At 41.7% G+C, this 142,363-nt stretch overlaps 8 protein-coding genes and 1 long non-coding RNA gene across 12 annotated transcripts; 5 read left to right on the forward strand and 4 right to left on the reverse strand.

Moving 5' to 3' along the window:
* Positions 1–9,844: 9,844 nt before the first annotated feature.
* Positions 9,845–70,553, reverse strand: anxa4 (annexin A4). 3 transcript variants are annotated; one of them, XM_061072238.1, is made up of 13 exons: positions 70,504–70,553; positions 16,875–16,927; positions 15,891–15,978; positions 14,743–14,837; positions 13,810–13,923; positions 13,228–13,318; positions 12,640–12,719; positions 12,247–12,303; positions 12,067–12,160; positions 11,570–11,665; positions 11,272–11,330; positions 10,790–10,912; positions 9,845–10,067 (listed from the first exon to the last, which is right to left on the reverse strand). In XM_061072238.1, exons 2-13 carry the CDS (start codon positions 16,881–16,883, stop codon positions 10,011–10,013), a joined length of 963 nt encoding a protein of 320 aa, XP_060928221.1. In that variant the 5' UTR covers positions 16,884–16,927; positions 70,504–70,553; the 3' UTR covers positions 9,845–10,010. The 3 variants fall into 3 exon arrangements, with proteins under 3 accessions (XP_060928221.1, XP_060928206.1, XP_060928214.1); XM_061072223.1 differs by lacking the exon at positions 70,504–70,553 and adding an exon at positions 18,555–18,642; XM_061072231.1 differs by lacking the exon at positions 70,504–70,553 and adding an exon at positions 18,374–18,508.
* On the forward strand, positions 20,108–38,939 carry LOC133013645 (AP2-associated protein kinase 1-like). The gene is made up of 20 exons (XM_061080655.1): positions 20,108–20,798; positions 22,433–22,551; positions 23,843–23,951; positions 24,118–24,260; positions 24,840–24,961; positions 25,179–25,260; positions 25,727–25,859; positions 25,979–26,082; positions 26,318–26,400; positions 26,564–26,724; positions 27,127–27,248; positions 27,515–27,841; positions 27,945–28,087; positions 28,177–28,394; positions 28,478–28,567; positions 29,605–29,748; positions 30,210–30,317; positions 30,475–30,645; positions 32,660–32,767; positions 38,108–38,939. The coding sequence occupies exons 1-20, from the start codon at positions 20,639–20,641 to the stop codon at positions 38,752–38,754; spliced, it is 3,294 nt and encodes a 1,097-aa protein (XP_060936638.1). The 5' UTR covers positions 20,108–20,638; the 3' UTR covers positions 38,755–38,939.
* antxr1b (ANTXR cell adhesion molecule 1b) lies at positions 54,480–68,252 on the reverse strand. Its single transcript, XM_061075670.1, has 18 exons — positions 68,095–68,252; positions 64,728–64,799; positions 64,566–64,637; positions 64,353–64,434; positions 64,218–64,251; positions 63,885–63,964; positions 63,560–63,628; positions 63,386–63,466; positions 63,215–63,275; positions 62,967–63,065; positions 61,675–61,744; positions 60,834–60,912; positions 60,517–60,612; positions 60,358–60,399; positions 60,057–60,149; positions 57,371–57,535; positions 56,375–56,455; positions 54,480–54,857 (listed from the first exon to the last, which is right to left on the reverse strand). Exons 1-18 carry the CDS (start codon positions 68,250–68,252, stop codon positions 54,480–54,482), a joined length of 1,812 nt encoding a protein of 603 aa, XP_060931653.1.
* Positions 70,554–70,981: 428 nt separating the features above from the next.
* LOC133008009 (uncharacterized) lies at positions 70,982–72,092 on the reverse strand. Its single transcript, XR_009680301.1, has 4 exons — positions 71,864–72,092; positions 71,536–71,643; positions 71,323–71,416; positions 70,982–71,231 (listed from the first exon to the last, which is right to left on the reverse strand). It is a non-coding gene; the product is annotated as an uncharacterized LOC133008009 (long non-coding RNA).
* A 1,095-nt stretch (positions 72,093–73,187) lies between these two features.
* Positions 73,188–86,123, forward strand: LOC133006623 (bone morphogenetic protein 1-like; the record flags this gene model as incomplete). Its single annotated transcript, XM_061075681.1, has 20 exons — positions 73,188–73,278; positions 75,595–75,684; positions 75,783–75,929; positions 76,043–76,160; positions 77,163–77,341; positions 77,426–77,531; positions 78,911–79,035; positions 79,368–79,483; positions 79,771–79,873; positions 79,987–80,103; positions 80,213–80,358; positions 80,950–81,145; positions 81,241–81,366; positions 82,256–82,419; positions 82,536–82,716; positions 83,719–83,844; positions 85,033–85,160; positions 85,249–85,462; positions 85,653–85,903; positions 85,989–86,123. Coding segments are annotated over 20 exons (2,859 nt in total), but the record flags the coding sequence as incomplete, so codon positions are not given.
* Positions 86,124–87,410: 1,287 nt separating this feature from the next.
* trim69 (tripartite motif containing 69) lies at positions 87,411–91,777 on the reverse strand. Of its 2 annotated transcripts, none has more exons than XM_061070909.1 (6): positions 90,755–91,777; positions 90,178–90,273; positions 89,807–90,040; positions 89,143–89,165; positions 88,933–89,048; positions 87,411–88,492 (listed from the first exon to the last, which is right to left on the reverse strand). In XM_061070909.1, exons 1-6 carry the CDS (start codon positions 91,388–91,390, stop codon positions 87,948–87,950), a joined length of 1,650 nt encoding a protein of 549 aa, XP_060926892.1. In that variant the 5' UTR covers positions 91,391–91,777; the 3' UTR covers positions 87,411–87,947. The 2 variants fall into 2 exon arrangements, with proteins under 2 accessions (XP_060926892.1, XP_060926884.1); XM_061070901.1 differs by having other exon boundaries at positions 88,933–89,051.
* A 12,391-nt stretch (positions 91,778–104,168) lies between these two features.
* On the forward strand, positions 104,169–109,679 carry LOC133006804 (calsenilin-like). The gene is made up of 8 exons (XM_061075690.1): positions 104,169–104,271; positions 105,450–105,574; positions 108,231–108,300; positions 108,454–108,524; positions 108,627–108,734; positions 108,829–108,933; positions 109,474–109,536; positions 109,632–109,679. The coding sequence occupies exons 1-8, from the start codon at positions 104,169–104,171 to the stop codon at positions 109,677–109,679; spliced, it is 693 nt and encodes a 230-aa protein (XP_060931673.1).
* A 9,723-nt stretch (positions 109,680–119,402) lies between these two features.
* Positions 119,403–127,286, forward strand: LOC133006447 (protein phosphatase PTC7 homolog). The gene is made up of 6 exons (XM_061075665.1): positions 119,403–119,906; positions 121,567–121,746; positions 122,634–122,832; positions 124,245–124,368; positions 124,472–124,601; positions 124,786–127,286. Exons 1-6 carry the CDS (start codon positions 119,705–119,707, stop codon positions 124,842–124,844), a joined length of 894 nt encoding a protein of 297 aa, XP_060931648.1. The 5' UTR covers positions 119,403–119,704; the 3' UTR covers positions 124,845–127,286.
* Positions 127,287–128,219: 933 nt separating this feature from the next.
* On the forward strand, positions 128,220–135,509 carry LOC133006431 (TBC1 domain family member 10A-like). The gene is made up of 9 exons (XM_061075664.1): positions 128,220–128,785; positions 130,651–130,750; positions 131,051–131,158; positions 131,383–131,489; positions 131,592–131,706; positions 131,844–131,909; positions 132,316–132,505; positions 132,811–132,965; positions 133,181–135,509. Exons 1-9 carry the CDS (start codon positions 128,616–128,618, stop codon positions 133,586–133,588), a joined length of 1,419 nt encoding a protein of 472 aa, XP_060931647.1. The 5' UTR covers positions 128,220–128,615; the 3' UTR covers positions 133,589–135,509.
* Positions 135,510–142,363: the final 6,854 nt, after the last annotated feature.

Below are 142,363 nucleotides of genomic sequence, written 5' to 3' on the forward strand. Positions count from 1 at the left end.
TGTGATTAACTGAGGTGCCGACTGTAATCAGCGCCTTTCAGCGTTATTCAGCAAGACTGATGCTTTATCTTAATGCACCTCATTAAATAGTGGAAACATTTGTTACTTGAGGGCAGGGGCGTCGTTAGGCCTGTTTTAGGGGGGCTGAAGCCCCCCTAAGATGTTGTTCAGCCCCTCCAAATAATTATTGGGATTTAAAAAAAAAAAAAAAAAAATTTAATTTTTTTTTTAAATTAAACTATTGTTTTACACATGGACAAGTTATTTATAACTCTAACATGCTATATATGTGAGTGCGTTTCTGGTTTTTATGTTTTCTCCCCCTTCAAATTACATCCAATAGCCTCTCATAATACTTAACAATAAAAGACCAGGCACTAGGACCTTGGGGAGTCTGCATCGCTGCTGCGCTGGCTTTCTCACTCTGTCAAGTAACGTCTCTCATCAAGACAGCAGGATTACAGCCAAGGAGTTTAGCTCATAGTAAATGATGCACGGAGTGAAATTGTAAGTACAGGTGGTTACAGAATGTGGCTATCTGTAGTTTCTAACGATTGTTACCTGCTTAAATTTAGGTTTACTTGAGGCAAATGAAAGGGAATATTGTAATGAGCTATATTAACACTAAGCTAGCTAGCTAGCTATTTTGTTAGAAAATGTCTCCAGTGAGCAAGAGTGTGAATGAGCAAATTTGAAATGTAAGAAATAACTATCGACAGCTCTCTATTCTTTGCATTAATATCTATCTCTAGTATTTTAAAACAATAATATCAGTGCCTATAGAATGTTGATGTTTATAATCAGTTAATGCTATTTAAAACTAAATTTCATAGTGTCCCTCATAACGCTATTGTACCGGTATATCATCCAATTCATTGACCAGATGGATATAAGAAGATTCTTTAGCAGAGGTGACAGCTCCGCCCTAGTCAAAACAAGTATATCCGTCTTTCCTTTACAAGCAGGAAAATGATTTCTCTCTATTTGAGAAAAGTTCATATTTGTGTTGTCAAATTTCACAATGACCCTGAAATTCTGTCTCTTCTGTTATCTTATACTGAATGAATGCAAGCAAAGATACAGAGAAAAATCACAGTCTTTCTGATTGAACCAATCTATGAACTGTCTGAAACACTGGATATCCGCAGCCCCAAATGAGCCCAAAAAAAATTGGCGCGTGCTGCGCGCGCAAACATTCAACATCCTTAGGGGCTTAGCCCCCCCTTTCTTTCAATCCTAGAAACGCCCCTGCTTGAGGGTCATCGTCACTTGGAGGAGAACTATTCACAGACAAAATTAAAGGAAGGACAATTGCAACATAATATTCCCTTTGGAGTGAGATTTCCAAATATCTCTCCTCTCTCAGAGCTTTAAACGGATGAGATTTGAGTCCGGCTCACAGGTGTAATGTTATACAACATTAGTTTTTTATAATTATAAAGCATCAATAAAACCTTTTATAAAGGAAAGATGATGTGAAACTAAAGATTTGCTGGGTATTGTGGACATATTTTTCTTTTTTTGTGACGGATGAATGTAGAATAAATGCTAGGTTAATACAGTCCATTTACAACATCAGTAGTTTGCTCTTGTTCCTTTTACACACACATTTTATACATTTAGTTCCTGGTTCAGTAAAATGTTTCACATCATTTCGCTCAAGTCAGACTTATAAAGTCAGTTTTCTAAATTGAACCACATGTTGTTATTGCAATAAGCTTGTTATAATAAACCATAATACCCCTGCAGTGTTAATCAGTTTTATGAGAATTTCGTACAATCATCAGCTTGTTCGTGTTTATAATTGTCCAATTGAGAGTAAGTCTTCTTATGAGACTGTTGCTCTGCGCTTATGTGATTTATTTGCAATGTTTTGGACCTAATGTCACCTAATATAACTTAAATGTACAAAGTTGGACCTTGTGAGCTTCTCTCTATACCCTTCAGATGAGAAGACAGATCACGGACAGATTATCATAATATTCATGGACAGTGTGGAACAGAGATTTTATGGAGTTGCAGGATTTTTTTTCCTCCGGCTTTCTGAACTGTAACTGAAAAATGTAACAATCACAGCAGAGAGTCTCAGTGCCTCAGACTAATTGCCAAATTAGCATGTACAGCGCACTAAGCACTGAACACGTCAGTAAACTCAGATGATTTACTTTTATATGACTATAACCAGTATAAGAAAATGGATTATAAATGACCTGCCATGTAGGAAAGGGCTCACACGTACATGTAGAAAATATGATGTCTAAACGTTCACATTTTCCTTCTCATAAGCAACATATCTGCTTTCATTTTAAGGATGACTGAATATAACCAAACAGCATGAGCTCCAACGTGATGGTGCTGTATTTTATTAACTTGGATATGGCAGCCGGGGCAGGAAAAAGTAATAGAAGTCAATGTATTTGTTCCCGTCCACTGATTCTGCACCTTCCTCAATAATTTGAGGACCACTTTTTCCACATTTATATCCCACATTATTATTTGCATAGTCTGACCTTATTATAGAAGCCTAGTTAGCGTCTTCTAGATTGGATTAATGTCAATAGGCACACATCTTCCATCTGACCCTGCCTCAAAACACATTTACATAGATATACGCATATCCTGGGTATGAGTTAAAGACCTCCCCTAATGAGCCCCAACAATGTTACCTACATCACATGCAAATGATAAATCATTAAAAATCATATCCATGCTGACCTTTATGACTAGTGAATATTTTGCTCATTAGCACCGAACGATGGAAATGTGACAAACTAATTTTAGCCCTTGACAATATGGTCACTACTTTTTTATGGCAGAATTGCAGTCAACTAATCATATTGGAGGAAAGATGCTGCAACTTCCCTGTGATAACATGCAAACGAGACATTAATAAACAGACACAGACTAAAGTCCCTTACCTTAATATGAGAGTACGAGGAGCCGACCGTTCTTCAGCACCTCTCCACGGTGACTGAGCTGGAGCTGCTGCTGAGTTAGAGCACCGAGCGAGGGAGGGAGAAATGACAGCCAGCCAATAAGACGACAGAGACCCCAAAAAGATTCATGAGCAGGTTTGACTCAACCATGACGCTTGATCTTGAATTGGTCAGCGATTATTGACTGTTGGTTGGACTGTTGTATTCACAGGTATAGGTTCCCAGTTGCCTGCTGAATTAAAACCACATTAAAGTGTTTTCATGTACCTGCTGTTCATTGATTTAAGTTGTAATTAAGATAGTAGAAAATGGTTAGTTTGAGCGGAACAACAAATTCTTACCCCTTATGTTAACTAATGATTGGGCCTCTGTCTAAAAACCTTGGTCCCAACTGATTATATTTTGATTGCATGTGACAGGGACCGCATGTGGAGCCCCTTGCTTAAGAAAAGCTTTTTGAAAATGTCTACATTGTGAGTGCTCGCAAGTGAGTGCTCGCATTAATTCCACTGTCCACAAAGCCTCTTTGCATAAAAGGTTTTAAAAAGTACAGTTATTCACAACATGCTCCTCATCTGTAAAGGTACAAGGCTAGGACATAGAGTTTCTTTCGTTGAAAACAACAACGTAATAGCCTTTTCATTGTAGACGCAGGCTGAGTGATGGAAGTTATGCTTCCTCCTTTTAAATGGCATCAAGCCATAAATACGCACCACACTCAATAAGTCATCTGAGGTTTGCACAATGTGCACACAATGTCAGAAAAGCAAAAAGGCATCAGTTTTCCATTCGGTCAATTTTAGAGACACACATTGTTTCAACTGTAAATGGTGAATGGGCTGCAATTTTTATAAACGGTCCTTCCTCCATTCACACACTCACACACCAGCAGCGGCTGAGCTGTCAGGGAGCTGGCCTCTCCATCGGGAGCAGCTGAGGAGGGTCTTAATGAAAAGCACTTTGGCAAGAAACTCGTGAGCCACGGCCACTTGTAACCATGTGAAGAAAAGAGGATCAAAAAATATATGTTTTTAAAAATAGAGGCTTCACTGTATCTCGTCTCCCAACTCACAACAGGAGCGAAAAAATCCACATTTCATAAAGAGCCTTGTGTTGTAATATGATGACAGTAATCAGCATTGTTTGGACTCTTCCTCCTGAAAACAGAGAAAGAGAGAATCCATTTATTCCCAGCAGAAATCAACAACCAACCTTAACATCGTTAATTCAGATTTAGACAGCAGCAAAGTAGGAAGCAGCGTGTTTATCTCGCAGTGATGTGCTTTTATTCAGCACAGCAGGCGCACACACAAACCAGATGGAGTTATCTGCATATGAGTGGGATGTAAAACGGGTGAAACTTCCCTTTAAAAGATGGGAAAATATGTTGATGTGTTGATGCAAATATGTGGCGTGATCTAGGGATTAATTTTCCAAGTAGATTTTTTTTAAACTGCACACAAAATTTCAAGAACTTCATTGTTTGCATGTGAGAATTTTTAGTTGTAATGAGGATGATGCGGGTGTGTTCGGCAAATGACAAGAGGCGAGTTATTACATGTCTCCGGAGTATAACTCCTAGAACCTGTTATTATAATTTAACTGGATCTTTATTGTTGGCAGATGTTCTAAAGACCTTGTTGTTCAAACTGTGTCTGTGGTAGAGATACGGCAGATTTATCGCCTGATAAATTCTAATCAGTGGCTTTATAATTAGGTAAAATCCCTCTATTGATTCATTATAGATGAATAAGAAGTCATTTAAAGGCATTTTTTGTAGTTTAATATGAGTTGATAGGGTATACAGCAATAAATTCCCGAAGCGGTTTCACACAATCATGATGGTGCATACAAATTTCAGAGGAAAAGTGTGAGCGAGCTCAACACCAGCCTCACACAGGATGTGGGGTGAGGAGCCCCCCCACATGAGTTTTGCGGTTATTTCTGAGAAAATGGGATTTGCATTCAACATGTTTTGTTGAGTCACGTCCTGATCTTTCTCATGCATTTAGAATGAAGCAGGGGCGTTTCTAGGATTGAAAGAAAGGGGGGGCTTAGCCCCTAAGGAAGCTAAATGTTTGCGCGCACAGCGCGCGCCAATTTTTTTTGGGCTCCTTTGGGGCTGCGGATATCCATTGTTCAGACAGTTCATAGATTGGTTCAATCAGAAAGAGTGTGATTTTTCTCTGTATCTTTGCTTGCATTCATTCAGTATAAGATAACAGAAGTTATCTGTCCCCTCTGCTAAAGAATCTTCTTATATCCATCTGGTCAATGAATTGGATGATATACCGCTACAATAGCGTTATGAGGGACACTATGACATTTAGTTTTCACTAGCATTACCTGATTATAAACAACATTCTATAGGCACTGATATTATTGTTTTAAAATACTAGAGATAGATATTAATGCAAAGTATAGAGAGCTGTCGATAGTTATTTCTTACATTTCAAATCTGCTTGTTCATATTCTTGCTCACTGGAGACATTTTCTAACAAAATAGCTAGCTAGCTAGCTTAGTGTTAACATAGCTCATTACAATATTCCCTTTCATTTGCCTCAGGTAAACCTCAATTTAAGCAGATAACAATCGTTAACAACTACAGATAGCCACATTCTGTAACCACCTGTACTTACAATTTCACTCTGTGCATCATTTACTATGAGCTAAACTCCTTGGCTGTAATCCTGCTGTCTTGATGAGAGACGTTACTTGGCAGAGTGAGAAAGCCAGCGCAGCAGCGATGCAGACTCCCCAAGGTCCTAGTGCCCTGTTTTGTATTGTTAAGTATGATATGAGGCTATTGGATTGTAATTTGAAGTGGGAGAAAACATACAAAGCAGAAACGCACTCACATATGTAGCATGTTAGAACTTGTTAACTTGTCCATGTGTAAAACAATAGTTTAATTATTTTTTTTTAATTAAAAAAAAAAAATTTAAAAAAATCCCCAAAATTATTTGGGGGGGCTAAAGAACATTTTAGGGGGGCTTCAGCCCCCCTAAAACAGGCCTAACGCTTGGAATGAAGGTTATGGAATGTACAGACTTCAGATAAGTAAGTTATTGTGTCTGTCTGTGTGTGTGTGTGTGTGATTTTGACTCAACTCTTTCTCTTTGATTCTGTCCCTCTCTACAAGTACCTTGTACCATGTGTGTATTCTATCTGTATTTTCTATACCCAGAGCCTTATGTTCAAATAGTTGAATCACTGAACTTTGGATTTCAGTATGTACAAATACATCACAACAATGCCTCTTATTCCCAGAGCCTGTTCCATTTGAATGTGTGTGTTATCAGCAGTTAGCAGTCTGTGAGTGAAGGGCTGAACGTCTCCCTGTAGCCTCTCCTTTATTCTAACCTTGGAATACCTCACACACTCTCTTTGTTTCTCTCCTTCACCAGGCATTTTTCCAGCTGTTTAATCCCATGTGGAAAATCAATTTTTCATTTTTTATATTTTCTGTCCTGCTTGTTGAAGATGTAGCCTCCGATTTGGACTTTATACAAACTAATTGTATCTATCTATCTATCTATCTATCTATCTATCTATCTATCTATCTATCTATCTATCTATCTATCTATCTATCTATCTATCTATCTATCTATCTATACATCCATACATCCATACATCCATACATCCATACATCCATACATCCATCGATCTATTATTTTTAACCATCTCACTCTGAGAATCAGAAGCAGAACAAAATGTGGAAGAACGCAGCACATGTGATGAAGAGCATCTCAGACGACACCATCTATTCCTGCTCCAGACAAAGCTTGTCATTTACATACCATAATGATCATTGTATTAATAGTCCATATGAATGATTATAATCACATCTGCTGCTCTGTCTCTCTCTGCTAATTACATGCTCTCAGAGATACACATGTTCATAGTGTAATTATAATTAACCCTCAACAGGACAAAGAAATTCTGAGTGAGTTGAGTTACACTATTTAAACTGATGAAAAGGTTTTTTAATCAAACAGACTGTCCACCTGTTATGGAAGTAGATCTTTACATTTTAATTTTGATGAGCACTTTAAGTGAAGTGAAACTGGAACTAGGGTGAAATATATTCCTCTTAAGAACCTTCACGAGTTGTTAAATTTGGTTTGCCACGCTGCTCTTAACCTCGAGTCAGAGCCGTGATATAATTTGAACATTTCCTTCAGCTTCCCTCCTGCGGTCGGACCTGTACCCTGAACCTAACACGACAGTGACATTGAGGCAACAGAAAACTTGTCTCATCATGTTCAATGCTGCTTACGATCCTCTGTACCTTCTTCACAATCGCTGCCTGTGATTGATTTCCCTCGGCTCATCGGTTGTCACGTTCACCTTTGCTGTTGCAGCTGCTGCGTGTGGTGAACGTTAGTGTTTGCTCTGACTCTCGCCACCTTCCCTCTCTCTCTGCTGTCCCCTGGGATCAGAACAAAGGGCCGGTCCTCTGTCCGACACAGTTGTTTGTTCGCCTTCCACATGTCTCCTCCCCCGGCGCAAATCACCTTGATGGATGAGTTTTCATCCTGTATAACTTGTCACATATTTTACTACCTGAGTTTTCCCTTTTGTGATCATGTTCCTGGCAGCTTCACCAGACTGACCTCAGATGTCAGCAGTTAAAGTAGGAATAAAAAACAATGAGTTATTAAAATGAGGCAGCCTGTTCCTATTTTGCTTGATGAAAATGTAAAAAAAATATCTGCAGACAATTTGGTGTTATTTTCTTTAATTAAAATGGCTGGAATACCACTTGTTGGAGCTCATCTCTCCGCTCGGGCCCAACAGTTCCCTTAAATTCAATCAAGCTGCATTAGATTTCACTCACTCATAGATAGCACTTCTCTAAATGTGTTTTTTGACAAATTACCCTCTGGGAAAACAGTGAAAATGTTGGAATAAGCCTTCGATGGGTTCTTTCCTGACCCACACTACGTTCTCCCACTAAATTTCATTGAAATCCATCAAGTGGTTTTGTGTCGTCTTGCTAAATGACAAACAAAAAACACAGATGAAAATTTAACCTCCAGGAAGTCGGTACTCCTAAAGATTTAGTCCAGGTAAAAATTGCAACAAAAAAAAAACGTTAGAAAAACTCACAAATTTAAGGCGACATATTGAACTAGATTTGAATGATGATAAAACTGCAAAGATTGAGATTGACTCAGAATGACATACAATAAAAGTTATCAACTCAGATTAGATCGTTCACAACAAGTCACAACAACCTATTAACACATTGCATCACTCACACAGCATACATGAATCGAATCACTGACCTTCCGGTTAATGGACGACCCGCTCTACCTCCCGAGCCATAGTCTCCCACAATACGTTTATAATGAATAATAATTGATTATATACAAATGTTCAGATAAGGTCAATGGGCCTCAACAGAGTACAAACCAAAAAGCTCAATCATCACATGAGGAGATCAGGAAAGAGAAAAACGCTCAACATGAATTGTTCCGTAGAGGTTTTTAAGAGAACTTCTGCAAAGCTGGAAGTAGAGCCTGTTGTATACTTCTTACTTTAATAATATCAATAATATAGATGTGATGCTTCCATCCTATTGGGAGCAACCAATTTATCCTAACTATGTAAATGCTGCATCATTATAACTTCATCAGGTTTGAGCTGAAAGTTTAATTTTCTTTGACTTGACTGTGAAGCAGCTGTTGGCTTTTTGGTTCTCTATTTATCCTTGACCGTTTCTATGATGTTCTGTTCTCAGCTTGTGTAAAAAAAACACCACATGTGCCTTTTGAGTTTAAAGTCTGCTTCAGGACACGTCTGTTACTTCTGTTGCCATGGTAATATATGCAGCCATGTGTCTTTTCATGTATTGGTTGTTATTTATAAAGTGATGAAGAATATATGAGAACAAACTGTCTCCCGGTGTTGTTCGGTACAATCCTTGAGTTTTAAACTGTGGCTGTCTTGTGCTGTCCTATCTTTATCTTACATCGCCTTGTTGTCAAGCAAAACAGAAAGCTAAATAAACAGATGTTTAATTGTTATAGCAAATAGCTCCAACAACCCATATCAGACAATGTGTGCTCTGCTGTGCAATTTAGAAAAAAGACAAAAACCTCACAGGAAACCAACGATTGGGACAATGCCTCATCGTCTTCCGGTGATTTTAGCAACTTCCCTGATTCCTTGAAAACCTCTGAAAAGACTAAATGAGAACATCAGCCCCCTCTCCAGAGGAGGACAATAACAGCTTCAAGGGTCTGTTTCTCTAATGTGGTGAACCATCAGTTTCCTGAGGGAGTAGTGATGACGTGTGTGAAGAGCCTGCAGGGGTGTGCTCTGCTACAAAGCCTGAATTGGTTTTATATTAAAGTCTGTGTTAAACCCAGGTTGATTGCAGGAGTCAGTCTCACGGTGTCCAAGGACAGCAAATTAACTTTCTACAGGAAGTGAAACACAAGCTGCAGATGAGTCACGTTTTGCAGGCGATTGAAAAGCTTTCTCAGGAGCTGTTTTGGTTCCACCATGTGGTCACCTTGAGTACGAGCCTCTGCACGTTATTTCCTGTTCTGTGATGGAGCTGCGAGTTTTGCATGAGCCATGGGACCTCCTCCCTTAACTTGATTACATCCCTCTTTACTGCCTCCCCCAAAATAAGGCTGGCGTCCCGTTAATGTAATTGAGTGAAATGATGCAGGGCTGACTCAACAAATGAGGAATTGCAACCAATTAAGCAAATGGAGTCGACAGAGCGGACGCTGATTAAAATGTTGTCCTGTAACAAGAGAGGGAGCCAATAACATTCATCTTTTATGTTTTTAAAGATGTCAAAAGCGTATCTCTCTCTCTCTCTCTCTCTAACTCAAACCGTAAATTCGCCGCTGACACGCGATCAATAAGAAAAACACAGACGAGTGTAAAAGGTTACAAAACTTTGGTTTAATTGCTATTGCAATCAGCAAAGGCAAGGCATTGTGGTCGATAGGTGAAATGTGAAGGCCGCGTAATAAGAAAGGATAGGTCATCAAATAAAAAAAGCTCATGAAGCTGCTGCAGAGGGAAGACGGAGCGGGAGGATGTTTCTGTTACTCGCCTCCAACCAGCTCCAGCAGGATTTTGCGGTAGTCGCCGGAAGTGTCTCCCTGTGGACAGAGAGAAAAGAGCTGTGAGACTTCAGAGGGCCGGTGATTGGAAGAACTGCAGCAACTCGCTGAAGCAAAAATTATGACTAACTCTGTGATACCTTTGATTTGTGGAAAAACAGATAACATTAACTAAACAGGGTTGTTTCTATGAGGTAAAGGTTTGGCCAACTAAATTTAAGCCACAATAAATCAAGACATTTTCAGACATTGAATCAGGACAGAGTCCAGACAATTTGGCATAGACACTTTCTGGAATTTGTCTTCACGTCTGAAGAGCGCAGCAGGAAACTGGCACAGCGACACCAGTTTCAATCTTCCTTGGCGTCTGCCATGTGTACAGCATCCTGAGATATTTGTAATTCTTATGTTTTGCATCCATAAGGTGTTATAAAGGTCATCAACGTCCCCACTCCCTCATTGTGAATTATCCGTACAATAACCTGCTGTATTCTCACATGAGCTCCATCAGCTTTAACTGGGGGTCAAACTCAGGAGAATATCTGCAGCTGACTCAAACATGTGTGTTTTCACATGCAGCCCCTTCTGGAGAACGTCAGGGTTCTGTCACTGAAAGCAGCTTTAGTCTCATCACAAAGCTGCTATAAAAGCATCACATAAACTTTCAGAGAATTGTATTTATCATTAAATCACAGCTGATGTATTGCAAACCCGTTTGCTGACTAACACTCCTTCCCCCGCCCCTCGTATCCGGCGCTCACCTTGATGAAGGAGTGCAGAGTCTTGCCATACATCTTCAGGAACTGAGCCTTAATGTCCAACATGTCAATCTCAGCCCTGGCGACCACAATTCTGATGAGGACACTGTCTGTGGTGCCCAGCCCCTGACGAGAGAGAGAAACTGTCTTTATACCGTGGTAACATCAGTCTGCTTTTATTATGCTCAGTGAACAGTAATTATGTTTATTCATTGCTCTAACTGCCTGTAAGGTCACTGATGATGGATAGAAGGAATAATCACCATAATTAAAACATGTTAGAAATGCATAATCTCAGGGAAAATTTTTTTTACATGCATTGCATTGACATAAATACACAAGAACGTAATAGAACTTTTGCTGAATTTATAACAAATTTACAAAATAAAAAGAAACCATTTCTTGGTGAAATAGATCCGTTGTATTTTCTAATATATACATTGATTATTGTATATTAATGGCTTCACAATATTTGAAATATTTACCTTCATTGATTTGTATAATTTCTCTGCAAAGAACGCTGGTTTGTTCCTTAGGCATTTCACTGCAAAGAAATAACAAATCCCAGGATATTAGATGCAATAACCTCTAACAACAGTAACTTCCTTTGTGTTGCGTGAACTGGGAGAGGGACAGAAACTTCATAATATACCAAGACCTCCTGAAGGCCCCACAGAGTTAAATCACCTCCTGGAGGTTATATACACTTTTTGTATATAATAATGTGCTATTTAAATAAATCTGACTTGACTGGATTCTTTGAAGGAAGAAAGGGAAACAGACCGATGGCCAGGAAGACGTCCTCCAGACAGCCGGACATCTCCCTCTTGATGCTGTCCTCGATGTCTCTTCCAGAAACCTTCTGATAGTCCTCGAACACTGAAGGAGGAAACACAGAGTTTAATTATCTAACGTCACCAAATTAAAGATTTTATCCATCTGACTCTCCCTCTGATGGTTTTAAGTTTGAACATGAAGGATGTTTTGAAAAAAAAGTGTGTGTTTGCTCAAAACTGCCACAAGGGGTCAGTAAAATCCCCACGGCCTCCTGGATGATTTCAGTAGCCTCTCATAGATAAAGAAAGTATAAAGTATTAACTTACTCTGTATATAATATGACTACTACCTCATTCACTTAATTTTTCTCATTTTCATTTCACTTACTACCACTACTTATACTTAAACCTGCAGTTTAACTACTTATATTGCTGCTAGTCAAGACAATAAAGTTGAATCTAATCTAATCTCATGCACACTTTGTCAATATACAGTAAAAATACCTCGCATCAGATGGTTTCGGTTCCTCACACAAAGCACAGTGAGGAATTTCACCTCGTCCGTGCCCCATCGAGCCTCACCAGCCTCAAAGATTTCCTGCAATGACAATCATTTAAAAAATTTGAATCCTACAGGATTGCAAGTTAAACACACACTCTTCATCCACAGCCCTGATCCTGTACCTTGGCGTCTATAGCAGCCTGGGCCTCGTCCACTTTATCCCCCTCATCTCGTCCTGCCTGCAACATAGAAAAAACTACAGATTCAGATTAAATAAGCAATAAACAGGTTTAATGATGGAGAAGCGACTGTTCTTCCCTCTTCATTAGACAAACAGAGATTGAGACACCTTATCATCCCCAAAGTTCCTGTTGACACTTTACAACTCCTCTAATGTGCCCACAATAAATTTTATATTAACTAACTGATCTCATATAATGCTCGAGAAGATGGAAACATATCTGTGTTCAATTCAAATTCAAATGAATTAAATTTGTATTCAATTTTCCTGCGATGACGTGCCTTTAAAACATTGGCCCACACTGAGAGGAGTTACATGCTGATGTTTTGCTTACTGTGAGTAGAGAGACCAAGACTCTCTGAAACATTCCAGATGTGTCTCCACACACAGCATCTTCCAGGCTTTTCCCATGTTCTGTCACAAAAAAACACAGCAAAATTAGGATAAAAAGCATGTGAAGTAATACCTGAGCAATGTGTCTGCACTATGAACAGCTTTCACATAAAGCTTGATTAATATTAAAATAAAAACATTTGATATTACAGGTTGACTTTCTATGAGATTAGTAAAGAGAATTAGTTCAACTAATATCCATACATTCACCATTAACATGGTTATAATCAGTAAAACATAGACATGCAAACAATACTACAAAGTAACCATTTAAAAAAACACTTTGAACATAATATGACAACCACAGTCAGTAGAACAACACAAGAACAAATAAGAAAACAATAACCTGCCGCACTGAGCACAGCAGTGACATTAATGAATAATTTATCCCATCCACTGTTTTCTAATAATGCTTTGTCACTGGTTCACAATATCAGATGTCGTACTCAGCCCATAGGCATCAGCCGACCCTGAGATATACACCGTGACCTGATATCATGGTTTCTACTCCCAGATGTGACACTGTTACCTTTCTTGAAGACGGCAGTGATGGTTTTTATTTCAGGATTTGACCTTGAAGCGAGAATATCGACGAGACAAGCCTCCTCTGTTCCAGCCCCCTGTGATGAAGTAATGTAAACTCTGGTTAAAGCCGGAGACAGTGGTGGGTTGCTTTTCACTGAATACACAGAGCTGGTTGATCAATGAACAGAGATATTTGCTGGAAGGAGAAGGCTGATAATGTTATACATTCCATATTATCCTCTCAAATCAGTCTCAATACTTTCCAATCTCCTCCAGCCTTTCTGTGGCCGTCCTTCCACCAAATTTTCATGGTAATTTTCCAAGTAGTTTTTGTGTCTTCATGCTAACTAATAACCAAACAAACTCCGATGGAAAACAACATCTTTAGCAGAGTTAAGCACAGAGGGGCACATTTCCCATGTGGCGAACAGATGTGTTTTTAGCAGTGAGGGTTATTGCTGGACAACAATGGAGCCCTACAGCACAAAGTAAAGTGCTATACAGACAATTCTTGGAGCATGGCCGTGAGAAACATATAACCGGACTTCTCCTTTAAAGCCAGCAGAAGTGGATATGAAACCCTGACCTTCATGGCAGTTCTCAGCTCGTAGGCATCGTACACGGGGGCCAGCATCAGCAGACCGAGAACGACGGCCCGGAAGTTCCCACTCAGCTCGGAGGACAGTTCATCCGCCAGGTCCTGCAGGGTGGAGCAGGAACAGATGGGTCAACAGCCTCACACTCATTTCAAGGCCTTTAATCAAATCATCTGGGATGAAATGTGATTATCTTTGACATTCAGAGCTCCGTAAGCAGGTTTTGTGGACATAACACATCTTACATATATTACAGCGGCACGTCTTGTATGGGGGGGGCTGGTTCCTGACAGAGTTTTTTTGTATAGAGCAGCTGTTCCACAAGAGCGGCCTGTGTGACCACATGTGGGCGTCACCTCCTGCAACATGACTCACTCTTTCTGACTGCGAGGTATTCCACTCGCTGCCTCTGCCTTTTCTCTGCAGCTCCCTGGATGTGGAACTGCATCTCGAGCTGGTCATTAACTCATCACATCGATATAATACACATGCCATACTTCCCCTTCAGTTAACGTATTGATCCATAAAATAACAGAACAAAGATACAGTTAATGGGTTCATGGCCCCTGTGCGTTCCAGTCGTTGTTTCCACTTCCCACAGATTACAAGGCTATCTCTGTCCTGCTCTTTTATAACAGGGGATACTCATTTCTGCTTTATGGTTAATGATAAACTTGCACATTATCAGCGTCGTGTCAGCAAAGTTCAACTCCGCCTAAAGTGATGAGAGAGTGCACAATGGAATAAGAGGCTAAGGGATGATAAATGCACTGCTGCTGCCAGGACTCTGCTTTTCAGATTCTTCTTCTTCTTTTCTTTACTTGTTCTGCTTCATGCACAGTCGTTTATGATTTTTGAAAAACTGTTTCATTCACAATTAGACTTCGTTCTCTTCCTACGAGTACAGCTTTCAAAACTCTTACCTTCCCAACTGCTTGTTTGAAGGTCTCTTTGATGCGCTGCCGCTGGGCAACAGTCCGGTGAGCGAGGACGTCGATGATCACCGCCTCATCAGTGCCTGCGGGAAACATCACCAAACTGAAGCTCAAACATTTAGCTATTTGTCGGACATTTCTTAAAATTGTTAGGAACACATATTCAATTTCTGTGCAGCACTGCAACCCTGGAGAATGATCGTCACACAGTGTTTGTTGGCATCGACGTAGAAACCATCTGTTTGTAATAGAGCTCAAACTAGAGTCAGGGGGAGATTATTATGCTTGTAAACCTAAACAGGATCAAGATTCCACACCACATAATGTGCTTTTAGAGAGAAAATTTGACTGATGCACACTGAATGTTGTTAGAATTAACCCAGGGTTGGGACTGATGTGATTCAATATCGTTGTTGGGTGCTGGTACTGAGGTAATTCACTTATCACATCTCGGAACTGACTGATCCATGACTAGGGAAGGAGAGAGGGAGGAGTCAGGAGCAAGGTTCAACGAGTTTATATTGCCCTGAAGAGTTTAATAACATGAAACATACAGTTTATTTATAGTTACACATATTATCGAATTTTATTGTCACAGCTAAATAATTAATAACTAAAGTATGTTCAAATATCCTGACTGAGGTTGTGATAATTTATGCATGAAAGGGTTAAAGCAGTTGCTATAGCAATTTGCTCTCCTGTTTGCATGTAACCTGCTAAAAATAAAATGCTTTAGAATAGATTTATATTTAAAAGATATATATTTCAGCTGTATTTTACTGCAGCCTCACATAAAACCAATAATTATATTAACAATAATGAAGAAGTGTATAGTCTGGTATCCATAGCAGTTACAGCAGATGTCCAGGTTCAGGCATCATAATGTAACCTCCAGATCAGAAAAGGTGAGGAAAGAGAGGAGAGGACACAGTCTGCTAAATGATGGACTACAGAACAATTAAAGTTGCCATGACAACACTGAGCAACTCTGCATTTAGTCTCAACATTCATGGAAATGAGTAGAGAGACAGAAAAAGAGAGAGAATAATTATATTTTCCTCCTGAGGCTGAGGGCAGAGTAAGACGTGTGTTTATGCATGATGGTTTCTTTCTGAGCGACGGGCCAGATCACTCACCAGTTCCCTTCATGGCTTCTCTGAGCTTCTGGGAATCGGCTTCTGCGTCGAAACCTGCTGCCTCAGTCACTGTTCCTCGGTTTCCAATCTGGTAATAAATCATTTAAAATAGCATCACTACCACCAGGACAACTATAAAGACACAAAGAGCTGAGAACTTCACACAGCGTCACTGTGGTGAATGAATGAAGCCCAGTATGAGCAGAGTTTGACACGCAAAGGCTATTTTCACATACATCTGTTGAACGCTTCCTTATACCCCAGCTTCACTACACCAAACATTCTCCGAAAGTTAATTTTGAACTTTACATTGAAGGAGACACATTTAATACAAATTAATTTGCATGCGAATGGGTTTTGCGATTCTTCAATTAGACGGAAGAGATGTGTTTTTAAGAATGTAATAGCTTATTAAACCAAAATGACCATATCAGAAAATATATGATTCAAGATTATTCAAAATCACCATTTAATGTTTTAGAAGCTGAAAATCATATGGATCAAAGTGTGAGGTAAGTCTACAACACAATGCATATGTTCATACATTAATATTTCATCATACATTTAAAAAAAAAAGCAGCACAAAGTTTAAGAAGTATGTTTTGTGTTTTGCAACATATTCCTACACAAACTAGGAAAACAATTTGCACAACTCCAGTTTGCACATTTTAGTTAACATTTCAATGACCAAAAAGATCTCTATCTTTAAGAGGTTTAGCATCAATTAAACCACAGGTTCAAACCATTCGTACCACGAGCAACATTTAAATTAAATGCAAACTTAAACATAAAATGTATTTGAATTTTACAGCATATTTAACTCATATTTAAACCGTGCTACAGCAGCAGCAGCAGTTTACAATATAACTGTAATAATAAAATCGATAGCAAAGCAAGGGAACATGAAGGAGTCCATTGACCAGTGCTGAATCTTTACTGGTGCAGCTAGTAAATGCAAAATGCTGTGGAACACTGTGGACTTACCGCGGCCATTGTAGAAGAGGGAGAGATGGTTTCCAAAGTGGACGTGAAGAAAGCTAAAAAAAATTGAACAAATAAAGAAGGTCAGTATATGTCAGCTGCTCAAGAGCCTGTTAAAATAACAAAGAGGGAACTGCAGCATCAGGTTTAAGAGCAGTAAAGAGTCCCTGTTGTGAATGTGACCCTCATTAACCCCTGATCTATATTGCATGGACTGTCATCATCTCACAAGAGGGGCTTCCGTCCCAGGTCTTCAGTCACAGGCTCTTCTGTGTCCAACCAAGTCAGGGACTAATTCCGACGTGGAACTTAAACTCGTGAGTGTGTGGACACACCTGTAATTACTCGGCTGAGAGGAGAGACAGAGGGTTTCCCTGCTGCCCACAAGGATCAGATCATATGTCACAAAGCCATTCAGTTTAAAGTACATGGAGAAGACCTGGTTGGTTTAGTGGGTTAAAGGAAACAACTTCCTTTATTTTAAACTTAAGTAAAACTGAAACTTGAATTTTTAACAAGACAAAACAAGACTCCTATTCAGGAATTTGACAGTAGCGACATATATTAAAACACAGCCACAGGGCAACAACATGAATAATCATTTTCATCAATAGCAGAATAACAAAAGTCTAATATAAATTAATATAAGAGGTTTGCCCTGTGTAGGCTTATATATATACAGATACATCTACACTTGTCACTAAGTATAAAGAATTCTATTTGATTTTCTGATATGTTCTATATTCAGCTATTTTATCTTATGTATTTAAACTTTTTATAACAATATAAACCTGAAACATTCCTCTCATTGCCTCGACTGACATTTCCTCTTGTCCAACACTGTTCATTGCACCATCGACCTTGTGTTAATTTACAGAAAAAAAATGACAGAAAAAACTTGACAAAGCACAGTGAGGAGGTACAACACCTAATGGATCAACCTCATATTTACATATCTTTGTTATTGTCTTTTCACAGGGAAGAGTTTACACCCAGAGTCTTCACTCGGGACCAAAGATCCGCCTTTAAACTTAAGACACAAATAACGAAGTGACATTCATCTTGATAATAACAACTGTCACTGTGTGTGTGTGTGTGGGTCCACAGCCACACCTCGGTGGTCTATTATGTAAATAGAGGGTGGAACATTTTAAAAAACACACACTTCGCCCAGGCTGAATGGAGTGTGAGGACAAAGTGGATCCTGTCATTGAATCTCTTCAAACAAAGTGACAGCCTGAAGCACATTTCCTAACCGTTGCTCAGAGTTGTGAAACTACAGTTACACTCTAGTGATTTACACTGAAGTTTACAGGTTTGATTCTCCAACTCACAAACTAGATCCTGACATTGAGCAACAGTATAGAAGTATGACTCATAAGATTTAAAAAAAAGAGAGAGAGAACAAGGCTCAACTGAGCTACATGCGAAACTAATCTGTCTGAAATAACTCGTTATGATCTCTGGCTTATTTGAGAAGATAAAACAAACATAACGCAAACCCGTGAATCAGGAAGCAGACAGCGTCTCCAGAGGGTTACAGTTAACTTGACATGAAGTTACAGCAGGGGGGGACACACCCTGTCGACGGATCAGCCGCCTCACACTCAATGCTGCTCCGTTAACAACGACAATAAACACGGAACCCCCGGGACGGAGCGTGAACCGAGCGGAAGGTCTTACCTGCTCAGGAGAGAGAGAGAGAGGTCAGGAGACGAGGAGAGAGACAGGGGCGCAGCTTATGAACAAGCAGGGCATGCAACCGTGAAGGGGGGGCCCACAGACCGTGAGGGGGGCCCCCGAGGGCGGACAAACTTCACTCCACAGCAGTGTCTCATGATGCGTTTAGTGACAACCCCCTCGCTCTCTCTCCTCCTCTCTCTTAAACAAGCAATGGAGTATTCGCAGGGCCACATGTTAGTAGGAAACCCCCCTGTAGGGGCCCCATGTCATTCCTGTACGAGCTACAGTTGTGTGTCACCTCTGCTGCAGATTCACTAGGAATAGAACGTGTGTTTTTTTATTCTCGCGTTTATTTGTTTGTAATATCAACACTGATCAGCACATAGTGAATCCATATTTTTATTAAATTGGTCAAAATCTGTATTCACAGCAGCACAAAATTCATTCAGTTCCCCTCAGTATATATTTTTATTCTATTTTATTCTATTTTGTTATATATTGTTGTTTTTATATTGTTGTTTTATGTAAAGTGCACCAATGACACCAAGGCAATTTCCTGTATGTGCAAATATACTTGGCAAATAAAATAATTCTGATTCTGATTCTCTCTCACTCACTCACTCACTCACTCACTCACTCACTCACTCACTCACTCACTCACTCACTCACTCACTCACTCACTCACTCACTCACACGCACAGACAGCTGGAAGTGAAAAATGAAAGAGAAAACGAGATGATGACGAGGACAAAAGAAAGCAAGGAGTGTAGCAGATATGTCAGATAACAGTACAAGTGAATGCTGTCATTAGCAAGACTAAGAAGTTACATGTTGCAGCTTTATACCCCCCCCCCCCCCTTTCTAACATGACAGTCTTCAAAAGGTTTAATTTGTCCAGTCTGGGCTACTGTAAAAAAAACATGGCAGCCTCCGTAGAGTGGATCCGCTCCTGATGTAAATATTTAAATATGAAAGGGACAATTCTAGGGTAAAGAAAACAACAATGCATACAATTTAGGTGATCACACAAGTGAAAACATCACTAGGATTATTAATCATACTCAATTTCTGCCAGTGGATCCCTTTCACCTATATCTCACCCCCTGGACCTTTAAACACTCATTAATCCACCTCAGATTCAAACGGGACGTGAACGCAGCACATGACCACATACTCAGGTGAGGGAGGGAGGGAGGGAGGCTGCGGTTGCGCCGTGGAACTACATTACCCACACTGCCCTGCGCGCGTCAACAGCAACAGCTAGGGATGCTGCGATATCTCCGGCAGCCAAAGATCGCAGTGGCTGCAGAGATTCGGCTGCTGGACTGAAAAAACAACAACCTCACTCTTGTGTTTTGGTGGATGACAAAATCCTCCGCACGGACACACGCAGGCTCCGGGCTGCTGTCGAACCTAGGCCGGGTTAGAGGACCGTGCTAATGCGTTAGCTAACTGGAAAGGGAGAAGGGGGGGGGGACGAAACCCAGTTTAATCGCTAATGGGGGGGAATTAAATAGATATGTGGCGACTGGCGGCGGCTCCAGTTGAATGAGGATGGACAGATCGTTTCCGGGCGACGCTATCGTTGAAGTTTCACGCCGGAACCGCATCGCACTCGGAGCCGCTGTCTTCAGAGGGTATAACCTGGATAACCTTACACACGACATGTCATAGCGCCCAAGCGGCTAGCACCTGAGCTAGCTCGGCTCGGCTTGGACTGGGATGGAGACGAACCCAATGTACCCAGTGGTATCCTCCTCCTCCTCCGACCACGGGCGGCTGCTGCAGGGATAGCTGCCGAGGAGCAAGACCCTTTCTCCACCCGGAGATGCTCGAGCCTCCCCGGGTGGTGTAATTCACTCCTTACGTAACAGCCTCAGCTACATCACCAGCGACTGATCGGAAAGATCGCCTCCTAAAAAACCTCCACATCAGCACAAGAGGAGAAAGGAGGGAGAGGTGGGGGGTGCAGTGCTTGTGTTTTCAGGCTGCAAATAGACTCGTTGTTGGGTTCATTCTGTACGTGGAGAGGAACCAGCAGTGTGTGTGTGTGTGTGTCCGCCCTGTGGGTCGCTTCGGACACCATGAGGAAGTTCTTCGATTCCCGCAGGGAGCTGGTCAACTCCGGGCCCGGATCCGGAGGAGGAGGAGGGTCCGGGTCCAGTCACGCAGGAGGAAATTTCATTGGACGAGCCTTCACCATCGGGAGACACCAGGTCACCGTGGAGGAGACCGTGGCTGAAGGTGAGAGATGGAGGTTTGCACAGGGCAGATGATGCATGTTGCAGGAGGAGGATGATGATGGTGGTGGTGATGATGATGATGATGATGATGATGATGATGCTTCATGCTCAAGGTAAATACACACAGGAGTCACATGACAGCGCAGGGATGTAACCTCATCCCACAGAGAGGCTGCAGCCATGCATCTGCCCCCTGTGTATCCTGGATGCAGAACAGGGGCCTGCTGCTGTCTACTAGCTTCCCCTCTGAGTAACACAGCAGTTTATCTCTCCTCCCCCCAATATCTCTCTCTCCTCTCCACTCTTTTCCACCCATCTCTCCCCTCCTCCCCATTTTTCTCCCCACTCACCCCAACCGGTCGCCCACACCGGGTCTGGTTCTGCTTGAGGTTTCTTCCAGTTGATGAGGGAGGGTTTTTCTCTCCACAGTCTCCAAAGTGCTGCTCATTGTGGCAGCTGTTGGGTTTCTCTATAAGTTCTTCAGATCTTGACCTTCTATGTGCCTTGAGAACGTGTATATTATGATTTGGCGCTATACACAATGAAATGAATTGAATCTCATCTGAGCTGATGAAGACCTACCTGAATGAATGAAGGAAAGGTGTCTCACAAGCAGAAGATCATAACAAATTGTGGGATTTCATTATAAACACCGGTGATCGTCACTTTTTAAATCACCACAATATTGCTAAGGCCTGTGCTTGACCTAAAAAAAATGCAGTTTCATTCATTATATTCAGCCTGGGAATACAATCTTGATGTATGTCCATGTATTTCTGGTGTTTTAAACAACAGTTTATTGAACATCATGCTAGTGTGCTTGCATACATGCTATTTAAAGTACATTACATGAATTAAACAAGAGAATATTGCAGTGATTTATGCTAAATCCCGAAAAAGATTGTCATCCTCAGGCCTCATTCCTTAACTCTATTGACTATTGATTTTACACAAGCCACCCCATCTGCTCATTTTTCCCAAACCGCATACTGTGGTAATTATGTCTGCCCCACAGTATTAATCAGTGTGTCAGGCTGCCAGCGAGTGAGGACTTTCAAAGCCAGTGCCCACAGTTTAAAGGGTGTAGGAAGACAGTGTTGTACAGCTGATCAGATTGTCTGCGCTTGCTGGAATGAACCGAAACGTTTACGTCAGAAGTTGGAGCCGACCCTCAACTTGCAGGAGGCGATGGTATTTAGCGATCACGATGCCACAGAGCCGCACAATAAGTTTGTCACGTGCGGCATGAGCACGATGTCTGGCCCGAAACTGAAGTCACTAGGTCACAGTGAATTTGAGTGCGGCCTGAGCTATACCAGATGGTTAGGCCTCAATGTAGGCCTCTACATAAACCCTGCAGCAATGACATGACTAATGCATTACACTATAAGGCTGCAACATTTGCTCCTGCTCGTCCATATTGATGCAAGTCTGCACAGATACAGATTGAGACAGTTGTTCCTTTATTTGATTGTGAAAGGGAGAAAAAAAGAATGTGTCAGCTTAATTTCCCAAATCATAATGCCTTAACAAAGCTTGTGAGAATGATGTGATGTTGGTTGCACTGATTGTATTTGGTCCCTCCTCTCTTTGAAGACTGACCGTGTGATTTGGTGTCTTTCCCCAATCCTGCAGGAGGTTTTGCGATTGTGTTCCTCGTGCGAACAAATCAAGGGCTGCGTTGTGCCCTGAAGAGGATGTATGTCAACAATGAGCACGATCTGCAGGTGTGCAAACTCGAGATCCAAATAATGGTGAGTTGCCGCTGACCGAACCTTTTATCTGTTTGTTCTCACTTTAAGCTTGCGGGAGTTTGAATGCTGGGTAAAAAACACACACATGAAGGCAAAAACAAAACTCACTGCTTTTTGAAATTGTACCTGCAAATGTCCCAAAGATCCTCAAAGGAAAGATATCTTGCTCAGGTATGAATAACTGCTGGATTCAGTTCACAGTCAGCCTGCAGCGGTGTTGTTGGGATGGTTCTGTATTTATTCATCTGCTTCTTGGTGAACTTTGCTTTTGTTTACACAGTATTGTTTTGCATGTTCTGCTCTCCCCTCCTGAGATGGGTTTCAGAGATTGACGTGAAATCTCATGCAGACAACATATTACCTTAGTTTATCACCATTCATCGTTCTGTTCCCAAAGTTGAAGTTTTCCCCCTTTGACAGATTTATAATAAATGACGCAACATAAAACTGAACTGATCATATCCCAGCTATACATTCACTGTCATATACTGGTAGAAGGAGACTATTCTGACTCCATCCGACCGCTTGACCAAGAGCAGAAATGGGATTTATTTGGTCTATAAATAGACACGTTTGTTATGGTAGCCTAAAACGAAATGTCATTATTCCATCAAGAGGCTTTAAAAGGCTTTTTTTTCCTATCATTCACTGAATTCAGGATCTGGTCACGCAATTCAATCGTTCTATCAGTAGGAATCCTCAGGAAGGAAGGAAGTGATCCATGGTCAGATTATTTAAAAAGCTGCTTCTATAAACTTTCAACAGAATTACAATCAGCTCTTCATAACAACCTGGGTTCTTGTCTCGCTTCGGAAACCAACACTGACAATCTGAAGATGATGTCATTCAAAATGTTTCCTTTTACGTCAGTCTCTCGCTCTTTCTCACGCACAAACACACACACACAGGCATGTATAGATTGACAGTCCTTCACCTCAGATGGTGTTCATTACCTAATACATTACTGTTTCGGATTACCTCACACTGCATCATTCTACTCGTACTGACCACAGAAGTTTAACAACATTAAAATTCTCACTGCATATTTTCCAGCAAAATATGGAAATATTTCTTCCCTGCCCCACTTTGTGTTGCAAATCTTTGTATCATGTTATTATACCGGATTTAAAAGTACGAAAGTGTGTCAGTTAGACTTCTATACCCAGAGCATCCAATTCACCAGTCATATTGTACAACAACACTTTTCAGCCACTTACAGCAGTTGCCTGTTTTGTTCCTTACTTTGAGCAGAGTTGTGTGTTAACGCTCTTGAACTTGTGTGTTCTTGCAGAAAGACCTTGTGGGTAACAAGAATATTGTTGGTTATCTGGACTCCAATATCACTGCTATGGGATCAAGGGATGTATGGGAGGTTCTCATACTTATGGACTATTGCAAAGGTGATTACTGTCGGGGACACGGGCTGTGGCTGCAACTACATACTTTTATTTTTGTAAAAGTGAATAGAATTTGTGTTTTAAAGAAGTTAAAAAAATCAATGATATACTTGTCAGCTTAATTATCCGTGTTGTTCGTGCTGCTGTATAATTGGATTTTATTTTGCAGGAGGGCAGGTGGTCAATTTGATGAACCAGAGGCTGCAGACCGGCTTCACCGAGATCGAAGTGCTGCAGATCTTCTGTGACACGTGCGATGCCGTTTCACGTCTGCACCAGCGCAAGTCACCCATCATCCACAGAGACCTGAAGGTGACACATGTTCCCACCTCGGTTCCCTGTAGCACTCTGCTGTGCAACGTGTCAGACAGGACAGGTTGTCCAATCCCCGGTATCAAAAGAGGGAAAAAGCACCACCTGCAGATTACCCTGCTGTGAGGTCTTTTGAAGAATCAGGGTTGAAATGTTTGTGTAGAGTTGTGTTAAATTATGGATAGCTGCAACAGGACAGAGGAGGTAGATGTCAAAATACTTCAAATGCTGCAGAGCTCAGTCAACTGCAGCGTGGCCTGTCACATTCATTTTAAGTCACCGTCACTCAGTAGTTATAATCCAGATGGAAACATTTGGATTTCTTCAACTCATTAAAAAAATTCTTAAACTTGAGATTGGTGTGTTAGAGCATGACTAAATTAGCATTTCATTATGTGAAGGTGGCTGCACTTCAATTTTTATACTCAAGCTGTGTGTGTGTGTTGCAGAGGGGTTTGACTTTGCAGAGAGGGTCAGTTGCTGCAGCACCCCGTGACATTTAAAAGTCCAAACCAGTCGTCTTAATTGAAAGCAGCTACACGCGGCTGTGAGGGTCTCATCTCGTGTTTATATCTACAGGTGGAGAACATCCTCCTGCACGACAAGGGTCATTATGTGCTGTGTGACTTCGGCAGCGCCACTAACAAGTTCCAGAGTCCGCAGACCGAAGGGGTTGCCACGGTGGAGGAAGAAATCAAAAAGTGCGTGCCTCTTTCCACCTGTTTTTTCTATATCTGCTGCTTTTATTTCTTAGCACTCGTTTTGGTTAAAGCTTTAGACTCGCTGAATTTGTTTTGTTTCGTGCAAAGGAGGTTAGAGACAGATAAAATTACAATTTTCAATAACACTTTGGCTGATTTCACTGCTAATGTCCAAACCAGGCAGGTTTCTTACTAATTTCTTCCTGTCCTCTTTCAGATACACCACTTTATCATATCGTGCCCCTGAAATGGTTAACCTGTACAACAACAAGACTATCACCACAAAAGCAGATGTCTGGGTGAGTGAAGAGGACGGCAATCCTGATAGCAGTGAATAAATCAAATAAAGCCTCAATTTCAGTTAAACATAATGACTGTTGCTTATAGTGTAAGGTTTTTTTTTCCAATTTATACCTGGATTTACATGGGTACTGGATTTTTTTTATAGTAGAAAGCAGTTACATCCTGGCTTGTTATTAATATATTAAACCTACGGGCTTGGTAAATATAAGTTATATGAGTTTTAGGGATTGGTTCTTAAAAAATTTAAATGAAAAATAGTTTTAGTCGCATTTGTTCTGCTTAAAAGTCAGAAACTTCTGTGTATTCACTTAATAGTTTGAGAACACTCCGTCTGCTGATGTGGTTTGGAGGGGGACATTTTTTTGTGTGACTTGATTGCTATTCTTGTTTAATCTCCTCTCCTCTCCTCTCTTTGTTTGTGTTGTTGGTGTGATGGGGCATGCTTGTGATTGTCTTCTCCAGGCACTGGGTTGTTTGCTGTACAAGCTGTGCTTCTTCACTCTGCCCTTTGGTGAAAGCCAGGTGGCCATCTGTGATGGCAGCTTCACCATTCCAGATAACTCTCGCTACTCTTACGATCTTCACTGCCTCATTAGTCAGTGTCTCTTTAACATCACTTCACGTTTTCAATATCAATTTCCACAAAGCATGCACTTGTGTAAACGTTTATTCATTGACTCTCTATTCTTCTTTTTTTTGTGGTGCTTTTGTTAGGATACATGCTGGAGCCAGACCCAGACAAAAGACCAGATATCTACCAGGTGTCCTTCTTTGCTTTTAAACTAGCTCAGCGGACCTCCCCTGTTCAGAATGTGAAGGTCAGTTTCACTCAGCACTGGGGTCAGCTGAAATATTTGGCTTTCTGGCTTTCTATCATGAGGAATTTTTGTTAGTATTCAGCGGAATCTGCAATGGGTTTCCTTGCCTGACCTACATTAACAAATATGTTTGTTGTCACGCTGTGGGAGGAAAATCTGCACTAATCATCATTTGAATACAGAATATCTGCCAACTTCAAGTTTTATTGTGTCATTTTTCTCCCCCATAATCCAGAATTCTCAAATTCCCTCTAAACTTCCTGAGCCGATCAAAGCGAGTGAGGCTGCGGCAGCAAAGAAGAACCAGGCTAAGCCCAGGCAAGCATGAGCTGCTCACATTGTATTCCTATCAAAGCTGTAGTTACTCTACATTTTGTGGAAGTAATTAGGTACAATCAGTATTCTGATACTCATTAAATAATTATGTTCACACTGTTTGCCATCATTAACATGAAGGTCAATACCCTCCCTTTGTTGCCAGACTGACAGATCCTGTTCCCCCCACTGAAACCTCCATCACCCCCCGCCAGAGGCCCAAAGCAGCCCACACCCAGGCTGCTGCGGGCATTCTACCCATCCAGCCTGCTGCTCTCACCCCACGCAAACGGCCTAATATCCCTGTTGGTGCAGCTCAGCCCATAGGTACGTATGGAAAGAGAAACCAAGGTTTTGAATAAAGATGTGCATAAAGACAAGAATCCCTCTAATCCTCTGTCCACACGCTCAAGCCTACAATTCTCAACAGTAACGGATCAAGCACGCAGGTTAAGACTCGCGTAAATTAATGCAATCTAACCACAGGCCCCAAGTGATTATGGGATTATTTTCTCCACTCTGCCACTTCAAATACTGTTTCATTTTATATCAGCTTTGTATCTGTTACAAATCTCTTAGATTTTCAGTGTTTATCAGATTCTATGATCCTCTTTGATACATTTAGTTCGAGATGCACAATAACTCAAACCCTCCTACAAACCTTTTTATGTTGTTTGAATTTTGCTCTCTCAAGAGTAATGAGCTGTGTTCCTTTTAACAATTCCACAGGAGTCAGCTTAAACCTCTCTCAGCCCGCTGCAGCTCTGCAGTCACAGAAGGTGCAGACTTCTGCTCTGCCTCTCATCCAGTCGCTAAACAATTCCGTTCCGGCTGTGGCGCTGCAGAAACAGGTACGCACTCTCTAAATACATGGAGGAGCTTCCTTAAGATGATACAAAACCTTATCTTTCTACAGTGTGTGTGTGTAAACGTGCAAAAATACAGAAGAAGAGGAAAGAATCGGAAGAAAACAGCTTTAGTAGCATGATATTATTATTATTATTATTATTATTATCAGGCCTATACACATAACTTAACGGCTGCAGTTGTTCCTATCGTGCCAGGGCTTTGCATATGTGATCTTTACGGTGATGACAGATAAAGTTCTCTGTGACAGGTCGTGCTGCCAGCCGCAGTTACAGGAGCAGAGACCCCCCCAGTAGCGGTCGTATCACCAGTGACCAGGAGTGACGTCCAACCTCAAGCTCAGCCGACAGTACAGCAGCCGACCACAACTCCCTCTGTGGTCAGCTCCTCCTCCCAGCAGGCAGCAGTGACTCCATCCAGCCCGGCCGCACCTCAGCGTCCAGCCCGACGCAAGCAGGGCAGCCAGCCTCAGCAGCCGGCGGCTCAGCCTTCGCCCAGCAAACCGGCCTCTGCTCAGCCACCTGTATCTCAGCCCTCAGCTGCCTCCACTGAGATCAGCCAAAAATCTGCTGAGACGGTGAGACGGCTGCTGCTCACCATCACCAGCTGTAACATACTGTGGGTTTTATTAAGGTTGTTTTTAATGTGTTTTGCCTTCACTGCATGCTTCTCTTGATCAGACTCCACCTGCTTCTCCAAAGACAACTGAAGAGCGAGGGCACCAACGTGTCCCAAGTGACGCCACAGCGAGTAGCATCGCTGCAGCGACAGTTCCTGACTCTCAGCAGCTGCAGGGAGTTAATGGAGATGCTGCTCTTAACCTGTAAGTGGCATATTTACTTGAATATGAGTTCAAATTGGTGGTTTTCTTCTGTGTGTTTTATCTGTTATTCTGTGCATTTGTCTCTCAAGATCACTTACATCTCAGCCGAGCAACACCCAGCAAGTTCAACAAGGTGCTGGAGACGCAGTCCAGGACCAGAGCAAAGCTGGAGCCGCTGCTCCTGCCTCTGGCGGCGCAATCATCACTCCGACTCAGGCGTGGAACCCCTTCGACGATGACAACTTCTCCAACAACTTCTCCAACCTCACTACTGAGGAATTCAAATCGGAAGACAAGAAGCCCAAAGGTAAAGTTTGTGTTCATAGATAAGTATTATTTTCAAATAGCTAACAAAGAGGAGATGTTATAACTACTTAATGTCTTCACTAGACCTACCTTCGGAAACTGAGACGTCATATTGTGAAGAGTTGATACCAGGCCTGCAGGCCTTGACTGTGGAAACCGAATCCCAAGAAACAAGTATGTCACAGTTTTCCCTTTAGAGTCAGTGTTTTTGTTCTGTTCTTTATTTTTACACAGACCAGGGCCCACAAAGCTCCAAGGGATCTTCACTTCCATTATAACAAAGTTACATCTTAAAATTATATCACACTGGAAGTCATTCAAAACTTGTAAGAAAAACACTTTCAAACGGACTCATAAACCTTGTCTATCCAGTGTAGTTCTAACATTAGAAAAATGCATCTTTGCACATTGATACTCAACTAAAATAATAAGATAAATATGAACATAAAATGTGTTAAACTCTGGAGAAATGTTTTATTCTAACAGTTTTTAAAATAAAAAACATCAGCATTTCAAAAGATGAAATATCAACAGAACGTCACCGTCATTCTTATAAACAGGCAACTGTTCTCTTGAGTTAGCCTGCTCGTATGTGGACATCAAACCAAGCAGACATAAAGACTGATTAATTTATAGATTAATGGTAGTATATCTTCATAACTGCTGTTATTATGCTGGGTAATGCATTGTACTTTATACATCTGAAGGACTGTAATGCTATGTCAAACCAAGAAGTATAGGTCTTAATGTGATAGCTTCCTATGTTCAGAACATAAATATAACAGGGGGTTAGTCTCAATGAAAGAAATGTCGGCATTGATTATTGTTTTAAGAGTTGATGCTGTTGTGGGTCTGGGAAATGTAGCCACTCACGGTTTAAGAGCTACTTTTAACAAGCGAGACAAACGTGAGAATTGATTTGCTCATACACAGAACTAGGTAATGCAGTTGCTTTAAGTCTTAAGCTGCTGAAAAAAATGTGGGAGAGTTTTTAGTTTTCCTCAATATGTCTGTTTGATTTATTAAAAGAAGAGGAGATATTTCAGGAATTACACTTCCTTTACTTTCCTCCCAAGTGTTGCGTGAATCCTCAGCCCAGGTTTAAACAATTTGTAATGTATCAATGAAACAACAAGCAATGTATTCATATTAGGTTAATTATTTAGGCTTAATTTCAAATCTTTGCTGCATAACTTTGCTTTGTTTACCAGTTGAAAGACCGTCGGCCATCGTAGACTCAGGAGCTTCGCTGGTGGCTGTAGCAGATCCTTTCTGTGCCCTGGAGCTGTTGGATGCACCACGTAAACACAGTCTCTCTGCTGGTGGATGCATGTTGGAGCTGTTGGATGTTCCAGGTAAACTCAGTCTCTCTACTGGTGGATGGATGATGTATTTTTTTGTTACAGTCTCACACAGTTTGGCCATTCATGAAAAGCTCTCGTCTTCCCGAAAGAACTCCAGACACATTGTTTAAGAGACATCTGAAAAAAATGATGTGCTGGTAATCCTAAAATATTCTTTGTGAAATGAATAACAATTAAATATGGATGATGACATGAATAAATGATGATTGCTGAAGTACTTGATCTAAACATTATATAGATGAGCACCCTGTCTGGCTCCAAACCAAACTTCATCAGACCAAGTTCTTTTCAACGTCTTTGTTTCTCGTCTGCTGCTGCTCTGGGAATATCTTGAATCAGTAAATCCTCACATGACCTCGACTACACAAAGAACACAGTCTTTTCCCCTGTACTCTGCTGTCTGCTAGTTGAACATGTTCTGACCCTTTCTCTCTGTCTTCACCGGGCTTAAGAGAAACTGATCGAAGGACTCAAATCCCCCGACACATCTTCCCTCCTGCTGCCTGACCTCTTGTCATTGTCGGATCCCTTCGGTGGCTCCTTGGAAGAGTCTGCAAAAGGTGTGTTTGTGCTCCTAAATGTTCTATGGTGTGAATCTTAAAATATTCTTGTTTGCAAGTAGTTGAAGGAACGTAAGATCAGGATATGTATCAGTGTCCTTGTCCTTAATTAAACTTTAATCTCTCCTCTTTTCACTTTTGCCTTCTCCTGAGCCAGACTCCCTCACTGCAGACGACTCTCTCCTGGGCTGCTCCCTGATCTCTGCTCCGTCCGCCCCCCCAGCAGCGAGCAGCGCCACCTCCTCCGTCTCCTCAGCCCCCAGCTCGGCTGCCTCTGCTCTGGATGATTTCAGTCTGTTGTCTGGAGACTCCACGCAGCCTAAAGCAGGTAAGGTGGAAGAATCTGGCAGAAGTAGGCGGTGAGCTCCCTGAACACAGAGAGTGTGAAATTTAAAGCAACATCACCAAAAGCTACGATCCGATGTGGCCTGATAAACGTTTGTGGGGGTCTCGCTGTATGTTTAATTCAACATCCGCAGATGGACTCAGAACTATATTCAAATTCATAAGATGGTCAGATGAGGACAGAGAAAAGAACATTTCCGTTTTTACAAGCTGACACTGAGTAACCTTGAGAAGCATCTTGACGTTTTTCAGCTCATCTCTTCATGACGTGTCCTTGGACATTGAATGAGGTGCTGGGAACTTGATGTCTGCATATGTATTTCTTACACAAAGAAGTGTCGGTCACAGTGATGCAGCATTTGGTCAATTTCAGTCTTGGGTAATAGAAGAAAACAGGAAGAATACAAATGATTTAGAAATGTGCATTAGAGTGACAGAAACACTCACTGCGGTTACATGTGTCCGATTGAAACCCGATTTCTGGCGTTGTCCGGTTTCAATCGAAGATCCATGTCATGTAACTCCACAAATCTAGATTTCTTGTGTCCGACTGAAGTCGGATAACCACCCCCAGATAAGTAGATCGGATTTGGCTGTATATCGGACAACGCGCGCATGTAACTCTGGAAGCTAGACAACAACTGGAGAAGACGTCTTTGCGCATGCTTGAGATCCTGCCCCCCCTCCTCCCTCCCTGGCCGTGACCCGGAAGTCGACACGTAGATAAATTGTCGCTGCCCGGTGCCGGCCGGCACTCGCCATTACCATTCTAATCAAATGCGCCGTTCGCATTCGCAGTACTCCTAGAGTAAACATGCACAACATCATGTAGAGGGACGTAGCTTCACCTTGCTCTCCGTTCGTCATCTTTCTCGCATGCTGAGTTGAAGGCTGTTGTTGTTTATGGTTGCTAGTGGTGACGAGGTCAAGCGGAAATGGCTGTATCACCACTAGCTGTAATGAAAACAGCGCCACCTATCGTAGCGGGGTATGAAATGCTTTCGGACAAGAGTCGGATTTCTCAGTGCCATGTACCCTGAGATAGAGCAGTTAACCCCCCATGGATAGAGAAACCCGATTTCGGCCGAAATCGGGTTTCTGCCATCATGTAAACGTAGTGACTGTGGTTTACTAATATTCACTTAAAAGTCAAATGTTCGGTGTTCCAGTTAATTAATCCTAAACAAGGAAGTGCCTCATCAAACCAAATATAGATTTCTAGTTTTTGAAATGTTGTTTGTCTCTGTATGTTGGCGACCTGTCCACGGTGTACCCCCCCCCTCTCGCACAACACCAGCTTGGATTGGCTCTAGGTCTCCTAGCAACCCCAAGCGATAGGGATAATGGACGGATGGCATTTTGGACTTGAAGCTGTTTTCAACCAGAGAGAAAAGGAAGACTCCAAACTCCTAAAACCATCTACTGTTATTAGGGATATTAACATTATCACTGTCTGTAGACTTCAACCACTGGGTGGCAGCAGATGCATTTCAACCTCACCTTAACAAATTCATCTCGACAGTCTGAGTTATATTTCTCTCTATAACGTCGTAATCTTTTGACATTAGAGGAAATTTCTTCTTTTGAATGGAAACGTATTTGAAACCATATTATGTGTCCCAAACCGAGAGATCAGCCGCAGCTGTGGCTGACTTATTTGTTCTGTGTCTGATGAACGAAGGCATTTAACTGTTGTTGACAGGACAAACTCCCAATCACAGCCTGAATGTGTGCAGCAGCTGCATGATCCTAATTACCACTAATCTCTGCTCATAAAATCTTATCAAACAGCTGTTTTACTGTGGGGGAGCAGTGGATGGTTTGTTGCAGTAGCTGAGCTGATTTTATGAAAATGTTGATCATGGTAAAGGGGTAAAAATCATTTTTGGTCCCAAACTATATTTGTGCTTCTTTTTGTTTTCTTTCCACCCCTTCCTCTAAAGATTGGGCTTTTATTCTGTGACCTCCAACACCTACTTTTCTTCTGTTCTCTGCAGACTCGTCTCTCCTGATCTCGGACTTTGAGCCTCAACAAGCCGGCGGAGAGGTCGTCACCGAAGATGAGTTTGATCCTATTCCCGTCACAGGGCGAAAGAACTCCCAAGGTAAGTCTCAACAGTCTCTGCAAGGAGGCACAGGCGGGTCAAGATGGTTTTTAGGATTAGAGACGCACCCGGTGGTGTCTGGGGTTCAGTCGCATGCTAATTTGCTCAATAATTACTGACCTACTGACCAACTGATCAGGTGTCTGCACTACTTCTGCATCCTCACTTGAGAATGATTGACAACCAGTAGAGTTAAATGGGTAAACTCTGCCCTCTTTTTTTCTCTCCTCTCTCTTTCTCAACCTCTCTCTCCCTCTCTTCTCTGACTGCTGTGTTTGCTTGTTGTGAATCCCACTCCTCTGCTTCTCCTCCCCTGTTGTTTGCCCGTACTTCCCCCCCCTACCCTTGTCTGTCGGCCAGTTTCAGGAGGCCACTCGCGCAGTAACAGTGGCGGCTCTGAATCCAGCCTGCCCAGCCTGGCCCGCTCCCTGCTGCTGGTGGACCAGCTCATCGACTTGTAGGCGGCTCCCTCCCCCCCTCCAAGTAGAAGCTGTAACCCTGGACTGGCATAGCATAACTGCAATCAACACTGCTGTCATAGCTAGCTTCCTGCACCCCTGGCTGCTATCATCGTTGTAGCTCCTACAGTAGAAGCCTCCTCCGACTTTTATTGCTTCTTCACTCCCGCCCTCTCCGCCGTATCGACTTCATTATCTTGGCTTCTCCTCACCTCTTATCTCTCACCCTCTCACTCACATCTTCTCTTTGTCGTAGTCTCCGTGCATCGTGTATTGTCCGTTGGCTCAATACACTAACATCATCCTTTCTCAAGATTAACCACCGCATCTCTCTGTCAATCAGGATATGATATTGCTATCCAGTTGGTTTGAACAATATTGCATTGTGTCTAATAGCAAACAATAGAAGATCATTGTTGTAATGTACAATAGGCCTAGTTCTAAGTGGTTGTAATTATCGTGCACAAGTGAATTTGTCGTTGTTCGGCTTTTTTGAGTTCCTCCTCCCCAGGTTTATTTGCACATTTAAAAGTAAAACCATGGAAAAGTTAAATGATAGTTAGTTCAAATAGAGTCAGTTTGTCTCTTCTACAAAGGGAAGCCTGTTTGAAAAGTGTCATGTAGCCTGATTTGCACAGTAGCAGGAGTGTTGCCTCCCTCAGCCTCGGCTGCTGGAGGGAATATCTTTTAACAGTTTAAAGCTGCTATCGAAACGTTCAATTATATTGTGTCACAATCTGGAAACAAACAGCCATAACCCCTCATTCTGCCTCTCCTTCAGCTTCTGCATCATAAGCACCGTACAAAGTTATTGTGATGCGGAGAAAAGCAGGACACAAAAACAGTGAAGTGCCATAAAATAATCTGTGAAGTAAACTGACTAAGCTGAATGGATGAGTCCTTGAAGTGTACGATATCTGCTTAGTTCTAACTATAACTACAGTAAAATAAATATCTTGCACATTATGTTACCAATTCAAGGTGAACTTGTTTTCAAGACAGAGTGCTTCACCTTAATTTTATCCTTGAGGCAAGCGATAGGTTGCTTTGGAATTAAATGACAAATCATTGGTCATTTAACAGTGTTTATAGCAGGGTGCCATACCGCCAAAAAAAAATGCATGAAATCATGAAAAAAACTTGAATAATCAACTATGATAGAAAAACTTAGAAGTAAACTAAGTAGAAACAACAATTCAGGTATTTTGTGGCACTAACAGAAACGACACAATGTGGCATTTTCACTCATTCGCATTTTTTAAATATCAGCTGAAACATGAATTCCGCATCATGCAATCCCTCCTACATTCCTGCCGTTTGTTCACTCATAACTTGTGTAAATAGAAATCTGGACCCCTGCAGGCTCTTATCCAGACCATAGAGTTGGTTCTTCTTCCCATGTATATATGAAGTCATTGTCATAAAGCTTTACTTGTGGAAAACATATTGCTTTACATGTGAAATCTGTCATCCACATATATATACATATATATATGTATATTTATATGGTGATTGATTGAAATTTGATTGATTGATTGATTGATTGACATTGTTTTCCTGTTAATAAATGTTAATATGACTAGAGTGTTAGAGAATGAATGTAAGAAATAAATATTAGTCTATAATGAAAAAAATATATATAATTCTTAACACCATAATCACTGAATAATATGGAAGAATACTCATTCCTCTTTGTGGGATTGTTTTTCTTGGTTCTATCTACTCAATAACTGTCGGTACATTGAACTGTATAGATGATAATCCTAGTCTTTGTTAGACTTGAGAGATTAGGCTGAATCCCATGTCTTATTCCACCTTTGTGAAACGAAAGTGAGCCTGTGTTCCGTTTGTTTACATGGACTGATGAAGGATTATATTTTTATTGAATGCGGTCGACAGTTTTTCTGACGAGCGGGAGCTTAACCTCTTGAATCTTAGTCCTGTTTCATGTCTTCGCTTGAACTAGAACTTTTCTTTCTTCTGAAATTGTGCTTTGTAAAGCTTTTGTTTTTCGCTTTACCGGGTTTTAGTGATCACAGACGTCATATCGAAAAAAACGCATGGCAGTGTTGTTGAATGTTACGTTCACGTGTGTTGGTGGTTCTACAGTGTTCTGATAAGTATGTATGTGTGTATGTGTGCGTGGAGTCGGACTTGTTGGATGTTTTTTCCAGTAGCCTACTTGTGTTGTTGTTTGCTGCGAACATGGCGACAGTCACGTTGTCATTAAAGTCTCTTCTAAAAGCACAGCCCCCTCCCTCCTAAATTCTCTCAGGTCGTCAGAGCTCCATGACTCTCTCTCTGAGGGTTGGACACGTATTGGCTTACTGCTCGCCCCAGTCTCTCTGTCCTCTGGACGTCTGCGCTCCATAGCACAGCTTCAAGAATTTGTCGGATTTGTAACGTGTGAGGGGCTCTGTAAAAGGGGAAATTGGCCAGTTTCACAGTGACCACACGACACTGTTGCTGCTGTGGTTTGATTATCTGACTGCATCAAATCAGCCGACCAGGGTTTGAAAATCAGCTCCAATCAGCAATATAAATGTTTCTGTAGGATCAAACAAAGTCATTTTTACTTCCCAATGCATGAACACAGTGCATGAAGACCACCTCCACCTCAATGTCAATACTAGAAAATTATATCAAGTAGAATATATCCTACATTACACATATGCATTATTATTGTATCATTATTTATCAGGTTTTAAGATAAACAAATCAGTCATATTGTGTTAAAATGCTGAAAGAAGTCCACGGATGCTGGTTAGATATATTCCACAAAATCCGAATAAATGTAATAAAAAAGATCACCTTAAAACTTAAATAATAAACCAACTCAACAAATATTAACGGAATATGAATATACCGAATCTGAGAAAAGAGCTCAAGTTATCGGGGGGATTCTTTGATGATAAAAGGTAAAGACGTTTCATGATAATGACTTTATGTATTACATATTGGTGTCTTTGCAATTTCAATGTTATACACTAGCTCCAAAAATCTAAAAGATCTTTAAAGCACCAGTGACTTTTTCCAAGCCAGTAAACATCAAAGATCGACCTGCTCCTCCGGGCGTATTGAGCGTAGCTACGGCATGTGCAACTCACGGCTCACGTTTTTCCCTTTGAACCGTCACCCTCTCTATGGTCCCTCCACTGAACAGCTCAGTCATTCGCAGTTACTGTTTGAACCTATGCAACTCCCGAGCTTTCTCCCTGTCGCTGCCTGTGTGCTGCTGTAATCGGTGAAGACGAACAGGTAGTGAGATTAGTCCTTGGGTGTGAAACAGGAGCCCCTCGTCCTCTGTTGTTGTTTTTTTGGTTGTTGTTTTTTTTTTGCCAAAACTGAAATCGGATACTCCCCGAGTGTTTTTGAAACGCCTCTTGTCCGTTTGGCCCAAACCTGCGTCAGAGCTGTGGTATCGTGTGCTCCTTCTATTTTTGTGAGATAATTAAAGAATTATAAAGGAATAGCAAATAAAATACAAATGTGAATGTCAACGTGTGGAGTTTTGATTGTAAGACTTTATTATTTTATTCTGTGAGTAAAAGAAACATTTAAACAATTTATATTAAATAATACATTTTCAATTTTATATTGTATTGTAGGGTTTTGAAGTTTAAGTGTCATAATAACAATAATTAATGGGAATAGATTAGTTTCTCATCCGACTTGCATGGAAAGATACGTGCATGAAAGCTTGTGGGAGACTGAGGGTTTAAACGTAATTTGTTGATTTGTAATATAATACATTTGAGTTTGGTTTAATTGTGTAATTCACTAATCAACATGTTATTCTACTTGGAAAGCAGGGTAAGTCCACTCAGGTAAGATCAAACATCAGCTTCATGCCCCATTCCAACTTTCCATCTTTATCTATTACTGCGTTGTGTCGATGCATTTAGTTTCTGTACGATTCGGTTTCTATTTCAACTACACACAATAAGATTATTTGTTATAATAGAGTTTGACCGGACGACTCAAAGCCACAGCTTATTTTTTGGGTATCCACATATTTATTGTGCGTCAAATAACAAGAATAGAGCAGAACAGATATGATGGAGATGTGTTTGAGGTGTATTATATAAATAATGGGATATTAAAAAATTTATATAATAAAAAAAGTATAATTATTTTTCACATATTTAAGTACCTACTTAGTACATACCCTGAACCCAATTCTTGTACAACCAAATGTTACAGTTCTTTGTCAAAGTGGTTTGTTCTTTTTGTTATTGTAAAACGTTTTTTTATAATTGCTAATATTTTTTCATATTTTTTTAAACCCACAAATTTGGATCTGGGCCTCTACACTGAAGATATTTTGACACCATATTAATAATGATAATAATAGTACTGTTAATGGTAATTATTATATTCTCATAATAACAATAGCTCCTTAGCCAATACAAGGGCTCCACAACTAAATCCTGAAAACATCATTTAACAGTTATGCACAAGAAAATTATAAAAGTATCTAAAGTAATCACTAAAAGCAATGAAGTAAAATTTGGGAACATTTATTTTTGAGCGATGAATTAAATTCAGATGGTGACGCTCCAAGTCTTAGTTCCTCATGTAAACATATCACAGTAGAAAAGCACAGATCTAAATCAATTGTTTATGTTAACGAATGTTGGATTTTAAAAAACTGAAAAGTTTGTCATCACTAAAACGTTACAAGATTTCCACTTGATCACCTTCTGTGACAGGGATCCTATCAATATGAAGCAGATTTGTTTCATCATTCACTTCTCTTGTGTTTAATATCACTGAAAGTAGAAAATAGGCTGTTTTGTACAATGTGCAGTAGATTCAGATTGTAGTTTTGAATCTCTGCAGCACGTGTCCTGATGTGTTTCCTGCTCTCCTCCACACACAGACCTGCAGAGGGAGCTCCACAGCAAAGCACCGAGCGGCTCCGGAGCTTCTGTCCTGCTCCAGCTGTCTGAGGAGCAGCAGACACGTTGGATCCAGCAGGAGACGACTGCTGCCTGCGTCCATAACAAACACATGTTGCAATCTGATGAGATGAGCACACACCACCATGTGACACCAGCTCCTTCCACCAGTTTCCCCCTCAAACCCATCAGCGGCCCGGTGACCTCTGATGTCTTCCAGCTGGCTCCTTTCAAAACACCTGGAAGAGAAAGCGGTAAACCCACCCAGGCGTCCGATGTCTTCCTCCAGGCGCCGTTCGGGAAGAGGCTGGAAACCACAAAATCTAATGCTCAGTTATTTAAATGTGGAACACAGCACATTCAGAGTCACCTGGTCCCCTCTGCAGCATCTGTCCCCGGTCCCCTGCCCCTCGGTCCCCAGCCCCCTGGTCCCCGGGCCCCTCCCCGGTCCCTCGGCCTCCAGCAGCCGGTGGCCGTGCACCGGGTCGTGTCCCGGATCGGGCAGCGGGCCGCGGTGGGCTCCGTGGCCGTGGGGCCTCTTCACTCCTGGACCATCGGGGGCCGAGCTCTGGAAGACCCGTTTGTTTCTGCACCTTTCCATCCGAGGTGCTCCCAGGGGAAACCTTGAGGATGTGTAACCGTCCATTAAAAAAATGCCAAGTCAAGAGCTTTTATTCTGCAACTAATGAAGAAGCCAAAGTATAAGTCAGTCGCAGTGTTACGCTTGTTTTCTTATGTGGTTTTATGATTATTGCTGCGGTATCAAACAGACTCAATGATCCCTTTAACAACGAAGTACTTCAAAGTTAATGCTCTACCTCAGTCACGTTTTTTTATAATTTTTTTGACCAGATATATTTTACTTTTATTCCATTTTTTTTTAAATATTTGGGGTATCTCAACTTTATTTATATCTTAAACATGTATCTTGAGGGAAATATTCGCAGCATCTGAAACAAAATATCAAGTTACTGCATTCATTTTAATATCAATTTTGCTGCAATTGCAATGAGTTCTATTTCTGCTTTCTATTATCCATCTTGTCTTATTTCTGTTAAGACCTTAACAGTTATTCCACCTTTCATATCAGTGTTGGAGTTGTTCCAGGCTTGTGTTTACATTCAGCATCGATGCTACAGCAGAAACCAAACATTTTACCACAAGCTAAAGAAAACCAGTGAAATTAAAATGGAAGTGGTAATGGGGGGAGGGATTCCTTTTTGCAGTTGTAGCTTACATATAAGGGAATTTTTGGGACTATTTAAAGGAACCCCAAATGGTTAATGACCTTAGTTGACCTGCTTTTAGAGGTTGTTGCTGCCGTTTCCCCACAAACTCTGAGCAGTGTTTTTTAGACTTTTGTGGTTTGTTTTGAAATGAGTTTGATACTTTTGTTTATCTTTGGTTTTAGTATTTTTGAATGAAACATATCATGTATGTCATGAAGTAAATCAGAAAGTACAGTAAGAAGTCAGCAGCATCTCTACCGAGCCAGGTTTTTATTAAGTTTCTTCTTAAAGTGATAATATTTTAATACATTTTTCTTTATTATGCTTCATACAATGTGGCAGAGACTTTTTTTTTTTTAAATACCGCAATGCCTTTATAAACAGCATTTTGTGCATGCATAGTATTTTTCATTTGTATTTTCTGACAACTTGACATCAGTGAAAATTAATATGTATTAAAGTTTTATAAATATAATTGCAGTAATTTGGTGTTAGTCTTTTTAAGGTAAATACTAGTTTATTGTCTTAATTGCTGCTTCATAACCAACTTGTTTCACAGCAGTGGCTCCAGGCCTTTGTGGTTCTACCTGAGAGGAGATGGAACAACAATAAGAGAACTGCAGGTTAAGATGTTTGTTCTGTGTCCCAAATTGTGCTAGTGGAATGTTTGAGGACTTTATATCCTGAATCTGTGCAATTTGATGGCTGATGCATCACAGTTTTGCATTTCTGTCTTTTCAAATGTCAGTTAGGCTACAGAGGTTAAATGTATTGTCTTTCCATGGAGACGTTTGGTTTGCTTGTTTTTATTGAGACCAGATTATGCAGATTAAACTCACTTGGAGGTAAAATGGAAAAACAGATAAAAACACCAGACATGATAAACTTTGTCTGACTGAGTTCCTAATAAACCAACACGTGTTACAGGTCAGAACCTTTTCTTTGGGAGGAAAGTAAATTGAACTTGTGTTAAAGATGAGCCACTTGATTTGTTGCGCATCATGGAGATTTACATTCCTGAACCTGGAACAAAAAGAGCACATGGAAGAGAAGTGGCTTGTACGTCAAGGAAAAGAGAGATAAACAAGGAAATGGATAAATGTGGAGGTTTTTGCTACCACCACCAAGGAGGTTAGGTTTTCACCCCCGTGCTTTTTGTTGGTTAGTTTGATTCTAAGTAGGACTATGCGTAAACAACGGATCCAATTTCTACAAAATGTTGTGTAGAGGTAGGGCATGACCAAAGGAAGAACCCATTACATTTTCCTACTGGTTTTCTTAACTGAACATTGTGTGATGAGACGTTTTTCCAACATTTACGTCGATTTCTCTGAGAACAAGTCATTGATCTTGATGTTCAGGAGACTGATTTTTCTGTGTGCGCAAAGTTTCAGGCTGTTATGTGCTGCAGGATTATTTTTCCCATTTTACCCTGGACTGCATGGATTTTCCAGATGTTATGTAATGAAACTGAATGAAACGCAGAGAGGCTGATGGATCCGATCAGAGAAGATCAGGAAGGGGAATTTATTTAGAAAATCAAAAAGAACTTTGCAAACTGCATAAACACTGCTGCATGAGCTGAGACAAATTTTGCAATGCTCTCTTTATTATAGATGCAAAGATGTAACATTCTATATGTTCACATTGGCACATGCAAACAAACAGGAGAAAGATCTATGCAATAAATTATGTTCCTCTCAGGAAAGTCAAGATACCACCCAAAGAGATGAGCTGAGAGAAGAACCTCTCACAGTGCCACAGGTGAGACAAAACTACAATATTAGACAACTCTACCTCTGTTGCTTACTCTTACAGTCAAATTACAATTATCTATGTTGTTTCTTTGTATCATTCTTAGGAAAGTGATGAAGATGATAGCCAGAGAGAAGAAGAGAAAGAGCATTTACATATGAGGTTGATTACACATTAGATTAATTTGTCATTGGACAAACTGTAACATATTCTGCAGTTTATTAACGTGTACACTTTCTATCCATCCGCTTATTTTTCTCTTTCTCATGTATTGTAGCTTCTGTTTATCTTCCATACTAAGTGCAGTCTGCCAAAACAAGGTTATGAGCAAAACAAGGGAAACCTGATCAGTTTCAATGCAGTGCTTCTCTTTCTATCATTTAGGACAATGTCCCTCAAGAAGTTGATGATGTCCACTCCTCCCATGGACTAACAGAAGAGCAAAGCATCATCTCGATTCTCTCTTTTGCATTGAGACACAACACAACAGGTGTATTAATGGAAGACCTGCTGAAACTGCTCAAATTGCATTCTGCTCGGACTAGTGCAGTTCCAACAAGCAAGTATTTTTTGGAGAAACCATTAGCTGGTATTACACATCAGTATGAACGACACCATTACTGTAGAGTTTGTACTAAGTACATTGGTTCTTCACAATCTCTGGAAGAACACTCAAATGTGTGTCATGTTCCTCATTCATGACAGTGAAAGCCAGTTTACAGGAAGGACATTTCTTTATTCACATACCATTGAAGGATCAGCTGAAAGACATTCTTGAGAACCAGGGTATGCATGATCTATGTTTTTGTGCTGATGCCGGTACAAAGCATGTAATAAATGACATATGTGATGGCACCTTATATCAGACTTTGAAAAATAACAGTAAAGAGGATTTTCTGTCCCTTACATTCAACTGTGATGGTGTACCAGTTTTTCAGTCCTCCAAATTTAGTATTTGGCCAATATTATGCTGTGTTAATGAGATACCACCTGAGAGTAGGGATAAACATATACTTTTATGTGGTTTGTGGTTTAGATCCAAGAAGCCAGACATGTCCTGCTTCTTTAAACCATTTGTTGAGGAGTGTGCCAATCTTTCTCAAGCTGGTTTTGAGTGGCTGCATCCTAGTGACCAGTCATTGAGACACATAAAAGTGCACATATAAGCAGTTTAATGGTGAGTATGGCTGTGGAGTCTGCCTTCACCCTGGGATGCAAACAAGGAAAGGAAAAGGAAGCACAAGGATTTCCCTTTAATTTCATTGTCAAATCATGTTGTTCATTTGAATGTCTCACATTTGTGGCACCACAAGTACATTTTGTAAGTATTTTCTATAATGTTTGCAACAGTTTAGTTTTACTGATGATTGTCCAACTTATATAAGTTTGATATTACATTTTCCTACTAAGGATATTGTATGCAACATTACTGTCATATATTGTTCTTATAAATACCCAAATCATACAAGTTTCATTTTGTTCAAATTTACTAAGGATCTTATATCTGGTTTCACTGTTGTATGCTTTACATACAAGTTTCAGACAGAAGACATACACATTTTATAGGATTTATCTACATATTTTCCATATGGGTTGTGCTGTTTATTAAGAATGTTTTACATGTTTTGTATCACTCATTTGTAAAGATATTAGGTCACGCCCATGCAAAACTGATTTCTGGTTGCAACTGTAAGCTTTCATCAGACAGCACCATATATCCAGCATAAAGAAATGTATTAATGTATGCGCCCTTACTGTAATGATTGTTTTTTGAACCTATATTAAGGGCAGATAGACATCGCCCGAATCAAATGGAGTCTGGAGACAGGACTTTAAATATCGATCATATTGTTGCATCACACAACTCACCCAGTTCTGCTGCACGGTTCCTGAGGTTAGGTCCTGTCAGTTGTCTAAATAAACTAATAACTTTTTATTTTCCAGGTTTTTGGGAAGAACACAATGTGATTGAACAAGACAAAAAATTCGAAATATATTTAATGGTGTTTATTTAAAGCTATCGAGCTAAAGTAAACATGAAATGAATTAAAGGTTTAGTGTGCAAGATTTTCCTGAAATGGATCGATTGGCAGAAAATGACTATGAAATAATCCTACTGATGTGTTGGGTTTCATCTAGATTTTCTAAAAATTGTGGACTTCTTTCCCCCTTAAATGAGCCCCTTATATTTAATACATCATATTTACATCTGGAGCCCCTCTGGAAGGGGAGCGAGCTGTGAGGGGAACTCAGCTGCAATATGCAACTGCACCACTACATCTCACCAACTTCTACACACTGAATCTTTAAATGTACATCTTACTGAATCAGGAACTGGATATGGAGGTTTGATATATCAATGGCCCCTGTGTGTAAATTGTGGCCCTTGATTTATGAAAATACTTCACCAGCATCTGGAGAACAACCCCCCAAGCTAGCTTGTCCTTAATCTTTAACTCATTACTTTTCTCATCTGGACAGTCTGACAGGTCTTGACCATGACCTGAGAGACATATTCAGCCAAAAGTGACCATACTGAAAGACATGTTTGCCTGATGTTTAATGTGTATTTTTTATCTGATGCAGAAAAACCTAGGTGGAGGTTCTCAGGTTGTTTGTCTGCCCCATTTTTATAAACACATGTCAAATTCTGTACGAAGCTTCAGTTGGACTCAGAGATGAACTGAAATGATTTTGGTGACTGAAGGTAAAATGTCAAGGTCACGGTGACCTCATGTTCTTGTGAATGTGAGATATTACAAACACCTTCAGGAAATGTTGTCCCATCCAACACAGATATTCACTTCAAGGATGATTTGATTATATGAGGTCCACTCAGAAACACAGTCATAGACCCAGGACTGATATAATACAGAGTTTAATGACATCAAATAACCCTGAGGGAGATGAGTGAATACAAAGAACTCCTGCCAGAGAGGATTTACAATGCAAAGCAGCCAGAACACTGGAAACAATAGTTATCGTGTTGACTCCTTTGAATTATTTTCTCACATTATATAATGTTATTATAATGTCACGTTTGTTGTGTAACTGGACACAAATGCTGCCAAAGAAACAGAACAAAAAGACTTAAACAAAAAATGAAATTGCTCACACTCAGAAGGCTGGCAAGAGAACTCAGGTGATCCAAGAGCTTAAACTCAAAACAGAGACACAGGAGCTGGACTGAACAGAACCAAAGTGAAGAGACGACCTGACACAGACAGAATAACTAATCACAAGATTGAAGTGACCAACAATGACACATGGGGGGAATAGGAAGTGAAAGTCACGATAAAACAGGGAATGGCACAATAAGGACGCAACTAAACTGAGGCGAGGGACACAAAAGAGAGGAGAGGATTAAAATACAAAGGACAAATCCAAAAACAGAAATATACAAAAACAAAGTCCCAACGCAAGATCATTACTGAAATGAAACGTCCAAAAAGTGAAGGACTGGATCTGAGACATGTGGTGCAGATTGTGTCTCCATGAACACATCCATGTTGTAAAGATGAACACTGGATACGGAGGATATGAAATTGGGTAATGAGTTAATTCAATTTAATTTGTCTAGCACCAAATCATAAAATATATTTTCAAAAGGCACTTTACAGGGAAAAAAAAGCAATTTTACTAGAACTAAGAAACCTTGAGAACCAGATTCAATGTGAGCAGATAGAGAGAGAGAGAGAGAGAGAGAGAGAGAGAGAGAGAGAGAGAGAGAGAGAGAGAGAGAGAGAGAGAGAGAGAGAGAGAGAGAGAGAGAGAGAGAGAGACACAGACACAGAGACAGACACAGAGACAGAGACAGACACAGAGACAGACACAGAGACCAGGAACTATTGTCAGACTGTTTGTTATAATGAAAATAATGCTAAGATGATAGCAATATAATAATAATAACAATAATAATAATAATCATCATCATCATCATCATCATCGATCAGAACTATCTGCATAGTGAGATGCCTCCAGAGGTAAATGAGAACAATGTTGTTGTTAGCATCTTTGCCTTTTTGCATAAGGAGGAGCTGCTGCTGTTACATTTCCCTAAAGCTGCATTAGAACTGGTTAAGTTAGGTGTTAGGTGAACACTGGCACAGACAGTCCACAGAGCAGCATCAGGATGGAAGGGATCTTCATTGGTGTCTTGTGTCTCTCAGGTCAGTGAATGTAACTGTTTGTATGATGTCTAACAGGAAATCTGAATATAGAGATTAATTTGAGTCCTCATACATAACAAAAATAACTGGTATCATCCTCAGGGTGCCTCACCTTCTCCACATGCCTCCTCCATCAGTACCACTTTGTGTCTGATGCAAAGACTTGGACTGAAGCTCAGAGCTACTGCAGAGAGAAGTACACAGACCTGGCTACTATTGAAAACACTGGAGAAATGAAGAAGCTTAAAGACACAGTTTCTGCCGCTGGTCACAGCTCTGGGGTTTGGATTGGCCTGTACAGTAATATTGACTGGAAGTGGTCAGATGGGTTCAACCAGAGTGGAGCTCAATATAGGAGCTGGGGTAATGGTGAACCAAACAATGGTGCAGGCAATCAGCTCTGTGTGGCGCAGAGCGATGGACATTGGTTTGATAGTGGCTGCAATTCACCACATCTATTTGTATGCTACAATGGTAATGATGTGCTTTATATTGATCTTTACTACACAACATAATATTTAAGATATGATTTTGAAAACCATTGTGTGACTTCAACAATCCCTCTTTTGTTCTCAAACTTAACTGCAAGAACATTAGAGGATCCGGACTTTGTGCAAGTGAAAACAGCAAAGACTTGGTCTGAGGCTCAGAGGCACTGCAGAGAACACTACACAGATCTGGCCACCGTGAGGAACGACGCTGAAAACAAGGAGATAGGTGGCCGATCGGCATGGATCGGTTTGTTCAGAGATCCTCAGAATTACTGGTCCGACGGGAGTAACTACTCATTCAGCTCCTGGTATCAGGGTGAACACCCACTTCGTTCGATGAAAGTCGTATGTGGTGTTGCAGGTTTTAAGGAAGGAAAATGGATGTTATTTTCCTGTAAACTAAGAAAACCATTTGTCTGCTACAGCATCCCAAGTGAGAATCTTTTTTGTATTTTTTTGCTGCTTATTTGCTTATTTGTGAATTTTCTGACACGCCTGAACAAACTGTCTTGTATGCAACATGCAGCCCAGAGACCAGAGGTCCCTCACTCTGTGTTTTAAACCAAATATCTGAGTAGTTCTATCTTACCAGGTTTCACAAAACAAAACACCACATTAAACGTGTGTTTTGTTTCTCTCCTCGTTCTCTGTCTAAGCAGCAGTGAAGACGTTGGTGAAGGTGAAGGTGGAGCTACAGGGCTCCTCTGTGGACCTGAATGACCGTGCTGTGAAAGAAAAGATTCTGAAACAGGCAAGTCTCCAAAATCCACCCTGAAACATTAACTTATTCACAGACCCTGGACAGATGTATTACAGATTGACATCAATAAATTACCAATGGAAAGAAGAGTTATAATCATGTTGACCCCTTAATTATTTTGACAGATTATTCTTCCAAGTATTGCTAATGTAGCTCTGCAGAGTTTTTTTGAGACTAGGAAACATGAATCATGATTGTGGCATGATTGCTATGTGACGATCACAAAATACAAACTTCCAGCAGACAAATATCTTGGTAGCTGAGCAGTTACAGCTCCTGCCACGACAGAGCAGTTTCCATGTAAATATCATCTTTCCAATAAAGACCAAAAATGACTCAAATAAAAATGTAACTTTGGGACCTATTTTATGAATTAATAGTGCTGTCACTAATAACAATAAAAATAATTCTAACTCTATTTGTCTCTCTCTATTTTCTGTCCCCCTCTCCTCCTATCTGTCTCTTCTCTTCCCTCTTTTACACCCCCCTCTCCTTCTTGCCCACTTTGAGTCTGGTTCTAGAGGTTTCTTCCAGTTAATGAGGGAGTTTTTTTCTCCACAGTCTCCAAAGTGCTGCTCATTGTGGGAACTGTTGGGTTTCTCTCTACATTTTAAAATCTTGACTTTCTCTGTAAAGTCTTTGACATAATTTATGTTATGATATATACGCTATATAAATATAATTGAATTGACCAAAAACACATAACTCTTTGTCTGAGAGAGCAAAGGAATCTGTTAAAGTATTTCAAATAGTCTCCATTTCTGGTTTTCAGTTCCAGGACAGATTGAAGGAGAACGGACTGAGTGGTGTCACCTTGAAGTGGAAAGAACAGGCTGATGGGAAAGTTTTCCACAAGGAGGAGAAAGGTTCCGACGAGAAAAAAAAAACTGAGCTTTAAAAATTTGAATTCAACTTACATTGCATGCGCTAATGTTTCATGTCTGCACGTATACACACCTCTATCACTGTACGCAGTTAGACCATACCAATGAATGATGTTGTAGAAAAACTAGCCTTTGTGTGCTTATATGCTTAAACTGTGCGTCTGTGTATAAAGAGCATCAGGAACTGTATGCAGCCTGGGAAGAATGTTTAATTAACACCAGACACAGGGTGAGTCTCCATCGGAGGGAAAATGTAATTAGTTGCTAGGCAGGTTAATAATGTTACAGCTGATTATGTCTCATACTAAGGTAACGACAAAGACCCACAGCACAGGTCAAGCCCATGCAAAACAGATTTCAGGTTGTAACTGTACGCTTTCATCAGACAGCACCATATAGCCAGCATAAAGAAATGTATTAATGTATGCGACTTTACTGGAATGATTGTTTTTTTAACCTATATTAAGTGTGCTGAAATGTAATCATTTATAAAGAATGCAGATAGACATCGCCCGAATCTAATGGAGTCTTGAGACAGGACCTTCGAAATCGAGTAAGGCCTGAAACAGAGGCCTCCAGAACTCCAAGATTTATAATGGTGTCAAAGTTGGACCAACAACCACAACTTTAATAAATCATTAGATTTGACCCCTGACGTAACTGTAGGGGGAGACAAAGCCAACTTGGGAAAGTATGACACCATTAGGTTCGGGACAGATCAGAAGTTTTGAACCGATCAGGAGATGGAGAGATTCACCTCCTGATTAGTTGAACGGGCAACAGCAGAGACGAGGATGAGCATATAAGCAGAGGGTTTGAAGCTCAGTCTTCAGTTGGGTTCTGGAGCCAGCTTGAGTTTACATCTTGTAAAATAATAAACTCTACTGCATTGAACTCTGACCATCTCCAGTGGATTCTTTTGACCAACTATTGAGACTCCAGTAATAGCAAAGTATACGTGTTTGAAAATAAGTCTGGACTTAGCATCTGGTCCAGTATTAGACTTCAATCAATACATCCTGTAGAAGAGTCCGACCCTCATCATAAAACTGTTATTTACACTTTATGAACAAATCCTTTTTTTCTCACTCACAGGTTTTCAAAGGGGAAACAAATTTACCTTGTTTCCTTAAAATGCACTTTTTGTTTTTTAATTAACCCTCATGTTGTCCCTGCTTCCCCATGCGGTTGGCTGTGAGCGTTTTGGGTAGCGATTTAACTAACGCTTGTTGTGATACCCTGCTTCAAACACACAGACGCACGCGCACCTGTGCACACGCACAGCCCACCACACATCAGCACGCGCATGAAGGACAATAGAAAAGCGAACAGCCCTTGCATATGTATTTGTTACGTCTCTTGTCGTTCGGGGTCTCCCTGACCCTGAGAGTCGCGACGTCGGACCCGCCCGGCTCCCCGCGTTGTGTACTCGAGCCTGTTCTTGCTAGGTGATGCGAAGAAGAAGAAGAAGAAGAAGAAGAAGAAGAAGAAAAAGAAGAAGAAGAAGAAGAAGAAGAAGAAGAAGAAGAAGAAGAAGAAGAAGAAGAAGAAGAAGAAGAAGAAGAAGAAGAAGAAGAAGAAGAAGAAGAAGAAGAAGAAGAAGACTTTGACTTTTAAATAACTTTATTTAAGAGACATTGTCAAATAGCTCTTAATTACTCAAAAAATGTTTGGAAAAGACAAAGGGATAAAAACATTATATACACGCACATATACACGCACACATCATCATCACCAACCCTAAAATGTTAAAACCAGACACTGGTTCTCCCCCAGTGAGCACAGGACCTGTCCCACCCCCACACAGCCCTGAAACCCTCCAAATTGCTAGTCAGTGTAAAATACGCATGTTCAATACTCAGCCTAGCTGCCACAAAACCCCTCAAACATCGCAGTGGATCTGTCCAGCCTCCCCCAGCCATTTTGTTTTTTCGACTAATCCAGGTTGCCATCTTTGCATTAGAAAAAAGAAAATTCATTAAAACCATAGTGTGCTTCTTTCTTGCTGTGTACTTGGGTCCGAACACAAAGAGTGGCAAAGAGAACACCTCTCCTAAACCCCCCACCCACTCCTGCAGTTGTTTAAACATGTCAGCTAACCTGGGACAGGACACCACTAAGTGTTCCAGGGTCTCAGGCAGTGAACAGAATGGACACCCCCCCTCAGTGCTTGGGTCCAGGTGAGCTCTGTATCTGTTTGTAGCTAGAGCTCCATGTATAATTCTCCACTGGATGTCTGCCATCCGTCTCTCCACCGGAGGTTTATACAGGACCCGCCAGCTGCCACTAGGGGAATAGTCTGAGCCAAAAACCTCAATCCATCTTGACTCCCTGACTCCTGCAACAGAGCGACAGTTCAGGACCTTCACGCAGCTGTGGTACAGTTGTTTCCCTCCAGAGGTGTTGAAGGTGCCCAGTGCTGGAGTCCTGAGGGTTAGCAGTCGGCCGCGCTCTTCTGTCCACTCCCCCACTGCAGGACTCACCTTCAGGATAGGGAACCCGTATTCCTGTGTTTTGGTCCACTGGTCCGCCTGACTTTTGTTCTGGGCAAAGGTCCGCAGAGCCTGGGGCAGCGCCTGCCACACCTTGTCCACGAGGCTCCGCAGCAATCTGGTAGATCTTATTCCCGTCACCTCCGCCAGCCTCTCAAGTGACGTCCGTGTCAGGTGGCCCAGCTTCACTATTCCTGCCTCCCTGAACTTGTTTTTTACCGTAGTTGCAGTGGGTGTGGATGTCAGGACTGAGGTGACCAGTAACCCGTTGTCGAACAGTGGCTCCTCAAAGAGCCACATCCCAGGCGCGGGGTCAGGAGGTCTCGTGAAGTTGAGTGTCCTCCAGGCATCTATCACAGAGGTATAAAACTGCGTGAGTCCATTTAGTTTGTGCTGAGGAGAGTTCAACAGGAACAGCTGTTTGTCATAACCAAGGCCCCCGGCTCTCCAGAGCAGCAGGCGTGCCACAGCCGACCAGCACAGTGTGGGGCCGTACAGGAGCCTCTGGGCTGCCATCAGTCTGAAGGCAGCAGTCCTTGAGATGATGTCTGTAAGTCCATGGCCCCCCTCTGCCACAGGGAGGTACAGCACGGACGCCAGCACCCAGTGGTGACCCGACCAAAAGAAATCCACCAGGAGCCTCTGCAGTTGCTCCATGAGTCCCGATGGAGCAGTAAGCACCTGGAGTCGGTGCCACAGGGATGCTGCAACCAGGTTATTGACTATCAGACTTCTTCCCCTGTAGGACAACTGGGGAAGCAACCATTTCCATTTAGACAACTTGACCTGCACCTTCCCCAGCACTCCCTCCCAGTTCTGCCTCTCTATGTCTTCACTGCCGATATACAAGCCGAGGACTTTTAACCCTTTTAGTCCCCATGTCAGGTTCCCAGGGAGACGGGGTACTCTCCCTGCGTCCCACTGACCAATCACACAGGCCTCACTCTTTCCCCAGTTCACTTTTGCTGACGAAGCCTTCGCATACAATGACAGACTGCCCTCTAATTCTTGTATGTCACGTCGTCCGCATACGCTGATACTACTATCGGGGGGCTGTGAGCCAGCTCAGGCAGACGCAGGCCTTTCAGCCGAGTCCTGAGCTGACACAATTGAAGAAGAAGAAGAAGAAGAAGAAGAAGAAGAAGAAGAAGAAGAAGAAGAAGAAGAAGAAGAAGAAGAAGAAGAAGAAGAAGAAGAAGAAGAAGAAGAAGAAGAAGAAGAAGAAGAAGAAGAAGAAGAAGAAGAAGAAGAAGAAGAAGAAGAAGACGACGAAGAAGAAGAAGAAGAAGACGACGAAGAAGAAGAAGAAGAAGAAGAAGAAGAAGAAGAAGAAGAAGAAGAAGAAGAAGAAGAAGAAGAAGAAGAAGAAGAAGAAGAAGAAGAAGAAGAAGAAGAAGAAGAAGAAGAAGAAGAAGAAGAAGAAGAAGAAGAAGAAAAAGAAAAAGAAGAAGAATAATTAGAAGTAGTAGATCGTGAAGTGGTCAACATGCCCAACGCACTGCTGAGGAGAAACTCCAGCAAACAGGGTTTGCAAAACCTGATGAGGTATGTGGTTGATTTCTCTCTATTTCTGCTGCTGGTTTCTGTTTGTTTTTGATGTACGCATACAGAAAGAAAGAGGCAGCTGGGGTTAATATTTAAACACAACACACTCTTTGAACACACACACACAGACACACACTCCAGGTTGGTTGGAATCGAGATGAGGTGAAGATCTTTTTATCCTGTTCTTGCTCAGAGGAGAAATCAGTTAAAGATGAGCCACTTGATTTGTTGCTCAACATCGAGATTTACTTTCCTGAACCTAGAACAAAAAGGGAAAATGGAAGAAAAGTGGCGAGTACGTCAAGGAAAAGAGAGATAAACAAGGAAATGGATAAATGTGGAGTTTTTTGTTACCACCACCAAGGAGGTTATGTTTTCACCGCCGTGCTTTTTGTTGGTTAGTTTGATTCTAAGTAGGACTATGCGTAAACAACAATTCCAATTTCCACAAAAGGTTGTGGAGAGGTGGGGCATTACCAAAGGAAGAACCCATTACATTTTCCTGCTGGTATTATTTACTTAACAGTGTGGGATGGAACGTTTTTCCAACATTTACGTCGATTTCTCAGAGAACAAGTCATTGATCTTGATGTTTAGGAGACTGATCTTTCTCTGTGTGCAAAGTTTCAGGCTGTTATGTGCTGCAGGATTATTTTTCCCATTTTACCCTGGACTGCATGGATTTTACAGATGATGTTATGTAATGAAACCAAATGAAATGGAGAGAGGCTGATGGATCCGATCAGAGAAGATCAGGAAGGGGAATTCATTTAGAAAATCAAAAAGAACTGTGCAAACTGCATAAACACTGCTGCATGGGACACATTTTGCAATGCTCTCCTTTTTGTAGATGTAACATTCTATATGTTCATATTGCCACCTGCAAACAAACAGGAGAAAGACCTAAACTCAAGTTTCCCATGCTCAATATTAAGTCTAAATATTTTGTCTTCTGCGGTGCTGGTCTCTGTAAAAGCGTTAAACAGTGTAAATACCTCTTCCAGATATCCATGGCGTCACAGTTGGATTTTGATTTTATTGTATAACTGTAACCCGACTGCCTGCCTGCTTCTGGCTCTTTTGTCAGACACGCCTTCATGAGCTCACTGGCCACAGGGCTGCGAGTCCGACTGTGTGCGTCTGCGAAAGCATTTCCTATTGAAGAAAGAACTGAGACCAAGAACAGCACATGGAAAAGATATTCTGTATATTTGGGTTTATTTTAGTTTGATCTGAGTGGAATAAAGCTCAGCTGACTGGATATTCCATGTTGCATAATCCCAAACTCCTAAAATGGAAACAATTTACACCAATCATTTCGGAGTATTTTTGTAAAATAAATGAATAAATTCAATTTCTTCATCGCTCCAATGATTCATACCCTTTCCGGCTGTATACGCATGTGCAGTATGAAGATTTCCTGCAATGCCTGCCAGGAAAGCAGAGAAAGCCATCCAAGATTTGTTTTCCTTTCAAGAAAATTCCTCCAGTTCGCCCACATCGGATGTTTCACAGAGCCTCCTCATTGTGCCCAGTCATCTCCGAGAGACATCAGGGGCATCAGCTGCAACTCACCTCCTCCTCTCCCAATGACAAAGAAGTCAAAATCAGCCATTCAGCAAATAAATCTTCATTTTCATCCACGTCCTCATTTGTTTTTATAGACGAATGACAGAGAATTCACTGATTTCTGACGTGACTGTAGATACGTTTATTAAAAACATGCATCATTTTAATTCAAACTGATAAACTTGCTCATGTCTTGCCATAACCAGAGGCCTGATTTACGACGAGGTCTTCACATGCTGTGTCATCTTTGGTTGACAGATCGTATACGTTGGTTTTATAGTCTTGCACACCCACACACACAGATGTTCAGCTGTTTTCAATCCATTTTGCTGAGTAGGCTGAGGACGGGTGGAGCTGTGCTGAGGATTACATGATGTCTCCAGACTTTATGTCGTAGTAAGAGTCCCTCCCTTACATGGTCAACGGTATTTATGCACCATATAGTCCCTCCATATTTTTAACAGCAGGACAGTGAGGGATATGTTTAAACACACCCGCAGAACCATGAAAACATCTGTAATCAAACTAGCACTCATGGAAGTGAGAAAAAGTCAAATGCAGATGTAAATTCAATTGACAGTTAAGTTTAAGTGTCAAACTTTACTCAGAAACTTGCATCAACCTGGTCTGTGCTGCAACCGGTACATTTATCAAATGTCTGAATTCAGGCATCTGACAATGACGTATCCTCATAGACTAGAAGGATTGTTGAAATTTTTATTTCATTCTTATAAATCAATCAATAAAAATGATTCATTAAAAGTGATAATTACATTTAGAGTGAAAGGTCTCTGAAAGCTCTTCTGAGTTGTGCACTTGTGTATTAATCTAAATCATTTTAGTAAATATTCTTATTTACTTTCGTTGTAAAAAAAAATGCCAGCATCAGTCTTCAAATCTATATATGTAAACATGTTTTTATACATATACGGTCAATTTGGGGATTTCATTAACAAGATGTACAGCTTTTGAGACGACACTTACCAGAAAGCCGTGCATGCAAAGACTTGGAGTCACTGGGTTTTTCCAATCAACATGTTTCAAGAGGCAAAACAGTGAAACACAATTTTAGATAAATAGTTCATATCAGGTAAAGGCTTGAATGCAAGTTTATACATCTCCATAGCAAATTGTAATTCTGGACCAATTCAGCATCATTTGATTTAGATTCTCAATCCCTGGTTGCTTAGCGACAATAGCGTTTAATAGCCAAAGCTGTGCTTACCACACTAAATATCCACTGTGTAGACTTGAAGAAAAGTCCTAGTTCATAGCACATAAGGTGTGAGACACATGTTGAGTGAAGCAGATTGTTCACTGTGCAGCTGAATCAACATTATATACAGTCACTTCATTTCTTCCCCTGTTTGGATGTGTCTAAACAGAGACACAGTGAAAAGGTCTGTTCACTTTTCCATCCTGAGCTTTCATCCTTCTCCTCTTCTCTCTGTCTCCATCATCAGGGGTTCTCCTGGTTGGGGCGTGGCGGAGGCCTTGACGGAGGAGGCGCCCTGCAAGGAGGAGGCCCCTGAGGTGGAGGTGGCAGGGAGCCAGTAGGGGACGGAGGTGCAGAGTTGAGGCCTGCGTTGCCGGGGGGCAGGGCTCTGTTCGGGGGCGGCGTGTACATGGGAGGGCTGGAGGAGGAAGGGGGAGGAGTGGACGGCAGGGGCGGGAGTGTGGAAGTTGGCGAGGGGGGCAAATCGAAGAGGTGGCTGCCCTCTGACGGACGACGCTGGTACGCGTGGGGCAGAGTGTAGACAGGCGTGGACGGGTGGTTGTAGATGGGGTAGCGAGGAGTTGGATAGGACTTGGTGCGGGTGAAGTTTATGCATTTGCCCTGTAATGAAGAAAAAGGGCAGATTGCAGAGACTTGTTGTGATTAGGGTTGCAAAGGGGCGGACAGTTTCCGGTAAATTTCTGGAAACTTTCCGGTAAATTTCTGGAAACTTTTCGGAAACTTACCACGGGAAGTTAAGCTCGGGAATTTTTGGAATTTTGAAAAAAAACTACGCAAATTAAACGCTGAGCAATAAAAACATCATTCGAAACTCTATTTTAAAGATGTATGGAATGCAGCACATGCTGCACGTTGAATTTCAACCCTCCACTGTGCATTCTTCCATCACATGCACAGATAACTCCCAGCATCCTGCACACTACAGCAGGGCTATTGAGGCCTGCTGTAGAGTGCAGGACTAGTCAGGTAAGTTTCGATGATATTACTGGGGAAAATATATTATCATGCTGATTGAAGATTGTTCATCTGTTCATCTAGCCTATTTCCATCAATTTATCCATCAATTGTAAAATATTTTTATAGACGATTCCAATTGTTTGTCTAACTATTTATATCTCTGGCATTGCATTAGTGTTTTTTAAACAAACTTTTTTTCTCATCTTATTCTACAGAACAATGCCACGTGCACTATCTCATGTGTGGAGACATTTCACCCCATCCAATGTAGAAGGAAAGGCTGTATACATTTGCAAATACTGTGCAAAGACCTGTGTTAAGAATGACACAACGATGCAGAAGCTTATAGTCAAGTGCCCAAAGTTTCCTCAGGGCTCAAATCAGCCTATGACGAAACAAAATGTTTATATTTATGTCTGTATATGACAAGGTAAATGCAGTTGGTATAAATTACCCACAACATTTCCAGTTTATTCCCGTTAATTCCCGTTAATTCCCGTATATTCACGTTAATTCCCGTTAATTCCCATGGACAGTTTCCAACTTTGAATATTCCCGGAATTTTGCAACCCTAGTTGTGATTGTGAAGTTAGGCCTTTAGTGTGTATTCAATTAAAAAGGCCTAAATCTACATTGGCAGCATCAGAGGGGGAAATCTATCAACAGACACAAAGAGGAAATTCCTCCCTCAGTTAAAGTGTCCTGGAAGAAGGATCCGTTCCTGCCAGCAGAGCCGAGCTGACGCTGAGATCTGCGTCTAATGGCTTCTCCAGACAGGAGCCTTCTTCCCGACAATACCTCGGTTGTTTTTACAGTTTGTCGACTCACTTTGTCGAGAGTTTCCAAGAAATAACGTTTTTTATGATACGAAGCGGATTTGCCTTTTTATTAATGTGTTTACTCAGAGGAGTACCTGTCTTTAATGTCACACAGATATACGATTTCTAACCGTGTTCTTTGAAGCCCCTCGCAATCTTCCCTCATCATTCATCCCTTCCAGAGGTCACGCATCTAAACCTCTGGAAAGTTCTTCCACATCTTTCTGCCAAAAGTTGACACAGTTAATCTTGATAATTGCTTTGTTTTGCATGAAACACCGTCAAAAAAAAAAGAAATCGGGCCTGAATTTCGTAATCTCTGATTCTGTTGACTTGTCTCACCTTGTCTCCGGGATGAGGACGCATCACAGACACTCTGTCGTAGCCTCGTCTCAGAAACACACACAGAGCGTCCAGTTTGCCCTGAGAGACGAGCACAGATTAAAAACAACATGTTATACCAGAGGTCTGTATCGACCTGCTTCTTGTACACGGCCATTTATTAGACAAGCCAAACATAGAATGAAATGAGTAAAGCAGTTTATTTGTGTGTCTGCTCCTGTTTTTCTGTGTTACTTGGATTGTTTCATAAGGAAGACTTTTGTTTTCTTCTTTGGAATAACACCCACTCAACAGATTCCATGATCAGAGGTTAGCCCAGTCCACGTCTGGTTCTTATTACGCTCCGTTCAGCTGACTAGTATGTGAGGAAATGGATTTATTAACTGTTTCCTGGTAACACATCACAGAAACACTTAGAAAGCAGCATTCGTGAGTTACGGTGGACAGACGCCATCGCAAAGGAAAAGGTCCCGACGTCAGAACCAGTTTTAGAACATGTGACCTTGTGATGTGTGATCCATGTATTCAAATGCATTCAATGTCATTAAAGGCCCAGTAGTTCCTGGGGGATGCATCCAAACAACAAAATGTAAGGGTCTGACAACAAATAGACCTTGTACATGGTATTTATATCTTCGTTTTCTATTTTTATTTTTATAATCATTCTTACTACATTCTCCCCTTTTGCTGCTTTACTTCCTTGTGATGCTATGTAATTTGTGACGTTAGATCAATAAAGGTACATCTTATCTTATATAAGTGGAGCAATATTGTTGACAAAGCCTGTAACTGGATGTGAGATTTAGATTTAGAAATTACTAAAGTTGATAAGAATTAAAAGCAGTCTGAAGCTAAATCAATGTCCCATGTAAATAATGTTAAAAATAGGCCAAATATTTAACTAAAATCTGGACTTAAACATGAGCTATAAGTGATAAGTAAACATCAGAGTATTTCATTCGTAGTTGCGTGAACAGAGTGAGTGACTTTGAGCACCTTGATGGGAGAATACCACTTCTGGGACCGAGCAGACTTGTGCGTGTGGTAGTACGGCCTCTGTGGCTCAAAATCAAACTCCTCCTCAGGCATCACAACTCGAGCGTTTTTTGCCTTCTCAAGTTTGGCTCCTTCCTCGGTGGACCCTTTATCTCCCCAGCGCACCTGAACAAAGACAGAAGCTTGGAGTGAACAGTGTTTATAAGAGGTTGATGGCTGATAAGTCCACCGTCACATCTGGTCCTATCACACTGGCATCAATGGCGATGTTGATTTTTATAATGGTTCAAAACTCTCGTGCAGACTGAAATTTCTCAACATCTGCTTGATGGATGATCGTGAAAGTTTGTATAAACATTGTTTGTTCCCAGACAATTTACACAAGTGACTGAGTGCTCCACCGACTTTTACGCTCATGCTGTAACGAGCTAGATTTATTTGTTTTTAGCAAAATGTCTCAACGAGTTGATTGTCCTATTCTAGAGTAAGCGTCTTTGAGAGCTTTGAAAAGCAACTATATAAATCTGATGTAATATTAATATTATTATTATCATGGAATAGGTACAGTTATCCACATTTTTTTACAGGCTGGTTTGTTAGACTCGAATAGAAAACAATAAATTACAATAGAATAGATTAAATTACAAAGGGGAAAAATGGATTACAGTGGAATACATTAGAAAAGAGTAGAATTAAATAAATTACAGTAGAACAGAATAAAAATTGCAATAGAATACTCATATGGTACACTTGAATGGAAATGTTGGTTACAAAGCAGAGCACATGGTGAATTTCTGTTTTACAAGTAAAAGACGACCACCTCCCTTTTTATATAGCATATCTACATAAAATTGAACCAAACCAAGTCGACTGAAATCCACACGAAAACAGATGTTGCCCCCTCCCATTAAGACTTGTGTCATTGAGTGCAAAGTCTCAGACGACAGGAGTTTTTTCCCCCAAACGTCTGAAAGCTCATGCATGTACTTTTGAAGCCGGTTTATGGCACGAAACCTCAAAATTCAACAAGAGCCCCTCTGCCATAGGCAATATGCATTCCCATAGTTAAAGAAAGTCACAAAATTCACTGAATGCCTCCCTCTCCCCAACTAAACGTCCAGACTGATCAGGCACGATGGAGAATGAAACCCAAACCTTAGAAGTTCATTACTCAAATATACTCCCTTTGCAGCTGCCACAGACGAACTATGACGGCTTGGACTTGGCAGCGAAAGCACTTAAATGAAGCCGTGCATACTTTCCACAGCTCTGTTTTGGAAGCGTCGCCACTTCAAGGAGAATTCACAGCACAGGCTCGGACTGCAGCAGCAGTCAGTGAAACACTTTACACCGACAGGGCGAGTCCTCTCTCCTTGACCTTCATTCACTTAGACAACACGCACATCTGGTCCCTGTTGACCCGAGGACGTGTCAGTCTGCTTGCTGTTGCTCACCTCGCTCAACTCTCCAGTAACACGCAGCCCAGATGTGATTCTGTCTCTTCTTATTGAGAAAATAAACATCTCGGATCACGACTCTGAACTTTTGTTACCTTTTTACTTCTCTGGAACAGAAGTTGAGACGATTCTTTCCTTTTACCGTCTCAAGTTGCTCAATCTTTGCACAACTACAGCGGCACTCAGTGGAGAGCACACCTCCACCAAGGCTGAATAGTCCTTCTATGAAACAACATTGAAATCCGCTAGATCCAGATTTCTATTTAGATCCGCACCAAATTGCACAAACCCATGGATATTAGTCCTCAAAAAATAACCGATTGTTTTCATCAAGATCCATGAATTACTCTTGTGGAAAACATAGTTAAAATCTTCAATGTTAAAGAAAGTGGGAAAAAAACCTTTGTCCGCTCCCTGATCTGGATCCGGACCAACATTTAATTGTCTTTCCTCATCCAATACCACATCCTTCCACTTTAGGTTTTGTAGAAATCCGTTGAATTGGTTTTGTGTAATCTTGTTTGCAATGTGTGAACAAATAACCTCATAACACAACCATGACCCACCCCTCCACAAAATGTTGTGGAAATCAGTTGGGTGGTTTTACAGTAATGCTGCTGATGAGTGCATTTACTTTGCCTGAGCAGACGACAGAGAATCCAAAACTCCAACGGAAACAAAATGAATCACGGCAGCTTGCGTGATTCGGCCACTAACTGAATGCACATTGTGGCCTCCGGGCCCCGAGTCCTTACAGTCCCCGGCCTCATCTCAACTCTCACTGACTCTGGGAAGAGAGTCATGACACCCAAGTGACATAGTCTCTTCCAGCAGATTAACTTTCATGCTCATCTCTTTTAAGGTATGAGTCCCTTCCTGCTTCTCTCTGAGACTCTGCTGCGCTCACACATTTCTACAGCTCTAAACAAGCTAAGTCATGGATTTAAGCTCGCCTCGTTTATCACCTGTGAATGTGAAACGGCTGATAGATAATTTTATAAGATATTAATATTTTAAAGCATTTATATTCAATTTAACTTGCTTTAATATTGATTGCTACAAATTAACAAGATGGCAACATTTGTATCCGGGATATTTTGGGATAGTTTCTGGATAGTGGTAGGAAGTGGAGACGGGCATCCATCTTTATTTGCAGTCTATGGCTCAAATTTTTTTATGTTATCATATATATTTTTATGATATATTGCATGATATATTGTTTCAGTTACCTCCATTCTCTTGATGCCTCCGACTCCACGGCCTCCGTAGTATGACGCGTCCACAGTGGGCCACCTCTTCTTGGGAAAACCATCCTCATCATCCTAAAGAGGAGAGAAAACTGTCGTCAGGAGTTTGCATGAGTAAAGTTATTTTTGCAAACCTTATTCAGTTAATATTCAAACAACTGAAAAACAGGGTTATTTGTCTGTCTCAATGCTCTCTTTCTCAGTTGTGCTGCAATGTATAATTGTTTTGTGTGTGCACATGTTTGTTTGTTGCTGTAAAAAAGAAAAAAAGAAAAGTATTTACAGAGCTGTCGTCTATCTCTGGAGGCGGTGGCTCGTGAATGACCTGCGAACAAGAAAGACAAAGATGTAGAGTCATAGAGCTGTTCTGCATTAGAACAAGCATATTTGCTGTTGAAGGGTATGTTCCACACTCCGAGAGGATCCAAGATGGCTGACGTACCACAGTGCAGCAGAGGGGCCAGAACCACCACAGCATGAGGAGGATGAGCAGCAGCATCAGGATGAGAAGAGCGATGGCCACAAACTTCCCGTCCGACTAGAAAAAGAAGAAGAAGAACACAGATGTAAACAGCGTGAGTGGGATTAACTTACTTCTTTAACTTTGATTATAGTTAAATGTGCAAAATAAAACACCACATGAAACCATCGACCTGGAAGAAACTACAGCACTTACTCATGTGAGCAAATTAAATCCAAACAAAATGACAAGTTCAAATCCATTGTTTTTATTCCTCTCTTGTTTTGCGTGGTACTTACACACGTGACTGCAGTGATGGTGACGGAGCTGGAGATGAAGCTCAGGCCGTTGTTCATGCTGACATGCAGAGTGGCCGACCTGCAGAAAGGACACGAGGGGAAAGATGATCGAGCGTCTCAGCAACTTCAGCTCGCCTCTCGATCGGATTTGGATTGTTGTTATAAATGAACAAAGCAGAACACAGCACTCAGTGGAGCGCATTCCTGCTCCAAGGCCAAACATTTATTTTCACCAGATCTGTATCATTATGTGGATCTGTTCACAATGACATAAACTCACAGACTGCAACATCATGAATACGACTATTGACATCAAGATGAATAGAATGGTCTCTTTTTAATCTCTTTTCTATATGTCACAAAAGAAAGTGATTCAAAAGTTTTTGCATTAGTTTTGGTGCAAATCAGTTCAGTATTTATTAATCTTGCTGCCAATCAAACAATATCTAGAATCTTATATGCATGGATCCTCGATTGCCACCTGGTGGCTGGCTGCAGTACACGTCATAAACCGTGCCTCATCCATGTTGGTGGATGAGACATGGTCCAAACAATTTAAATACACGTCAAATAAATGTTACTCAAAGATGGTTTCTGTCATTTTATGAAGTTCTTTTCTCATTTTTTCTTATTTAATTAAATAAGATATTTAATGCTTTGGAGTGAAACATCATTATTGACAGCTCTCACGATGGGACCTCACTACTGCGGCTCCATCCCCTGATCACTGCTACGCAGACTCGAGATGGATATTTTGGCTTTCTCAGGACAGTGGGAGGAAGTGGAGACGCGTCGTCCATCTTTATTAACAGTCTTTGGTTTAACAGTAGTGGTAACTTACGTTCCCTCTTTTTCCAGAACAGGAGCTGGGCACAAAAGGTAGGTATCCCTCACCACCAGGGGTCGTTTCACTGCGGAACAATTTGTATTTGACACAATAAATACGGAGGAAGATCACAAGGCAAGTCCTCATCGGTGAAAGATGAAGCAAAGTGATGCAAAGTTTACTTGTTTCTATACTCGGCCCCTAAAAACTTCACAAGTTTCAAGCCTCGAAATATGATTTTTCTTATTAAATTCCTGGATTTCCTCTCCTTGTGGAAAATGAGGAAAATGAGGGAGTGTTGTGGTTTGTTGAGCCTGGCGGAGCGAGCGACTCATGTGTGCACAGGCAGCGCTCGTCCATGATGAGCTCCACATTCCTCTGCAGACATTTGAGAAGCGCTGAGCTGTATACCAGCTGATCCCGAGCAAAGGAGGAGGCGGCTGATAGGTTGTTTTTTTTAAATCATCGTGAGCCACAATGAGCTGCTCCCCACCCCCACCCCCACCCCGTCTGTATGGCCAAAATAAACCTGGAATAATGGTGTAAATGGCTGCTGCTGCTGAGGCGAATCTCAGAAGACTGCTGCTTTTCTCTTCTTCTCTCAAGTCTATTAATATGGTTGGAGGCAATTTATGCAACATTTGGATTCTCACACCCACAAAGAGTGCTCTTTAGTCTGTCTACTGTACAACTTTGTATCTAAAAGGTCCTAGAGCTTACGATTTGCATGATATATATTATTAGATGATTTAAACAGGCTCTTCCTCCCTCTCATGTCTTTTCATTCTCAACCAAAACAGCAACACATTCTCCAATAATTATCCATATGTGACCTATCAATCCAGGCTGGTTTCCTGGTTCTAGTCTTCGTTGTAAGCTAAGTGGCTGCAGGATATTGCTGCATTTTCTCATGCATTTACTCACAGCAAGAAAGCAAAGAAGCACAGTTACAAATTGCCAAAACATTAATTTAAAGTTTCCATTTATGCTTTTCAGTTCTACTGTTAACTTGCTCAAGCTGCATTACTTACCTTTTCTCATAATCTCATATTTACCATATTAAGACGTTAAGTTCGGTTCTAACTTTGTCTGTAAAACCAAAACAACAAGCTCAAAGAGGCTAAAAAGCTCTATAGAGGTGAGGGGACTTTTGGATGTAAAGTCAATGCTGGTTGGCCCACCCAATTCTTTTACATGACACAACATTAGTTGATTGATTGTTTATAATAAATATGACTGAAATATAAAATTAGAAATATACCCTTAAAGCGAGAATACAACTTTGGAAGATTTGAGCAGGAACTTACTCGTAGTAACAGTGTCATTGATGCGGAAGCTGCAGAGAACCTTCTGTACGTCTCGAGCGTGAAGGAAACCGTTTCCCTTGACTACGACCTGAAAGGATTCTGAAATGAAGCAGAGTAAATTATGTGTTTATGTTCCCAGACTTTTTTGAGTAGAGTCACCAGTATAATTTGAATACAATACATGCTTATGTGTAACTTTGAGTGGGAATATAATGTGTAACCTGATATAAGTGTGATTTGTTCTTTACCTCCTTCACAGATGCTGGACGGCTCCACAGCCAGGATCTCAATGCAGGATCTCTTCAGGATCTTAAAATGGAAAACAATCATTTAAATCATCGCTGACATGAAAGTTGATGAATTGAATTTGAGATTCTTAACTAAGAATTTCCATTATATTAAAGTGTGTTGTCTTTTACCGAGTCGATGACCCCTTGTAGAGCCTGAAACCCGTCGTTCACAGGGAAGACATGGTCCCGACTGTCTGCTATCGTTGAAAGCTGTCATGAAACACGGCCCAGTGATTACTTATGTGTCACGTCATTTATTTAATTACTAGTTTATTGCCCTATTGGCTAACCTAATGAGTTAACCTGGGTTTCATTGAAGTCTTTCACTCCCACACAGTAAACAGTGGCACCCAGCTGGCGTGCTCTGCCGGCCTGAATTAAAAAGAGACATAAAAAAACAAGTAAATTAAAATCATTAACGCTCAGTTCATGTTTTCAAGTAAAACCATGAGGGAAAAATATGCAGTATGATGTGTTGTGTTATATTTTATATTATATTTGATATTATGTGTTGTTATTATTATTACTGGCTTTTGGTTAGAGACGTTTTTTCTGTCTCCCTTGAACTCGACTCGTTAATTTTAACACGGTTTATTTATGTGCAGACCCCCGAGGGTCTTCACGTCACCTCTCTCTGTGCCAAGTCAAACTGGTTTTCTCTCAGTTCACCATCTGTCAGGGCGATGATGACACTCGCCGTCCGGTAACCTGCAAGTCAGAGCCAGATGAGACGCAGAAGAAAAAAAACACAGTCGGATCCTTTTTAATTTTTTTTTTCAAAATAAGAATTCAAACTGAACCAAGTGCTCAAAAATATTTTTGCTGATAATTGCTGTGTGCTCGAAAGAGCAGCTGTGTTTTCCTTCTTTATTTGATGATTCTACCATGTGCTTGAATATAAGGCTGATGAATGGATACAAAGATTTCACTTAAGTGCTAAAAAGGAAAACGTTCTACTCACCGTCTCCAGTTCCGTAGTAGATTTGCTCACTGGCCTGAGAGACACATTTTTTAAAGTGTCAGTGGATTTAAATTCAAATAGGCCTCATTTAAATTATTAGATGTCATATGTCAACTAAATGAACACATGACTTACTAGTTCAAAACCTTTGTGCATGTAGGTGTCTCCGCCCGGCTGCACCATACGTAGCTGCTCCAGCTTGATTCGAATCTGCTCTCTGATAATGAAAAACGTTTTCCAGAGAATAAAAACTTAATATGAAAAGTAATGCACAGGACAGAAGATTGAACAAAAAAATGCTAAGTTGATTGTATAGACAATGTGTGAGTGAGGCTGTGTATGTGCCACCTGTCTTCTGTTAGAGGCATGATAGTCCTTCCTTCTCTTGAAAACACAATGAAAGACATCCGCAGCTGAGGACTGGAAAAGAAACAAGAGTTCCGTTGTGTTTTACTTTCTATTATTTTCTCATGCAGTCTCTAACTCCGAGCTGTGTCTGTGTGAACCCACCTGATGAACTTGTGTGCCAAGTGGTCCACGAAATAATAAATCTCATTCCAGTAATGCTGGACACTGCCAGACCTGAGAAAAAAGGTTCAACAGATTCAAATGTATTAATCTTGATGTTGGATGAAAATATTGCTTGTTAAACTTAGTCCAGCATGTCCTCCAGGATCTTTGTTGTTTAAGGTAATTTCTTTTAAATAAGCTTTTTTCTTCACAATCTTCGAGATACGTCTTTATGTGAGGACCGGTACAATTTGTACATCAATAGTTGTCTTGGACATATCATCAGTGATGGTACTTTGAGTCATTGGGTGTTTTGGATCTTTTGGACCCAACCAGGAGGGATGTCCCTGGTTTCTTTCCACAGTTTGTATCTCCTGATTTGCTTTCTTCACCCTCGTGCTGGTCAAATTTGACCTGCTTGGGTTCAGTTCGGGATTTAGATGTTCTCCAGAAGTGTGATGTGTTTACTCTTCCAAAACCTGGACCAATGGTTCGATGAGGTCCATCCCCTGTCCCCATCTTCTCTGTGCACCATGTAACCAAATCCCTGCTGTCTGGCTCTCATGAAGCTCTTCACCACCAGCTCTCACTTCCTTCTGGACCTGGTTCCTCCTCTCTTGTCCCTTTGTTGGAGTGAATTGTTGGAATGCTTGTTGAACCTTTTCAGCCAACTGCCGAAGATCCACCTGGTCCACAGCTTCCTGTTCTCTCCACTTCCTTTGCTTGTTCATTTCTTTGCCTCTTCAGCCTCACTAACCCCTGGAATCTGTTCCTCTCTAGACTCAGGACTGGATTTTATTTGGACGTGGACTCCTTGGATTCCCTCCTCAGCAGTAAACGCTTTTAGAGTCGCAATAGTCAGCAGATCTTTTGTGCTGTAGTCCTTTGAAACCTTGTTGTAATAAATCAGCCTGTGAGTTGTGTCTGCTCCTCTGTTCTGCCACTTGAGTCCAAAGCCGATCTTAACTCATAACATCCAAGTCCCAAAGGATCCATCTGCTTGATCTGATGTTGTTGTCATGTCATCTATAATGATGGAGGACTTCCGGACCCCAGACCTGTTTGTTGGGCCTCTAGCCTCAACCTCGACTGATGTTCATGGCCGGGGTCAGGAGGTGAGCTGGTGAATCCAGTGATGAACCATTTATCCAGTCAGTGCCAATCAGATGTGACTGACCCACAAAGAGAACCTCAGATTAAAGCGATCATAGCAATCCGTGATGAGCTCCATGTTGTTACTTGGGACACATCCTCGCTCCAGGGCTCCACTAGTGTAAAGGATATGGAAGCAAATGCATTGATGAGGTCGAGCCACAGTACTGCCAGCTCCCATTTATCATCTCCTGTCTCTCTGATCAGCTGAGTAACCACTGCTCTGTGTTCTCCACATCTGGAATCCATCTCATCTGTTCAAATCCTGTCTGACTTCACTTTCCAAAACACACTAATTGTTCTCATGCACTCCATCTACATTCTTCCTGATATTGATAACCAAGTTGGATTTTTTTTTTACTAAACTTTGGCTGACTCGTTTGTCTATCACATTTGTTCTCATTTAGTTTATACCCAGAGACTTTGCTGTATTCTTCAAGAGTCTTCATTCAGTTCGGCACCAATTCATCTGCTGATGAAACATAAACAATTGTATGTATCTGTGTAATAGAAGTCAGAATTAATGTATTTCTGTTCCTACATTTTGTCAGACTGTTAAACTGCAAACAATGGGTGTTGGGAGACGTTTCCCTTCCTGGTTCGTGTATATATTGTGAATCTTCTTCGGTCAACTCTGAACATTTCGTCTGAGCTCATCTGTGTTTTCATCACAGTGAAACGTCTCATAAAACAGCAGTGATTGTTTCTTTTGAATGCTGATTCACTACTATGATCACTTTAATGTCTGAGCTTAGGATCATATCGGGTCCTGATTTTGCATCAGGTGCAGACTCAGCAAAACAGACACAGCAGAAAAAAGCAGCGTTTGAAAACGGAGGTCTGTGATTGGATCGGTAAACTCCACGGCCTCTCTTCTTCTCCCTCGCTTCTGTTCTCATCTATTCCGAGATGTGAGTGCCAGTGCAGAGACGGCCAGAAAACTTGGGATCCCGGGAACATCTGGCTCTGATGGAGAAAGGGTTCTGCAGACTGAGGCCTAGGGAGCCGGAGCTGCAGCGACTAGATGTTGGCTGCTCCACTCTGCGAAAGCGTCGCCACACTTTGACAACAGCAATCCCCTGCAGTGCGATTTATCATCAGAGTGACTACAACACACTCACAAAAATCAACTATGACAGCTGCAGGGTATTTTCTTTAGAAATGCATGAATGGATCAAATGTGCGAAGTTTGCAGATCTCCATATTTTCATCCAGGAAAATGTGACAGAATGATGGCGTCAACAAAACAACAGCTCACAGACCCATGAGTCGATCTGACCCATTCAGGAGTTTCACATTAGCTTCATGACAGATGAGTAGACGGTGTAATCTAACCCTCGTGTCAGCGCAATCGAGTCTCTATAAATCTGCTTCTGTGTTTATTAAATAAAACGACACCGTTCTGCAAACAGAAAACTAGTTGGCAACTATTGTAATGATCAATCATTTGTTTCAGGGCTTTTCAAGGGAAAGCTAAAACCAGTCTCGTGTTTCCAGCTTCTCTAAAGCTGCTGCTTTTCTGTTTAGTGTCAGTGGAAACTAAATATCTTCTGGGTTTGAAGCTGGTGGTCGGACGGAACAATGCACATGAAGCTGTCTTGTTGGAATCTGGGAAACTCCAGCCGACATTTTCCTCTATTTTCTATTGTATGCAGTAGCCCCAAAAGTACTGATCAAACATCTAGAAAATTATCAGCAAAAGAATAGATTGTTAAAAAACATCAGCAGCAGCCATAGTTTGTTGCAGGACACTTCTTCCTGACGATTGCAATGATACTTAATTCTTTACACTGGAAACTGAGGGGGCTTTAAAAAACTTTAAAAACAGAAAAAAAAAGTGACATTTCAAAATAAACACATTGAATCCACATCTGTGACAGCTGGATGAGCCGGACCTGAGCTTTGTTTGAAACAGCTATGACTGCAAGACACCCACATATGATTCTGTCTACCGAGACAAAAAACCTGACCTATTTTCAATTTGCACCACATTATAAACATCACAGCGACTGATACTTGTTAACAAGGGGTAATAAAAGCTGCTTCTACAGTGCAGTGGCACAGTCATGCTACTGGTTTCCCATTATTGCCTCAGGGGAACATAAATAATGTTTGCACCTGTGTCTTTGTTTAGAAAAGATAATCTCTCAGATGAGTCATGCAACAAGCATCGTAAACCTTCCTCTGTGATGGAGAGGAAAGCTGGATCACTCACTTGTCCAAAACAAAGTAGAGGTCAAACCCTCCATAGCAGGACGACCCTGCCTCCCTCCTGACGCGGGTCTGTCCTGCAGTGCCGACCACCAGGACCGCCATCAGCAGGCCCAGCTCCAGCCCGAGCAGGACCTGCCTGCACCGGCATTGAGACAGCATCAGGCAAACCCTTAATAGTCTCAAGATGGAGTTTTCCTTTGACCTCGTCCCTCAGCACCATGCGGCCCAGCGAGCCATTCCGTGAGGACTGATCTCCGAGGCATGAAGTGCTCCTCTGTGGATCAGCGTCCCATCTCCTGGGCTGCAGATGTGTGAGGGCAGAGGAGGAGGGAAGTCCTCTGCTCCCTCTCCCTCACACTCAATGATTTCAGCACACTGTGCCACAGAGTTCACACAACCACACAAAACACTCGTCTCAGGAGGTGATTTACTGTTTCCTTCATGTGTAGGTATGAGGGGAACCTGCACTTTCCTTTCATACATTTGTTCTTGTTCATTCTTTTGAGTGATTTATGCTTTGATTTTCCCTGCAGGTTTCCTCAGTTCTACAGCTTATCCTTCAGTGCCACTTAGTGGTAAACAGACGCATCTTGCAAGTCACTGCAACGTTTAACTGTTCAGTTTTTCTTCACTCAAATATGTAAATGCTCTGTATTTATTTAGTGTTTTTCTAATCTTCACAGAGCAGTTTTCATCCATTCACACACATTCATACAGTGCATGGCACAGTCGTCAGTGGCAATTTGTGGTTCAGTATCTTGCCCAAGGACACTTCAGCACATGGAACACTGGGATTGAACCGCCGACCCTTTGGTCAGTGGACAGACCGCTTTACCCGCTGAGCCACAGAATTAAGAATGTAAATGTATCTTTTATTAAAAACTCAGAACTTTACTGAAACTTTACTGAACTTTGTGAAAAGAGTAATGATGGCATTAAGCTACCTGATAATGTAAAAACATCAAAAGTTCAAAACTCTCTTTATTATATTCTTTCTTATCATTATTATTATGACTAGTTGGTGTATAATGTGTTTTTTAGATTAATTATAATGGTTTTGTTAATTATAACACAGTTCAGGATTCACACCTAAGATTTTTTTTTTAGAAATAAAACCTTAAAATTGAAAACACATGCTATAGTTATTTTGAACCAACCTCCCTCTGTTTCTCATCTCTCATCTTGTCTCCCATCCTCTGTCTCCACCTCCTCACCTGTCCACCAGGTGCCCTCTGTCTTCCCTCCTGTTTTTCACACCGTTGTCTCATCCCTAGCTGCGGCTCCTCACCAACAGGTGTCTGTGTGTATTCGAAGACGACAGCTTTTGTGGTTTCGCTTGCCAGATGTGATGCATAGCTGCTGCGGCGTTAGTTCTGGGTTTCATGTTCATAGAGTGAGCTGGAGAGTGAGCCCCCCCCCCCCCAGTCAACGTCAATAACACATCCTGAACTCTCCCCTCTCAGTGGGTCTGAATGGTTTGAAAAGAGGCAACGTGCAAGTGAAGAAACCAAAGCAGAAGCTTGAAAGCTGATAAAGAGCACAAGGCCCAACTCTGAGGGAGAATGTATTTATTAGGTGTGCGTGTGTGTGTGTGTGTGTGTGTGTGTGTGTGTGTGTGTGTGTGTGTGTGTGTGTGTGTGTGTTTGTGTGTGTGTAATGGATCCAGTTGCCTGCAGGTGGTGTACAGGGTGAAAAATGGACACTAACTAATAACTGAGGCATCAGTAGATACACTGGATATCTTATTCCTGTTTATTTGAATTGGTGGTTGTAATTTAAAAAATGTGTTTGTCAGTAAATAGATTCGTTGTGCACATTACACCGCTTTTGTTTTTCATTTGCATCCTTCTTGTTTGTAGTATACTGATAGTTTTAATCCATAAACCTTAATGAAAATGATTATCAAATAAATGTATTACAATAGAAAGAAAGCTTGAACCATTAGATCAGTGTTCACACTTCCTGTCAGCTCGTGTGTGTGTGTGTGTGCGTGTGTGTGTGTGTGTGTGTGTGTGTGTGTGTGTGTGTGTGTGTGTGTGTGTGTTCTGCAGTGGAGTGTGTGAGCTCTCTCTCTCTCTCTCTCTCTCTCTCTCTCTCTCTCTCTCTCTCTCTCTCTCTCTCTCTCTCTCTCTCTCTCCCTGCTGCAGCAGCATGGCGCCGTGTTTTTACACCGGGTGATTTGATTCTTTGCTCTTGTCTGCATCTGTTTCCTCGGGTCGCTCTTTGTTTACTTGTGGCTGTGAGTGGACATCAGAGGAGAAGTCATGTCAGTGGCAGCTGCGACTCTTCTGCTGCTGCTCTGCTCCATGTGTGATTCTCTGCACTAGACGAAAAGCAGTATTATTGTCACAGTGAACCTCTACGGACAGGCCTAATCCCCTGCTGTAACCAACTGTTTCCATGATGTTACCTCGGCGTTCGCCAGTGAAGACAAGGTGGGTCTATCGGCGTTTGCGGACCTTAAGGGGGATTTGGAGAACAAAGGAGAGAGCCGCGGGGGGGCTCGCTGAGCCTCGCGGACCGATCGCGACGTGTGATCTAATTAGCATATGAATCGGAGTCCAGCCGCTGGCTAGAACCTCTCTCTACTCACCATTGGAGGAAACCACAGACCCTTGAAACTAATGTCACTCGTGATTGGTTGGTAGAAGTGTTGCTATTGGTCACCTTATGGGTCATTGCAGTGCACACGTGGGGTCACAGCATTCCGCACGTGGGGTAAGCCCCTCCCACACAATATTTATAATAAAAATGTATATATTAATATTTATTATTATTTATAAGTAAGCCTTTACCAAAAGCACTGCAGTTAATTAAAACTAAACATTCATGTGATGCTTGATGTTATAGGTGAACATATTGTACAGGGAACAAATGTGAACAAGGTATATGTGGAGTGAAAGCTTTATTTACATACAGCAAAAATATTGTACAAAAACTCAGATGAGGCTTGAAATGTTTCTCTGCAGCCTCTGGGTCATGACTTCTTTGTGGGACTCTTCTCCAGTGTGTAGACGTCTGTGGTGTGTAGCTGTGAGATCAGTGTAGCTTCCAGTCTTATATGAAGTGTGGGACACAGGTCGGTGCACTCCTGGCTGTGGAAGGATGGATCCATGTCATCTGTCCCGCTTCAATCAGCTGTAAACACATTCAGTAAAATTAGCACAGTTCAATTACAACATACACCTTTACATGTAACTGGAAAATTATTTAATGAATATAACCTTACCCTCTTTCTTCTCCGACAACTCCTCAATGCTGATGTAAGGTCTGGTCGGATCATACTGGCTCATAGTGTGTCTTTGTACGTCATGGACAGGCAGCTGGAAAACAACACATGTAACATGACTTTATTATTAATAAACGGAAATAGCCGCGCTGCATCACCGTTGGAAGATCCACAGCAAAAAAACACCAAAACAATTCAAAAACAGTTACTTACATTCAATGGCTTAATTTTCTGCACTTTAAATCCGGACTTTCAGCGTCTCAGCCTAACGCCTCTTTGTTTGTGTGTGTGTGTGTGTGTGTGGAGGGGGGGGGGCTGAGGCTGTGAAAACATACAGAAAAAAGTCACGTTGATGAAAAAACTTAACGAGAACAAACTGTTACATCTAAGTAATTCATACATATTTACACATGCACTAGATCTGCTCCAGCACTCGATGCTGTATTCGTATTTTAGCAACTTTCTCGCTATCCCAAAGAGTGGCGGACATGCTTTCAGATGTAGGGTTAGCTTAGTGGTTAGCATGGCGTCTCTAGCTCACCGTAACTCAGGGACTGTGCTTCCGTCTTCTCCGCCTCAACTCGTCCACACCGGGCCCGCGGCTCTGCCTCCACACACACTCATCTTCTCCTCCAGGGAACAGTGTCGTGTCGACTTCAGCAAGTTATTTACCCCGAAGACAGAGTCACTCGTACGGGACAAGCTAAACACGACCCGCTTCCTGTCTGCGGGACACTCGACGCTGCTGCACGGCGTTTACGAGGCTCTGATTGGACGAGTCCATCAGCTGATGACGCGAGCGGGTGACGTGAGCAGCGGTGTTCAGTACATTTACACACATGATTCACGCTGTTCTGTGTTCGTAACCTTATAGTTGAATGCACTTATCGTAAGTCGCTTTGGATAAAAGTGTTGACTGTTTTAATGGAATACTGAGAAAGTTTAATAACAACAATTAGACAATTGAAGTTCAAATTATGAAGGAATTTAAGCTCTATATTGTGTCTCCTTTATATTTAAAATAATAATCAAACTGAGTGGAGATGTATGTTGTATCCAAACAGCCGGCTGCTGTGTTTTGTCACTGTGCAGTCCATGGGGGATTAAATATTACACTGAAAAAATAAATCATTAAATCAATGAATGTTTCATAGCAATTTTGAAAGTAGTGGTGAAAAGGTACCATTTATAATTCATGGAACAGCTTAGTTTGCCATTGACATGTGAATTTGATGCCAGTATTTTGGGAGGACAGATATTTTTATGGAAAGCCAGTAGAAGTTTGGAGCTTACAGGACACAGATGATCATACCCAGCATCATTTATTTGCTGGAAGAGGTGTGGTTTACACTTCCTCTGTGCATTTAACCAGCACAATTGAAAAAGTGACTGTAATCATGCCACTCTGTACAGTTGTTGAGATTTAGGATTGGATGACAATAAAAATTTGAAATAAAGTGCATTGTTTCATTTCTTTTGACTGCATTGACCTTTGTTCGTGGTATACAATATAATTCATTATAGCACACTTACTTACTTAAGAACAATTTAAAATTTCAGGTTTAATATTTATTTTAAGCCTGGTTTACTCAGCCAGATAGTTTGTTGGTGCCTCTTACATATTGGTGTTATCTGCTCTCAGGGAAACTGATTTGCATTTGTGAAGCTCAGAGCATTGTCATTTGCATGTGAAAGCGTCCTGTAGGAGTTGGAGCAGGGGGGGTCAAATCTCAACAGCTCACAGGCTTGACAACTGCAGGAACCCTGAGCGTTTCCTTTGCTGCCTGCAGATACGTGTGAAAGTCGTTAACCGAAGGATGTGCCAACACTTCTCTGCGACACAGATTGACACAAACGCTTCTTTTCATGCAGTGCTGGACGCTGACTGGGAGTTTGTGGAAACTAATTTTACGGACCTCAGTGATGCAATCGATTACAAGGATCCCTGCAAAGCTGGTACAGTGCAATTCACCTCCTCACCTTAGTGTAGTGGTCTATTATTAGTGGGATTTGCGAATGTAGCCAATTGCAAAAGTAACCTCCCCATTTTATTTTTTATAAGTGATTAACTGTCACAATTAATTGATGACTAGTTGTTATTATGAGAACATAGGATGTTTTTCTCAAGTAAAAGTAACAAACAGATTCCAAACAATAAAAAAAACACCTCATTCAAGAAGAAAAAGTTCTGCATTATTGGTTTTAATTATAGGGCAAATGGATATTAAATATTTGATGGATTTTGTATGTTAGAAATGTAAAGTGTAATTCATATTTTCAGTTATCAGTTAAAAGGTGGATCTCATTGATCCAGTTTCAGCTGACGAATGACATTGTGTTGTCATGACGTACAAAATCATCATGTTCATAGTAAAAATAGTGTATTTTCTCATAAACGTTTAGTCATTGCCATGCATTTTAATTTTGGTTAAATAATTCAAACAAGTGAAGCCTTGGCTGGGACCAATCATCTTTATTCAACTGCACTCAAAAACCCTATTATAAAAGTACTGCACATTACTTTGACTTCAGAAGCAGTACAGCAGCAAGTTTTACATATGTACTAGTACATTAGTGTACTTTAATTGTTGGTTAGTTTCATTTCAACAGTGCATTATAGTTTATGAGCTGCTCATGTGTTTTGTACGTGAATTATTGATCTCCTGTCAAGTAAATGAAGCGGAGTTAAAAGTAAAGTATTTGGAGTATGAAGTAGTTTAAAATGGACGAAATCTACTACAAGTATCTTAGAATTATGTACTTGAGTAAATGTACTTAGTGACATTCCACTGTTGGTTAAGGTTAGTTTTATGCATACAAGTATTTTGAAAGTAAAGTGTCAGTAAAGTACATGAATGTATTAATTGAACATTATAATGATAATGGTTATGCAGATATAAAGGTACTGATGTTAATAACATTTAAATGGTACAAAGTTGCCAGTGTCTCTGATTCTTTGAATTTTCTGCTTCCTCTTGTGAAAAAAGGAAAATACAACACTTTGAATTTCCATCATCAAGCACATGAAACAGTTACGCTGGTTATCAGGGGGCCTCCAGCTGCTCAGGGTTCCTTTTTTCCACTTGTAACTTCTGAAACTCCAGAAAACACACCGCTCTCCTTCTCTGAGGCAGTTGCCTGGAGACTGGGGGTCATTGAGGCCGTGCCAGGGCCGTTCTTGGCTGGACGCCGGTGAAATCCCTTTGGCTTCAGGGCATGGGGTGCACACTGCAGGGGTGACAGTCATTTACAGTCACCCTTTGCATGAGTGAATTCACTTCAAAGGCCGACACAGGGCCTGCTATGTCTTTTCATTTGTACATTCAAAGGCTGTTACATCACAGGGCTAAATTAGGTATTTAATGGGAAACACCGCAGTGGGCTGCTCGGCCTGACGGGCACAATATGAGATCCTGATTCATGTGAGGTGTATGTTTGAAATGATGGAAACCAAATGTCATTTCCTGGGGAGAGGGAGAGGATTATTCAATCATCACGACGCACATTAGAGGATGTAAAACTAGCAACTGAGGCTCTAATGACTGGGGGGACATATAATGACTTTCTCAGGAAAGAAGTGAAAGGTTTTCATATTCAACACAGTCTGTAGGAGCCAGAAACCCAAATGGTGTCAAAGTTTTGTTTTGTTATATTTGCTCACTCTTCCACTTGTAGCTTCCACTTTCTGTGCAACACTGCTGAATAAAGTACGACATTAATGCATCTCTCTTTGTAAAAGCACACACAGCAAATCAGTGGTTAAGACACATGGTGATGTGAAATGTTTTCAAATCATCTGTGAGTTCAGATTAGGTTTTATGTTTCCAACACTGAACTTCAAAGAAATGAGAATTGTGTATTTTGGGAAATGACACCTTACTTTCCTGCTATGAATTGGATGAGAGGACTGATACCACTTCAATGTGTCTCCAGTAAATATGAATTGTTATCAACACACTGATGACTATTGACATGTTGCATACAATTTATGAAGTGCATTTAAGGTACAGATTCAACTATATAGAGATAGGCTAACTTTTCACTCCATTGCCAATCTTTGTGTTAAGCTAAACTTCTGCTGCAGCATCAAGAGAGCTGTATCAATCCTCACATCCAACTCTTGGCAAGAGAGTTAATAAGTGAATTAAAATGTCAAAATCTTTTGCAGAAAAGCATTGTGGCACTTGGCATAAAATAATAAATTATTAACATTTATCTGGAGTTTCTTTATTTTAAATAATGTCCTGCTGTGTGCTCATCTGTCTGCCTCAGCTGCCTTTCTCGGAGACATTGCCCTGGATGAAGAGGACCTCCTCATGTTCAGAGATGTCCGCAGCCTCCAGACCAACCGAACACACTCAGGTAACAGAGCCGCAGTGAGTTTATTCATCTGTGAAGGTTTTCACTGACTCGTGTTCTTCATAGAGACACTAATCAATGCAGATCTCCCGTTTTTACAGGTAACAGTTCCACCTCCAACGAGAGCATCAGGAGTAAAAGAGCGGCAAAGGGAATCCTCCGTCGCCTGAGGAGAGCGGCCACCTCCAGGGCCGAGCGAGTGTGGCCCGACGGCATCATTCCCTATGCCATCAGTGGGAACTTTACTGGTGAGTTCTGAAGTAAAACCACCAATAACTCTTTCCTCTGCATCGTGCTCGTTGCCATGTGTGGTTTCGACCACCTGGAGCTGTCGGACTCTTAATGCAGAGTTTCCTTTCAGGCAGTCAGCGAGCCATTTTCCGTCAGGCGATGCGTCACTGGGAGAAACACACCTGTGTAACCTTCACTGAGAGGACGACCGAGGAGAGCTACATCGTCTTCACCTACAGGCCGTGTGGGTGAGTCGGACGATCATTACAATGTGGAAATCAAACATCACACTCTCATCAGCTTCCTTGGATACAGACCGTAAACAAAATTCGAAAACCCAGAAACTCTGCACAGCTCCACAGAACATTTGGAACAACTCTTAGCTGGTTTTAGTTTGGTTTTTCCAGCCCCACATCTGTTTGGGTTCACTCTCTGCTCTCAAACAGCCGTTTCCTGGGGATAAAAAGCTCTAAATATCCTGCTCTGCACCTACCAGACAAATTAAGTTAGCTATAGTTTATGTTGTCTCAATCTGTGCGGGGGCATGTACATAAGTTACTGTTCACCGAATCAACTCTATGGAGAAAGTGATGTCAGTGTTTATCACTTGTTTCCACTGCCTCCGCATGCATGCAATCTGAGATAGTAAATAAGGTTTAAAAATGGAAGCATCCCGCCATCATCAATACGTGATTTATCCCTTTAAATCCTGCACAAACTAGAACTCACCTTAGCTGCACCAAATTACCCACACTCATAGATTTCAGTCCTCTCAATGTGTCAGATTTCTTTTTTCAGCCAGATCCATGAATCATTCTGTAAGAAATTGGTGAAAATGACAACACCTTCTACAATGCTAAATAAAATGATAGAAGAAAACTCTAACCCTGGATCTGTCCCTTTGTTCGGATCTACGCCAAATTTGAATGACTTCTTTCTTGGCCTGTGTCCTGTCATTCCACCAGCTTTGTGGCAATTCATTCAGTGGTTTTTGCATGATACTGCTACAAACAAACAGACAGGGGCCAAAACGTAATCTCCTTTGTGAATGTAATAATTGGAGCAAGGCTGCCTGGATCTTAATTACCTCAGAGATTCCAAAACTTCATAAACAAACCTGTTCTTTAAAAATGATCTGAAGTCAATGAGCTTAATCTTGCACCCTTTTCCTTTAATATGAGCAGGAAAGAGTCAGTTCTTGTTCTTAAGGTGCTGCAGGATGGGGCCCTGAATAGTGTCGCCCCCTGCAGGTGCTGCTCCTACGTGGGGAGGAGAGGCAGCGGCCCCCAGGCCATCTCCATAGGGAAGAACTGCGATAAGTTTGGCATCGTGGTGCACGAGCTCGGCCACGTGATCGGCTTCTGGCACGAACACACGCGTCCGGACCGTGACGAGCATGTGAGCATCATCAGAGACAACATCCAGCCAGGTACTGTCACTGAGGTGAGGACGTGTGAATGGACGTGTGTGCTCACCTTCCGATTTGTCCAGTGACTCTTCTGTGTGTGAGCAGGACAGGAGTATAACTTCCTGAAGATGGAACCGGCCGAGGTCAACTCACTGGGGGAAGTGTACGACTTTGGCAGCATCATGCATTATGCAAGGAACACATTTTCCAGGTTGGTGCATGAGGCTTTAATATCCTCCACATTTTTATGATGTGTTGAAGGGAAAGCGAGGATTTCATCACTTTTATTTCTCGCTGGTGGGAAGGCACGCTGTGTTTTTAGCTCAAGTCTGGCTCATATTCATAGAACCTTTAACTGCTCAACTGGAGCGATTAGTGGATGAATGCTTTGCTCAAGAGTCAAATCATTGAGCACTGGTGAGTCACTCTGTCCACCACTTCTTTATATTTGACCCGTCTACATCTCTAAGTGGGACATTTACACCACGACTGCTGACTCAATCATCCATCAACCAATTAATTCATCCATTTATTCATCAAATCATCATCCATCCAATCATCCATCCATTCAACCGCCAATATATCTATTCATCAATCCATTTATCCATCAATCTATCAGTCCATCCGTCCATCAGTTCATCTTTCAATCCTTTTATTCATCGATCTATGAATTAGATAAGACAGCAATAAAAGAAAGTTAGATAATGAGGGTCGGTGTGGCCTAGGGGGTAGAGTGGTCGCTCTCCAACAAGAAGGTTGCCGGTTCAATCCCCACTCTTCCCCATCTGCATGCAGAAGTGTCCTTGGCAAGATACTGAACCCCTAAATGGCCCCTCAAAAATGTTGAGTGTACAAAAAATGTAAGTCGCTTTGGACAAAAGCGTCAGCTAAATGACATGTAATGTAATGTAATGAAAGACTCTCCCTCTCTCTGAGCTGCATCATCAGCTGAGCCTCGACACTGACCTGGTGATTGTCTCTTTATTCAGCTCAGCCAAACAAGCTCCATAGGAAACCTCAGGGATTTGCTCCTGTATTGTCACAGAAATGGTTTCACACTAGTCTCCTTTTCATTTCTGTCTCGTGCATGTTGTTGCCCTGTTGCTTCTCTCTGCGCTTTGTTGTTCTTTTTTTTTTTAATACCTCGATCACCGCTTTGCTGGTCTGGGTCATGGAGGCAAGCCAAGCTAAATAAAGGCCTGGCAGTTCAGGCTTTGTTGAACAATTTGGGCTGGAGTGGCCTTTTTCTACTGGCATTCAGGAGCGGGCTCCACTGAGCCGGCTGGCACCGGCCAAAGGCCCCATTCAGGGCGCTCTGTTTGCACATGCCTGTCATTCATGGGCGCATCACCATGGGAACTGAGCAAGAGTGAGCTCCGAAAACCCAGCGAGAGATTATCAGAATCAATAAAGTATCAAGGTGCCGAACAGAAGTCGGATCTAAAATAAACAAACCCTGCACGCCAAGCGGGTTCTGTCTGAACCAAGCGTCCCTCACTCTAGATGCCCATTGTCTCTTTCTTCTGCCTTCAGTAATTTTTCAGTCGTCAGTTGAATAAACTGCTCACGTTCGTGATTTGTCCCAAACAGAGGAATCTTCTTAGACACGATCTTGCCCCGTTACGATGTCAACGGAGTCAGGCCCCCGATTGGACAGAGGACCAGGCTCAGCAGAGGGGACATCGCACAAGCTCGAAAACTCTACAAATGTGCAAGTAAGATACATATGATGAGCAGAAAAATAAATAGGTGTGAGGACACACTTAATTTGTATGCATCAACCAGAGGTACCACTTGTAATTTGGTCGTATTTTGTAAAATACAATGACAAGTAAGAAATTCTATTCCATTCTATTATTTCTATTATATTCTATCCATCAGAGATCATGGACCTTGATTTGTTTTTAGGCTTCATCATTATCAAAGTTATTTTTGTCTCATAGCTGAATATAAAAAGATGTAAATCTTCTAAATGTCAAACTGGAAAGAAAATAAAGTTTAAAGCCTCTGTTGGTCATTCTGCGATTTTAATGTGTTGCTGTGACAGAGTGCGGCGAGAGCCTGCAGGACAGTTCTGGGAACTTCTCCTCTCCTGGTTTCCCCAACGGCTACTCGGCGTACTCTCACTGCGTCTGGAGGATTTCTGTCACTCCTGGAGAGAAGGTGAAACAGAAAAGATGAAGAAGTGAATGCATCTCTTCAGTTTAGAGTGGTCCACCAACTACTGTTTGTCCAAAATTACTGTGTGAAAATCAAAATGCCCTTATATCGTCTGAATGTTGGAGCCTAGACACCAAACACAAACTATGTTCTGCTGCTGTAACAAACATTTCAGACACGACTTTTCGGACTGAACTGTAAAACGCTGCAGTAATATACATTTCCATGTCAGTTTAAGAACAGTTGCTTAGACACCCGTCCTCCGTCTGTCCCTTTTCATCCCTGTTCAGATCGTTCTGAACTTCACCTCCATGGACCTCTTCAGGAGTCACTTGTGTTGGTACGACCACGTGGAGGTCCGAGACGGCTTCTGGGGGAAAGCGCCACTGAAAGGTCTCTAACTCAGCAGTAGATATTCTCTCTCTCTCTCTTTCTGCAGAACTCTGATACAGCTTCAGTGCTGAGTTCAGTTCTGACAGGTTGAGTCATTATTCCCTCACATGCAGGTCGCTTCTGTGGAGACACACTTCCAGATCCCATCGTCTCCACTGACAGTCAACTGTGGATTGAATTCAGGAGCAGCAGCAGCTGGCTGGGCAAAGGCTTCTCCGCTGTTTATGAAGGTACGTATGTTTAACGTCTGATTTCTCTGTATAATGTGAAGAAGTGAATGTAGAACCACAGAAAACAAGTCTCCGGTTTAGTTAACATCACTTCTTACCTCCTGTGAAGCCATCTGTGGGGGAGAGGTGACGCGGGACAGCGGCCAGATCCAGTCCCCTAATTATCCCGATGACTACCAGTCCAGTAAAGTGTGCGTGTGGAAAATCACAGTGGCAGAGGGCTTCAATGTTGGCCTCTCATTCCAGTCATTTGAGGTATACTCACTTTTATTGTTACTGGTAAATCTGGAACAACACTAAGTATCACTGCAAATGATGAAAAACAGGATTTAACTGTGATATAGAAAACTAAATCTTGTTTATATTTCATGAATAGCCTGTATCTTAGGCATTTAGTTGTTTTTTGATGAGTTGAGTCAATAATTCAAACTCATAGATAGACAGAAGAAACTTATAGATAAGCCACCAAACATTATTAAAGCAACTTCAATTTCTTTTTATGAAAAACACTGACTGTAAGATCTTCATCGCAGATAAACCAGGTAGGGTAAACTCCTCTCTACACTATAGACTGTTGATAGAAAGTTCTGACATCCAGTGTCCAATTAAAAAGCGAGTGCACTGCTATAACAACAGTATGAATAAGAGGATCTAAAACAACTCGTTTTTAAATGGTTTTGTTTAAACAACAGAGCATTTCTAAAGTCATTTACATATCCACATATTCTCTCAGTTCGCCTGAAGCTGTTTCATTTCTCTTGCCCGGTCCTTTGAGCATAATAGACTTTTCTCTTACCTGCTGTATCCACTCTCTGTAAACTTCCCCGTCCTTTGCTTCGGCCGCAGACTGAGAGACACGACAGCTGCGCCTACGACTACGTGGAGGTTCGGGACGGCGGCTCGGAGAACAGCCCGCTGCTCGGCCACTTCTGTGGCTACGACAAACCGGACGACATCAAGAGCAGCTCCGACCAGCTCTGGCTCAAGTTCGTGTCCGACGGGTCGGTCAACAAAGCCGGATTTGCAGCCAACTTTTTTAAAGGTCAGCAGGTTGACCTTGGGATGCAGGAAATGACACAGACTGTTTTGTGTTTGCACAGAAAAGCCCTACTCTTGATTTGTTTGTATTTTTGCCAGAGATGGACGAGTGCTCCCGACCCGACAACGGTCACTGCGAGCAGCGCTGCCTGAACACGCTGGGCAGCTACAGGTGCGCCTGCGACCCCGGATATGAGCTGGCAGACGACAAACACAGCTGTGAGAGTGAGTGTAGAGCACCGATACATGGGACAACACATTACTTCACATGTGTTAGAGTGTTACTTCAAATCAAGAAGAAGCAAAGTCTGCAAACTGGATGAAGCCTTAATTGGTCCTGTCACTGAAATATAATAACTTTATTTATTTAGCATCTTTCAAAACACAGCGACAGAAATAAAACATGTTTCCGATGAGAAAAGCGTAAAAACAAGATCAAAATCCAATGTAAAACAATCTTCTTCTATTGCATATGCACTACTTTTCAAAAGCCACACCTCCACCTTTAGGATCCATCCAAGCTGAGAAGTTACTGCATTTTCCTGTAGGTAGTGAGGAAGCTATGAGAGCATGGATGCCAAAGATTTAATGAAGAACGTAAACATAAGGCCCTTTGAGAAACTGAACCACACAAGAAAGCAATTTTTTTGTTGTTCAATCAATTTATACTTAAATTTATATGTAACATTTCATGTGTTCATGCACTTCTCTGGGGCTGCTGGTGTCATCTCATCTCAAGCTTGATTCCCTGTTAGTTTTCTCTTTTACCACAAGAGGGCACCACTCCCTTGATTCATTTTGCCCCTGATCCCCTCACTGGATCCATCCAAACATAAAAATTGAAGAAGAAATTTGCCACATTCCTGATTTTTATTTAAAATAACAGTATTTTATTCCCCCAACTTTTGGTTAAGATGCTTAGATTCCAGCTCTGCAACTTCCTATTACATTTTACACACTTTTACTCTATTTCTTGGTTTGACAGCCTGTGATTTAAGAGTTCATTGTTTTCTGTAGTTGAACAATTAAAGAAAAACAACTAAATGTAATTTATGTTATGCGAGTATCTTTCTTTCAGGCTTCCACCACTAAAATCTCTGCTCTCTCCCACCAGCAGCTGCCTGCGGTGGGTTCATCACCATGCTGAACGGCTCGCTCACCACCCCCGGCTGGCCCAAAGAGTACCCCCCCAACAAGAACTGTGTGTGGCAGCTGGTGGCGCCCATTCAGTACCGCATCACCCTGGTGTTCAACGTGTTCGAGACCGAAGGGAACGATGTGAGTTGAAAGTCTCAGTGAATAATCAATCATTTGTGCAGAGGGTTTATGTGACGAGTAGATTTCTCCACAATGCTCCTTGGTAGTAAGTAAAATCTTCTAGTGTTTACCATCAGGTGTGTAAATATGATTATGTGGAGGTGCGCAGCGGCTTGAGCTCAGACTCAAAGCTTCATGGGAAATTCTGCGGAGCGGAGAAGCCCGAGGTCATCACCTCCCAACACAACAACATGAGGATCGAGTTCAAGTCGGACAACACCGTGTCCAAGAGGGGCTTCAAGGCTCACTTCTTCTCCGGTGAGTGATGAGGAGTCGAGCACAAGGAAGCACTGAGGAGGGAAATATTCAACTATTATATTTTTGTATTTTATATCAATTTAACTCAGGCACTTGTCGAACTTTATGCATATTGCTTGTGTTTAAAACTGCTGTTTTCATCTTTTAACTGTTTGTATGTTCACACACGCCCTGAAAAACAAAACTTCCCCTGTGTTTTACAGATGTGGCTGGAATTACATAAATAAACTTGAAACTTGAAAGATTGTAACACAGACTAATATTCATATGTTGCACAGTAGAAAGTGTGAAACCATCATCTCACTGCAGGGACGATGCAGACAGCCGTCTTCAGTTTCTGCCACAAGAATGAGTGGTTTCAATAAGTGTGACGCTTGAAATGAATTTTACACAAGCTGGAAGTTTGGTTTCATCCTTAATGTTTAATTCAGATGACTTTCTCCTTTCACAGTTATAATAATTTTTGCTTATTCTACACATTATTTTTATCTGGCAACTATAGAGTTATATTCGATAGTTGATTTATTAATATAAAGAAATTCTGTGATGGTGATAAATTATGTTTATTGGTGTGATAAATTCTCCAACGTTTGGCCCTCTTGTGATTTAAATTATATAAATCAATAATAATAGTTCATCTGAACAGCTACACAGGAACAAATTATTTATGGTTTCATTTAGCATTGCAATCTGTTGTGTTTTGTATTTTTCTTTTTATTCATTTTTTGACATCTTTTTCACTGCAGTTCAGCTTATAAAAACCAGCAATAAATAAAGTGTGATTTTCTGACCTCCAAAATTAAGAAAAATGCAGGAGATGTTTAGCTGAGATTTGATCCTGGGTTGTCTGAGCAGGTTCTCCCTTTTTCTAGAAAACAGAAAAAGCCTTTGTGTCCTAAAATACCTTAAGTGTTTCCTCATCTTGTTTTGCTGGTCGTCTGCAGCCTGTTGTGACACGTTGTGCGATGGAATCCTGAATTCAAATTGCCTGCATGTCCACAGATATAGACGAGTGCTCAGATGACAATGGCGGCTGCCAGCACGAGTGCGTGAACACCTTCGGGAGCTACAGCTGTCAGTGCCGGGGGGGCTTCATGCTGCACGATAACAAGCACGACTGCAAGGAAGGTAGAGTACGTGTGTCTGCTGTCGATCACCTGCAGGTTTTAAAGGGTCAGTTCAGCCAAATCTATTCAGAGACGACTACAAAATGCAACTTCTCAAGCTGAAGTTAAACTGATCCGCTGACTTGAGGAAGGTTAAGTTGCATGAAGAGTGGGAAATGTAAAAGATGAAGAGTGTGTGAGCAAATTTTGGAGTCAAATTAGGGTCCTTGTGTTCTGAGCTTGTGAAATGATGCGTGAATGCAATTTTTTACATGAGCATAAAGTGTTTTGAATAACTGCAAGATATTTTACAAGGTCACTGGAAATTGTGAGCAATATCCCTGGAAGTTCAGGTTTTCTCCTCATTTTGTAGCATCCTTCCCTAAAAAATGCCACAAAACTTTGAAAAGTGTGTTTTTGTGAATATGTCCGAAACTTCTCCAGTTGTCCATATATGAGGTTGCAGCTTAGCAACAGGAAACCTCCAACTTTGTTTCCCCAAAGGTTTTATAGCCATCTTTTTTACACAACCAGAAATAAACAAAACCCAAAGGGCAGCTGTGGCTCAGGAGGTAGAGCGGGTTGTCCATCACCGAAATGTCCCTGGGCAAGAGACTGAACCCCAAATTGTGTGAGTGATGTGCGACAAAGTGCTGCACGTAGATGCACTGCATGAATGTGAGACTGGCAAAACTGAACCGTGAGTAAAGCGCTTTGAGTTGTCATCTAGACCATTTCCTTGGACTCAGATATTTGAAGAAGATAATTGCCCCCTAAAACAACTGGTGGATTCTGGGGGAGGCATCAGACAGGCCAGAAATTAGAAATATGCATTGTTTATACTAATTACGCCCCCTGTTGGTCAGTTGTATCACTCACATTTTGCTGACTAATGATGTATTTGTGGACTGATAAAAAACAGCCCCTGTCTCTGGATTCCTTTCGCTCTTTGTTGAACTCGAATCATTTCTCTCAAACGTCGTAGATAATTGATAGATAAAAGTAGCATCAGGTAATATAACTATAATCGGCCGAGTCACAGAGTGTGGGCCTCCCCTCAGATTTATCCAAGTTAACTCACTTTGTGGATTCTAATGCTAATGGGATTGTTACTTGTTCATATGGATGCTTAAAGATTTAAAAAAGAGTAAAGCCATGTAGCTGTGATCTGAGCGCAAAGTGATGCATCTCTCTTTGTTTTTTCTTTCAGCCGGTTGTGATCATGTTGTGAACAGTGCGTCGGGAATCATCAGCAGCCCCAACTGGCCGGACAGATATCCCAGCAAGAAGGCGTGCACCTGGTCTCTGTCCACAACCCCGGGCCACCGCATCAAACTCGTACGTCAATGCATTTCTAGTTCATTTAAACATGATGGTTATGATCCAAAATATCAAGTCATTCACAGTTTTCCAAAATGGCTGTCAGGTTTTCAACGAGCTCGAGATGGAGGCCCATCTGGAGTGCGCCTACGACCATCTGGAGATCTTCGACGGGCGAGACACCCGCGCCCCGAGTCTCGGACGCTTCTGCGGCACCAAGAAACCTTCTCCGGTCGTCTCCAGTGGCAACAAACTGTTTCTGCGGTTTGCCTCAGACAACTCGGTGCAGAAAAGAGGCTTCGAGGTTTCGTACAGAGCAGGTGGGAGGAAGACACTAGAATTATGTTAAAATGGTCCTTTGCAGTAAAGAGTAGACTACAAAACACACTGTGGCATTTAAACTACCGGTTAGTTCTTCTGTCGTGTTTAGAAATCTGCATTCTTTCCTCACTTTTACGAGATCCCAATTTTTTTTTTGACCCGTCTAATTTTGTGGTTGTGAATTCTCAGGATGTGGAGGGAGCCTGAAAGCCGAGGTCAAGACCAAAGATCTGTTCTCTCATGCACAGTTTGGAGATAACAACTACCCCGGTGGCTCCGACTGCCTGTGGGTGGTCACTGCCGAGAAGGGCTACGGAGTGGAGATCATCTTCCGAGTGTTTGAGATCGAGGAGGAGGCCGAGTGCGGGTACGACTACCTGGAGCTGTACGACGGCGCCGACATCAAGTCTCCGAGGCTGGGACGCTACTGCGGATCTGGGGTGGGCTTTATAAATATCAATCTTTTGTACTAAACGCTGATGGATCAACCTTTTCCCCTACAACTCTATCCTTTCCCCCCCACAGGCTCCAGAAGAGGTCTATTCGGCTGGAGACGCCATCATTTTAAAGTTTCACTCGGACGACAGCATCAACAAAAAGGGCTTTCACGTGCGCTACACAAGCACCAAGTTCCAGGACACGTTACACGCAAGCAAGTGACTGTGACACGTCGGATCCCAGCCCCAAAACCAAAACGGAGACTTCAGCCCTGGCATTTGGTGGAACACGCCCTTTTCCAGACGAGGAGTGGATGCACGGGATCGACACCACAAACACCAGCAGACGCATACTTCACATTCACGTCTGCTGGAGAGAGAAACCACGCAGAGAAATGATAGTTATAGCTGCACAAGAGGAAAAGTTTGAAGTGACTGTTTTTGAGTAAAATTCAGCCTCTATTGAATGATTGTCATAACACTGTAAAGATATACATGTATATATTGTGATATAGTTTGGCTTGTTTTGTTTTTTTACTTTGATTTATCTATCTATTTCATTTTGTCTTTGCTCTAGTTTAGTTTTTCATTGATCAAGATGCAGAACATTCCCACACAGTATTTTCCCAGCTTCCTTTTTAAACCATTACTGTGCTTCCAACAAGTTCTGCTTTTCCTCTGACTCGTGTTTTTGTGCTTTAAATCTCTTTGCAACACACAGTTGGGCGAAGTGATAACTTTCTATATTTCGTTTTTACATCGCAGCAACTTCTGCTTATGTCCCACAACACCAGCTGAAAGGCGTATTTTTGCTTATTCTAGTTGTTTCGCTTGTTAGCCTTGCTGCTGTGATGCAGAAGTGACATCACAGTTGGTTGTGGTCACAGGGGGAAGGAGAGGGTTCTAGGTTCGAATCCTGGTTTGACCGGGGTCTTCCTGTGTGGAGTTTGCTCGATCTCCTCGTGTGAATGTGCGTTTTCTCTGTGTGCTCCAGCTTCCTCAGTCCAAAGGCGACCTGACTGAGGTTAGGTTCAGACTTTGTATTGAATATGTGTTAGTGGTGTTTTGTCCCTGTATGCTGGCCCTGTGATTGGCTGGTGACCTGTCCCGGGGGCCTTCTGCCCCTGCAAACCTTAAAGGAGGAGCAGTGTAGAAAACAGGTGAATCACTGTTTTCCTGCCGGAATAAAGGATCTCTGAGAAGTTTCCTTGTAAACAAAGTAAACTGTCCTGTGTCATAGCTCTGACAAATGAGTTTGATGTATTTTTCTTCATCATAAGACACAAAGCTTTGAACGCTGCATCCATGTTTGCTGGCCTGGAGTCTTCTTCACTGCCTTTATTGTTGTATTGCTGCATTCCTTTAAAGCTGTTGAATAGTAAAACACCTTGAAACTAGGTGTTCATCGTGTCAACTGCTTGCTTGTGTGCTTGTATGTAATGATTACCCAGGAAGTAACGACTCGGGTGTTTTATTTATCTCCGTGGTAGAATAACAGGAATGCTTTGGATAAATCATTCACAAAAACTTTTATTAAAAGGTTACCAATATAGTTCTGTGTTTTGTTTTGTGCCACTGAACATGCACCAGACTTTGGATCAACCAGCTGCTGGTGCATTCAATTCTTACTTGTACGAAAATACAAAGTAAATGTCCAAAATTACCAAAAATGTGTTCACATATAAAAACACAATATAATCCACACTAACATGAACAGTAAATATGTCGTCAAAAATAAAACCATATGATTAAGAGTTTAACTTGACTGTATACGTGAATCATGCACAAAAATAAATGATTACAAAATAACCATGATAGCACATAAAAGTTGTGGAGTTTCACATTCGTCATTGAGGCACAGCTTCTCTGAACTGAAGCGTGTGGCAGTAGATCCAGTCTACTGAACAATGCGTCCTTATTGGACACAGGTCTGATATCAACAAGTATGAATCTAATGCTCTTAGATGATTTCTCATATTTTCTGCAGTATGAATCCTGCTTGTTTGGTTTTGTAACTTTACTCTTTTGTTGCCATTTTTCCAGTTCGTTAAATCTTTGGTAGGAAAACTTTGAGAGGCTCATTTTCATGCACCTTATCCAGGAAGCCCAAGTTGAAGTACGGGTAGAGCGTCTCAGAGAAGTTCTCCCTGAAGGTGTAGAGGTGCGTCATGCTCTCTGCGTTGTAGAAGGACACCAGGCCCCTCTTGTAGTCCAGGTACACCCCGATCCTTGCCAGCGGCTCCTCCAGGGACAGCACAGTCGGAGGGGAGGTGCCGGCCATGTACTGAATCCCATAAGAGAGGGAGAGAGTCCAGAAGCCGTTGGCTGGCAGAGCTTTGATGACTCCCTTCCTGGGCACCGACTCCCGAGCCACCCCCACCGTCCACACCGTGCTGCTGTAGACCTCGATCTCCCAGTAGTGGCGTCCGTGGGTGAAGCCCTGGCTGCCGAGCAGCGACAGGGCAGCGTTGAACCTGTGGGGGTTGTCCTGCACCGTGTGGTTGAAGGTCTGGTAGCGGACACAGGTGAGGGAGGAGGTCAGGCTGAGCCAAGGGTTGGCCGAGCTGGAGTTGAACGTGATGGCTGCTGGAACTAAAGACAGGTAGGTTGTAAGAAAACAAAAGATTTAAAAGATTCTTGTCTCAACAAACTGAATACCCTACACTTCAGCTTCAGAAAACATACGGAATACAAAAGGCCTTTTGTAGAGCAACTGATGTTTGACCATTCTGGGCTACTGTAGAAACATGGACTCGTTTTGGTAGTTTTATCTGCAGGATTATGCAAAAACTAATCAATGATTGAAGTCTTGGTCCTGATCAGGAGACGGATCCAGGACATTATTTTTCACTTTCTCTAACATTTTCTTTGATTTCTCAGAAAATAATTCATGGATCTTAACGAAAAAAATTCTGCCATGTTTAGAGGACTGATATTTAAAAGTGTATGTACAACTTGGTGCAGATCCAAATAAAAATCTGGATCCGAGAATTAAAATGTGGTTTCATAAGGGGTTTATTGGGCCTCCCTACCTGGGTAGAGGCTTCCTTTCATGAATTTCCACACTCTGTACTGCAGGGGCCCGGCAAACCGACCCTCACACAGACTTGGCGGCGTAAACGCTGGTTTCTCAAACTTCAGCGACGGCCTGCTGAGAAAAAGCCGTGCAGAAGAACAATGAGCAACAGGGAATATAAACAGAAAACTCATCCAAGACGGAATTGATGTTGGCCCACACTCACCTCTGGAGCAAGACTTTGATGCTCTGAAATGAGACACAGAGAAAGCACAGGAAGAGAGAAACAGAGGGACGGGTGATTAGTTGTGTTGTCTCTGAAAGGAGAGAAAGCTTTTTCCACATTACATCAACGTCTGAGCTCACGCTATCCCGCCCTGTGGGATCTCCCTGTGGCTCGGGGAAAGTCCCAGAGCCTTCGGCAGAGTGTGGCCCCCGAGCCTGAACTCAACTCCTTATCCTCCAGATCAACGAGTGAGCTCACTGGCCTACATCCTGTCTGTGCTCACTGCTTTTTTTTCCTCACTCTTTTGTTATGAGAAAAGCTACAGCTCTTCAAGCAGGACTCTTAGAGGACAAGCAAACGGACATGATCGCCATGTTTATGGCCTTAAGAGTGGTGTTCAGACCTAAACAGGAAAGCCTAGCTGGTCACACCCTGCTCACTTAAATCTTGAATGTTTACGTCGGAGCCTTTTTAACACTTTGGCACGAAAGAAACATTCATGGATTATATATAAAGCTAACAAACCCCATAAATTCACCTCCTGTCTTCTCATGGAAAAAGGTTTCAAATCAAAAGCTCAGCATTTCTCGCCTGAATCATCCCCAGAGCTGACTCATCATGTTGATATCTTCCAGATGGGCTGCATATTCCTGGAAGGACTTACTCTCAGCAGAGTGAAGGGGTCCTGCTCCGTCAGCTTGTCCTCGATCTCGTGCACGGCCCCCTGCAGACGGGAGATCTCCACGCACAGCAGGGCCTTGTGCTCGTCCAGGCGGATCAGCTCCCGCCGCTCCTCCGTCTTCAGCTTCACCTGCAGCAGCTTCTCCTCCTGGTACAGGAACTGGTGCAGGTCGCTGAACTGGGCCTCGATGCGCTGCTTGAGGTCGGCGGTGTGATCCTGAGCGGAGGGGAGAGAGGATGCAGGTTGTCGGTGGGAGCGAAAACTTGATATTTTAACGAGGATAACAGTGAAAGCATGAAATCCAGAAGAATTTAAGAATCTGAAATCTTGTTTTTTTTAGCATTCTTTCTCACCTTGAGCTTTTTCACCTCGTCCTCAGCTTCTCTGTCACACTGCAGCGCTGTGTTGAGCTCAACTTTCAAGGAATCCATGGAGCTGTTCAGAGACGCCTGAGGGAACAGAGACGTTATCAACATCCTGCATTGCTGAGCTGTTTCTCACTCATTGTTGTGTCCTTACTGGCCTGTTGTTTTGCTGTTTTTGCTGCTCATGCACATAGGGAAACAGTCATAGCACCAGGGCTCCCTTCAGATTAGAGGGATTGGTTTGTGGTAAACGCATAGTGCACTAGAGACTCGAGTAACTTCTTCAAAAGTTCCACCGCTACAAAAACAAATCAACAGCAGAAATTCTAGTTTTTAATGAATTGTTAAATATATATTATAAAGAATGTAGGAAAATGAAGTTGTGATAATTAAAGGCATTGGAGAGAGAGAAAGGACAAAAACAATAATTAATATGATGAATAAGTACAAAATGAAAACTTCCTGAGAGTCATTAAATCATTACTACTCTACTTAGTGTTGTAGAAACATTGTTCTATTGACTTTTCCAAGAAATCTTTATCTTCTGAAGTCAAAGCTCACTCACCCTGTACTTCAGCTCTGCCTCCTGCACACACACCATGGTGTGGCTCCTGTGCTCCTGGGAGACTCCACACACCAGACACACCAGCTCCTGGTCCTCCTCGCAGTACAGCTTCAGCTCCTCTCTGTGGCGGCTGCAGCGGGGGACCGGGGCAGGGGCCCGCTCAGCCACCGCAACATCCGCCAGGCGGGCTCCACTCCCACACTCGTCCAGACCATGACAGTAGCTCTCCACTATGTTGGCAACGATGCGGTTGGGCCTGTAGCACTGTCCGGGGTACACCTTCCTGCACTGAGGACAGGAGCCTGTGCCCCCCTGCCCGGGGCCCCTGGGACCCGTCCAGTAGCCCTCGATGCACCCCTGGCAGAAGGTGTGATCACAGGGCAAGGAAACCGGCTGCTTGAAAAGATCCAAGCAGATGGAGCAGGTCAGGTCTCTGCTGATTCTGTGAGCTGAGCTCTTTGTGACTTGTCCGGAGTTGGGAGGCTGACGCAGCTTTTCCATCGCTGTCTGTACAGCACAGTCTCCTTCCTTTGGCTTCCAACTCTTCTTGTCTGCCTTCAGCCCCTGGTTGAGTTTTTCCAGGTTCTGCAGATACACTGTCTGGATTTTCTTCACTTCTTTCTGATTCTTGCTCATTCCTTTGCCTTGGTTGTTCTCCTTTGTCCTGAATGTACAGCTGGACCTTCCGCGTCTTTCCCCTCCTGCAGAGTGTGGCTGCTCTCTTTGGCCTCCAGTCTTCCTGTTGACTGTGGGGAAATGGAGGGGGTGGTGCAAAGCAGCCGGAGCCTGTCACGTCCTCCGCAGATAGTGAGGGGATATCAATGGGGCCCCCCCTTTTTCCTTCCAGAGTGACATCACATCTCAGTCAGGAAGCCAAGGCGGATCGTGGATATTCTCTCCCTGGTGTGTTTGTGTAGAGTCTGAGCTCTAACTCTGCGAAAGTCCTGCTTCGCTGAACTTAATCTGATGCAGAGTCAAGACACAAAAATGTAAATCCATTTTATGTGACTTTGAGTGTGTGCCTGTGTGTGTGGGTGTGTGTATCGTGTGAATGCACAAGTGCTTGAATCTATGTAAGCAGTAACAGATTTCCTGCTTCTTTTTATGGCCATGCCCTCCTCCCTTTAGATAATCATTGTCCATGAAAGTAAACAAGGCCATTAAGAGATTTACACAAAGAAAGAAAACGTCCAGCAGGAAGAAATCTCTGTCACAGAGAATTACCAATCCCTCAGACATCCTGTGGTTTCCCCTTTACCCCATGGAATTATTATAAAAGATATTTACAGCTTGTTCCCTGAGGGCTGGAACAGCTGTCCAGGAAACCAAGCACGTCCTGTCATACTTAGTTTTTTGACTATTCAAAGATGAAAATAGTCAAGAAACACATGAGCATATGTTTGAATATCACATGATGTGACGACGAGCTAATCACACCTCATTACCCACACACAGACACACACACACAGACAAGCTGTTATTATGGACTGCAACATAATCACAGGCTATAAAGTAAAGTTAAATTATAGTTAGTAAAGTTAAAAATGGATGCGAGAATGCGTGTGTGAGAACAAGAGAGAGAGAGAGAGAGAGAGAGAGAGTCTGTGGAGGGTAATCATTTGGCTTTTTAGGAAGAAACGTTTATTTACTTCAGACTCCATGACCTGACTCTTTGTTAAGTTATTGACAGTAGTGACATCTGGTGTCTAGAGTGAAAACCTTCATCGCTGCTCGTACTTTAAAAGGAAATTCTGGAACTGTAGCTGCAGCTGAGTCTCAGGAGGCCCAACAGGGTAATGGTTGAATTCTGAATTCACTTCATGTCTGTGGTGATGAACATTTCCAGACATGAAGCTCCAGACAGCAGCTTGTCTCAGCTGACTCACCAAATTTGGCAAAATAGATAAATGTGTTTTCATTTGTGTTTATTCTTTTCAAATGAAGTTTAGTTTCAGGAAAAAAAACATCACGAATCACAAATGGGGTTTAAAAGGTTGTCTTTGGTTAAGAAGTTGCAAGTATTGATAAATGAAGGAACTCCTAATAAATATGAATAATAAACTATAATATATACTATTGTAATATCACCTAATTGGGTAGTGACAGTATACATTCTTCGGTAAGGATGGGTCATGTTAGCCGTTGTGTTTGTTGTATCACAACTAGACAAACATGTACAAACTTAAAATAAGACCAACCGTTTCAATATACCTACAATAAATCGTGTTAGATATATTTTATGATGTAGGTAGTTAGAGGTAGACTTTGATCTGCTGTATTTAAAATTTATTGAGATTTTATTGGGGGGCACAAAATGTAATTAGCTTGTAACCTTCAGAGTTTCCTAATAAAAAATGACCATAACAGCATCTTTAGAGCCGCTCACTTCTGCTCGCACATAATTAACACTAGAGACAGATTAGGAGGGTTGAGTTAATTAAAATGTGGCATTAGAATAACCGGTGAGCCTCGTGGGTTTGAGTGGGTGCAGCAGAGGGTAAATGGTTCTACTGCACATCCTCAGTAACATACAGTTTGAAAAAGAAAGTTAAACGATTTTCAGGTCCATCTATAAGTTAGTTAGTTAGTTAGTTAGTTAATTTGTTTGTTTGTTTGTTTGCCTGTTTGTTTGTCAGCAGGATCATGCAAGAACTACTCAGCCGATTTCCGCGAAAACCTGATGAAGGGATGGGACATGGACCAAGAAGAAATCCTTTACATTTTGGCATGGATCCTTAAATAGGGCACAAAGGGAACAATTTATGGATCTTGATGAAAAAAACAAATCTGGCATATTTAGGGGACGGATATCTGAGCAATCTGGTGCCGCTCGATGGAAGTTATGGGCCTTGGCAGCGGTAGGTGCTCTACTGAGAGCCATTAAATAAATTGATGTTGTTTGTTAAACGGCAATTGAAAACACAACTGCATTTTGTTTTGCTGGAGATGAAATGAGAGCAGCGGTGGAGAGAGAGAGGGGGATGAAAAGAGGATGGAGAAGGAGATTAAAAAAATTAATTATTTCAGGTAAACTTCTCATTGTCCCTGTTTTAACCAGGTTTATTACATAATATGAAATCCTGAAGTTTCTTTTCAAACAGACACAGACATGCTACAATACTTTATTGTGTAGTTGTATTTATTGGAATGGCTGCACAGATTTTTATATTGTCCCTTGTATAATATCTTTGCTTTGTGTTTGTACCTTTGGGGGAAAAGAATGATAAGAGTGCTATGAAGCTGCATAAATTCATCTCTCCAAATCCTGAGTTAAACTGTACATTTAAGTCTGGGGTTTAACATGTTCTCTTTCAAGGTCATGCTCCGGTCTCTCCTCATGCAAACAGATGAGCAGAAGTGGATGTTTTTCTGCCACAGCTGGAGACAAAGTGTGAATACGTGCACAAACATGTGCAGCCTGGCGTGTTCTACAAAAAAAAAAAAAAAAAGGAGAAAAATGCAACATTTATGAGGAAAGAGAGAAAATAAAACAAACCAGCTTTCACCGACGCACACACATCTGCAGCAAACACACACCCTCAATTAGACCCTGAGCTGATGTGTGAGGCACCAGGGAAACTGGAGGCTCGCTGGAACTCGTGAGGCTAAAAATAACTGCGGCGTCTGCAGGAGCGAGACAGACCTGGAAGATAAGAGGTACAAGGGCAGACTGTGCAGAAATATTGAATTTCTCCAGTTTGGTTATGAGGGCTGCAACACAGGGAAAGACATTAAACATTTTTGAATCAGTCTCTGACAACGTTAGCTCAAGTGTCTGATTTATAATTAACTGTCTGACGAGTACATATTTGATATACCTGCTATGTGAGGACAACATTGGTCAGTCCACCTCTTTGGTCAAGTTTGAAATATCTCAGCAACTTTGGGAGGGATTGTTATAAAACTCTGTTTGGGAGATTCATGTTCCCCAGAGGATGAAACCCACACTGTTTAAATGAGACCAGCAACTAATATTGAGCTTCTATAGCAGTGCAAATTTCATCTAGACTAAGTCCCTGTTAACAATCCTCTTCATCTCTTTTCTAAACATGGTTTCCTTTTTAAAGTCGGAGATATTCCCCAAACGTCATCATCCTCTTCCTCAAGACTTCCACAGAATTTGAGAGGAGGCACTTTAACAGAGGCAGTGTGGGACCGATTCTGGGCAGCTTCCTGCCCTCTATTCATTTCAAGTCAATGTGAAACCGTGGATGGAGACAGATGCACGGTACAAAGTGAGTCTTATGTGTAGTTTCAAAAATTAAAGGAATTTTAGCAGCAGGATGCCATTTCAACTCTGCAGTGTCAGTACATTGCAACTAAAGCCTGTTTATCCAGAGCTTTGCACAAGCACTGGCTGTTGGAAAAATAGAGGACGACCCACTGAAGTCCAGCCAGTTACCAATTCTCTGTTTGATGTGAATAATCAGCCATATTTTACAGAGGGAACTGTGTGAGAATAATCCTGTTTAAAAAGGCGGCAGGTGTTGAATAAACACCCTAAACCTTGTGTCGCTTTTCGTTAACGTCTACTGAGAATGCACCACCAGGTATTTTCACTCATTGGGTCCTGCTTTGTGTTGAACAAAGTGAAGGATCATGTTTAATTCTCAAATTCCTTATTTTCATTTCAAATACTTCACTTCATGTTAAAAGTACTGGAGGCACCAAATGTTGGCTGCTCTTCCCAAGACCCTCCCTATAGCTGCCTACTTTCAACCACGGACTTGCTTCTCCATATCTTTATATTATAAAGTGGAAAGCCCTCTTTCAGGCAAAGAAAAAGTGGAAGAAGAACAAGGTGAAGCAGAAGGCAATGAAGAAGAAGAAGCGGTAGAAGAAGAAGAGGGTGAAGAAAAAGGTGAAGAAGGTGAAGATATTGGTGAACAAGACTGCAAAGAAGACGTCGAATAAGAATTAGGCAAAGAAAATGGTGAAGAAGATGAAGAAGAAGGCAAAGACGAAGAAGACGAAAAAGAAGATGAAGATAAAGAAGATGAAAAAGAGGATTTGAGAAAGAGGATGATGATGATTAACGTTAATCCACCCTAATGTTTACGCACTGAATAAATGATCTCTCAGACTACAGCAAGTGAATGTTCTTCCTCTGAAACATAAAATAAGTGGGGGAAACAGCTCATAAAATCCACACAGAGACACAGTGTGTGTGTGTGTGTGTGTGTGTGTGTGTGTGTGTGTGTGTGTGTGTGTGTGTGTGTGTGTGTGTGTGTGTGTGTGTGTGTGTGTGTGTGTGTGTGTGCGCGTGTGTGTGTGTGTGTGTGTATGAGACACTTTCATCCTGTTTAATTTCCTTGGAGAGTCTCGTCTGAGTTTGGAGCTGCACTTCACAATATGTCTGGCACTTCTAATAACGTTTGTCACGATGCAAACGCCTCGTCCGCGCCTCGCTCCCTCGCTTGCTCTATAAAGGTTTCGCCTCCTCATCACCAGCCGAAGGACCAACTGCTCTCTGCTCTCATCAGCATCTGAGGATCACGACTCTCCTGCACATCACAGACACCATCCCTGCTTCCTGGCTCATCAGGTGGGAACGTTTGCTCACATGCAACACGTAGATGATGATGATTCTGATGATGAAGATGTAAATGATGATAGTGAGTTGACAGTGTGTATCCTCGGCTCAGTGTGTGTGTGTGTGTGTGAGCCTTGGGGACCGGAGCAGCTCTGCTCCTCCTTCACACAGCTGCTTCCTCTCTGTGCGTCCCTGCAGGCGGCTGCAGATCACTGAGGCTTGTCAGAGGACAAGAGCGGAGGAGGATTGCAGCAGCTTATCTCCTAAACAGCAACACAACCCCAACACAACCCCAGGCGCAATGCAGGTGCAGTAAACATGTATTGTTTTGTGCTTTAGTTGACTTACTGCTAGAGGAGCTGCTAATAACAAGAAGGAAGATTAACAGTGGTGATATTTCTGTGTGCTGTACAGTACAGTAAATGTGCTGCATTCAAAATTGCAACTGTAGATGAGAAAAATATACTTGTATCCCTTTAGAAATGTGTTATTATGCTAATGGGACAATGTTATTATTAACTCATTGTATTGTGTGATGTGGTTGGTTGATGCAGGTCTAACTTCAACTACTTCATCTCAACTTATATCATAGTTTCAGACATAAAAAAGCATTGTTTCATTTGTTGATCATGTGTTTTTTACCCAAAACACAAACGTGCACAGTAATTAAAGCTGCAGAATAAATACTGTTCGCTTAAAAAGTAAATTATAACAGAAATTAAAGCAGATTATGAAGCAGGTTATTATAGGAGAATCACAGGTGGTAAACATTTGATCCAGGCAGGAAACCCACTGATTTCATGACTGACCTCAGTGTGTGTGTGTCTGTGTGTGTGTGTATGTGAGTGTTAACATGATGATGAGTGCACTGAGGGTGGTCATGATCACTGCCTCACATGGTTTATTTCATTTAAATAATGCAACGCTTCATCTTTCATAACGGTTTGTGAACCTTTTCAGAAATTCTGACGGGATCCCAGATACTTGAGTCAGGCTGATATTTTATTTGAATTTGCTCGATATATACTTTCATTATATTATCACACTTTACTATAAAGTTTTAAATTTTAAATACATTCTCTTAACAACTTGATGTCAACAAAGTCGGAGGAAACTCTGCTTCAGATGCTCCAAAAGTATTAGCTGCATATATATATGAGACTTCTTTATGCACTTGAATAAACAGGCATATTAAGTTTGCAAGTGCGTGCGGCATGGATGCATACGATATGTATGTGTGCATATTTGTGTGTGTGTGTGTGTGTGTGTTTTTGTTGGGTTGTTTATGTGGCTTTTGGACGGTCTATCAAGTGTCTGTCCGTTTTACTTGCAGTCATCATTCGCCTCACCATGGCGGCCAACTCTGATCTTTTATTGATGCCATTTTAAGGAGTGTGAATTATTGAGCGACATTCTCGACGCTCTGTATGCTTCGGCATCCTTTCATATTCAGAGAGGAGCTGGGGGGGCGTGAGGGGAGCTCCCCCGACAGTGCTTCAGTCTATTTTCGATAACAAACTCTTTACATTGCACCCTCAGCAGCCTCTTAAAGAAAGCTGTTTTATTCATACTGCTGCTTCACCTCCACAAGGGAAAGACAGCAGGGACAGAGAGAGACAGGAGACAACTGCCAAAGAACAGAGTGGGTCCCTCCTCCGAGTTTCATGGGGAACCATCCTTGTGTAACCCTTCTTAATAACAAACAAACGCTGATATAACCACAACCTCCTTTGCAGAGGTAATAATCCGACTATTGACCTTTATCTGACATTACTTCGATTGTGATGTCTACATGAGTTGCTAATAGAATATTCCGTGTATAGATTTGTTAACATGTTACAGAGCATAAATCCAATTATGTCCATACGTCCGAAGTTACACTCAAACCCAGGGGATGCATCGTGAAGCAGTTGCTAATGTAGGTCGATGTAGCAAAATCCTGTTAAAAGTCCACACTGACCTTATTATGTCATTACCACGTCTAGATATCTGCGTAATTTGACTGATGCATTCATTTAATTTTTGCTTATTCTGAGTATGATCTTATTCAGGCTCAGTTAATCACAGATAATTAGATGGCAGTGATCTATTCAGACAACTGTCTTGATCAACCATCATAGAGATTATCATGACACATGATAAATTGGATTGTTTTATCGAAGATGTTTGGAAATGTCAGGCTTCATGTTCACTGAAATATTCATCTGAATACAGAAGCAGTGACTGTGAGTCCAGTGTCGGATGATGACAAGATGCGATGGTGAAAATAACTGGAAATGAAGGAGCTTGTGTTTCCTTATTCTCAGATGAGCTCCTGTTACTGGAATATTAGACCTTTTCCAATTCTGCCCAGCAAGTGAGCACAATTAAAACTCTTTTTTAAGATTTTCTTTCCTGTTTGTAGAATACATGAAAAAGGACCTGATTTGTATAGAACTACGTAAACTGATACACAAACATAGATGGAAGAAACGACAGCTCCCCAAAAGTGAAGCCAATGTGCCTTTATCACCCCCTGGTGGCTGGCTGCAGTATGGGTCACAAATCCTCCCTACTTCATGTTAGTGGATGGGACAAAAGGTCAAAGTCAAATATTTATTTCTCAAGGATGGTTTAATTGAAGGCAATTCTCACCACAGCAGTCAAGTGTTCATGTTTCTACAAAGTTTGGTTTTAATTCGTTATTTGATGCTACAAAAGCAGAAGAAACATCATGATTGACAGTTGAGACCAGGGCCGGGTCTAGACAGGCATGTATGAGGGGGCAGCCACAAATCTTGAGGGGGCATTGTGCTTTATTATATTATTATTATTATAAATTGGGATTTAGTTTGAGGGGGCACAACATTTATTTGAGGGGGCCAGGCCCCCTCTTGCCCCTGCCTAGACCCGGCCCTGGCTGAGACTGAGTCACGATTGGTCAAGCACATGTATCAACACAGCGGTGATACAAACACATTATTTTGGAACTGACTTGTAGCAGTTTGAACTATAGCTGATTGATTTCTGCCGGGCCGGCGCATATGGATTTCAAACAGTGGAGACAAGAGGAAATAAAGTTTCTCTAGTTCTACGGACCTGAATTAATCAGAGATTCCTGCCCACTTCTCCAGACTTGTCAAAAAGAACATTATGATCTATGGTTTCGAAAGAAAAATGCTGAGATCCAGAAGAAGTGAGATGGAGCGAGCAGCCACATCCTCAGGCGACAGAAGGTCATGAGAAAGAAGAGTCGTCTTTGCACCGTGGAAAGATCGAAAGCCAGACTGAAATATTTTGAATCATTATTATTTAAGGTTCGAACAGAGTAATTTACATAAAATAGAAATGCTACTACCAAATTCATAATTTTGTTTATTAAACACGCAGCTGGGATCCAAAATGGAGCTGTAGCCTTGAAGTGGTTCCTTTTCCAGGTAGATGCTTGGTCTCTCCTCCCTGTCTGAGGTGTGGTCATGTGATTCTTGTACAGTGGAGCATAAAAATCCATCTTCAGTGAATAATGAGCTACGTTGGTTTCTTCTCTGTGATTTTCCTCAGGCCAACGAGAAGGTGTTTGACGGCGGTGTGATGCCCGAAGCCAATGGAAAAGATCCCAACCCGAGCGGGCAGACCGAGGGCCCCAAGTGGCAGAAGCCGCGGCTCACGCGTAAATCTCTGATGAATTGTTGTCTCGTCAAGTGGATCATCGCCAGCACGACTCAACAGGGCCCAGGTAGAAGCAGATAAATGACTGTACCTTGAATAAAAAAAAAAAATTTAAAAAAAACTAACCACTTTTTGAAACTAACACTTTGGTAGCACTAAAATGGCACTTACTTATAGCACTTTGTAGTTTTGCTTTATTTCGAAGAAATTGTACTATCTTGATTCTTGTTGTTCTTGGTTTGTACCCTCGGGGTTGAATGCACTTATTGTAAGTCGCTTTGGATAAAAGCGTCAGCTAAATGAAATGTAATGTAATGTAAAGATAAAGAGACAGAACAACGGGCTGTGACCACATGATTGTGTGTCACTGCAGGGGATGTGGCAGATCCAGCGCAGGGAGGAAGACCTTTCCAACTCCGGCATTACAGAATACATGAATTTTAAAGCGTCTGCCCCATTTACAGTATAGATCTACAGTTAGAATTCAATGTTGTCGCACTTCCTCGGCTCTGTTCTGCTCAGTGTTTACAGCACATACCTCAACGCCAGCTCATCCAAACACTTAATCAGATGATGATCGGATGGCTGCCACTTTACTTCCTGCTCAGCCTCGCAGGATTAACCTTGATCCACTCCACATTCCTCCCTCCCTGTCTAATAATTCCACTGCACACACTCTGAGAAATTATTTCATCTACTAGTTCCAGTGTTAAATAATCAATTATAGTGATTTGGAGTCAACATTTAGAACACCATGTATCTGGATTCCCCTTCACCATGTTTTTCTTCCAGGAGGAGCTGAGACCTTTCCACCGACGGCCCTTACACACCCCAATTTTCTATCTGAATTATTGACAGTGCCCTCCTGTGTGAACAAGCTCCACAGACAGTTCACATTCCTCCCTGCTAATACCACATGTTGTCTTTAATCTGCAAACAGGGTTTTTCATCCATTATGGAATATTTCTTCTTGTTTTCTGCTTAAATCTGCCTCAGTGGAAACCACGGTGATAAGCAGAAAACGTGACCTGCTTCCAGAGACGACCTCATTCACTCACTGCTGACTCTGCTCTCTGCCGGCAGACAGATGGTCGTGTGCCTTCCACAGGACACTGATGAAAACACTATCAGAGCAAATGCTCTAACAGCTTTAAAAAAAAATTACTTCAATGTGTTTTTACTGTGATGCAGACACATTATACAATTACTGTACATCCACGTCTCTCAACCCTAGTTTGGACATCAGCAAGGAAATGGTCTGATTTTTTATTTATGAGCTCTTTACTTATATATATACATCAGGACTCCATTAGATGTAAAGTTGTGAAATGCTGAAGTCTTGTCCTCTCTGCATTCAGTGAACTCAAATTAAGGTAAATTTTTTAACATATATTATATCTATCAATAATTTTATCCATATCGACTATTCTTCACCTTCTGATACGAAAATATTCATTGAGCTTTTTCTTATGAGTCCTCCTATTCATAACAATTGTATCGCCATCTGCTGGTCGAGTGTCATTATAGCACCTATTTCTGCACTGAATCTATACAGACATACACAATATACAGAACAAAACACTGAAGATTATGTGAACATCTTCACATAACTGTATAAATCATCTCTAAAAATCAATGACATGAGATTATTGTCAAATCAAGTCACAGGAGAAAATAAAAACAAGTCAAGATAATATCTCTCAAAATCTGAAATACCTAAAAAAAAACATGGCCCCCCGAAAGTTGCAAAGAAATTACTTCCGCAGAACAAAGTTAATGTTGTTCACTTGTGTGACGTGAGCTGGTGAAAGTCTGTGATTGATGAGCCGGAGCTGGGAGCTGTAATGTTGCTCTCTCTGCAACAGTCATTAAAGGCTGATGGTGATGGCTGCACTGTCTGCATCTCCGCATGCTTAAGCCACCTCACTCTTGTCTGTATTTAATAGAAGTACGTGGACAGATCAGCACTTAAGGTGCATTAAACAATATTATGTTGCATTATTTTTTATGGCAGGTGACTTCCCACATCCACATCAGCTCATGCATCTTGCATGTTGGGGTAATAGCTTCTGTCTGGTGAGGAAAAGAGCTACGCACGTCTCACTAATTCTGCCGCCGTATGTGAGGGGAAGTGTTTTATGATCTCAAGCTGGACGATGATCTCACACTTTCCACTCAGAAAAGGCAAATTAAGCATATTACTATTATTTTGTATACCTTCATAATTTGCTCAAGAGAAAAACAGGTGTAGCTTACTTCCCTTGAGTTGACTAAGTGTTCTTCTTAAGTGAAAACTTTAACGAGCAGTCCTTCCCTCGGGCCCAATCTCGTGATCATGCACGTGGTCTTTTACCTTGTGAACATAATATCTTAGAACCACCTCCTGGTAATCCTTTCAAATTTGGTAAAAACATTCACTAGGACTCACATATAAATTGAAGAGAATTTGGAGGTCAAAGGTCATAAGACAAGGTCACTATGACATAAAATAACAGGTTTTTGATCAGCAACACCACGAAGGACTCAAAAATGAACTGATTGTAGCTTGGTGGTCAAAGGTTGAAGCACAAGGTTACTTTGACCTCACAAACCCCGTCTTGACTCCTGAAAGCTCGACTCATTCTATCTCCAGAATTCTATTCTATCATTTTATCTCAAGGATGCCTCAAGAGAATCTTTAGAATCGCTGTCACAGATTACCTGATATGATTCGTGTGGTCAAAGGTCAAAGGTCATGTTGGCCTCAGAACACATGTTTTTGGCCTCTCGAACATGATACCTCAACTCTGCCTTTAGGACATCTGATCAGTTGTCAATTGGACTCAAAGATGAACTGATTAGATTCCGGAGGTCAAAGGTCACATATAGACTGAGTCATGCAACCATAGGGAAGCAATTCTAAACTGTCTGTATACACCTATAAGTTATAGGTGTATAACACTGTACATGTTGCGTTTTGCAGCCACAATATCGAGACGGTTCCTCTGTATTTTCGGCATCATCTCGGCTCATTAGTTATTTCAGTGTTCAGTGTTTGACTCAGACATTAAGGAAGAGCCCATTTGGAGTCTCTAACTTACATAAACCCTGCCCGGCCGTCGGAATGCATCTCTGGCCCTGCTTCCCCCCCGCTTGCTCCAGCAACAATGTTTTATCTCTCAACAATTGATTTGCCCTCCCACCCCCCTTTCCTACTCGAACTGAGTCCATTACACTGTGCAAAGTCATCAGTTGTGCAGACTACATGCTCACGTTCTTCTTCACTCCCATTGTCTTCCAGCACGGCACAAACACACGTTGTCGTTGTGTCAGAGCTCGTGAATGTTACGAGGAGCGTTTTTAACAGGAGCTGCAAAGTGACCTCTGAGGTGTGCATCGCAGCTCAAACGTAATCTAGTGCAACTTTACTATTCTTAACTACAATGTAATAAACAAAGCACCGTTTCTGCAGTCACAGAAACGGTGCGTAGTGAGTAGCTATTGAGCCGGAGTATCTGTGAACGGCCCAGTAGACACGAGCAGCGCCACAAAGGGCAGGGCACTCTCCTCCGCTCTAAGTGCAGTTCATATCCCAGTCATCAGCGGATGTGGATCAATGCTTAGTTTTACAGCTCTGCGTACTTGAAATGACCGAGCATATAAAGACGGGTCAGACTGTCAATCACAGACTATTAGTAAAGAAATTCCTTCAGTAACAACCACACACACGCACACGCACACACACGCACAGCTCAGGACAGAGTGATGGAGGATGTGGAGTGCGTAGGGGGGTGGAGCCCCTGAGTTGATGGGAGTTGTGGGAGAGATCCTAAAACGATCTGGGCCAGGAGGTGAAACGCAGGAACAGAGATGGATCGTGTGCGAGCGGCGATAGCCTCGGATCATTTTGGGAGATTAAGACTTTATGAATTCCATACGTCTCTGCAGGATCGCACCATGGACTTTGGATTTGTTTGCATAGAGGAGGATGCTCTCCACTCACTGTAATAGAACCTTTTTTTTTCTGGTCAGTGGTTGAAGTCAGGGGTTTCTTTTAAGTGATTTAAACTGCTGATGCCTGAACAAAAACCCTGATCAAACAGGAAGCTGCCTGGAGGAAGGAGATGATTGACAGCAGGTGATATTTTGTGGATGCAAGCCGCTCGGTCAAATTATCCGTTTAGAAACACTTGGGAAAAAACAAGTTCTCAAAGTTGAAGCTTCTGCACAGGTCATATCTGATGCAAGGCGACAATGGGACTGGATGGCATGGAAGTAATTGCCATCGTGGTTGTTGTTGCACTGTTTTATGTCGTGCTCAAACAGTTTGGGATCTGGGAGCCGCTGTCACTGGAAGGTAAGACGTCAGAGGCGAGAGTTTATTTGGCGTTCTGTGCAACAGTGGAGCTAAGACACTGTGGAAGCTTATTGTGAGTCGATGTAGTGGATTGTAATGCAGAAGTTGAATGTAGTCACACAAACAGGTTGGATGTGTTGACGGAAAGGAACTTGTAAAAAATATATATATATATACTCACGTCCCAATATCTTTCAGTATTACAGTATTTTCAATAGACATAATGGCATGTGAGTGTTTTAAGATAGACTTGTCAAATATTCGTTTGTCCTTAATCAGTATTTACATCTGTGTTGGTAAAAAAATGTATAACTAAATATTTTAACAGTCCTGTGACTTTCTTCTCTCCCCCCCCCCCCCTCCTCCATCCCTCCCTCGTCTTCCTCAACTTTCTATTTGCATGTCACTCTTGTAAAGATGGTGAGTACACCTCATACCCTCTTTGCAAACCGTCTTCCCCAATATATATATATTTTTTCTTTTAATTTAAACTAAACTCAGCAATTCTGTCCCTCTGGCTGGCGTAATAAGTTTTTGTCATAAAGGACATCTAGACTTGTGAGATGAAGCTGCACATGATAACATTATCTAAGTGAAATAAACTGACCTTTAATTTATTTTATTTTCTTGTTTTTTAAGTGCTGCTTTTGGGAAAGTTGCTCTTTTTATAGAATATTGACCTCAGAAAGGCCCAGAATAGCAAGAATGTAAAACTGAGCAGGTATATCTGCATATTTCCTCTGATGGAAGAGGAAATAAATGGTTTCTTCGCCTTTTCTTTCCAGTTTTTTTTTTAAACAAGCTACAAGTTATTCTTACTCATAATTTCCCCACTTTTCTAAAGAATATAATATTTACTTCTGTCGCATCTTCTCTTCTCATATTTGTCCAATTCTACTTAACACGTTTTATCTCCCACCCGTTTCCTTGTCTCACTTTCTCTTCCTTCACCTCTTCCTTTCTGTTTTCTTTGTGTTTAGATGGTGAGCATTTCAAGTTATATTCAGTCATTTTAATTCTTTGTCTCCCATCCATATGATTTCCCTGCATTCGACTCCTGCCCGGCCCCTTTCCCTCTTTTTCTTTCTTTCTTTCTTGTCATACCTAGTTTCCTCCTTCATTTCTTCCTTACCCTCCTGTATCGCACCTCCCTGGATTTCTCTGTTTCCCTCCGGCAGAGAGCACCGACGGTGACCTTGAGCTCTCCATGGTGCGTTACCAACCGGAGGGTCTTGATCAGCTGCAAGCCCAGACTAAGTTCACCAGGAAGGAGCTGCAGTCGCTTTACAGAGGATTCAAAAATGTAAGAAGAACGCGAGGGACGTTTTAAATAGGGCAACGTGGGCTAAAGGTGCAGTCAACTTCCAGGCACAATTTACAGTTCCTTAACATAATAGCCAAAAGTATGTGGAAACCCCAAAAAGTATGTAGACTCCACTCCCGCCTTGGCTCTCTAGCCTCTGTTCATCTCCACTTGACCTCAGCCAGACTGTTTATTGTGCGACATATTCTATAGGATGTTATTATTTCCTCGCCACTCATGTAGGATTACTCCTAAACAACTGAACCGATTTTGTGAAGTCAATCCAAAATCATGAAAAACACTTATATAGACAGGGGTGTCCACATATGTTGTCTGTTGGCTGTTCACATCTTTAAATAACCATTGTTTTAGTAGCATTAGCACCGAGACCAAAAAAAGGCACATTAATGATCTTTTGACCTTTAGTGGCACAGTTGGGCCATTTGGACGTATTCTTCCCACATATTGTGTTCCACCAACACATGGAAAAGCGCGGGGATGACGGGATATGTGTTTTCTGCCGAGTACAGATGCAAGTAATTGCATATCGACAGTCAGTAGCTGTAATGTGCCATTAAAGGTAGCAATGTGCCATTAAAGAGGAGAGGGAGAGGACCAGGAGCTGATGTAAACAAAACTGCAGCATTAAAAAGGTTTGATGGGGTTTGTGAGACGTTAAGGAAACACTGTGGTAAAGAAAGTGGTTAAAAGGAAATCCTCCCCGAGGTCTCGACTGAGTCAAATAATAAGATGTTTCTGACTCGCCATACCAGGAATAGAAACGTTGTCATTAATAACAACAACAATAGTTTTTCTGCTATGTCACTGATAGAAAGATTCATTTAGAAGCTTCCTCATCAGCTGAAATCCTTTGCATGCAGGTTATATGAAACAAATATGTATTGCATTGGAATCACCATTTTGGGCTGTGAAGTTAGATTTATTCCTGCTGGTATTTGGAAGCAGACAGAGAGCAAAGGGTTGGAAAATGTGCCAAATTAACAGTTTGACGCTTGTGCTCCTGTTGTACTGAGACCAAGCCCTTGTTTTGCATCACATTAGTTCATAGACCAGGCTCATCATCGCTGTACCACCTCTGTGTAACTACATTCTGTGGATGGATGAAAACCACAAAAGGCCTCAAGGCAATTTTCTTAATTCTCTCTGAGTATTGGATATCCTGACTTCCTCGCCCTCTCGTGGCCACATCCTGACACTGCAGTTAAGGATTTGGTGCATTTTAAAATATCAGGATCTGTAACATGAGGAAGAAAAAGAGATTCTTCAGATGTAGCACTGAGCTTTTTCTGCCAGAGCCTCTAGACTTTGGAACACATTGAGATCAGGAGCTCTGACTCGGTCTCCCATATTAAAACACTCCTTAAAACACATTTGTACAAAGCTGATACTTGGTTTTATTTATTTTATGGTGGTTATGATGAGTCATTTCAATTTTTTCAGTGTGTTTTATTCATTTTATCAATATAATCGAAAACCTGTTGTTTGTAATCCCTGTCGTTTTTCCTTCTCCTGTCTTTTACTGTTTTGCTCTGTTTTATGTGCAGCACTTTGCAACTTTGTTATGAAAAATGCTATAAAGATAAAGTTTTTATTATTTTTATAAAGAATAGTTATTACAGAACAATATTTTAGCTGCTCTGTCGCCCACGAACGTGCAGTATGAGTGTAGTTATGTATTTATGCTGCTAGCGTTCTATCATAGCTGATCGCTTGGTTATTGTTGTTATGGCAGTTCTCTGGAAGCTGGTGAAAGGAGAACTCAGGCCGCAGCTGATGTCTTATGCACAATATTTTAATGTAGACTTGATGCATCCAGGAGACCAGAATGTGGAGCAATAAACAAACATCAACAGAGTAACATGAGCTGCCGTCACCCACAAGTCTGAAGACGTCTCCCACAGTATATCTCCCTCTACTTGCGTCACCCATTCCAATAGCACATCCATTAAAGGCTACAATTGCTGTCACTCTCTATGTTACATGTACGTGTTTGCATCCTATTGGATAGTTAAGACTAAATATGCATTTCTAAATCACGTTGTGTCCTTTCCACTGGTGAAATACGCACAACAATCAGAGTTGGTGCCTCTCTGTCTGAGCATCTGAGTTAGATATGAAAGTCCTTCATCGTAGACACTACACTGTACTGTTGGTCGGCCCTTTATCTCTAACCCGACCTCGGGTCCTGCTTAGAGGGAGAAGGGAGTGTGTGTGGATGTACAGGCACCTAAATGGTTTACAGAGGGTAAAAGTTTCCTCAACAACTGTTATATTATAGGCTGAATATCATTGCCTTCATTTCCTAATCCTGTTGGTTTATCACAAACAGTGTGGCAGGAGGCAAAGGGAAGTGCAGACTATTTAAAAGGGGTTTCTTGGGGGACCAATGCAGGGACAGGAAGCTAATCAGGTGACAGGTGTGTAACATGAACCAGGAACTGCAAAAAACCTTAACATGACAGTGTATTTATTTATATTGGCGTAATATATATATATATATATATATATATATATATATATATATATATATATATATATATATATATATATACTGCAGAAAACATATAAGTCACTACTTTGACCAAGTTTTTACATAACAAAAGAAAAATGCATTTCTTTGTGTATCTTTCCTCAGGAGTGTCCCAGCGGACTCGTGGATGAAGAAACATTCAAGACCATTTACTCACAGTTCTTCCCTCAAGGAGGTAAAGTGTGATATTTGAACACATGGTTCAGGGCTCCTGAGGTTTAGTATGTATCAGTCCCTGTTACTTTAGCTGCTTCTCAAGGTCAAAAAGTTGGTTTTACAATTTGTGCATGTTCACTTGTATCCCTGTGTGTCCATTCTTTGTTCCCAGATGCGACCACATATGCACATTTCTTGTTTCAAGCTTTTGACATGGACAGAAGTGGCTCCATCCGCTTTGAAGTGAGTCTGCTCTCGTGTTGATGTCTTGTTCCCTGTGGTTAATAATCAAGAGTGACATTTAGGTTTGATATTAAACAGGCAACAACGATCTTTGTTTTCCAGGACTTTGTGATAGGATTGTCTGTGTTGCTCAGAGGCTCCGTCACAGAGAAACTGCGATGGGCGTTTAATCTATACGACATCAATAAGGACGGCTACGTCACTAAGGAGGTACGCTTCAGATTCTCATGGGGATAATATCAAAATCTTTTGCATTGAGATGAGGAGGTTTTTATTTCTCCTTTGATTTTTTTTTTATCTGCAGGAGATGTTGGCAATAATGACGTCGATTTATGACATGATGGGCAGGTACACTTTACCCAGTGTACGAGACGATTCCCCCTTTGACCACGTGGAGAAATTCTTCCAGGTGAGTTATCTCTGAATCCACAAAACCACACGGCCCAGTCCTGGTCATCTAATCAGATATCATTACATCCAGCACTGATCCGTGACCACAGCCTGCATTACTGCACTTCCCAGAGAGCATGCGGATGTGGGCTACTTCAGGCAATGATGCAGCACTTCTGTTCCTCTTGTGGCACGGGCTAAATGGATGTGAGCCGCAAGTCGCCCAGTTGTAAAATAGCAAATGTTGCCCAAATATCCCAAAAGAATTGCGGACCTCTTTTGGAATTGATGTGGTGCTTTACGCAAAATGTAATCTGGATGTAGCCCATGTGGTAAATTGTGAAAAAGGCCTAAATAGCATTGTAAACAATTAACTAAAATGTAATACCTGTTATTGTAACATGCTAAACAAACTCTCAACAGTCATGTCCAGCGCGTGTCATCGCTGGATCCTCACATCAAAATGTTAATGTTAATTTATCACATAGAGTATTTCCCACACTTACACGACCAAATATTCAAAGTCTCATTTCTCCTGTGCATGTCTGACGTTTTTCAGAAAATGGATCGTAACAGAGACGGTGTGGTGACAATAGATGAATTCATAGAAACCTGCCAAAAGGTAAAGTATCCATAAAACCGACCGGCGTGATACAACCGAAGTTTTAAACAAAGGCGATTAGCTGAGCTGGTGCTTCTGTTTAATCTCCTCTCCAGGATGAAAGTATAATGGCTTCAATGCAGCTCTTTGAAAACGTCATCTAGTGTCTTTGGGCGGACACGAGTCAGTAATGCGGCAAAGTGCTTCCAGCTACAAGCCTCTGGGTCTGAAATAAATTCATAAATCAATTCACCCTGAAACAGCCAAACACTCGTACTTCTCCAGACAAACTGTTATGCAGAGAAATGTGCAGAATTCACTGAAATCACCTGAAGCCCTTTTTCTTTGCATGACAGTTTTCACTTTATATTTTGCACATGAAGCATAAAGGATGTGTCATCGTTGCTGTATGAGCATGAGTGTTTGCCCCACCAGTCAAAGCATGTGATGCAAACCACGGGGAGTTTTGTTGTTGAACACTTTGAAACTCAGGCGCAGGAGGGATGAGACTTTGTTACTGTGTCACACTGCAAAGAAAATAGTCCCGTTTTTGTTGTGTTTCTTCAGATTGAGGTTCGGTTTTTGTCATGTTGACCCAAAACCTGCTGAAATAAATGTATGCCTTCACTGTTCATTCCAGCATGCATCTTCTTTTTAGAGAGACCATCTGAAATGTGAATGTGCTAAATATACATGTGTAGGGTGTTACTATTTTTTACTGGGATAAAAATACACATGGCTGGTATATTTCAAAAATAACAAGTCTTCAGCGTGTGTTTGCATCAAATGTGTTGCATTACACTTGTAAGATTGTGTTTCCATGTCTCTAGCAATATGCAGCCAGAGTTAAGATGAACAAAACAGCAATTGTAAAATTGTTATGTGCAGACGATCCTTCAAATCCATGACACACAAAGAAAAAATTCTTAGTTCTTTGATTTTGCTCGAGGCTATTTTTTTCCTGTTTTGACCTTCTGTGAAAATGAACAATCTTCTCTCTTGTTCCACTTCTCGTTCTATCTTTACATCATCATCTCGACATTTCACACATAAAAAAGTGCAGATTCTTAAAGCCTGGCAGCCTTGTTCATTTTATTCTCTGTCCCAAGCGTTGAGTTTTGGGCTCTTGTTCTGAGCATCGCACTTGAAGCCGTTCTTCTGGACCAAATGTCTTCAACTTGTTGATGCATAGACAAAAATAACTAAATTAACCATATTTTCTTTTCAAACCAACGAAAAGCATCAACACTCTCTCATAGTCTATCAGTACATTCAAATGGGTTTTTTAAACTGGTCGTGATCTGTATTCTGTTTTTATGTATTAATACTTATAGCACAGCAACACCAATATATTTTGTTTTCATGCAAAGCTGCAGTTTGTCTGCTAAAGAGGAAGCTTGAGTCCTCCCTGTAAGAACTTCCATATATGAGATGTTGAGAAACTGTCTGTAGCAAACTATCCTGTGTAATATGGCGACACAGGTGGTTTATTTCAATTTAAACACCAATATCACTTTAAATGAATGCAAGTGTGTGTATATATATATCGATTGTTAATTGTGCACTAGAGAGCCATAAGGAAAAAGCAGCAATGTAGATTAATCCTACAAATAAATATTCTTGGGTTAAACTTGCAATTAAGACCTGCACACTTTGACCAAACTCCTCTCTCTACAGAACATCCTTCCATCTTAAGATCCAAATCAAATTTATGGTCACAGATTGCAATTAAAAAGACAACCCAACAATTTCTCTTTAACCAATTTTGAGCCTTCGAGTCATGCACGAAAAAAAACAGTGGACTTATAATCAATCAAATGAAGTGTAGACATATTTGTGGGAGCTACAGACCTGTGTTAGAAAATACTGAGTCAATGCAGACAGTTATGTGTTGCCGTTGCATTTGCTGACTAATGAGACAAAACGAGGCGTCACAACTGTATGTGAAAATCCCCCCATCATCAAAAATCATTGAACCTGTATCTGTATTATCGATCGGGAGCCAATCGTAGTGAAGGGTTTGTTTTGGGGAGGAGCCGCGTGTTTAGGGCTTGTTGGTATGGGAACGATACTGAAAACCCAACTCTGCTGCCCTGTGGGTGTTGTGATTTGAAAAGGGACGGCCGCTCCAACATCAAAGCCTCCATCACCTCAGTGTGACTACTCTCGAAGGTAGGTGGGACTTTCTTTCCTTATTATTAACAGCGAGATGGTTTTTGATCAATCAATCATTTCTAATCAGCACTTTTTACCTGTTTGTTTTTCCAAATTAATCCTTACAATGTAAATGATGATACTACATCATTCATATGTTTTGCAGCCGTCTGTAATAATGTATGATGCCAATTACAGCTTGGAAAAACAGATGCCTCATGAAAGGGAGAAACGTGATCACATGCACAATGCCCAGTTAATCCCAGTGTTGACACAGGGAGCGTGTGGATTGTTCTGGATGTCTGTTGTGTCCGTGCTGGAGGTGAGCATGTGACGTTGGTTGTGCAGGGTGCGAAATTAAAAGCTTTGATGCAACTTTGAATGAGAACCAGCAGAGCGTAAATATAAAAGGAGAGCAGCTTCGGTAAAGGGAGAGTTATTTCTGCCTCCACTTTTTTAATCAGCACGTGCATGTTTTTGCAGGGTGCAGATCCCCAGTCATGACTGTCCAGCAGAAGCTCCTCTCCCTGTGGGTGTTGCTGTTGCTTATGGCAGCCCTGTGCCCACAGCTTGCAGACGGTAAGCGAGGAGGCATCTTCAAGGGTAAAGGAAAAGGCGATGACGATAAACCGCCTTCCTCCAAAAGCAAAGGCCTCTCCAAGCAGGGCCTGAAGTTGGCAGGAGCAGCAGCAGCAGCCGGCATCCTGGGGGGCACGGGCACAGGGCTGGGGTTCCTGGGCAAGAAGAAGCATCATGGGGGTCATCACGGCCACAAGTCTTCCTCAGAGAAAGATCAGCGGCTTCATCGCGACGAAGTCCAAGGACGTCAAAACCCGTCCCTGTGGAGAGCCTTGGTCAACACGGCGGCACCCACTCAACCGACTAACATCTTTCTCACAGTTGGACAAGTGGCGTCCTTCCTCGTAGCAGCCTGGATAGCAGATATTTAATCTAACCTCGGATCACTGGGATGAATCGTCCGATCAAATCAAATAAAAGCTTGTTTGGATAAGCTATCCTCCCTGTCCTCTCTGATTTAATATGAGATGAATATATTGGTCCAAGCTTCAATTTAAAATAGTCATATATGGGTTATGTGAATGCAGACCCATAGCTACTTAAGTTATGTCTGCAGTAAATTATCTGGGATGTCAGGGGGAGGATACATTCTGCCATTAAAAATGCACTGTGGTGGTTATTTTACCAGCTGCTTCCAGTCTGTTTATTGATTCACTTAAGTCCTAAAACTTTAAGGGCAACAAATAGATAAGGAACTGACTTGGTATCAATATAAGTGGCTATACCACTCTTTCCTTAGGGGAATACAAATATGTTTAGACTATGTGGCTACAACCAATGATTTTAATTTTCAATTTATCCACCAAATTTGTCCTCAATTAATAATTTACTATCTTAAACATTTGAAAAACAGGGAAAATGCCTATGAAGTGTTTTCTTCTCTCATCAAATACCTTATTTTTTAGATATTCCAGATATTCAATTACTCACTAATGCAAGTCCCAAAAAAGGAGCAAGGTTTAGTTATTTTGGCTTGAAAATTATTTGTAACTATTATAGTTTCATTCATTGAATAGTTGCTGCTTATTTTTTTCCATTTAGCAAAATATCTTAAACTGCTCAAAACATCATATTTAGATATAAAGCCTTGTCTAGCATGTACAATTATATGTTTACTGATCCAGAGTCTGAATAATCACATATTGATCAAAATGAAAGAATAATTACAAGTAACTACAAATAAAGTGAATTCGACAAGTTGATTCAATGTAGGTATTTCATCAAAAGATCATTAATGAGAATAAATTTAAGTGTTTGTGAAATTATATTTAAGGCAAAGAAACTGTAATTGTTGTTAATTTTTTATTTAACATACAAACATCAATAACAATACAAAATCAGAACAATCTTAAAATCAGATGAGTAAAGTGAACCAGAAAATCCACACAGATTTTCAGCAGTTACAAAAGATCCAGTCTTACAGGGAAATAAGTGCACTTTACAGATATTCTACAGCACAGACATGATGAAGTGGTCAAAATTATTAAAATTTATGTTTTCAAATCAATTCAATTCATTTTGTCAGAATCAATAATAGTAAATGGAAAAAAGTTTAGAGAATGTGAAAACAATTTACTGAGAGGAGGGACAATTAGAAAACAATCAATAAAAAGTCCATACATGATCACTTCCAGATGTACAGCCTGCTTTGCGATTATTTTGACTGTACTATTTAATTTTTCCTCTATATATAGGTGTATATATATGTTATTACACACTGAATATTGTGTTAGTATATTGAATACACCCTCTCCAAACAGCAGACTAAAATGAACAGTAACAGAGGGTAAGAGTGGAAATAGTCAGATAATAAAAACAGGCTGGAATAAAAAACGAATCACAAAAATAATCACTAAACACAACTGGCAAAAAGAAGAGTACATATTTATACACTGGAGAGACACGTTGTGAAAAGCTGGGGAGGCCTTTGGAGTCGGGCATCGAACTTATCTCATGGGCAAAGGTAAGATGATGAGAGGAAGACACGGAGATGTACTGAACAGCTGAGGCCTGGGAAGCCTATAAAGTGTCAGTGTCTCCGGTAACATGAACTTGAAACCAAGGTAAGCATAAGATACCGGAGTGAACCAGGATAGCGATGCTCATGCACGGTGGAGTGGTGGAGCTACACCCCGTTTCCAGCAGATTTAAAGTCAGCGCCTCTAGTTCCCCAGTTAATCTGGTCCCAACTGTGAGGAAGCCATGCGACACGTTAAGGTAAAGGTGCAGAGATACAGCAGAGTTGGGGGATTGTTGTGGGACTTCCTCTGATCTAAACCACAATGGAATCACTGCCCACAGTAAAAGCATCAACAAATGCTCCCATTTCCTTCTCAACAGTGGGCAGCAGCCGCACTAATGGCATCATGCCTCCTTTCTCCAGAGCTATAAAATGCAATCTCGGTTGTTATCAGGCGGCTGAACAACAAGCTAACAATGTGTGAGTGCCGTGAACCTGAGACGAGGCAGACCTGCCCTTAACGGGAGGATGTCTTCTTATTTTGATTTCCTTCAACAGTGTTAAACTATTCATTGGCAATAATGTCAATGGTACAATCCCAAGTTGTGAAAAAGAAAGAAAATAGCGTCCAGCATCTTCCAGTGTAATTCAATCTGTTTATGAAGTCATTTTGGACATTTGACTTATAACCATTTGCAAGAAATCCTTCAGGCTATTATCATCTTGCAACAAATGTGCATTTGACAAAATCTGAACATGGGCCAGTCTTGAAAGCTTTTAGTGGCTTTGTACTGAGTGGAGCCAACATTAAACCTCATTACTCCCGATGGACGACTCCCTACGTTAATACAGAGGCATATTCCTGTTGCAAGAACACAACTGGCCCACCATAATTACGAGATGTCTCTAACTTTGTTCCCATTGCCAAATCAATTTCTGGCATTTCGCAGTGATGCTCCTTGAAAGGCCAATTTTAAATCAATTATTCATCTCAGAATCGAAACCATATACCACAAAGTATTAGGGCCGCTTGAAGGGATATAATAATGGGAGATTTCCCGAAAAAAGCCATAATATCACGAGGCAAAAAAAGTTCTACATTTATGAGAGAGATCATAATTTCAAGCAACATGTCAATTTTATTATTGAAATTTGAAATATTATCTCCTAACTTTTCCACTTTATACGGCCCTAATACCCTAAGTCGTAGCATACTAATGTTTGCATCTATCCAAATGTAATACTCGGACCCTGACTTCCATTCATTTTATATCAAATGAAAATTTCCTTTTGCTCAAGCATATCTAGCCACAGTCAGTCTATTTGATCGTCCAGTACCAATGAGGGGATGATTAGATCTGATTAATCTGTACATATATAAAACTCTTAATAACATTCCTATTTTACACAGTAGCAGATACATGTATTGTCATTAACTTAACTTAAATGCCCTGAATCTGTTTTCTAAGGTTTTAAAGTCAATCATTGAAAAAAAAACTGGCAGAAGAAAATCAAGTGCAGTTCGTGCGACAAAAAGATCGAACAAAGATTCCAAACTGACTGCTGCCTCTTGAAGTGTACTCCTTTTTGTTACAATATACACATAAACATTTCGTTACCTTTTGTTAGTCTGCAGCAGTACAAGATGGCCGACTAAATATGACTCGAAGAGCTTCTACAGTAAGCGTACAGCTAGGTTTGTGATGTGGGAACAAAGTGACATTAGTAGACAGAAGACGTGCAAGTATACTGGGCAAAGTAGAAACCCATTCGGGGTATATGGTGAAAGGAAGTCGAAATGTTCTCACTGGAGGAGGATCATGCTGGACAGGAGCACGAAGAGGGAGGTGCCAAGCTGAATCACGCCGTAGCTCAGGGGGTCGCCGCGATTGGGCTGCAACTGTTGCTCGGCCTTTCGCACGAGAAACTGCTGAGAATATTCCATGTACTTCTCCACGCAGCGCTTGGACCTCACTTGCTCAATCAGTGCCGGGTATCCAATCTCCTCAATGCTGACGGTGTCGTTATCCTCATCGCTTCCAATCTGAGTAGTGGTGGAGCTGCGGCTCTGTTCTTTCAGAAGATCAGTCCTGTTCATGCAGGTGCTCATGAAGTTCTCATAGGTCTGGGCTCGGGGCGGAGGCTGGTAGACATAATCACGGCCATAGTCTTTTTGATCGGTGGAGCGGGAGCCATAGCTGCGGTACATGTAGTTGTTGTAGGAGTTCTCCTCTTCGGGGTTGCGGAAATTAAAATGCGGTCTAGGGAAACGCCCAAGCCCATATCCGACGGCCATTCCAGCCACAGCACCGACACCTGCTGCCATCATGGCTTTTTTGGCAAAACCTGTTGACTGGGGCTTGTATCCCATATTCTGTACAGAATGGGAGAATGGAGACCCTCCCTGCCCATAACCACCTTGCCCATAGCCTCCCCCACCGTAGCGGGGACTGAGGATCTTATTATTGGGGTTCCAGTTGGGGGAACCAGCAGGATAACCACCAGGGTAACCCCCTGGATTTCCGGCAGGCGCACCCCAACCTTGTCCTGTATTACCACCTCTGACTGGGTAGCCACCTCCTGCTGGGTAGCCACCTGCTGGGTAGCCACCTCCAGCTGGGTATCCTCCACCACCTGGATACTGATTTGGATTATTTCTTCCTGGATTCTGGTTAGGATAACCACCTCCTGCTGGATAACCTCCAGCAGGGTTCTGGTTCGGATAACCTCCAGGATTGGCTCTACCAGGATTCTGGTTAGGATAACCTCCAGCAGGGTTCTGGTTCGGATAACCTCCAGGATTGGCTCTACCAGGATTCTGGTTAGGATAACCTCCAGCTCCTGGATAACTTCCTGGGTTTTGTCTGGGAACTCCTCCTGGATTTGTGTTGCCTCCTCCAGGATGAGGGTAAGTTCCCCCGGCGGGATATGGATTGGGGTTTTTATTAGGACTCTGAGGCTGCCTCGGATAGCTTCCTGGCTGAGAGCTAGGCTTGGATTGTGTCCCACCCCTGTTGCCGGATGATGAGGTCTTCTTTCCGCTGCTGCTGCTGCCGCCGCCTCTTTTAGCCCATGTTGATTCAGTGCTCAGGAGAAAGACAACAAGAAAGGATACAACCGCAACCTCGCACACCCTCCCCATCGTGGCCCTACACAGACAAAAGGGTTTCAAGGTGATTATTTTAAAAACATGACAACAATAGAAGAACAGACGTTGCTTTCCATGTCCCTTTCTTCAGCACCATCTATAAGCATGACATGCAGAATGGCCTGGCCTTACTTTTCATCTCATAATAACCTACATGAAAAATAATGGAAAATGATACACCATCTAATATTCCTCTAAGGTCCATATGACATTTAACATCCACTTACATCCAGAGCACATTATTCCATCATTTGGTTCATTTTAAAGACAGAAATAATTAAATAAGTGATATCAACGGAACATCCGCACACTCTGATTAATTATCTACATGTTTTTTCATCTTTAAATCGGTGACTTACAAGCGTTGCATCATTATCATGCAGCCTATTCGCCCGGTTAAATATATTCACTAAATTAAATGATAGGTTTATATGTGCAGCACGTGCTCCGCTTTATTCTCTAACCTAATAAACGGAGGCTAACGTAACATAAGCAGTAAGTATAATTCAATTTACGCTAATTTCTTACCGTGAATTGTTGGATTGTGTGAGAGCTTCGTTGTTGCTGCGTTGTTATGTCCTTCAGTCCTCCCTCTGCTCCGTTATGAGGCCTGGCTCGGGATGGGTCTGTCCAGGCGGGGTGCGCTCGTTTCGATGCACAGCGACTCCACTACGGAGCTACTAGGGGAAATATTGTTTTGACACTCATGGAAGAAAAAACACATATAGACATCAAGGATTGTTTTTATATTTATATATCAGATTGTTATAAATGGTTTAGGCTATTATATATGTATATTGTTTAGCAGGACTAGGTTGAGGGGTTAAGGGCTTGCTGAGCGACTCATTCTCTGTTATTTGGAGCTTTTAATGTGAAATGGAAATATTAGCAATTTTTACTTTTAACCCTTAACCTTTTTCTCACTTTATTTAATACATTGATACAAACAAACTGTCAAAATTCTAAGGGGAAACGTAAAACATGCGGGATTAACACAGAAAAACTGAGTAAGGAAATGTAAGGTAACTTGACAACATTTTGGTTTTTTCGTCAAAGATATTGAAATATATAGTTTTTATTTCTTCATTAAATGTAAAAATGTGTCAAGTTGTACGGTGTAATACAGTCATTTAACTTAATTTCTATACTTAATTAAATGTGTCATGTATTTATTTTCAGGTACTTTTCACTTTTTCTTCATTACAAATATCAGCAAATATCAGTACTTTCCCATCCACTGCATTTTTTTAACAGAGCATTGGGTCACACATGAAATGGATTTATTAGATGATTCACAAATGATTATTCTTGAATGTTGTGTTGGAGATAGATAGAAAGATAGATAGATAGATAGATGGATAGGGTTAGGGTTAGCCTGTAAAATTACGATACAATTATGGTTTGCATAAGCAGCCCTGTGCACATAAAACATGCAGGATTAATACAAAAAAATGAGTAAAGAAATGTAACGTAACTTGACACCATGTTGGTTTTCTCGCCAAAGATATTGAAATATATAGTTTTTATTTCTTCATTAAAAATGTGTAAAGTTGCACGCTGTAATACAGTCATTTAACTTAATTTCTGTACTTAATTAAATTTGTGATGTATTTATTTTCAGGTACTTTTCACTTTTACTTCATTACAAATATCAGCAAATATCAGTACTTTTTTTTACAGAGCATTGGGTCACACATGGAATGGATTTATTAGATGATTTACAAATGATTATTCTTGAATGTTGTGTTGGAGATAGATAGAAAGATAGATAGATGGATAGGGCTAGGGTGTGGGTTTGGGTTAGCCTGTAAAATTACGGTACAGTTATGGTTTGCATAAGCAGCCCTGTGCACCATATTGTTATTATATCACAGGCAAACTAAATGCTGCTAACGTTAGCTCTGTTTCCGTCACGTCTCTGTGGATAAAACAAGCGCACCCCACAGGGTCTACGCAGCGGCTCTCTCATTGGATGATGGCGGCTCTCCATGACGTCAGGCTCGTAAACCGCCGAGGACCCGTATGTACTCGCAGTCCTGGCTTCGGGTAAAAGTGAGGAATCATGTCGGGAAGGAGGAAGCTCTGCGGAGGATCTGCGTCCATTAGCGGCTCTCACACATAAACAGCCCCGGGGGACGGACGGTGCGAGGCGGGAGAGACTTTCCTGGAGGGGAGACGAATTAACGGAAGCGACGTAGAGTCTGTGTCGCATGGACGGGTAATATACAGTAAGACAGCGGGGAGGACAAGAAGAAGAAGAAGCAGCCGAGAAGGGACACCGAGACTGCGGGGAGGAGGACCGGTGTGTGCCGGGGGTCGAACCGGGAAGGGGCCGCTCCGAGCCGGGCATGTTATCCGTGCTGTCCTATGGCAGACTGGTCGCCAGGGCTGTCCTAGGCGGGCTGTCGCAGACGGACGGCCGGGACTACAGCCTGGTCAGCGCCAGCTGCGGCTTCGGCAAAGACTTCCGCAAGGGGATCCTGAAGAAGGGCATGTGCTACGGGGACGACGCCTGCTTCATAGCGAGGCACAAGACCGCCGACGTGCTGGGTGAGCTGCAGCGGGACCACGGAGCACCGACACCGGGCACACACACACAGAGACACACAGACACACGCACAGACCCGCACACACACGCACTATGCGATCGGGTGACCTTCAGTGAGCCCTCACGTGTAGCGACCCCTCAGATGAAAACACAGCCCCCCACCATCACCCCCTGCAAACACACAACCACAACCCCCCCCCGCCTTACAACCATCCAGTTTAATAATACATACCAGGACAGATTCCTGTTATAGATCATTCCGGATATTAAACCTTTGATCGATCTATTTGACTCTTGTTCTGTAATGTGGACGTTTCTCGATCAGAAACTCGAACGACCTTTCACCCAGATGAGCTCAACCTGCACATCACACTGCGCAGACTCAATATATAGATCTCGTTTGGTCAGGATGTCTCAGATATTAACACTTATAGAAGGATCGAGTTGTTAAAGAGCGGATCTCTGCCTCTAGGACCGAAAACTACAATGTCTTGCAAAGGTCAGAATGGTTGAGCATGGAGGCAGCCATGTTGCTAATTCCCCTCGCTAGCCTGTTAGCTTAGCTCAACGTCAAGGCTTTGTCCTCACCGCTTGTCTGACTTGAGGGTATATAAAGTGCATTTCTCGACTCGGCACGAGTTTGTCAACATTGATATTACGTGTTGTGTGTTTGATCAGGCTGCGTTTGGGGTTAAATGCTACTCCCTGGTGATGTGACGTTTAAATAGCTCAGCTCAGAGGAATGAGGGTTTCACGTGTTTACACATGTAAGCAGAAACAACGTAGAGGTGCTGGAGGTTTGTGGTCGCCTCTCAATGGAGCGTCAATAAAATAGGATGATTGTCCTGTTTCCAGAGGCACACCTGAAAATATCTGGAAGTTCCCAGAGTGTAGTTTCACCTCCTTTTTTAAAAAGGAACTTTACATTAGAGAGAAATAGTAAGAATACAATAATATGAGTGTTTTGTTTATGATCTTCCTTATATGGTATGGAAACAACGTTTATTAATCACGTTGATGTTTCTAATCAATAATAACCTCACAATATCTTGTAGGGCCGGAGGATATGGTCAAAACTAACAAAATAAACATTGGTCACTATATAGCATGCTTGGACAATATACAGTAATAATATAGTTTTATATATATAACATCATAGTCTTGTGAATTAATCTGAAAGGATGTTTTCCAGCTAATTTCGCTTGAAAGTACAGTAAAGCTTCCCCCCAAAATGTGTTGACCTATATTGATACTTTCTAAAAACCCATTTACAGATATAGTCACTGTACAGTTACACCACCATGGTTAAACAATACAAATATTGAATCACAAAATCCCTCTGCCCTTTTCTCATATTTAACATTCTTAAGAAACAAAGGAACATGCTTCTTTGGTACAGAAATCATATGGGCTTCACTTGAACATCTGTCCAGTGAGTTTGACATGCAAAATTTGCATCAGCACTAGAATCCTGACTCATTGCAATCAGGATATCTGTCAAAATAAAAGCTATATTGCTGTGCCCCAATGGTGATGTACAGAGCATGGAGTCGGGACTGATAAGTAAAAACTGGAATGAAGTCACTCAGCTAAATGTATAGTAGAAGTGTGAGACTGTTTGCCTGGTATCTGACCAATGTTATGTTCATTCCTGTCCATCAGGTGTAGCAGATGGCGTAGGTGGCTGGCGTGACTACGGCGTTGACCCCTCTCAGTTCTCCGCCACCTTAATGAGAACCTGTGAGCGACTGGTGAAGGAGGGACGCTTCATTCCCAGTTACCCAGTGGGCATCCTGACCTCTGGCTACTACGAGCTTCTACAGAACAAAGTTCCCCTGCTGGGTGAGTACACACAGACGTCACGTTGTGTTATACAGACCGTCTGCAGTGGAGGGAGTCATGGTTCTTTGTGAAGAGCTGTATTCTGAGAATTAAAGAACACAGCTACAGGATGATTCAACTTTCTTTAACTAACCAGAAAATTGCAAAAAGGTACACAGAACTGCTGATTTGACAAGTAATTTATGACATATCTATTAATGTAAGGAGGTAGTTATCGTTGCTTCAGACTTTGACCTGCACCCTACTTACTGCAATCGAGGTAACTAACAGACTTGATCAGCTGTGTTTTGTTGTGCCGCCACTCGAAAGTTGAGATGCAGTGACCTTAAACAATTTTCCTTTAGGGTAGGGGGAATATTTTGCCTCATACCAGAAGCGTCCAAAAGGTCTGGAGTGCATCTGTAACAGACACTGCTGGGGAGCTGGAGAGATTTCAGACGCCTGACCAAGTCAAACATGTGACCAAGGTCACATTTCTCCTGAAACTCAGTATCTCTGACCCACAGCCAGAGCAGACGCCAAATGTTAACCTCCTCCCCGTGTTACCGTGTCTATCACACGACCTACTGTTATTTTGAGGAGCGGTGACGCGCTCTGTGTCTGACCTTCCTCTCCCAAGGTTACTAAGACGATTGGTTCGTAAAGCTGCAGTCTCTGGGGATCTGGGACAATGTGACCCAGATGTGTGTTTTGGTTTTTCACACTCAGCATTACATTCACAAGGAAGGTGCACACAGAGGCAGTGATATACTGGTTGATCAGCATTCTACCTCTTGAAAGTGAAGCCAAACACACAACTCCCGTTTCATGTCTGCCTGGCCTGGATGTTTTTCACTGTGGTGCCACATGATACATAAGTTAACACTTGTTCCTCCTCTTGTTTGCAGGGAGCAGCACAGCCTGCATCGTGGTTCTGGAGAGACGGAGTCACCGGCTACACACGTGTAACCTCGGTGACTCTGGTTTCCTGGTGGTCCGGGAGGGAGAGGTGGTCCATCGCTCAGACGAGCAGCAGCACTACTTTAACACGCCCTTCCAGCTGTCTATTGCTCCCCCAGGGTCCGAAGGGGTGGTGCTCAGTGACAGGTCAGTAGCTCGCGCTTGGCTGCATCATAACAAGTCATGTGAGCATTACTTAAGGATCAAAAATGAAAAGTGATTTGTGGTAGAGACAGGACAGAGCAAATGTGGCTGTAGTACGATCTGTCCGCCAATGTTTGAAGAATAAACACGATCTGAGCGGCTTTGTGTCACAGTTTGTGCAGGTGTACACACGACATGTTTGCTGACAAACTAGACTGTGTATCTGCCATTTGAACTAGTTCGTCATCTTTCCTGTTTTCACTGACATGGAAAATCCCCCTGTCCTATTTTCCAACATAAATTATATGGACCTGTCACAGTTTCATAATGAACAAAAGCATTTACACACTCATAACTGTAACTATGGGTTTTGAACCTTTTATTTTAATTGCAGAATTGTTTGCAGCGATCTTTGCTTCGTTCTCTCCATTAGCAGCTACCACCAGGGAGTGAACTAATTCTGTAATAAACACAGACCCCAGTTTATATGCACATGAACTTATTTATTGCTGAAAGTATATCAGTACTTTAAGCACATAATCATCAGTTAATGCTATTCTCTGCACAGACTTGTGTTCTAGGTGATGCTTGTTGTTGTATTAATGGTTCACTGACTCACACAAGTCAAAAAGACAAATATAGAGAGGATGTACAGTTTTGTTCTCTATTTTTCTCTGTATGCCTCTGTGAAACAATCTTCGAAAAGGTCAGAATATGCATCTCAGCAGGAAAGAATAATACTATAATAATAGGCAGTCTATTATTAGCTGGGTTCTTGGATGCAAAAATACAAGTCTTTATAATTGGCTTGCTTCAGGCAGAATCATTCTTTGTAGATGTCGTCTTTTTATAAAAACCTGTTTCTTTCTGCCTGCAGACAACTGCCTCAACTAAAGTGTAATCGCTGTTATCTCAGTGGTGCGCACATACAGACTTGCCAGGCTGCCCAGATAGGTGTCACAATTTGATTCCGACAATGGAAGCCTGATTAACAAGGGATTAATCTTTTGTAATCCATTTAGAGCAGTCTCAAGGTCTTTTTTTTCCTTCTTCCTCCCACTGGTTAATCATTTTTCTCATGGTGTGAGATAAAGTTCAAGTTGGCCCTGTAGTATGTCACTTTAAAATAAAGGCTCCCCAGATTATGGAGGATCATACTGTTAAAGGGTACCAGGAAATACAACTTAAGAATTGGTGGAGCACCAGCAAACAGGAGGTCCTTACAGTGTCCGCTGAGGACACACAGGACCGGCTGCTTCCAAGTCAGCTGTCAGATTAAACACCCTATCGTGTCCACCGCTAAGATTTGGCAGCGTGTCCTGCTTAATTCCGTAGTGGAAACTGTTGAGGGCAGCTCAGGCGTCACATGTCGGTTTCACTTGTGATTGAACTCAACCTCCTCCTGTTTCCTCCAGTCCCGATGCAGCTGACAGCTCCTCCTTCGATGTGGAGCTCGGTGACATCATCCTGACAGCAAGCGACGGCCTCTTTGACAACATGCCCGACTACATGATTCTTCAGGAGCTCAAAAAACTGAAGGTGTGTGTCTAGTTAAACATTTTACACATGTGCAGAAATTTAGTTTATTTCACGTTTCAATGACATTTCCATGCTTTTTATGTTGATTTATTTTTTCTTCCAGACCACCAACTATGACAGCATCCTGCAGACTGCACAGAGCATTGCAAAGCAAGCTCACGATCTTGCCTATGACCCCAACTATATGTCTCCTTTTGCACAGTTTGCCTGTGACAATGGTCTGAATGTAAGAGGTAAGTTGTTCCTGTTGTCTTTTCCTTTTTATTCTTGGCACAGTACATGTATTAGAGAAGTTATTAAAAGCTGTGTGACCAAAGCTGTCTTTTTTTTTTATATATAAAAGAAACAATTATTAGCCGTTATGAAAATAGTGTGTATACCTGTACTGATTTTTGTTCATGGTGTCTTTTTCTGCAGGAGGGAAGCCAGATGATATCACAGTGCTGCTGTCGATTGTGGCTGAATATACAGACTAAAAGAGTGTGTGTATCTCTGTCTGCGTGTGTGTGCACGCTTCTTGGGGGGGCTGATCCTTCCTTACCATCTGCCTGAGTCTTCCACCTGCAGCCCTCCCAAAATGCACTGTGTCCGCCGGGCTGATTTGGAGAGGCCCCGCTAACACGACACACTCCCTGCTGCAGGACGTCCCCCTGTGTGACATTTTGATTTCTTCTTCTGTTTCGTTTGGATGCTTGAACGGTTTAAGAAGAAGCAGGCAGCTAGGCCACCTTCATGTTGATCATGATGCAGGAGGAGCCGAGTACAATGGGTCGAGGGATGCATCGTCAGGCTCCCATGTGTCACAGTGACAGTCACTGGGGGTTTTAAAATCTGCTGGCCCTTGTGATAAAAAAGAAAAAGTGATATTTTAAGAGGAGTAAGCCATGGTTTGGGGTTGTTCACAGTTGTGGACACATCTGTCTGTGTTGTTCTCCTTGTTTGTCTGTTCCATGTTGTAAACATGTTTGAACGAACCATACAGACGGACTGAGGAGGCTGAGAGTGGAGGAGTCTTAACTGGGAATGAAAAGTAATAGGTGGCTTTGTGAATGTTCGTTAATGTGGTCAGATCAAAGTAAAGAGATACTAACCCATGTTAAAGCTCCCGTGCGAAGGTTAATCAGGTTTGGTCACTTGGTCGTGGGATCCGTCGGTGTGCACATCCTGATAAGTTGTAAATATTTCTGTGTTTTCAGGGCTCCGCCTTTTTCTGTCATCTCTGCTCAGTTTTTCTTTAAGGCAAAGAGTTGTTTTGTTACCGTTGTGGAAGAGGTACACATGCATTCATAAATATATACTTTTTCCTGTATAGATGTTGATATTGAAGTGAGCTTTACCAATCCCACTCTTCCACTTGCTGAAATGAACAAGAATATATTAGCTGAGATCGATTGCTTCAGTTGTGTGGTAGGAAGGAGTAAATGTGTGTGTGGTATAGATGTGAGGAATTGTTGTTTGAATATGTGGCGTATTCGATGTTGATATTTGTTCTCTCACAAAGCTAAAGCTAGCATCTGGGAATGCTTGCAATTGCAATGATAGGTCAGGTGTGAATTTTTAAGAAAAAAAGACATATTTTTTTAATGTTTAGTTTTAAAAGTAAATAGTTTGAAGTGTCTGCTGACATGAAGTTTGTGTGATTGGTGGAAAAAAGGATCCAGATATCTTAAAGTGAGCTTATTGGTGTAATTTCTCCATTTCTTTTTTCCCTCTACATTTGTCTGCTGCTTCTCTTTTGTAATTCAGAAGTCTGGATGGTCATAATGATTGATGTGTGTGCTGGATTCCACCTGATGACCTAAATTAAAGACATTGATAATACTGTTCTGCCCATAATAGCCTGTCCCTGTGTCAAACACCTCGCCCCATTGGTTTGGACAATGTCTTATAATTTAAAAGCAGGTGCACCAAAGACACAATTTCGTTGTGTATGTCATTATGCTTAGTTGTTATAAATATCATGCAGCAATACTGTAAAGCCCTTGTGCTCTGGGTTTTGTGTGATGGCCAGAAGTGGGGGTGGAAATGTTCAGAGGGACGTTGAAGTATATTTTCTATGCTTAAAGTTGTTTGAGAGTTAAGGTTGCATCATATGTCTAGTTTAAGTTATAGGTGAGTGGTTGTCTATAACAAAGTCTAAGACCGGTTTATAAACCAAAGAAGGAAAGCCATATATAAATACAAGATAAGGGCGCCGCTCAGCCGGCTGTAAGGATAACATTTCAATGGGGGAGACCAGAATTGTCACTGTGTTGTTCCTCTTAAATAGTCTTGGGAGAAATTGTATGTTTCATTGTGAAAGCAGGATGCTACAAACTTCATAATTCATTTATGTGAGGGATCAGAAGTGCGACTAATGACCACATTTACATGAATCCAAATTCGTGGCAACTTATTTGCATTTTTTCTGTCCTGCTCTGTGGATTCTGTGTTAGTTTGTGTCACTCGTTTGCATCCTGCTCTCGTATTAAGGACGTTTTTGTACGTCAGATGTTTTCTGACCTTGTATTCACGGTAAAGATGGAGCTACATTTGACAGAGAGATGTAACCTATATGCAGGAGGGGGGGTGGTGAGATGGATAATGGTGCTGTTAACTTAAAGTGTGTGGGTGTGTGTGTGTGGGTGAGCACAGTTTCAGCCTTAACAAATAGCTAGACCTGTCATCAAGAGGCCTTTCCTGTCATTGCAAGCTTGTCTCCCTCCACATTGTGTTTAATGTCAATGTAAAGTCGTTCTCAAAGGTGCTTCTGCGGTCTGTGTGGTACGATTGTCATCTCTCAAGCAAGCGATGTCTGTGCGTGTGAAAGACACACCCATGTCAGTGTACATACAGTGTAACAATGCAGGTCTAATTTATGTAAATATGTTTTAAAATATGTACAATATTTAAATAAAGAATCTAGTATTTATACTAAATTTGTTTGCCTTTTCGTGATTTTATTTCATGGTTCACCAAAGATGTTTGAAAACTATAGATTTGTTTTTTTCAAGGAGGGAAGATGGGGGGGGACTTGACCGAAGCCTCAATATTGACGTAGGTTTTATATTTTCTCTAAACAACCAAATTAGATTTTCTCATGAACTGCTTAACATTTAAAATATTTTATTGCCATTTTGTTTGATATGATTCTATATTAAATATACTGAATCAAGTCAAATAAATGACAGAACAAATTAATATATTTATCTCAAATCTAAGGTTCAATGAAAGAACTAATTTGGTATGCATTGTACCCATCAAACAAAAGTCCATAGAAACATAAAGTAGCTAAGTACATTTACTGAAGTGCAAATTGAGGTACTTTAATGAATATTCTCATGTTCTATTGCCCAATTCTTCTACCGCACTGTATCAGCATCAAGTATCTGTAACTTGATGCTGTTCATATCTAGTAACAGCAAAAAAAATGTCCTAACAAAACACCTGTCAAACGCAGCTGTGCATGCGAGACAATAGAGAGTTGTGGCAGTTTGAAAGAATGTGAGTCAACCGGGCAAAGAGCGATGTCCTGTTCTTTTAGATGCCATTCGGGTTCGACTTCAATCCTTTGAGTTTGCACAGGCTTCTCTATCTCTCACAGGAGATGAGGGGATTGAAGAAATCAATATCAAGGGGAATTCATTTTTTTTATTTTGTGAATTCGGTTTAAAGGGGATGCCTCTCCATACAAATTCCCTTCTGTATCGAAATAAATACAAATGAATGAATAAAGCCTGTCCCTGTAGGTGCTGAGTTGAGCACTGGGTGGCGCTGGAGAGTCAGGGGGTGTTCTGTTTACTGATGGTCTCTCACCTTCCCCTCAGCTATCTGTGCCAACTCAGCTAAAAAAACAGCTAAACACTCAGCTAACTCGCATTCCCGCTGACAGCACACATTCCCTGCGTGGGTCAGCTGACACCAATGTGATGCTAGCGTGTTAGCTTAGCACCTAGCAGGAGGAAGACACCCTAAAAGGTAACCGAGAGCAAGGAGCTTTGGCTCTTTAAGCTTTGGACGAATAGGTGGGAATCCGCTTTGTGGGACAGGAGTCCGCCAGAGGAAGGAGGAGGAAGTGGAGCCATGACAGCGACTACCTGGTTAGCACTAGCAGGTTAGCAGCCAGGAAGCGAGCTAGCTAGCTAGCCGTGACAGCGGGTTAAGCTAGCAGGCGGGCGTCTTCATGGACAGCTGCGGGGAGCTGCTGGCTGAGATCCGGGGATTAACTCGAGGTTAGGCGGTCGGACTGTGAGGTAAATGTTGGTTAAATGGCAAAGACCGAGCGGGGCAATGGGCTGGACTTCGCCACGGACAAGCTGACAGACACCGGGAAGGGCGGCGGGTTCGGAGCCGAGGTAAACGGCGGTGCCATCCAGGGGGAGGACCGGGTGGACAAGTACGGATTCACCGGGGGAGCCCAGCAGAACTCCGAGGAATCGTAAGTGGAGTTTCACACACATTAAAGTGTTATTCTGTCACTCAGCTGAACACAGGTAGAAGAGCTCTGGATCCCAGGCACATTCACTCACTGTCATGGAACCAGTTTGTTATTACTGGGACCAACAGATTGTCATTTCATATATATTCAGTGCACTCAGAGAGTGGATGAAAACTAACAGATAGATCAGTCCATATTACAAATGTGGCTTAATTTAGCTGATTATCCATATATTTAGAAGGACAGGCTTAAATTCAATAATAATCAATTAATAATCTATTTTGTTCTTATCAATAACACAACAAAAGTGCAATATGAACATAGATATTGGTGAAATACATCATCTTACTACCTCAGATTGGTAAAAATGTTTTGCTGTTTATCAAGTTTTTCTCATTCTCTGCCCTTAAAGAAGAGTTTTAACCCACCACCTTCACTTAGGAGCAAAAATCAGCTTTAAACATAAACAATAATAAAGTGACATTTATTATGATGAACAGTTTTATGTTGACATGATCTTGGCCCTAAGTCACAGCTACGCCTCTTGTCACCTGGACCAGCAGGGACCAACCTTATTGCTTTATGTATCTTCAAAGTGAATCAAAGTCCACTTTGCATGTCAAGGTTTCCATACGTATCTGTTATGAGCACATAGGAGAACTGTTGCCTTGTTGTTTCCCTCTTTTCTAGAAGCAGGAAGGGACCTGTTATTTGAATATAGAAAAGATAAGAAAAGAGGAACAAGTTTACATATATAATGTGTTATCTGTTTGTTTTCTTTCCTCCAATGTTAATTCATTTGGCAGCTCAGGATGGAAACCACAGACCGACACCGCTGTAATTCCCTTTAAGTCTTATCAGCCATAATTCATTGTTCCCACTTTCCCTATTCAAGCTTTCTCTTTCCCTAAACATGAGAGACCACATTAATCTTGGGCTTGACTCAATATCAAGTGGTCAATTGATTTAACCGATTCTTGTCACTGGTTTCCTGTTGGACTCTGAGATCCTCTTGGTCTGTGGTCGCCGACCTGATAGTTCTGATCCCTGTAGGTTTTCAAAAATATATATGATTGGTCATGAGATGATTAATGAGAAACAATCAAGGCAAATTGTGATACTAAAAATCATGTTTATTTTTCAGATGTTTCTATAATAATCCTCTAAAGTTATTAGTCAGTGAATTGCATGTTGGGTAGTGAATAGACGTTGCTGTGTTTTAAGAGGTTATGGTCCGGCCTCCTTCTGAAAGGAAACGTCAGGTTCTGCCTCAGAGGCCATTTTAATTTTTTTCCGCATTCAGACCTGGACAACATCCTGCATTGTTATGTGTTCCTAGACAGCTGATATTTAACTTAAAGCTTGAACATTGTGCTGCACTTGATTTGTCTTGTGCGGGCAAATATAAATATAAAAGTAACAGACCCAAGTTTGATGCATTATTCCGTGTATATAGCTGATTTACAACTTGTGATCTGTCCCGAGCTATTGTATTGAAAGGTGTGACATGCAGCCCAGGCTTGTGCTCAGCATCAGCTGAGGAAATGCCAGCTCTGATCTTCAGTTTCACTGTTTTGAAATGAGGTATTAGAGCAGAAGGTTGAAGGGAACTGAACTAAGGGAAAGTTCTCCCATAGCTTCCTGTTTTCCTTTGTACTTCGTTGGCGATGGGCAAGTGTTCCAGTGGTTTGTCTGAGGGTACGTTTCCTGTGTGGACAAGGAAGAGAAGAGCCACTGCACGCCACCCTCGGGGATTCCCCTGTCATAAGCACAGGGAGGTGACACAGGACAGTACGACTGCTGTCACTCTGCATGACAAATAACTTGTTTGTCTCTTGTCATAACATTTTCTCCTTTCACCACAGCGCTGAAGCAATCCCCATCGAGGTGCTGAGACAGAGGGAGGCAAAATGGCTGGATATGCTGAACAACTGGGACAAGTGGATGGCCAAAAAACACAGGAAGGTCGGCAGTGATTTTAAATTATTTGTCGTACATATTAGCACTAATGGTAAAGCGCAATTTGCCTCAGCATGAAGATAGTTTATGTGCCATGTTTCAGTTTTTGTACATTAACTTGAACACTTACCTCTGTGTTTACTATGACTTTGAGTTTTTTTTTGTTTTTGTGAGAAACTACAGCAATACAATTATACTAGCTGTGTGAATATTAGAAGTACGTGTAATCTTTCATATAGTCAAGGGGAAAAACAAAGAAAAGTCGGTGTTCCTTTCTACATTAACTGTTCATGTTTTGAATGGCAGGTAAAAGAGCGCTGTCAAAAGGGGATCCCTCCATCGCTGCGTGGCCGGGCCTGGCTCTACCTCACTGGGGGGAAGGTGAAAAGGGAGCAAAACCAAGGCAGATTCCAGGTCAGTGTCACATTTGAGGTCGCTGTCGTGAGCATTTTCCAAAAAAGAAATAATCTATCCCCATATTACATGTATGTAAAGTAAAGATGCATTATATAATGTGTGGTACAAGACTTCAATAACTTTACTGAGTTTCAGAGCTGCTTTTATTTTAGTGGTCTTGTCAAAAGAAGCCCAAGGGAAATCACTCAAATGTTGAATGTAAAAACAATCTGTATCTCCAGGAACTTGACGATCAGACAGGAGATCCTAAATGGGTGGACATCATCGAGAGGGACCTCCATCGACAGTTTCCCTTCCACGAAATGTTTAAAGCAAGAGGAGGTCATGGGTACGCTCTTCCATCGGAAGTATCATACTTCCCAACACTTTATTAATTTGCATGAATACACAGACGTTTATGATATTAATCTCTTTATGTTAATGCATGCAGGCAGCAGGACCTGCTCCGGGTTCTGAAGGCTTACACTTTGCATCGTCCTGATGAGGGTTATTGTCAGGCCCAGGCTCCCATAGCTGCTGTTCTGCTGATGCATATGCCGGCTGAGGTGGGCTCACACTAAATGTTCAACCTCTGCAGATGTTTTAAACTTACTTACTTAAATATCAGTCATTATTTTTTTAATCTTTAAATATCTTATTTGATATTAATAAATACCTTCTCTCTTTCCTTTCTTTGTCCTAGGATGCATTCTGGGTTCTTGTCCAGATGTGTGAAAAATACCTTCCAGGATACTACAGTACAGGGCTGGTATGTCATGAGAAGAGCTTGAACATCAGAGTAATAGTTGACATTACACGTTCATAGTGTTTAACATGTCAGTTGTCACCTCCATAAACATTATATATCTTTCTAAAACTAATCTGTTGCGTATTGTAAGTATAAATACACAATCTTGTTGCTAAATGACACAGGGTTTCTGAAGACAGCATTATCTGCAGCTGAATCTTTGAATTTCTCCGGCCAGTGTGTCGCTGCATGATACACCAACAAGCTAACAACTCGAGGTGGTGACCAGGCCACAAGGACGAGATAATCACACAATCAGCTTAGGGAGAGAGAGAGAATAGTCTGTTCCCTCTTTCTCTCACTCTCTCTCTCTCTCTCTTGCTTCTGCTTTTCCTTCACTGGTCGCTGTTCCATGTCGTCTCCACAGGAGGCGATCCAGCTGGACGGGGAGATCTTGTACGCTCTGCTGCGGCGGGTGTCTCCTGCGGCCCACGGTCACCTGAGGAAGCACAAGCTGGAGCCCATCCTGTGCATGACCGAGTGGTTCATGTGCGCCTTCTCTCGCACTCTGCCGTGGACCTCGGTGCTGCGCGTCTGGGATATGTTCCTCTTTGAGGGTGAGATGACACTGCTCTCACATAACTCACTGATATGTTCACATTGCATGAAGTGAGAAGTAGGACATTTATTAAAGGGGTGTTTCAGCAGGATAACAGATGAAGCAAGTTTGGTCAAAATTTTGCTTTTAATTTGAATATATGTCTCTGACTCTAGTGTTTTAGTTGGTTCAAGACACAATATAGGTATTAAAATGTACTTATCATCCTCCCCTTCAGTTGTCAAGCAGCAGAACAGTGTTACGAGTTGGTCCTTAAATATAAGTGCAAACCCCTTCTTTAGCTGCATCTGCTGCCTCTCTCAGGAGTGAAGATCGTGTTTAAGGTGGGCCTGGTTCTCCTGAAATGCATGCTGGGATCCCAGGAGAAACTGAAGTCCTGCCAAGGTCTCTATGAAACAATGGAGCTGCTCCGAGCCATACAGCCGCAGTACATGCAAGAAAGGTTCCTGGTGCACGAGGTACGGTTAAACCTGCTGTCGTCATCTGTTTTACATTTTATTGTTTTGACTCAGCACCTAATACACACTCAGATTTGCCTGTAAGTGCAGGAGTCTTGCTTGGACTTTGCCCTTCCGTTGTTGTGCTAATGGTGAATAAAAAACGTTCACGTGTAATCTGCTGGAAAACCCATACATCGCCTCACGTTCACATTTATTCTGTCCTCGTGTCTCAGATTATTGAGCTATCAGTGTCTGAGAAAGACATCGAGAGGGAGCACCACGCTCAGCTGCGGCGTTGGAAGGAGAGTCACGGAGATCTACACTGCAAGTCCCCTCCCAGGATGCACGGGGCCAAGGCCATCATGAACGCCGAGCCGCCGAGCCGGCAGGACCTGAGACAGAGGCCCACGATCATTGTTGAGTCTCCCCTGGCGCCCGCTGGAGACAAGGTGCTGGCCGGGGACGCAAAGGGAAGAAGAAAGGCTAACAGGGAACAGCAGAAAATAACTATCCCAGCGCCAGAGGAGACACATAATCCATATCCTCCTCCTCCCAGTGACCCCTCACCTCTGCTCAAGCACTTGACCTTACAAGAGTCCAAAGAGAGTCTGAGCAGCGCAGAGCATGACACTTACCTGTAGCAGGGTAAGTTTCACACCAGTTTACATACACAAACCATTCCATATAGCCTTCACTGACTCAGCAGCTTTCAGGCATAGAGACATGACAAACCTCCATCACTTAGTGTGAGAACATTTACATTTTTACGGTCATTACACTCCAAGAAAAGTTTTGAATTTAAAGGGTATTTTGAACGGTTGTAAACGTAAAGAAATTACATTTTCAATTATGACAAAAAAATGCTGTAATAAAGGTTGATATTTACTTTAGTATTAGAGTCATAGCTCTATATTTTAAAACCCAGTGGCACTCAAGACAGTGTGAGTGCCAGGAAGCAACAGTAGGTGGCGACTGTGTGCACTTTTCAACACGTCTGTGAGGTTTATCTGAGTGGGAATATCAGCATCATATGACTGAACATGTAGGATTTCACTCAGAATCCCACCTGTTAAAAGCTACTGCTGCTATTTCATCCTCAAAGTAAAGCTCTGATTCTCTCCTGTGTCGTAAATGAAGTTTGATTTTGTCTTAATCGATGAGATCTGTCCTGGAGCACTTTGCCTTTCTAGTCTTCCTCTTTGCCTGCGTTAGTCGCTATGTTGCCAACACAGAGATTTGTATTCATCCGGCTTTGCCAGACGCTGTCGCTTTTCCCTTATTTGCAGACACAAAGTTTAAGAGCGCGTCTGTTTTGCACGGTCTGGTGACTGTTCTGATGCATCTGTGAGTTGGAACACTTCAGGGTGCTGTGAGATTAGCTCTGATGCCACAGCAGCGACCAGCAGAAATCTAATGAGAAGAAGAACTGTTGAAAAGCGAGTGACTCTCAAATGAAGGGGAAAAAAGTGTGCAGGGATATTTTATGCCACTAAGCCAAAGATTTTTATTGCATATCTTTCTAAATGTATATTTTCTAAACAGTTTATTCAATTATATTGTCGTACAGTATTTAATTTGTCAATTTGGGAGAGCTTATAGGGTTTATATTTATGTCATGAATGAGCTATGTGGAAGAACGCTAAGACAGAACTGTTTTGTACAATCTTGTAAAAGGGTTAGCGGATTTTTATACTTAGATTTATCTGATGATATCTGATGGTATGGGGAGATTGTTTATTTTGCTGCGGTCTGAGAATCTAAACTTTTTAATGCTCAAAAGTTCTATATTTTCCTTGTTTTAGTTTTAATCCTAAAACCACCAATGAATCAACATTTTTCCACAATTGAAAGAATTTGCAACCTAAATATGAAGTCTCAAGTATTTTACAAATCCTAAGCTGTTGTTGACTGACAAACTTGGTTATGTGATATTCATGCCTCAATAGGATTTGTTGGATTTTTCTCTGCACTTTCATGCAAAGGCCTTTTGTGAAGACGTCACCGAGCCATAAACTTTGAATAATAACCAAATGAAGAAATGGTTTGAGAGGAAGTAGTGCATATGCACTCAGCAGATAATTATTCCTTTACTGGAAATTCAGTTGGTGTCAACATCTTTATGAGTAATGACAAATGGTAATGTGTTGATTTCAAACATATTTTGTTTATAAATATATTCCACGGGTTTATTTTTGGGTGGATTAGGAACCACTGTTTCTCTGCGATGTTCTCTGAAGCTTTTGATATTTAGATTTAAAACATTTAGTTCATAAAACAAAATGCATTCTCTGCTCTGTCATGTAGATGGTGCCACTGAGCTTCATCCAGAGATTATTATAAAACTGTTGAGTTACTATTATGAAGGATACACAGATGTGCTTTGCCATAAAAAACCTTAGATTTTTTTGGTAAGATTTTGTATGAAAGTATAACACTGATTTAGCTAGGGGCTCGCACATTTACAATTTCTGCTGTTTTAATCAGTATATAGGACTTTTTTTCTGTGATTTGATATATTTTTGTACCAAATTACATTTAAATCAATAAATGAATGAAAACATTTCTTGGATTTTGCATATCTGTTATATTTCCCATTTTTACAGCCGGTTTCCTCTCTTTTTCCCCGGCATCTTCCGTGAAACAAAGAAAACCAGACAAGAGATGAAGTGCCACACAGACTGCGCTGAACGAGCAGGACTTCAATACACCCTGTGTTGTCATTCAGCGCCCTCGCACCCACACTGCAGCACACTTCCTCGGACACCTGTTTCTCCGGCTCTTTCAGCTCTTTGAGGAATTTGCATCTCAAATAGGTCGAATTCCCACAGCGTCTCACCCAGCCATTTGCCTTTGGTGACTGAATGGAGTGCATACAGGCCTCCTTCTTCCTCGACAAGGTTCAGCTGCAGTCCAAGAACATGACAGCCAAGAATGCGCTCCCTTATATTTTAATTTACCCAAGCAGAGAAAAGCCCCAACACCGTTTAATTTTATTTAAGATGGATGCGTTTGGATATAATAGAATTTTAATGGCTTAACCTAACTGCTTCCGCTCATCTTCTATCTTTTGAGAATGCACAAAGATTTATATTACTCCCAACAACCGGATGACATGACACTTCTCAGTTCTACGACCCCGAGAATCGCAGCCTCCACAGCTTTTTCTATTTCTGTGACGCATTCCGTGTGTTTTTCCCGACGATGTCTGTCATTAGAGCATTTTTTCTACTTCTGCCTCCTCTCATCATCTCCTCTGTGCCTTTCACTGTCTGTAAACAACCTCGGCTCGTCCACCAATATTCAACCCCACTCCCCCATTAAGCTCAATTCATCCACCCCACAACCCCACCTGTTTGTCCGTCACTCTGTGCTGGTGGTGCACGGGGGGACGTTCGTGAGACCCCGAGCCGAGACCATAGGGAGGGTGTAATGGGAGACTGGCTTTATGGCTAATCTGCAGAGGAGGAGGAGGAGACGTGACCCAGACGTGCCCCCATAACAACACTCTCAGGAAAGAGCTGAGCAGATTTTGTAGCCTTTGCAGAACAATAGCTTGTTGCTTCTTTGGCGTTGTGTGCGAAAACAATATGATATCTCTAGCAAGTCCATTCTTGTTTGATGCTTTTTGCTAATTTAAAAGGTATATAACGTTTGAACATAGTGAGCTTTTAAGCAATGGAATAATCTTAATGAGAAAATCTAAATATTTGGTTATTTTTTGTTCTCTTTCCCTTTTGTCTCTGTTTGTTACGGCCAAGTTTTAGTTTGAAGCCATGTTCACACTGTTATAAATATCAACACAAGGGTTTATCTTGGTGAGAAAATTAAATATGATCCAGTCCGGTTTGAGAAAAACGGTGCATCCACGACCTATAGGACTCATCAGCCTCTGATATCTGCTGCACTGTGGAAGGGTAATAACATAAATACAGTTTTAAATTGTCCTTAAAAGTGTGTAACTTGAAAATTCTATCTGACACTGCTCAAACTGTCACTGTTTTGGTTTGTGATGTCAGTATTCAAGACACAGTTGGAAATAAAAATGTGATTTGTGCACAGGAGGTAGAGAGGGTCGTCCACTAAAGGGAAGGTCATTGGTTCGATCCCCGGCTCCCGCTAGCCGAAGTGTCCTCCAGCAAGATGGTAAATCCTAAATTGACCCTGATCACTGATTGGCTGAAAAGATCCCTCACCAGCCACCAACCGTGTGTGTGGAAGCTGATATTTATCAATATGAATCATCGATATGCTAAAGTTAAAGTTCACATACTAACCTCTTCCAAAACCTCAAACCGTTTCCTGCAGCCTTCAGAACGTTCTGTCGCTCTCACTTAAGTTTTTCTCGTCAGTACAGATGACAAAGTTCTCATACGCCTTTTTTTTGTTGATCCAAGCGTATCTACAGTAGGTGTGAAAACTGATATCTCACACATGTGATATCTGTTTATACACTGTTGCTGTTTATTTGGGGGGGGGGGGTGGGGTTGGATGATCTCATGAGACCATATGTGTGAAGCGTCTGGGAGATTATAGTCTGGCCTCATGAGCTGCAAAGCTCCTCTAAAGCTTTTTGGTAACAAGGGCTGATGGTCTGCACCTTTATCCCCGACCCTCCACCACCAGCACCCCCCCACTAGCCCCCCACATGCCCTCTGCCCAAAGCTGGATTAGAAGGGGTAGAGGTCAGGGGCACGGAACAAAAAACTCCACTGCGACCTGTTTGAATGACAGTAGCTTGAGTAGTTTCATTTTATTGCAGCTGCTATGGCTTTGTGTGGGTAAGGTTTAAATTTATATCTTAATGTAAAAGTTTATAGTTTTATTATGTGCATTTTATATTTTTTATATTGAATTATGTTGCAGGGAGTTCCCCTTGTTTCCGAGACCTCATGCATGTTCCTGTTTGGGATTCTTCCCTGTTTTGGGGGAACAGGCTTTGATGAACAGCCTCCAGTAGCCGGGCTGCACGTGTGGGACAGGAAGCGGAGATGGAGTGGAAGGTGTCAGGGGTCGGACAGATGCCCGTTCAATGGACGGTGGTCAGGAAGTGTGTGTGTCCTTTTATGGTTCTCCTCGGGATAACAGTAGCTGGACGCACAGCCCTTTAATGATCTCAGATCCATCAGCTTTATTTTCTGACTCTGGATTATGATTTATTAAAGGAAATGAAAACACACCCACACACATGCTCGGCTCCAGCTGGGGTTCCACATCCCCCCCCCCCCCATCTCCTTGTGTAGCAGCTGAATGTCTTATGAATCATAAGACTCATTAGTGCATAACAGCTCCAGAGCAGTGACCGAGCTGTTGTTCCCGTCAGGCGAAGGTTGAATCTTGTCTTATGCTTTCGGATCTGGATCACGTGCCCTTGTGTCTTGCAGAATTTACTTGTTTGCGTTGCATGTTTGTCTCCTCACCGGGGCTGTTGTTCGCTCCGTGCTGCTGTGTTGGTGTCTTTCCCCCTAATCTGTATTGATCTGAAGTCACTTCCTGCCATTGTTGTGTCACATCCCCACTGTCTCCTCTCTTCCCGTCCATCCAGTCCTCTCTTTCCCCCCTGGCAAGGAAACCGGGTGCTCAGAGAGGATACACAGGGATGTGTATGTTAGTGTGTGTGTGTGTGTTTGTGCATGTGTGTGCATGCGTGATAAAGTGGGAGACCTGCTCTGCTCCTGATAAACCAGGTCAGACGTTTACTGGGACGAGCAGATATTGATGGGGAGTGAATGGTAACACTAACACAAACGTCTGCAGGACTGAAACAGCACAAAAGCAAAGATTTGGAGGTTTTGCTTGACAGAAAAGAAGTCGTCCAATTTTCAAAAAATATGATCTTTGAATCAGTTAGTGATCTTCGACATGCTTTCAGGATAGTTAGAGATACTGAGCTTTTTTAGTTTTCATCATAAATTCTGGTTTATTTCAACCGAGAGCTGGGAAATAAATTTAACAAATTCAATGCATTAACATTTGTGTTCTTTCACCAAACAGCATATGTTGAAATAGTGAAAACAGAAGTATGACGACTACTAAAAGTATTACTCTCCATGTCCAGGAAAAAGGGACTTTATTATTTCGTTAAGTGAATTTCTGTCAGTGTATGTGGGTTATTAAATATATTTTGTTAAATGCATTGTGTTTGTAACAAGCCTTACAAGTGGTCTAGGTCTTTTATTATTTCCAAAGCAGTTAAACACATTTGTATTTAATGGAACAACTTTCAGAACCAGCTGCAACAAAAAAGTTGTTTATAATCTAATTTCTTCATCAATACGTGCATTGTGTGTGTGTGTGTGTGTGTCAGCTCGTGACCTCGTAGCCTGTTATAATTGAGACTAATGACAAAAGCATATGAGCATCAAGACCTTTGGTTTGGAGTTACAATAGCTGATTGTGTTGCATCCAGTGGAGTCATGGATGTTACGTATTGTGTGTTTGGCATGTAGGATTGTTGAGTGTGTGTGTGTGTGTTGGTGAGTGAGGCTTGTGTTACAGGACTCTGTGAAGTCTGCACAGCCATAAAAAAAAAATCTTTCAAATGGTTCCTGTTACATGTGAGGGATAAAGTCCAGCGGAGTCCTTCACACAGCTCTGAGACCTCGGTACCTCCTGTTCTCTGACCCATCCCTGTTTCACACGGTTTTGTGAATAATATCGATCCAACATCCTCTTTAGCAGCAGGAGCGCCGCAGCAGAGGAAAGTTTCTCGCATGCAGGTTGTACAGGAAGAGGAAAACGTGGTTGCCGGTTTTATTGCAGTTTTCTTTTGTCTGTGTTTATACATCAGGGAAGACCTTATCTCTATTTTTAAACGTCATGTGGATGAGTTTGTTGAGTTCAGTGACGAGGCTTTAAACTCAGTGTCATGCAGTAAAGAAGAAGAGCGTGGGATTCCAGCCGTGCACCAGTAAATGTGTTGCTTTGTACTCATCATAGGAGTGAACAGGACAAAATATCAAATACACACTTTACCCCCTTATGAAAATGCATCATCATTTCTGATAGCTTCAAATGATGAAAGGAGAAATAACCTGTATTTTAATTAAAATAATTATAGCATCAAACTAATTAAATGCCTCATTGTGCTAAGAACTACCTCAAATAACAGAAACCATCTTTGAGAAATTCACCTATTGGTTTAGTCCAAGTCCAATTTATCAACACGGAGGAGCCGGGATTCATGACCTTTATTGCAACCAGCCACCAGGTGGCGATCAGGACCATTCGGCTTCACTTTTTGGGGAGCTGTCACGTCGTGCATCTTTAAGTACAACAGTGTTTTGAGCTGGTTGCTAACATCAGCATGCTAATGATCATAATGATAATGCTTCTATACAGATGTTTAGAAGGTATCACTTGTTCACTATCTTAATTTCTGGCATGCATGCATTTAGTGAGGCGCGGCTTGCAGACAAACAACTTTAAAACAAAATGTAAAGCCACACATGCATTATATAACAAAAAAAATTCACAAATTCTGGTGCTTAACAAGATTCGAAGATTCCTCATTATATATTTTAGAATTTAATGAGTTCTCTAGATAATAAATACAGTGCAGAGACCTTTGAATATGTTCTCATTAAGACCTGAAGACGAAGACCTGAAGACGAGAACAACATTAACATGATTTATCCCACCATCTTTGTGAAGAAGGTCACTGTCAGTGTTTTACATCGTCTCTTAGCTTTAAACCTCATTATAACTCATCACCTGACTAACAGTGAAAAAACTCCCAACACTAAACTCATTGTCGGTGTAAACAGAAGACGGTTGTCAGGACTCGCAGCAGCAGTGTTACCTCACTGCTTCTATAAATGAAAAATGATCCTCTCTTTTGTTCCCTCTTCTCAGCTGCACTACGTAAAAGACCGTCAGGAGCCCCCCCCCCCCCCCCCCCTTCCTCCCGCCTTTCTCTCCTCGTACTAATATTTCCTCTGGTGACCTCGAGCGCAGGTCTGAGCTATTTGTGACCGTTTCGTGAAAACATTTTGGGATATCCCTCTCCTGTCCTTAAGTTCATATTTGATAAATATTTCTGCTTTGCCGCTCCTGACTCGGAAGAAAACAACATGCTGAAGCAGGAAGAGTCGTATCAACAGAGCCTCCCGGTCAACTGACCCACAAACACAGACCTCAAATTAGACGTCCCTGCGGCTGTAGCTGCTGATAATCTGACTGAGGAATAAGCTGCTGGGCTGTAAGGTCATCTGTGACTTTTAAGTTCATGGAAATATCTTGAATCTCAATGCATGTGAGCTGATAACAAGGGGACCGTTATAATAGAGACACAAGCTCAGCAAGAAGTCTGCACCGTGGCTGCTTCCTGATTGTTGAAGAAGTTCATCAGATGTGTGATGAAGTTATATGACTTTTTTTTGGTAAAAAGTATTAGAATCGATAATTTATGAGGAGGCGAAGCAGCAGATTTATCCTCTTTTCACATTTCATCACACATTGAAATTGTGGTGTACCGAATGTTTTTATTGTGGTTTTGAGGATTCATATGGTACTTTTTCAGTTTGTCAATAAATCCAATGCTGAGACCAAAATAGAAATTAAATTAGAATGACGGTGTTGCAATAATGCACTCCATCCCAAATGCCCTTTTCAACTTATTTACTGTTTTCCTTAGTTTATTTGTTCTCTTTGTGCACATAAATACACATTTTTATCTAATTATTTTATCATTTTCACCCCTGTCAGTTTGTTTGTTGCTTGGTTTGTACGGCCGTTTGCAAGATTACACAAAAACAACTGAATGGATTTCCATGAAACCTGGTGGAAGGATGAGGGATAAGAGGAACTCATCAAAGTTTGTGGCGGATCTTTAACATTTTCACAGTTTCTGAGCAAATTATAAGTAGATCTTGATGAAAATAATCAGGAACATTTAGGGGACTGATATCTATTAGTGTGTGAACTTTGGTGCAGCTTGGTCTAAGTCAAGGGGACTTTTGGGCTTTAGTGTTTCCCTGCAAAAGTAGTTTTTTTTCATTCGACTGTGCTGATATAATTGGTGTGACAGTAAAAAACTTGAATCTTCTTCAAACAACAATGAATTGATCTTGATCCAAAACCACAAGAACACACAAATCAATCAATCAATCAATCAAAAATGTAGTTACTGAGTTCCTGGCCTGTGAATCAGTTTCTCCAGTTTCACCCTTTAGTTGGGATATATCTTAAAAACTCTAAAAGAAAAACAAAAACCCATCTGTTCACCTGAGTTTTCATATGGATGTAAAACTTGAGATAGTCTTCAATGAACCGGTGAGAGCAGGCGTGAACTTCCTCCGTCCCGGCGGCCTTTGTGTCTGACAAGCTGGTGTCAATCACCTCCTGGTCCCTGCTGAAAGGAGCCGAGGGAGGTTAATGGAGAGGAGCAGGCGGCAACAACAACCAACTGCTCCAGCTCC

This window comes from Limanda limanda, chromosome 1 (assembly GCF_963576545.1).
Source record: "Limanda limanda chromosome 1, fLimLim1.1, whole genome shotgun sequence".
NCBI lineage: Eukaryota > Metazoa > Chordata > Actinopteri > Pleuronectiformes > Pleuronectidae > Limanda > Limanda limanda.

Excerpts from the sequence above, each read along its gene's own strand:
- anxa4 (XM_061072238.1), bottom strand. Across the intron at positions 13,924-14,742 it reads TCAAACAAGCAGTTGGGAAG|GACCTGGCGGATGAACTGTC; the intron begins GTAAGAGTTTTG and ends TCCACCCTGCAG. Across the intron at positions 13,319-13,809 it reads AGCTGAGAACTGCCATGAAG|GGGGCTGGAACAGAGGAGGC; the intron begins GTCAGGGTTTCA and ends ACTTCATCACAG.
- LOC133013645 (XM_061080655.1), top strand. The coding sequence starts at position 20,639 with ATGAGGAAGTTCTTCGATTCCCGCAGGGAGCTGGTCAACTCCGGGCCC. Across the intron at positions 20,799-22,432 it reads GGAGGAGACCGTGGCTGAAG|GAGGTTTTGCGATTGTGTTC; the intron begins GTGAGAGATGGA and ends CCAATCCTGCAG. Across the intron at positions 26,401-26,563 it reads AAGAACCAGGCTAAGCCCAG|ACTGACAGATCCTGTTCCCC; the intron begins GCAAGCATGAGC and ends CTTTGTTGCCAG.
- antxr1b (XM_061075670.1), bottom strand. The coding sequence starts at position 68,252 with ATGCTGTCTCAATGCCGGTGCAGGCAGGTCCTGCTCGGGCTGGAGCTG. Across the intron at positions 63,066-63,214 it reads GTCCAGCATCTGTGAAGGAG|AATCCTTTCAGGTCGTAGTC; the intron begins GTAAAGAACAAA and ends GCTTCATTTCAG. Across the intron at positions 54,858-56,374 it reads GTCCTCATCCCGGAGACAAG|GGCAAATGCATAAACTTCAC; the intron begins GTGAGACAAGTC and ends TCTTCATTACAG.
- trim69 (XM_061070901.1), bottom strand. The coding sequence starts at position 91,390 with ATGAGCAAGAATCAGAAAGAAGTGAAGAAAATCCAGACAGTGTATCTG. Across the intron at positions 90,041-90,177 it reads ACGAGGTGAAAAAGCTCAAG|GATCACACCGCCGACCTCAA; the intron begins GTGAGAAAGAAT and ends CCCTCCGCTCAG. Across the intron at positions 89,166-89,806 it reads ACCCCTTCACTCTGCTGAGA|AGCATCAAAGTCTTGCTCCA; the intron begins GTAAGTCCTTCC and ends GTCTCATTTCAG.
- LOC133006804 (XM_061075690.1), top strand. The coding sequence starts at position 104,169 with ATGGGACTGGATGGCATGGAAGTAATTGCCATCGTGGTTGTTGTTGCA. Across the intron at positions 108,301-108,453 it reads ACAGTTCTTCCCTCAAGGAG|ATGCGACCACATATGCACAT; the intron begins GTAAAGTGTGAT and ends CTTTGTTCCCAG. Across the intron at positions 108,934-109,473 it reads ACGTGGAGAAATTCTTCCAG|AAAATGGATCGTAACAGAGA; the intron begins GTGAGTTATCTC and ends GACGTTTTTCAG.
- LOC133006447 (XM_061075665.1), top strand. The coding sequence starts at position 119,705 with ATGTTATCCGTGCTGTCCTATGGCAGACTGGTCGCCAGGGCTGTCCTA. Across the intron at positions 119,907-121,566 it reads CAAGACCGCCGACGTGCTGG|GTGTAGCAGATGGCGTAGGT; the intron begins GTGAGCTGCAGC and ends CCTGTCCATCAG. Across the intron at positions 122,833-124,244 it reads GGGGTGGTGCTCAGTGACAG|TCCCGATGCAGCTGACAGCT; the intron begins GTCAGTAGCTCG and ends TGTTTCCTCCAG.
- LOC133006431 (XM_061075664.1), top strand. The coding sequence starts at position 128,616 with ATGGCAAAGACCGAGCGGGGCAATGGGCTGGACTTCGCCACGGACAAG. Across the intron at positions 128,786-130,650 it reads CAGCAGAACTCCGAGGAATC|CGCTGAAGCAATCCCCATCG; the intron begins GTAAGTGGAGTT and ends CTTTCACCACAG. Across the intron at positions 132,506-132,810 it reads GGATATGTTCCTCTTTGAGG|GAGTGAAGATCGTGTTTAAG; the intron begins GTGAGATGACAC and ends TGCCTCTCTCAG.